The sequence below is a fragment of the Ovis aries genome, chromosome 2 (genome assembly GCF_016772045.2).
Source record: "Ovis aries strain OAR_USU_Benz2616 breed Rambouillet chromosome 2, ARS-UI_Ramb_v3.0, whole genome shotgun sequence".
NCBI classification, from domain to species: domain Eukaryota; kingdom Metazoa; phylum Chordata; class Mammalia; order Artiodactyla; family Bovidae; genus Ovis; species Ovis aries.
Window position 1 is genome coordinate 144,524,016 of NC_056055.1, and position 121,896 is coordinate 144,645,911.

At 38.5% G+C, this 121,896-nt stretch overlaps 1 protein-coding gene and 1 long non-coding RNA gene across 6 annotated transcripts; one reads left to right on the top strand and one right to left on the bottom strand.

The window, feature by feature from the left end:
• The first annotated feature begins 54,806 nt into the window (after nucleotides 1-54,806).
• Nucleotides 54,807-121,682, top strand: SLC38A11 (solute carrier family 38 member 11). Of its 5 annotated transcripts, none has more exons than XM_004004648.6 (12): nucleotides 54,807-55,082; nucleotides 55,798-55,915; nucleotides 60,082-60,156; nucleotides 66,989-67,123; nucleotides 68,096-68,161; nucleotides 69,317-69,423; nucleotides 71,787-71,866; nucleotides 94,409-94,479; nucleotides 95,141-95,302; nucleotides 98,181-98,293; nucleotides 107,122-107,253; nucleotides 118,774-121,682. In XM_004004648.6, exons 1-12 carry the CDS (start codon nucleotides 55,044-55,046, stop codon nucleotides 119,065-119,067), a joined length of 1,392 nt encoding a protein of 463 aa, XP_004004697.1. In that variant the 5' UTR covers nucleotides 54,807-55,043; the 3' UTR covers nucleotides 119,068-121,682. The 5 variants fall into 5 exon arrangements, with proteins under 5 accessions (XP_004004697.1, XP_042099727.1, XP_042099728.1 ...); XM_042243793.2 differs by lacking the exon at nucleotides 118,774-121,682 and adding an exon at nucleotides 113,506-113,664; XM_042243795.2 differs by lacking the exon at nucleotides 54,807-55,082 and adding an exon at nucleotides 55,108-55,255.
• Nucleotides 91,454-96,059, bottom strand: LOC132659311 (uncharacterized). The gene is made up of 2 exons (XR_009599599.1): nucleotides 95,895-96,059; nucleotides 91,454-92,315 (listed from the first exon to the last, which is right to left on the bottom strand). It is a non-coding gene; the product is annotated as an uncharacterized LOC132659311 (long non-coding RNA).
• Nucleotides 121,683-121,896: the final 214 nt, after the last annotated feature.

A 121,896-nucleotide genomic window follows, 5' to 3' on the forward strand; every position in this document is an offset into this window, starting at 1 on the left:
AAGATAAAACATGCTATTTAATTTGTGAAAGGATGTTTCTGAAAACACGCCCAAAATTAGAGCCTCAGGTTTCTAAGATTTGCTCTTCAGGGCGGGTGTCTACCTGCCTCTCTGCTGCCCTCATGTGACTAGCCGGAGCATAGCAACGCAGAAAACCTGGTCGAGAAACCTGCCAGGCCCTCCAGCAGGGATGACGTGACAAACACAGGTCTTTCTCACAGATTCCAGGAATCTGGATTTGTTGTGACTCAATCACTGTGCAAATGGGTTTCTATCGGATAATATTTTCAGAGCTTGTTTCAAATAAAGGAGAGTTTTTTCAACATCTCAAAATATATGTTTAGATAATAGGATAAGGAAAGCAAGATTTAATTGGCTAATTAAGGCTCCAACTTTTACAACTACAGAACAATCAAGGTCCAAACAAGAATTAAACCATACTGGGTTTTTTTTTTTTTTCCACCTTAGAAGTATTACATCATTCTTTGCTAGTGAAATGGTATACATCAGGGACTTTAACCTTCTTATTTTACTTGAGCTATTCTCTTTTTTAGGAAAAAGCGATTTTTATTACCTTGTATTATGTAGAAAATGTGAAAAATTCTTGAGCTAACTTTCTTGGAATGTCCTTCAAATATGCCATTCTTTCTTCTTTATTTCCATTCTATACCTCAGAGATTGTCAGTATTCTCAGAGCTTCATCCATATATACTTCTGCAGATGATTCTCAACTAGTCCTGCAGATTCTCTTGTATACTAGACACTAATCTTTGAAGGTTTCATCACAATCTTGAAATAAAAGGACAGTTCCTCTTGCCTTAAAATCTGACTCTATCCTAATTGTCCTATATTTTACTTGGGGGCACTCTTGCCATTTTTCCAGGCTTTTTTTTTTTTTTTTCCAATCCCCTTGTCTACTTAGTCTGTATTCATTTTCCAACCACTCCATAGAAATCCTGCCATAGGTTTTCTTACAACAAATCTAAGATTCCTGGTGAAAAGGAGATGTTTAGGAAGGATTTATAGAAAGGATGATTTGGTGGATAGATGGGTGGCTGGATGGGGAGGAAAAGATAGATATTGCTGCTGCTGCTAAGTCACTTCAGTCATGTCCCACTGTGTGACCCCACAGACAGAAGCCCACCAGTCTCCCCCCGTCCCTGGGATCCTCCAGGCAAGAACACTGGAGTGGGTTGCCATTTCCTTCCCCAATGCATGAAAGTGAAAAGTGAAAGTGAAGTCACTCAGTTGTATCCAACTCTCAGCGACCCCATGGACTGCAACCTACCAGGCTTCTCTGTCCATGGGATTTTCCAGGCAAGAGTACTGGAGCGGGGTGCCATCGCCTTCTCCGAAGATAGATATTAGGTAATCATAAGTTTGAAAAAAAATTCTAAGAGGATAAGTATGCTAGAACAGGGAGATGGAATCTAATTTAAGTTGGGAGTACAAAAGGGACAGATTCCCACGATGAAGTGATTTCTAAGTAATATATATAAGGCGAGAAATCGTTAATCAGGTAGAAGGAAGGAAGAAAGCATTCCAGGCAGAGGGAACGGTCAGCTCTTAAACTCTGAGGTAGGAAGGAGCCTGACATCTTCATGAACCTGCAAATGGGCAGGATGATGAAGGCGTGGCCAGAGTGGGGTGGTAGTCAAATTGCTTTTCCTCTCCTTTGGCATATTTCTAATTTACCAGCTTTTATATTTAATTGACTCTGAATACCTTTAGATAGGAAATACAGTTTCAGAAGCCCCAGGCCCCACCATTTGCTAGTCTTATAGGCAAGTGGATTCCACATTCATGCCCACTGCCCATTCCCCAAAAGTAATGGCGATTGAAGTCAAGCCTTAGAACCCGTGTGATTATAGAGATTTTATTCTCGGTGTGGGCGGGGGCTGGGGGGGTGGACTCTGCGAAAAATTTTTAACAAGGGAAGTGACACATTCTGATTTCAGTTTATAAAAATTCACTAAAGCTTTTCCATTAAGTGTGGTCCAGGATTTTCCACGGCCATTAAACATGGAAAACATACATTAAACAAACATAACATTTGTTATGCTTAGGTTAATGAAGTCACCTGGAGGAACCACTAGGACAGTAGGCTGTCAGTCGGGGGGGTGCAGAAGAGCTGTCCAAACTCCTCCAAGCCGGGTGGGGTCTCATCCCAGCCTCTGTTTGGCACCATCTAATGGCAGTTGTCCATTCAAGGTGGATGCTGGTCAGGATGATGCTGAGTGCTACGGAAAGGATTTCTAAGACAGTAGCAGCAACATCAGAAACCTTTTGTTTTGAGGATTTCATCTAGGGAAGCTGGACTTGAGGAAACTGAGGGAGTGGAAGTTCCTTATCCTAATCCCAAGAAGTTTCCTCAGTGGGCCTCGCTAGCTCCTGTTGTTGTTCAGCCCCTAAGTCATGTCCAGCTCTTTGTGACCGCATGGACTGTAGCATGCCAGGGTTCTCTGTCCTTCACTATCTTTCAGAATTTGTGCAGAGTCATGTCCATTGAGTTGACGATGCCAGCTCCTTTGGACCTTTCCAATAAAAAATGAGAACTTCACCTCATTTCTGTTTGAGAATGGGAGGAAGGATGGGGAATAGTAACCCATTGCAAATTACCTTATATCAAAATTCTCATCATTACCGGTGGCTGTCACAGGTTTTTATGGTAACATTCCAGCCATTATGTGAAAATGAATCAGAGGTGGATGAGAGGTTTTTTAGTGAGCAAATCATAAGGAGGCAATTACAATGGCTCAAGTGACTTATGAAAGTTTAAGCTAAAGTGGCAGCATCGGAAATGGAGTAAAGGGGCAGGATATTTAGGAAGAAATATTTAAGATATTTAGGAAGCAGAATCAGCTAGATGGTGTGACTGATTAGATGCCACAGAATAGAGGAGGGAAAGTGTCAAGAAACATCTATGATGACCCAGGTTTCTAACATGAAAAAGTGGGTTATGGTGGCTCAGTTGACTGAAATCGTTGGGAGAAAGAGATTTTCAGGTAAATAGTGTGAGTTCCACTGGGGAAACGGGTGTTTGAGGTCCTCTGAGACACTGAAGTAGACTTGTTGCTTAAGCAAATGGATATACATGTCTCAGAGTCCAAAGAAAGGATCCTGGCTGGAGGTATAAATTAGTGACCTCTTGCTGTATGGATCATAATTGAAGTGGTTAGAAAGAATGTGATTCCGTGGGGAATCAGAGTAGCGTACCAAGCAAAGAAGAACTAGGAATCCAGAATGAGGAAAATGAGGAGAATTCAGTGTTACAGAAACCAGAAGAAATTATTTCCAGATGGGATGAGCAGTCAACCATGCAAAAGCTGTTCAGAGGGCATGCAAGTCAGGAGAGAAAACAGTGTGCCTGGGTTGTAGCTTCAGGAGAGTACTGGTGACCTTAGCCAGAGGAGTTGTATGGAGGCAGTGGGAATCAAAACTGATGGGACTTATTTGCTAATTTATGAAAAAGCTAGCAAATGCAAAGTCATTGTGTGATTTTAGGTAATTGAGCATACGTAAGCAGTGCATCTTGACAGTTCTTTGAAACGTCAAAAAAGTTCATTAGTAAACAAAAACCTCTAGCCTTCCAGCAGGGCTAGAGCTGAGAAGAAATTTCATGTTTAAGATGAAAAAGAGCTGACAATGTTAAAATTAAAGACCAGTAATGAGGGGGGAAGGATAGAAAAAAGAGATAAAAGGGAAAGTTCTTGAGGAAATGGGAGAGAATAGCGTTGACAATACCGGAGAGACTGGCCTGCGACCAGAGGAGGAAGAGGCCCCCGACTGCTGTAGGAGAGGGGGGAGGTGGACCATGGGCGCCTCATGGGTTCTGTGATCGGAGTTCCCACTGGCCTTAATCCTTTGTGTTTAGACACTTTTGTTAACCTCCAAACTGGTCCCCGTGCATCTGGACACACTCTTCCACAACACTGAGCACAGTCTGGCAAATTACATGTCATAAGAACTGCTTCAATAACCTCACTTCTCCGCTTAAACATCTTCAGCAACTACAGAGGATACTGAAGAAGAGGTGCAGGATACTCGAAATTAGAATCAGGTAAGAACGGGGAATTTGCCTTTCTCTCAGCTGTATGTTAACCTAAATCTCTTCACTCCTCTGTCCCTGTCTAGTCAAGCTCTTTTCTTTACATATCCTGGCTTCCCTGAGCTGCTGCTACTTAAGTCATGCCATATCATCAACTGTCAAGGTTTATTTCTTACTTCCTCCATGATTTACACTGATGACTCATAAGGAAGCCCAGCAACACCCATCTGGTTCTTCCATGTACTCAGATTTCAATTGAACTCAATGACTCTAAAGGCAGGCACCATATTTCTATTGGTCATTGCAACTAAGAGAAACCAGCAGGTATGATTTGCATAACACACACACACACAGATGTAAGTAATATTTTACAATAGTCATAAAAAAAGAAAAATAAGAACAAGACAAGGGGTCTTCAAGCAGTCACTTCTATTGCAGCATCGTGCTAAAACTCACAGCCATATTTTTAGGGAATGTTCAAAACATATTTCTTAATGGAAATATGCACAAAAGAAAAGTCAAAGGAATTAAACCGAGTCTAGTACTAATGTAGTTCTAATTAATTGTTTGACTTTGGGTAAGTTACTTTCCCTCTGGGTCTCAGAGTCCTCATTTGTACAAAAAATTAGACTAAATAATCTCTTGTTTTTCTTCTAGTTACAACATTCTATGAACCTCTTTTTGAGAATGAGGCTGATTCTGGGTAATTAGGCATTTTATGATTTAGAGATCACCAGAGAGTGTATTTGTGTATTTGGAGAAGGAAATGGCAACCCACTCCAGTATTCTTGCCTGGAGAAACCCAGGGACGGAGGAGCCTAGTGGGCTGCCGTCTATGGGGTCGCACAGAGTCGGACACGACTGAAGCGACTTAGCAGACAGTGTATTAAAAAGCAGAGATGTCACTTTGCCGATAAAAGACTGTGCAGTTAAAGCTATGGTTTTTCCAGTAGTCATGTGTGGTTGGAAGAGTTGGACAATAAAGAAGGCCGAATGTCATAGAATTGAGCTTTCGAACTGTGGTGCTGTAGAAGACTCTTGAGAGTTCCTTGGACAGCAAGATCAAATCAGTCAATCCTAAAGAAATCAACTCTGAATATTCATTGGAGGGACTGATGCTGAAGCTCCAATACTTTGGCCACCTGATGCAAAGAGCTTACTCATTGGAAAGACCCTGGTGCTGGGAAAGATTGAAGGCAAAAGGAGAAGTGGGCAGTAGAGGATGATATGGTTAGATAGCATCACCGATTCAATGGACATTAATCTGAGAAAACTCCAGAAGATACGGAAGGACGGGGAGCCTGGTCTGCTATAGTCCATATAGTCGCAAAGAGTCAGACATGACTTAGTGACTGAACAAAAACAACAACTACAGTGGGATGGTTGTTAAAAATTATAGTTCTTTGCACTTGCAAGGGGAAAAAGTGCTGATGCTATTATTTTTTTCTGTAAGCCACATCATCTTTCTTAGGGAAATCTACTGCTACCTTGAGAATATTGGACATAAAACAGTGGAATCGTTAATACTCCTGAATTGCTTGCTGAGAGGCAATGTTTGATGATGGTTTCATGGATATTTTCACAGTACTACCTAATAGGGAAATCTGCTTTTAGATCAGACTCTAAGCATTAAACTCTTCCCATCAAAAAAAAAAAAAAAAAAAGGTAAACCAACACCTCATCATCAGACAGCAAATAATAACTCTAGTAACAATAACAATTAGTTCACTTCTGCAATTTGCAGCAATTTGTATCTGTGTAAAATAATCAGTTAACATTTTACAGAATTTCTTGGAAAGAAGCACACTGTCAACAAAATAAATAGCTAAGAGTTTATTGATTAAATGAAGGCTTGAACTCATGAATAAATAAAAAGAACTAAACCCTATTCATTAATAAATATTGAAGCCAAGACTGAGATTTGTAATTCTGTGGTTAGAAATTAAAGCTCTGGGCCAAGGTAGCTACTTCCCAGCTCAAAGAGCAGCAGCACTTGAAGGAAGAAGTTCATTATCATAGTATGGTTGGCATAGCAATAGCCTCCCAAAGATGCCCACACCCTAATTCCGGGAGTTTGTGACTGTGTTATCCTACATGATACAGGAGACTCTGCACATGTGATCAAACTAAATATTTTGAGGTGAAGAGATTGTCCTGGATTACCCTATAGGGGCCCTTAGAAAAGAGAGCCAGGAGGTTCAGACTCAAAGAAGGCGATGTGATGAAGGAAGCAGAGGTCAGCGGGATTGTGGGCTCATGAGACAACCACAAACTTTTATTTTCCTTCTTCTGTGTCTATTCGACACACGGCTTTAGAAAAGTGAAAAAGCAAATGTATGATTATGTGACTATATTGGTCTTACTCTAAATGGTTCTGATAAGTCTTTGCATGGTTTATTTTTAGGTACATGTACTTGTTTCCTACAGAAGCTACAAAAAATTACCACCAACTTAGTGAATTATAAACACTGTTGAAGATTTTCATGCAAAGAATCATAGTTTTTTTTATTTTTTATAGTGGGCATGTGTATGCATGTATGTGTGTGCGTATGTGCCTGCTAACCTGTATAGAAAATACCCAAAGCCTTAAAAGTGTGAGTTCAGTCCATCTCCACAAATTGAATATAGGAATATAGGAACATGAGCTGTTCAAATCAATTTATCACCAATTAATATAAATGTGAATTTTTTAATGGAAATATTTTATAGCTATCAATATTTGATGGGTTCCAATGTTGTGGGGAATTCAGAGACAAAGAAGGGCCCATGCCCTCAAAGAACTCAGGTCATCCTAGTGGAAAGGATATTTTCAACTGTTTTATATTTTTTTATGAGGAGAGCATATCAGAATAATACTTTAGGTTATTTTAAATCATTTCCAGACACATTGTGCCTTTGAATAAAATATTGTAGTTCCTAATAAAGATATGCAATCTATAGAAAGTATTAATTTTGAAAATGCTTCCCGACAGTGCATGGCTTACTTGTATGACTAGACATGAAAAGCATAGTAAAGCTTAGTTTAGTCTCCAAATACAGTGGAGAATATTTATTTTACCTTTTTCACTGAAACAGGGGCTTCCCTGGTAGCTCAGATGGTAAAGAATCTGCCTGCAATGCAGAAGACCCGGGTTTGATCCCTGTGTCGGGAAGATCCCTGGAGAAGGGAACAGCAACCCACTCCGGTATTCTTGCCTGGAGAATTCCATGGACAGAGGAGCCTGGTGGGCTACAGTCTGTGGAGTTGCAAAATGATTGGACATAACTGAGCAACTAATGCTTTTCTCACTGAAACCACAAAACTAAGCAGTTACATGGTAGCTGCTGAGAGATCCCACACAAGTCACTTGAAGGCAGGAGGCCGCTCTCATTTCCACAGAGCCAAGGGTCCTATTCTGGAACCCACAACTCAGTAGCAGAAGAGCTTCAACAAGTTTGTCAACCCATTGAAACTGCAAGCAACTGTGTGTGTGCGCGCATGTGCACATACGTTCTTTTGGCTATAGGGTCAATAAATGCCATCCGTGCTTAAAGGGGATCTCTAAAGAGAACTATACCCTTCCATAGGCTAATTTCAGTAAGCAAAAGTTTAGGTACTTGAAGCAAACTTCATTTTTATCTTAATTGCACCTTCCTTGTTATACCTAGATCAAATTATTTCATCTTTTAGTATTACAATTTTACTTGCTAAAATAGGGCTAATGATTCTCTGATGCCCCATTTTATCCAAGGTTCCATTTGGAGACAGACAGAGGGAACAAATGCCCTGACCTCACTCTCTTTTCCTCTCTGATCTCATGCTAGAAGTTCCCATCAGCTGAACTGAACTGAAAGCCAAAGTGCAAAATTCCCTCCTGATGTGGTTCACACAGCCTGTCTTCCCATGACACAAAGAAGGGTATAGAAGGACAGAGAGTGGATCCTGGGCAAGTGAGTAAAAGAAAGTTATCTGGTACATGTCCTCAGCTATGAAATTCTTAAAGTTAAATGTAATAAGATGTGGGCTTCATTTGCTCTTCCATCTCCTTCAAGTTCTTGCTCAAATGTCATCTCTTTGGTGAGACTTTCTCTCATCACCCTATTGAAGTAAGAACACATGCCCCTGACTCTCCAGCTCCCTTCCCTGATCGGAGTTTGATGGTAGGACGATCATTTTAGATGAGCTTCATATTATCACTTGCTTATTTTTTTTTTTACTGTCAGTCTCTACTCACTAGGACAAGATCCAAGAAAATAAGAATATTTTGTCTCCTCATCATTTATACTCAATGCCTGTGTCAGCAACATCTGGTACCCAGTAAATCTCCAAACTAGGGCCTGAGGTTGCTACAAGGGTTAAATAAAATGATACATTTAAGCCATTAGTGAATAAATACTCAAGCGTATCAATTACTAGGCTAGTGTGTGCTCAGTATTTATTAAACAAATGAATGGCTGTAGTAAGATATGAAAGAATAAAATTCATACAAGATATAATCTGATCATGTTCTTGGTTAGAGATATATGAGGAGGTCTTCAACATGAAACAAAAAATAAATCTATATTAAAGTGTAGGCTTTCGAGTCAGACTGCTCACAACAAATCCGTCCCTTACTACCAGTATGACTCTGACCAAGTATTAACTTCTCTACCCTTGAGTTTTCTTGTCAGGCTAACTCAGAGAGAACAGAGCCTTGGCTTACTAAATAATCAATATCACTAATTACTATAGACACTGAAAGCCAAAGTGAAAAAACAGTTTTCTTTTAATCTGACAGGCTGTCAGACATTCACCAATTTTAAGAATTTAGTTTGCATGCTAATAAGTAAAGAGCTATAATTAATCTTTTCAGAGCTTCTCATTGCCAAGGTCTTTTCAAGATAGGACTAAACCACAGACACTTAGGAAAAAAAAAATTTCAAAACAAGCAATGTTCCAAAGAGGCAAACTATAACTTCAAAAATCCCTTTTATGTGTTTGTTAAAAGTAATCCTCAAAGCAGGTGTTATTAAAACTTTCTACTTCCTGTCATCCAACAGTGTTATTTCACAATCATTAATAATTAATCATAGGTCTCTGATTTATTCTTGCACACTCTAAAAATAGCAAACCGTGAATAGGCTAAGATCCTTAGCAACAGAATATTGAGTCCTCTATCAGCTTAACCTGGGTATCTATTCCCATTTTGCAAATAGATCTGTCTCGGAATTGCTAAATTAAAAGGTATCTTATGGCAAAGTCAGACAGTATGTTTTTCTTATGTGTATTTATTTCAAGTTCATCTCACTAAAAGCTTCAGTGGTTCTCAGCCCCCAGTCAGAGAGAACAGAGTTTGTGCTACCATCTTGAGATCTTGAGCACAGAGGCCAAGTGTCAGATTTGAAGCCTGCCAAACTAGCACTCACCTGGCCAGCTACCTGATGGGAATTTCTGAGATCCATCATGTGGCATATATTTGAACAAGCTCTGATAAGTGACAAAAGATTAATATGGGTAGCATCTAATTTTTTATTTAAATTTTATTTTGTTAAACAGTGAAAAGTAGTACTCTACACATTTTGCAAACATGAGTTAATTTAATCCTTTTTAACAACCCCATGGGGAAATCTATGGAAAAGTTTCAGTACGCCTCCAAGAGTTACCACAACAAATAGAGGGTCCATGATTGAAACCCAGGCAACCTGGATCCTGAAGCCAAGAGCTTAAGCCTTAAGTAACCCAACAAACCAGTATACTCCAGATTTGGTTAACAAATTTCTATGTAGCTCTTGGCTTAACAGCAGGACAAATGTAGGGACGGGTTGGGTGTATACATGTATTTCTTAGCTTAGTATTCAAAATATTCAACTTACCAAGTGAATGTATATGTATAGACTTCACTAACATGAAATCATAACCAGGGAATAATGGAGTTGAGCATAAAGACATATAACATAGCCTTATATAAAATACCAGTGTGATAGCTTAAGATTCTTGACACTTTGCCATAGGCAGTTCTAAGCTCACCCAGGAGTCAAAAACAGCAATTCTTTCTTTTTTTTTTTTTTTTGCCCATAAAAAGTAGTCATTCTTTCTATCTCAAATAAATGACAAACAGAAGGACAGAGAGTATCAACGAGAAAAAAAAAAGGGATGCCTGCCATATCAGTAAACGAAGGATGTTGCAGCCATCAAGATATCAGATTTACAGCTACCACTCACGCCCCAACAACGCACTCTGAGGGAACTCAGGATGCGAAAACACAGAATACTGGCCCCGGAGAGCTGAGATGGATATCAGAGGAATGACTTCAGTGAGCCCAGACTCCTGCCTCTTTCCATATACAGAAAAGCACAAGATGTGTTAGCTTGAGATATCAGGTTTACAGACCATCACTGTAAACCATAAGAAAGCACAAGAAAGTAATAAAAGTAGAAATTATTATAATTAATAAATGAAATGTTGGGTTTTGTGGGGAAAACTACTTGCTATAATAACTCTGCTGTTCAATAGCTAATTCATGTCTGACTCTTTGTTGACCCCATATACTACAGCACTCCAGGCTTCCCTGTCCTTCACCAACTCCTGAGTTTGCTCAGATTCCTGTACAATGAGTTGAGGATGCTATCTAACCATCTCGTCCTCTGTTGCACCTGTCTCCTTCTGCCCTCAATCTTTCCCAGCATCAGGGTCTTTTCCAATGAGTTGGCTCCTCACATCAGGTGACCAAAGTATTGGAGCTTCAGCTTCAGCTTCATCAGTGCTTCCAGTGCATGTTCAGGGTTGATTTCCTTGAATGATCTGATCTCCTTGCAGTCCAAGGGACTCTCAAGAGTTTTCTCCAGCACCACAATTCAAAAGTATCAATTCTTTGATGCTCAGTCTTCTTTATGGTCCAACTGTTACTGGAAAACCATAGCTTTGACTACACAGAAATTTGTCAGCAGAGTGATACCTCTGCTTTTTAATACGCTGTCTAGTTTGTCAAAGCTTTCCTCCCCAGGAGCAAGCGTCTTTTAATTTCAGGGCTGCGGTCACCATCCACAGTGATTTTGGAAACCAAGGAAATCTGTCACAGCTTCCACTGTTTCCCCATCTATTTGCCATGAAGTGATGAGACTGGAAGCTATGATCTTAGATTTTTGAATGTTGAGTTTCAAGCCAACTTTTTCACTCTCCTTTTCAATCTCATCAGGAATTTCTTTAGTTCCTCTTCACTTTCTTCTATTAAAGTGGTATCATCTGCATATCTGAGGTTATTGATATTTCTCCCAGCAATCTTGACTCCAGCTTGTGATTTATCCAGCTTGACATCTCATTGCTAACTTAATTAGGAATAAAAAGGATAGGGGCATAAATACTGTAATAAGAAATAACCACTGAAAGAGAAGGAATTAAAATATTTAAGTACAACTCAATGCCAAAAGTACAGAGATGAAACAGACATTTCCTAGTAAGTTTAATTGATCCAAATTGACCCTGTTAAATATAGATAGCTTAAATAGACTAATTTACATATAAAAAAGCAGAAAAAAAAATTTTAATTACCCAGTTGAAAACACAATAGGCCCAGATGGCTTCACAAGAGAATTCTACTAAGCATTCAAAGACCAGATAATTCTAATTATGCTTAAATTATTCCAGAACATAGAAGTAATACCTCCAAGATTTTTTTCATAGAGCAGGTAGAACATTGCTAATTAAATCTAAGATGATAGAGAAAACCACAGCAAATTACTGCTCACCTCACAAATGTAAGAGACTGTACTTCCCCAATCCCAAGGCTTAGGAAGGAATGAGTATGGAAAGTCCTGAGGTCTGCTGCTCAAAAGCACTAGGTGTCTAGACTGCCTTACTTGCCCTGCTGGGAACACCTGGATTGAGTTTGCAGGTACAGAGCTTGGTATTACATCATACCAAAGAAATGGGGGGGAGAAGGCTTTAATTGAGCCTCTTACAGATAGGCTGGGGCTCCCCAGGTGGCACTAGTGGTTAAAAAAAAAAAATTAAAAAAAACAACCCACCTGCCAATGCAGGAGACATTAAGAGATGTGGGTTCAAACCCTGGGTCAGGAAGATCCCCTGGAGGAAGGCATGGCAACCCACTCCAGTATTCTTGCCTGGAGAATTTCATGCACAGAAGAGCCTGGAAGGCTACAGTTCATAGGGTCACAAAGTTGGACACAAGAAGTGACTTAGCATGCATACGCGCACAGACAGGCAGGGCTGCCTCTGCCCCTGTGCAAAGCTTCCATCACACATGAGTTCAAACATCTCCCTTACCATGTCCCTCAAATCAGGGGGTTCCCCACGATTTCCTCTATTTTTCCTCCCCTGTTCTTCTGAGGTGGATTTGGGAGGCCGGGGTCAAAGAGTCAGTAATCCTGCTAGATCCACTCCTTGGGTAGAACTAAAACTTTTGCAGAGACAGGAAATTTCACTCATTTAATCAAAATGCAACATTCTTTTTTAAAATTTATTTATTTTTAATTGGAGGACAATTGCTTTACAATGTTGTGTTGGTTTCTGCCATACATCAACATGACTCAGTCACAGGTATACATATGTCCTCTCCCTCTTGAACCTGCCTCCCACCTTCCCCCACAATCTCACCCCTCTAGGTTGTCACACAGCAGTGGGTTTGAGTTTCCTGAGTCATATGGCATATCCTCACTGGCTATCTATTTTACATATGGTAATGTGTATGTTTCCATGCTCTCTCAATTCGTCCCACCCTCTCCTTCCCCCGACTGTGTCCACAAGTCTGCTCTCTCTGTCTGCATCTCCACTGTTCCCCTGCAAATGAGTTCATCAACATCCTCGAAAGGGAGTGGTGGAGGATAAAGTTAGAAAGTTGGAGCAGAATTCTGAAGGGTGGCAAATGACTTCATTTTGGTTTTAAACTAGATTTGGTAGATCCAGCAATGAAATGTTTTCCAACAATGAGAGAGTTTTTTAAAAAGTGCTACAGAAAGAGCAGTCTCGTGATCATCGCATAGGAGGCCTTTGTAGTATCCTGGAGAGTCCTGCTTCTCCAAGTAGGACCCACAAACCAACAGCACAGGCATCACTGGGAATTCATTAAAATGCAACCCCTCAGCCCCACCCCAGACCTATAGAGTCAGCATCTGAATTTTAATAAAATTCTCAGGGGATTTATGTGTACATTACAGCATAAGAAGCAATGCCTTAGTCATCATGAAACAGAACCCGAAAACGGAAGGAATGGATGCAAGAGAAACGGTGCTTTAAAGAAATGATAAAAATCAGAGAAGACAATAAGGTTTCAAGATGGGGTTGCTGGAAACATGTGAAAACTAGCCCAAGAAGCAAATTCATAACCAGTTTGACTGTAGTTAATGGCTTACAACTGCACTGCTGCTTATTTTTAAAAGAATTTCAGTTGTTAAATCATAGTATTAATATATTTCAATTTGAAAAAACAATCAATGGAGATCCTGCTATTACTACTTTAACTCTCAAAGATTTTGCATGGCTTATGTTTTAAATGAAGCTATCCATCAGATTTTCCATTTTCTCTCTTACAATGTGGTAGAGAGTCTTCCCCCAAATTCCCTTTGTCACTAACCTGGGCATTTCTCCAAGCCCAAAGATAGTAATGAAAATTATAGGCTCTTCCTACATACTTTTCTTTTTTAAGCAACTAGATCTGGGTTTCATATTAGCAAGCCTCAATCTTTCCCTATTTGTAGAGGCTTCTTTTTTTAAACACAAGCACCTCCACAGTCCTGTTCAAAACAAAAACCTTCAAAAGAAGCTAAGCTTATTACTGTGCAATTAAGGAAGCAGATTTATATAGTTCATCTAATGTCTTACCAAATTGACTTGAAGTGTTATAAATATCATGATAGAAATATAGAAATGTGGAAGTGTCTTAGACAGTCAAATGTTGAAAAAGCCAATCACTGATCTAGAGTGTTGTCAGTGTGGTTAATATGATACAAATAACAGAAATAGGAAAGTGAGCCCATCTGTGTAACACAAATGTATCAACACCACTCTTAAGATGTTTCACCTTCAAGATAAAGTTAAAATTAAGAAAATTTAGTTGATCTCAGCAACATCTTCGTTCACTGTCAAATACAACAGAAAACTTATCTACAGACACTGAGCAATAAAATATATGATTACACTTAAAACTGAATAGTAAGAGAAAGAAACAACTTTAGAACTATCTCTGCAGTTTTTTTTTAAAAATGCCCCTCAGAAGACAAAAAAAGATATGTCTTACAAACTAATAATTTTTAAATTAATTTTCCATAATTACATATTCTCTTCCTTTGATCTCTTAATCTTTTAAAATTTCTATTCTTTTTCTCTGAGACTCACCTATCACTTCCACACTCATCTTAAGCCTCCCAAGTCTGCATCTGTTTTTCTCTTACTACAGTCATGATCTACAACAAATTACTTTCATGTAATCTTTCTGAATAAAAGATTTGTTGCCAATATTTCCAGTTTCAAAAACTCAAAAACTGGTACACAGGGAGTGTTCGGGGATTTTGCTGGTCTCCAAAATTCTACGTAGTTTTATTACATATCTAAACAATATAGGATACACAATCTTTTCTCCCTGAGCAGTTGACATGCACAAACTCTTTATTCATCCCTTGCTCACAGATTTTTCCCAAGAGCATATACATGCACGCTCCTTCAGTATATACTGCTTCAGAGAAATTATGAAGCCTGTTAGGAAATGTCTCATTTTTCCTTATGCTGACTGTTCAGACTTTGGCTTGTTGGACTATGATAACATCTTTACAAAATTTTTTGCTTCATAATATTAAAGAGGTGGACACTATCAATTCAAACATTTGTTATTATAATTGCCTCATTCTTACACAATGACAGAGACTATTCAGGGGAAAAAAAATTGGTACCAGAATACATTTTGCTCCCGATTATCAAAATAATTATTCATCATGTAAAAATTTCAGTGGAATCCAGAAGTTTTCATTGGTCAAGGCAAAGGAAAAGCTAAATAAAGCAGCATTTCCTGGATATGAGTCCTAGGGCTTATAATTTTCAACTAAACAATAGGCAAAAGAAGTGCTACTGGAATCAAACTGGGTAAATAAGGAAAGGGAAATAAAATGTACATTTATACAGACACACCCATGGTCTTAGGGCCAGTTATGAGTGGATCATTTTATATAGTCAGTGTTGTGGATATTTCATAAATAAATAACTTTTTATCCATCTCTGTGGAACGGACCTAGCTAGAAATCATTTTCACTATCTACTCTTATCCCAAAGGAAATATTAGTATCTACAACTCTGTGCTTATAATAACATATGCTTGGGTTTATCCTCATATTTGAACAACCTAAAACTTTCCCTATAGGCTTAATTTCCTTAGCTCCCCATTAAAAAAATTTTTTTTCAGTAAAGAGAATTATGGTGGTATGAATTGGCTTCCTTTGGGTTATTATTATTAATTTTCCCCACAAAATTGCTTTGTGAGAATTATCTAATGCTTAGAGCTTCCTTGGAATAAATAAGCAAGCTCCAGGCTCCTTTTTATTCTCCTCTATATGCTTCTTGAGACAGAAGTAAAATTTGAAAAAAATTCTAGCAAATGTAGCATCCCTCTATATTCTTTTTAGCATGTTAAAACAATCTGATTCAAATAGGTCACATTTTAAAATCTTAAAAGATCAGATAATAAGCAGATAAAAGCAGATAATCTGCTTTCTATATAAACTACTCCATAGTACAGAAAAAGAAAGTTCTTCCAATTTATTTTATGAAAATATGATGAGCAAAATTTTTAAATCCTGGTAATATAGTTCTTAAGTGGGTAGATCAGTGTCTGTAACAAATTTGGGTGCAAAATTATAAATGAAGTAATAACAAGTCAATGCAACAATATGTTAAAAGATTGATATGATGATAGAGTAGAATTTCTATAAGAAATAAAACCATTGTTCATAATTTGAATATGTAACATCACATAAGGAAATACAAGCAAAATATATATGACCTATAAAAAGTTAATTGGAAATTCCTACAGTTATTCCTTTATAAAGAACTCTAAGTAAAATATGATTAAGAAGAAAGTAAATATGCTAAAAGATTCAAAGAGAAAAAAGTAAAATCCTGAAACTGTTTTTATTAAAGTCCAGAACAATGTTGGAATATCACCTAAGATGATTATTTAAAATTTGCTTGGAATTTCCAAAACTGCAATAGTATAAGAAAGTAAAATATTTGCTATGAATTTTGGAAGAAAAAGAAACAAAATCATCTATACTTGCAGATAAGATTATTATGTAGCCAGAAAACTCAAATCTATTGAAAAGCAATTAAAATTAATAAGAGAATCTGGCAAGGGGCATACAAAATAATTATGCTACAATCAATAGTTTTACCTTTTTAATCATTAATATAGATGGAAATGAAAATTAAATCAAAACATACTCATAACAACAGAAGCATGAAGTTCCTAGGAAGGTACAAGAGCCACATGAAAAGAAAAATTAAAGTCATATCCTATTAAATGAATAGGCATAAAAAGATATGAAATGAGAAGATATCATATTATATCCATGTTACAGCCATTCCAAATTAACAAATACACTTAACATAATTCTACAGATGTTAAAGGGCTTCTCAGGTGGAGCAGTGGTAAAGAATCCTCCTGTCAATGCAGGAGACACAAGAGACGTGGGTTTGATCCCTGGGTCGGGAAGCTCCCCTGAAGTAGGAAATGGCAACCCACTCCAGTATTCTTGCCTGGAAAATCTCATGGACAGAGGAGCCTGGCAGGCTATAGTCCATGGGGTCACACAGAGTCGGACACGACTGAGCAGGCACACACACAGACATTAAAACTTACTATGAAGCTGCTACAATTAGGGAGTAGTAATGTACTGTATAGGGCTTCCCTGGTAGCTCAGCTGGTAAGGAATCCACCTGCAATGCAGAAGACCCCAGTTCAATTCCTGGGCTGAAAAGATCCGCTAAAGAAGGGATAGGCTACCAACTCCAATACTCTTGAGCTTCCCTGGTGGTTCAGCTGGTAAAGAATCTGCCAGCAATGCAGGAGACCTGGGTTCAATCCCTGGGTTAGGAAGATCCCCTGTAGAAGGGAATGGCTACTCACTCCAGTATAGGAATAAATCTGGAGAACAGAGAATCTACATTATATCCAAATACACCTAAGACCTTTATGTATGAAAAAATTGTCCTAATTCAACACTACTCAATTAGAAACCCACATGAAACGATACCAATTAAGACATATATTTTTTAAATTCCAGGTTAATCAAATATTTTTAATATAATGCAGTAAAAACACCAGAAGAAAACTCCTGGTAAAGATCTTCATAAGCAAGACAGAAAACCAACCATCCTTTAAAGAAAAAAGATAAGCATAGCTCATTATATTACTATAATTTATGGGTAATCTACTGCTGCTGCTAAGTTGCTTCAGTCGTTTCTGACTCTGTGAGACCCCATAGATGGCAGCCCACCAGATTCCCCCATCCCTGGGATTCTCCAGGCAAGAATACTGGAGTGGGTTGCCATTTCCTTCTCCAATGCATAAAAATGAAAAGTCAAAGTGAAGTCACTCAGTCATGTCCGACTCTTAGCGACCTCATGGACTGCAGCCTACCATGCTCCTCCGACCATGGGATTTTCCAGGCTATAGACTGTAAAAATTTTAACAGTATATATAACAGCAAAACAAGTTCAAAGTTGATAAGAACTCAAAAACTGAGGAAAACAAAAGCTATAAATTCACTGCAAAGAATATACAGACCAATCATCCGAAAAGATGTCAATGGAAACATTCTTGATTGTGGTATGAAACACATAACATGAAATTTACTTCCTTAAAAACTTTTAAGTGTATAGTATAGTATTGTTAATTATATGCACATTGTTGTACAGCGGCTCCCTAGAACTTTCCATCTTGCATGACTGAAACTCTCTATCTATTGAGCAGAAACTCCATTTCCTCTCAATAAAATTCATTTTTGTTATTCAACATCAATAAAATTTTTAAAAATTCAGACTCAACAAAAATGGCATCATTTTTCAGTCTTCAGACTCAACTTTTTAAAAAAGGTAACCCAAGTGCCGGCAAGGATGCAGGGAAATCAACAGTCTCTTACATCAGTGCTGGGAGTCAAAGTTATCACAAACATTTTAGAAAGAAATCAAGAATTATCTGTTAAAATGAAAACTTCACATACTTTTTACCCTCAAATCCTACAGAAAAATGCAGGATTTTATACGTATCCTACCAAAAAATGTAGGATTGTAAATGTATCCTATAGAAAAAATAAAACTTTAGTAGGCAGTCATATTTCTATAATGACTTAATTGAAGTATTATTTATTGTGACAAAAAATTAACACTGAAGATATTTATATGTCTATAAGTTAGGAAACACATCTAAGTGAAGGGTTTGTCTACCTTTTTTTTTGATAAAGAAACTTACATATATTTATATATGTTTATGGGTGCCAAGAACAATGCTGGAAGAATATACAGCTCTGTTAATTTGGTTACCTTGGGGAGTGGGTAAGATTGGAGACACTGGAATAGGGGGATACTATTGTTTCCCCTTTATTTATCTTGAAAATCTTCTACTTGCTAAAAGAATACATGCTAAAGAATCACAAAAATTTATGGCCAGAATAGACTTCAAAGATATCTTGTCCATTTACCTCATTTCACAAATGGGTAAGTAAAGCCCAATGTTGAGGAGCCAGAAGTTATGCAGTTGTGGCTCAAAATGAGAGTTTTGACTCTCAGATCTGCACTCCCCCAACTCAGAATATAAAACCAGGGACTTCCCTAGTGGTCCAGTGGCTAAGACTCCATGCTCCCAATGCAGGGGCCCTGGGTTCAATCCCTGGTCAGGGAACTAGATCCCACATACCACAAGTAAAGATCTTGCATGCAGCAGCTAAGACCTGGTGCACCTAAATAAATAAATATTTTTAAAAACTTAAATCCTGAAATTAAGTTTCAGCTAACTCTACAGCAAACTCTTTTATGAGCTCATTGCATAATACTTCTAATTGCTTGTCTTTTGATCTGCCTGTGTGATTCCTACACAACACACACACACACACACACACACACACATTTTCTCTAGTGTATACTATGTTAAAATTCCAATAAGTTAATTTAAATATCAATACTCCTCTAGAAAAGTGAAGTTATCTGTGTTGTCAAAAGATAAAAGACAAAGGTGATATTCAAAATATTTATCAATAGGTATAACACAGCCTTGATCAGTCAGCCCTCAGACACCAGCCAAGGCAAAACAGATGCCAGCAGTCCAGGTGGGAACATTTGTCAGAAACAGAAATATCAGACCTACGTAATTTTTTTAAATTGGAATATAATTGCTTTACAATGTCATGTTAGTTTCTGCTGTACAAGGAAGTGAATCAGCTGTATGTATGCATATGTCCCCTCCACCTTGGACCTCAGACCTGATAAATCTTAAATATGCTGACACATTACATCTTTAAAAGGATTAGAATATTTTATTTGAAAATCCATTACCAGGCTAAATCCAATTTCCTACTAAAGAACCATTTTTGACAAACATTTTGGTTGTCACTAAGAACAGCTGCTAATGGATATGGCTTCATAATGTTATTTGACATAAATAATACTAACAGAATTTAACTGATTCACCTAACAAGATTTTCGTGCATAGAACAAGAGCTGTAAACATTCACTCCACAAATACTTACTGAATGCATCCCATTTCCCAGGATCTCCCCTAGATGCTGGACATGCTCCAGAATAGATTTGATTGCTGCCTTCATGGGGTTCATTATCTGTGAGTAAGACAGACATTGATCAAGTAAACAAAGAGGCCAGTATACAATTACAAATATGAACAAGGTGCTGTAAAACAGAGTAATGAGGGAAGGGGTTCATTATGTAGATTAGCTGGTCAGGAATGGCCTGTCTGGAAAATGACATTTCATCCATTAGGATTAAGAAGAAGCCAGCCTTGCAAAAGGCACTTGGCTCTTGCCAAGGCAAGTGTTCTGCTTTTTATTTATAAGGCTGACTTAAAAAAAATAGTAATAAATCACAATGCCTAATTGGTACTCCACTGATGCTCAATATACATTTACTTATTGAATCTAACCACTGGATCCTGTATGCTATTCCATCTTCTTAGCAAAAGGCTGTGTATGTGTTTAACTATGGTATGATGGGGCCCTTTAATATAAATAAAATATTTTGAAAGTACTGTAAGTTTCACAGAGGGTGATAATATAAACCAGGAAAAAAGTACATGAAAAATGTACTTTGAAAACAAATCATCCTGATGAGGCTCTGTAAAATTATGAATTTCAATTCTAATTGTCATGATAACTTCTCAACCATAAAGACTTAACAACTCGGTCAAATGATTTGGTGTTCTGTCTAAGAGACACATAGAATTGTTCCCTCTGCTTTTTACACGTCCGTCGGGGAGTGGTGGGTTTCACTGCAAACATCTGAACATCTTCCGCACCACAAAGCCCTACAGATACAGCTCAGCATTTTGTAGGAGCAAATCTCAAAAGAAGTAAAATGCTACCCTCTAGTGGTCAATGTACAAAACTGATGAAAACTTTTATTGTTCTGCACTCATTACTCAACAGGGGCCAAGGCCTAGGCACAGAGCAGTATCCAGATTTTAAGAGTGGGCTGCCGTCTATGGGGTTGCACAGAGTCAGACACGACTGAGCAACTTCACTTTCACTTTTCATCTTCAGGCACTGGAGAAGGAAATGGCAACCCACTCCAGTATTCTTGCCTGGTGAATCCCAGGGATGGGGGAGCCCGGTGGGCTGCCGTCTATGGGGTTGCAGAGTCGGACACGACTGAAGTGACTTAGCAGCAGCAGCAGCAGCAATTTAAAGGGCCAGAGCACCTTGATATGATACAAGTAAACCCTTCAAGAAATGAAATTCTGAATCAGGCAGGACTAAAGTGTTTTAAAATAGGACCCAGCTCTCTAATTACCATGACTTCGCATATATGCACATTTTTCCTGCAAGGAGTTCAAAATTTGACTTAAAATCCAACTTATCTTAATTTCTGGTCCAATCTTTACCATATAGAGACCTATTTAGACTAACTGTTCAATAGAAAATTTATCAGAACCTCTCTCTTCTTGTTCCCAGTTCTATGTGTTCTTTCCCTGATCGAAATTCCAGTCAGACTTGATTCAACATTTGTACAGGTCTTGTGTCCTGTTGGCAAGGAATATTCCCAGTCTTTTTGTGTTCCCTTGGATGGGCATGGCACTTGTGGGCCTAATAAATGTTCAAATGAATGAATGAATGAATGAGAATTGAATAGAGACAGACAGATGTCATCAAGAGCAGAACAATCACCGTGTTTATGAGCAGAAAAAAATACTACTCATTGTGCAGATACCAATGCCTCCAAGGCTCACTACATTGGCTCGGAGGTTACACAGCACAGGTGTTTTTTAAAAATCAGAAAGGTAAAAACAAATCCAAATTAAGCTACCACACTCTGTCTGTTGACACCAGGAATGGACACTGGTTTTGCCTGTTCCTTCCATAAGATCTACAAGGATTATGCAGGTGCTTGAGCACAAAAGCAGAGGAGAAGAAAACTTGAGACGATTAGAGCAGATTCCTCCTACCCTCATGGAATACTCTTCAGTGGACTGTAGAACTAAACGTATAAGTCAAATAAATGCTTCCTAACCCTAACCCTAACCGTAACCCAAATAAATGCTTCCTGAGAGCTTTGTAGACATGTCATAAACAATGGCTCCTGTGCTTCTTACCTGACCACAACAGCAAGTCAATTCTCGAGTTCCTGGTTCTGGCTCAGGTGGTGACATGTGAACAGTCATTGATACTGATGGTTGTGATACAGCAACATGTCGGGAAGATCCGCTGGTGAAGGAAATGGCAATCCATTGCAATATTCTTGCCTGGGAAATCCCAGTGGACAGAGGAGCCTAGAGGGACATAGTCTGTGGGGCCGCACAGAGTCAGACACGCCAGCAACTAGACAACAACAATATTAAGATCCTGCCCAGTCCACTGCTTAAAGGGCCCCTGCTTGCCCCCAAAGGAGGCAGCTGGGGAAGAGCAGACAGCAGGTATTTACATTTGGCTCCAGGATTCTCCACACAAGACCCCACTTGTCCTCTCCACAGTGGGTTGTTTGAAACCACTCCCTTTTTCTGAAAAGCTCTTTTATAGATAACTTAATAGAGGAGGCTCCAGGGTAAGTTTTAGTATCTGCCTCTGACTTCCAGCACCACAGTGTGAATAAATAAGCTCAATGTTATGCTGTGCTCAGGCACTATGACAACTGAATGACAGGCTCGCCTTTCAGCTGGGATTCCATTTTCCTAAAGAATAGAAAGTGTTGGCAGAGATAGGACATAAGAGGATAATGAACAAATAAGGGAAAGTGGCCCTCCCCACACACACCATACACAAAACAAGCAACACACATTCACACACACACACACTGTAAAATTCTAATTGCCCGACTCTCTTATAAAACTTGTTTGAGACTACTACCATTTTCTTACCATCTGCTAATGCTTTGGCCTCCTTTTACCACAATACTTGGACCCCTCCCTTTAGGCACTCCAGTGGTCTTGGTGAATACCACAATCCTTTCTCTGTCTTTACTCTCTTTGATGTCTCTTCAACATCTGACACTTCTGATATCTTTGATTACCCATTCCCAGAAGAGCCTCCTGATTTTCCTCCCAATATAACCGTTGGTTAGTAGAAGTCCAAGCCACTTCTTTTTTTAATATTCTAAACAATTTGGTATGTTTTAAGTGTCTACTATTAGTAAATTAAGTGTGAATACATACAAAATACAGTGGCATGATCTTACTCAGAAATCACTTCACAAATCTAAATTTGAAGTTACAAGGCCTACTGTGAGAGGTATGTAACAGGTGTGTCCTGCTTTTCTATCTGGCTTCTGCATCTCCTTCAATAAATCTTCTTCCTTACTTTTGCTACAAGATTCAGTCTTCAGTTCCAATATCAGTTCATATATGTTCCCTTGAGCTACTGATCCTGCCTTCTAAAGCCAATGATCATTCCCTACTATGCCTACACAATTGACTTCCCAAACCTAACCTCCCACCTAAGCCTCAGTTCCAATCCCTCCATAGTAATCTCCCACCTAAGCCTCAATTCCAATCCCTCCACAGTTGCCTACAGGTCATCTAAACCTTCCTATCTGCAAACTGAACACACCACCCTCCCTGAGTGGCAAACTAGCTTTCCTATTTCTCCTGTATTAAATCTCAGCTCAGTAAAACCCAAGGATTCCATATGCAGAGAAGAAGATACCTCTCCTATTTGATGAGCAAATAGCATGTTGAGACAGAGAAATCCAACTGGAGGAGCTTGAAACAAAGAAATCCATCTGAAGGAGATTGGTATAAAAAAGCTAGTTACAATGGGATGGATTGTGAGCTGCTAAACTATTCTAGAACAAGAAAGTCCTCAAAACAAAAGACAGAACTTTGAGTTTTTAGATGGAAACAGGAGCGTAGGTTATGGCAGGGTGGGCTGGGTGCTTCCCTGGAGGCTAAGAGGCTAAAGAACCAGCCTGCCAATTCAGGAGATGTAGCAGACATGGGTTCAATCTCTGGGTCAGGAAAATCCCCTGGAGAAGAGAATGGCAATCCATTCCAGTATTCTTGCCTGGAGCATTCCATGGACAGAGGAGCCTGGCAGACTACTGTCCATGGGGTCACATAGAGTTGACATGACTGAGTGACTAACACACACACAGCAGAGTAGGAAGCTATCTCCTTTATGCCACAGAGCCAAGTGCTATTTATTAACTACATGCACATCATAGTAATAAGCTGCAAAATATAATTATAAATTACATTTAACTTTTTTATCCCTCTGTAAATTATTCTGTGAATTTCTATAAGCAGTTGTTAATCCCAGTATTAAAATAATGTCTCAGGAAATCTCACTATAGTCAAAGATTATCCAGTGGCACCATGTACAGCCTCATAGATGCACCAGAGTCCATCTTAAGCAACTTTCTACAGGTCCTTGAGTGTCTTCACAGAAGACACACTGTGCATATTATGGAAGGAAGGAGATCAGGTGATGTTGGTAACTTCCCTGTGAAAAACCCTTCTAAGATCAGACATCATGATTGCTTGCTTTCTGAAGTTTTCATCAAACAGAAAAATGTGTTCCTCAGAGTCCTAATGAGTATTACCTTGAGGTAAGATAATCATGATTGGATATCACCACTGGATCACAATTTCTGTTCTGAGAAAAGTAATAAAGGTTGAAACTTCCCCTTTAAAAGAGTCTCCCATTCTTACTGTTAGAACCTAAACTGTAGGAGTGGATTTTCTCTGATAAAAAGCTGGACTGGCCCAGGTTACTCATTCAATTCTGTATTTGCAAAGATACTGACTCTTCATGTCTTTCCTCAATTTCCATAGTTCCTTTAACCCCTGGTTTCCATTCCTACAACTTTTTTGAAATTTGTTCATGAAGACTATTGCTGCTGTTGCTGCTAAGTCGCTTCAGTCGTGTCCAACTCTGTGCGACCCCATAGATGGCAGCCCACCAGGCTCTGCCGTCCCTGGGATTCTCCAGGCAAGAACACTGGAGTGGGTTGCCATCTCCTTCTCCAGTGCATGAAAGTGAAAAGTGAAAGTGAAGTTGCTTAGTTGTGTCCAACTTTTAGCGACCCCATAGACTGCAGCCCACCAGGCTCCTCCATCCATGGGATTTTCCAGGCAAGAGTACTTGAACGGGGTGCCACTGCCTTCTGTTACTAATAACCAAATTCTTGAGTCCAGTACCCTTTTCTCCATTTTCATCTCAGTCAATTTTAATCAATATCTGACCCCGCTAATGTCTTCCTTTTCCTTGAAACTAATTTTTTTGGCAGTTTTATTCTGGCTGATCTGCATTTTTTTAGGATAGTTCCCTTTCAGTTCCTACCTTTTCCACTCACTAAGAGATTTTCTTTGGTTCTCACGTCTCTCATTTACAACCCCTAGTTCATAAGCCCCATTTTGTATCTCTCCCCTCTCATTTTCCCAGGTTTAAACACTTGCAGAAATTTTCTCTTACCACTCCTCTAAAACATGAGTTTACCTGATGGAGATTTAATAGAGCAAATGCACTCTCCATAAAGATATCTTTGGACCTCTAAAAATTCAATACTGTTCCCAACTACATTTTCTCCATTTGTATTATTAATGGAAGTTAAACACACAATTCTCCAAAATGACAGTTTTCACTCCCAGAATTGTTTAAGAAAATGAGCACATATAGTGCCCTGAGCTCTAAGAGATGTTAATAACAGTGTACCTCTGTACTCCTTTAAGATATTGACAGCAGTTTTCATCAGGGTTCAGGGTAAAAGTTTAGGACATTTTAGTAGGACTCTCCTTTTTTATTGGCCAGGACAGTTGCAGACTCTGCTTATGTCTTCCCTGGATTCACCCACATAATACTGAACTAACACCATGATAAAGCAGGAATATACAAGAGCTTACACCTAATAATTAAGATCCGAGCAAAGCCTTGGTGGTATAACTTGAAGGGAAACCTAGTCATTTAGTACAATTAGAAAGAGAAAAAAATGCAGATCATAGTCAACACAGATCTAGCCTTAGTTTCGGTTCTAAGTCATCAACAGTCCTAAACCCAGAAGGAAAGATTACATGACTGACCCTACCAGAGAACTTCAGTGTAGCCTAGTCCCGATGCAATCTTGAATTCAGCCAAAGTTAGCAGCAATGGGGCCCCTCTTAAAAGAGCCTTTAACAGTCACCATCATTTCCCTTAAAGTTATTGTATTGGCTCATTGTGTACTTCATTTAGGAAATCTTTGCTTGGGCCATGAATATCTTTCATCACTCCCAGTAGTTGCTTCTATTTTTCCTTTTCAGACCTGCAAGGGTTCACTCGGGGCTTGAATAATTTCATGCTCAGGACATGTATAAGATAAAGTGGACTTCTGGACAAAGGACTGGCTCCAGGAATCCCAAAAGTCTGTGGGTGATCAGACCAAAGTTTTAATCTTCAAAGTCATGATGACCAAACATTTTATAGTAAACAATTGGTGTTCCTCCACCATAAGATCTTCTTAGTAGGTGGCACTTTGACCAAAATGGGTTATTATTTAATCCCATGAGCTCCTACAACTTATGCTTGCAGACTAGGACTTCTGGTTCTGGCTCATTTACAAACATTCACGATTTATGCTCTTATGATGATCCATGTATTGTCAACATGTTTCCATCAGAAAAAAAATGCTCTAAATCCACATTTTAAAATGTCTCTATCATTGCAGCATTATTCACAACACATAAAAGGTAGAAACAATTCAAACATCCATCTATGGATGAATGAATAAAAAAATGTGATCTATGCATAGAGTAGAATATCATTCAGCCTTAAAAGGTATGAGAATTATGACATGCTGCAACACGGATGAAACTTTAGGACACTGTGCCCAGAGAAATAAGCCAATCACAAAAAAGACAGCTACTATATGATTCTACTTATATGACTAAACCTGGAGTAGTCAAACTCAGAGACAGAAAGAGTAGTGGCTGCCAGGGGCTGGCGGAGAGCAAATTGAGTGATATTGTCTAAAGGGTAAGAGTTTCCATTTTGTAAAATGAAAACTTCTCTGGAGATGGATAGTGGTGATGTTTTCAATACAATATGAATGCGCTTAATGCCACTGAACTACAAACTTTGAAATAGCAAAGATAGTAAATTTTATGTTACATGTATTTCACCACAATGAAAACATTGGAGGGAAAATGACTCTGGTAATGTATCACTATCCTAGGACAAGTGTGTATTTTTCCTTCCCACTGCAATGTTTTCTCATATTTAACATGTGTTATTTCTCATATCTAATATATGCTTTTTCATATTTTATGAGAAAACATTGCATCCTCTCAGATACCCCTATTCACACTGAGTACACTGAGGTTCTGATTTCAAATATAATAATTCCAGTCACGGATTATAGTTAATTCCAAGTGGTACAGATTGAAGAATGACTTACCAAGCCTTCAGATACAAAGACAAGCAACAGAGTTTTAAATAACCCAAGCTGGTGATAATTTGCCCACCTGGTGTTCATATTTACTCACCTCACTGAGTAGCCATCTGTCTTTTGTCTAGTGAACTTCAGTCTCATTAACCCTCTTAGCAGCAGATACGATCACAGCCAGCTTTGAGTAAAAGGTGTTCCAAATTTTACAAAGCACTACAGAGTAGTCCGAGTCCAGACCCATGCTTTTAAGACACTCTGCTATACAAGTGCCTCGATGAGACATAAAAGCACTTTAAAAATTATACTTTATATTATCAGCAACATATTCCTATTCATTATAATTATTATATTACAAAGACTGCTGCTGCTGCTGCTGCTGCTGCTAGGTCACTTCAGTCGTGTCTGACTCTGTGCGACCCCATAGACGGCAGCCCACCAGGCTCCCCCGTCCCTGGGATTCTCCAGGCAAGAACACTGGAGTGGGGTGCCATTTCCTTCTCCAATGCAGGAAAGTGAAGTTGCTCAGTCGTGTCCGATTCTTTGCGACCCCATGGACTGCAGCCCAACAGGCTCCTCTGTCCATGGGATTTTCCAGGCAAGAGTACTGGAGTGGGTTGCCATTGCCTTCTCCGATTACAAAGACTGGAGTCACTAAATCTATCTAAAGAGCAAAATCTGGGCTCATTAACAGTATAGTCTCATAAGGGCAAAAATGTGTGAGTCAAATTTAGAAAGCCAATAGAAATGAAAAAAACAGCAAATCAATGTCTTTACAATAGGAGGACCCCTCATGGATCACAGCCCTGTCATGGCAAATCGGCTTGTGTAACTCAGGGAAGCTATGAGTCATGCCATGCAGGGCCACTCAAAATGGACAGGTCATAGTGAAGAGTTCTGACCAAAAGTGGTCCACTGGAGGAGGAAATGCAAACCCCTTCAGGAATCCCATGAAGATTATGAAAAGGCAAAAAGATATGATACCAGAAGATGGGCACCCAGGTCAGAAAGTGTCTAATACGCTACTGGAGCAGAGCAGAGGGCAATTACTAATAGATCCAGGAGAATGAAGTAGCTGGGCCAACGTGAAAATGATGCTCAGTCTGGTGGTGAAAGTAAAGCCCGATGCTATAAAGAACAATATTGCATAGGAACCTCTAATGCTAGGTCTATGAATCAAGGCAAATTGGACATGGTCAAGCAGGAGATGACAAGATTAAACATCAATATCTTAGCAATCAGTGAATTAAATGGGACAGGAATGGGCAAGTTTAATTCAGATGACCATTAATACAACTACTGTGAGCAAGAATCCCTTAGAAGAAATGGAGTAGCTCTCATAGTCAACAAAAGACTCTGAAATGCAGTACTTGGGTGCAATCACAAAAACAACAAAATGATCTCTGGTCATTTCTAAGGCACCCCATTCAATATCACAGTAATCCAAGTTTACATGCCAGCCAGTAATGGTGAAGAAGCTGAAGTTGAACAGTTCTATGAAGACTTACAAGACCTTCTAGAAATAACACCAAAAAAAAAAGTCCTTTTCATCATAGGGGACCAGAATGCAAAAGTAGGAAGTCAACAGACACATGGAGTAACAGGCAAGTTTGGCCTTGGAGTTCAAAATGAAGCAGGGAAAAGACTAACAGTTTTGTCAAGAGAGCAAACCGATCATAGCAAACACCCCCTTCCAACAACACAAGAGATGACTCTACACATGAGCATCACCAGTTGGTCAATACTAAATCCGATTGATTATGTTCTTTTCAGTTGAAAACGGAAAAGCCCTACACCGTCAGCAAAAACAAGACCTGGAGCTGACTGTGACTCAGATCATGAACTCCTTATCATAAAATTGCAGAAAGTAGGGAAAACCACTAGGCAATTAAGGTATGACCTAAATCAAATCCCTTATGATTATACAGTGGAGGTGATAAACAGATTCAAGGGATCATATCTGGTACACAGTGTGCCTGAAAAACTATGGATAGAGGTTCATAACATTGTAGAGGAGGCAGTGACCAAAACCATTCCAAAGAGAAAGAAATGCAAGAAAGCAAAGTGGTTGTTTAAGGAAGCTTTAAAAGTAGCTGAGAGATATGAAAGGCAAGAGAGAAAGGAAAAGATATATTTAGCCGAATGCAGAGTTCCAGAGACTAGCAAGAAGAGATTAAAAGGCCTTCTTAAGTGAACCATGCAAAGAAAAAAAGGAAAGCAATAGAATGGGAAAGACTAGAGATGTCTTCAAGAAACTGGAGATATCAAGGGAACATTTAATACAAGGATGGACACGATAAAGGACAGAAATGATAAGGACCTGACAGAAGCAGAAGAGATTAAGAAGAGGTGGCAAGAATACACAGAAGAACTACACACAGGAAAAGGTCTTAGACCCAGAGAAGCACGATGGCATGGTCACCCACCCAGCATCAGACACCCTGGAGTGAGAAGTGGGCCTTAGAAAGTATACTATGAAAAAACCTAGTGATGGAATTCCAGCTGAGCTATTTCAAATCCTAAAAGATGATGCTGTTAAAGTGTTGCACTCAATAATATGTCAACAAATTTAGAAAAATCAGCAGTGGCCACAGGACTGGAACAGGTCAGTTTTGATTCCAATCCCAAATAAGGGCAATACCAAAGAATGTTCAAACTATCACACAATTGGGCTCATTTCACATGCTAGCAAGGTTACGCTCAAAATCCTTCAAGTCAGGCTTCAGCAATAAGTGAACCAAGAATTTCCAAATGCACAAGCTGGGTTTATAAAAAGCAGAGAAACCAGAAATCAAATTGCCAACATCTATTGGATCATAGAAAAAGGAAGGGAATTCCAGAAAAACATCTACAATTGCTTCAGTGACTACACTAAAGCCTTTGACTGTGTGGACCACAACAAATTGTGGAAAATTCTTAATGAGATGAGAGTATCAGACCACCTTACCTGTCTTCTGAGAAGCCTGTATGCAGATCAAGAAGCAACAGTTAGAACCAGACATGGAATAACTAACTGTTCAAAACTGGGAAAGGTGTATGACAAGGCTTTATATGGTTACCCTGCATATTTAACTTATATGCAGAGTGAATCTTGAAAAATGGGGGGCTGGATGAATCACAAGCTGGATAAGCTGGGATCAAGATTGCCAGGAGAAATATCACCAACCTCAGATACGCAGATGATACCACTCTAAATGACAGAAAGTGAAGAGGAACTAAAGAGCCTCTTGATGAGGGTGAAAGAGGAGAGTGAAAAAGCTGGCTTAAAACTCAACCCTCAAAAGATGAGGATCGTGGCATGTGGTCCCATCACTTTATGGAAAATAGAAGGGGAAAAAGTGGAAACAGTGACAGACTTTATTTTCTTGGGCTCCAAAATCACTGCAGATGGTGACTGCAGCCATGAAGTTAAAAGATGCTTGCCCTTCAGAAAGAGAGGTATGACAACCTAGACAGTATGTTAAAAAGCAGAGACATCACTTTGCCGACAAATGCCCCTATAGTCAAAGCTATGGTTTTCCAATAGTCATATATGGATGTGAGAGTTGGACCATAAAGAAGGCTGAGCACCGAAGAATTGATGCTTTCGAACTGTGGTGCTGGAGAAGATTCTTGAGAGTCCCTTGGACAGAAAGGAGATCAAATCAGTCAATCCTAAAGGAAATCAACTCTGAATATTCACTGGAAGGACTGATGCTGAAGCTGAAGCTCCAATACTTTGGCTCTTGATGTGAACAGCTGACTCATTGGAAAAGATGCTGGTTTGGGGAAAGACTGAAGGCCAAAGAGAAGAGGGTGACAGAGGATGAGATTGTTAGATAGCATCACCGATTCAATGGACATGAACTTGAGCAAACTCCAGGAGACAGTGAAGGACAGGGTAATCTGGCATGCTGCAGTCCACGGGGTCTCAAAGAATCAGATGTGACTGAACAACAATGAAAGTTATAATGCACAATAAAAATATACTAAACATTAACAATCCAGATAGCATCAGTTCAGTTCAGTTCAGTCGCTCAGTCGTGTCCGACTCTTTGCGACCCCATGAATCGCAGCACTCAGGCCTCCCTGTCCATCACCAACCCCCGGAGTTCACTCAGATTCACGTCCATCGAGTCAGTGATGCCATCCAGCCATCTCATCCTCGGTCGTCCCCTTCTTCTCCTGCCCTCAATCCCTCCCAGCATCAGGGTCTTTTCCAATGAGTCAGCTCTTCCCATGAAGTGGCCAAAGGACTGGAGTTTCAGCTTTAGCATCAGTCCTTCCAAAGAAATTACAGGGTTGATCTCCTTCAGAATGGACTGGTTGGATCTCCTTGCAGTCCAAGGGACTCTCAAGAGTCTTCTCCAACACCACAGTTCAAATGCATCAATTCTTTGGCACTCAGCCTTCTTCACAGTCCAACTCTCACATCCATACATGACCACTGGACAAACCATAGCCTTGACTAGATGGACCTTAGTCGGCAAAGTAATGTCTCTGCTTTTGAATATGCTATCTAAGTTGCTCATAACTTTTCTTCCAAGGAGTAAGCGTCTTTTAATTTCATGGCTGCAGTCACCATCTGCAGTGAATTTGGAGCCCAAAAATAAAGTCTGACACTGTTTCCACTGTTTCCCCATCTATTTCCCATGAAGTGATAGAAATATATAAAATATAAACTGTTAAAAGGAAAGAAGCCATTTACTTAAAATTTAACATAGCTTTTAACAAGTGGATCAAGGAGATGAAACAATTTCAAGAAGAATTATAAAATACAGTAACAGGCATAGGCTATGGTTTTTCCAGTAGTCATGTATGGATGTGAGAGTTGGACTGTGAAGAGAGCTGAGTGCTGAAGAATTGGTGCTTTTGAACTGTGGTGTGGGGGAAGACTCTTGACAGTCCCTTGGACTGCAAGGAGATCCAACCAGTCCATTCTGAAGGAGATCAGCCCTGGGATTTCTTTGGAAGGAACGATGCTGAAGCTGAAACTCCAGTACTTTGGCCACTTCATGCGAAGAGCTGACTCATTGGAAAAGACTCTGATGATGGGAGGGATTGGGGGCAGGAGGAGAAAGGGACGACAGAGGATGAGATGGCTGGATGGCATCACTGACTCAATGGATGTGAGTTTGAGTGAACTCTGGGAGTTGGTGATGGACAGAGAGGCCTGGCGTGCTGCAATTCATGGGGTCGCAAAGAGTGGGACATGACTGAGTGACTGGACTGAACTGAAGTGGACTGAATAGGCATAATTAAGCTGGACTTTATACAAAGAATGCACACTTTTCCACAACATTCACAGAATATTAAAATTGACTTTATTGGTTTTAATAAAGCAGCATTTTTACTCATCCACCCCATAGAATATATTCTTTTCACATCCATCGTGAAACTCAGGATGTTAAGAATATTCTTCAGCCCTTAAAAGATCTTAGTCCTGAAGACAGGAGTATTTTGTTGCTATCCATGGGATTGCACAACGTCGGACACGACTGAAGTGACTTAGCATGCATGCATGCATTGGAGAAGGAAATGGCAACCCACTCCAGCGTTCTTGCCTGGAGAATCCCAGAGACAGAGGAGCCTGGTGGGCTGCTGTCTATGGGGTCACACAGAGTCAGACATGACTGAAGCGACTTAGCAGCAGCAGCAACAGCATAATACTCTTACAGACCACATGTAAACAAAACTCACAAAAATTTCTTTACACACTTTATCTGGCTATACTAGACTGAATAAAGTTCTCAAAATATGTTCCAATCATGACTCCTGAAGTTGTGAATGTTACCTTATGTGGCAAAATGTTCTATGCAGATGTGAGAAAAGATCTTATGGTATAAAGATTATCTTGGATTATCCAGTTCAGTTCAGTTGCTCAGTTGTGTCTGACTCTTTGTGACCCCATGAACTGCAGCATGCCAGGCCTCCCTGTCCATCACCAACTCCCAGAGTTTACTCAGATTCATGTCCATCGAGTCAGTGATGCCATCCAGCCATTTCATCCTTTGTCGTCCCCTTCTCCTCCTGCCCCTAATCCCTCCCATCATCAGAGTCTTTTCCAATGAGTCAGCTCTTCGCATGAAGTGGCCAAAGGACTGGAGTTTCAGCTTTAGCATCATTTCTTCCAAAGAAATCCCAGGGCTGATCTCCTTCAGAATGGACTGGTTGGATCTCCTTGCAGTCCAAGGGACTCTCAAGAGTCTTCTCCAACACCACAGTTCAAACGCATCAATTCTTCGGCACTCAGCCTTCTTCACAGTCCAACTCTCACATCCATACATGACCACTGGACAAACCATAGCCTTGACTAGATGGACCTTAGTCAGCAAAGTAATGTCTCGGCTTTTGAATATGCTCTCTAGGTTGCTCATAACTTTTCTTCCAAGGAGTAAGCGTCTTTTAATTTCATGGCTGCAGTCACCATCTGCAGTGAATTTGGAGCCCCCAAAAAATAAAGTTTGACACTGTCTCCACTGTTTCCCCATCTATTTCCCATGAAGTGATGGGACCAGATGCCATGATCTTCGTTTTCTGAATGTTGAGCTTTAAGCCAACTTTTTCACCCTCCTCTTTCACTTCCATCAAGGTGGACCTTAAATGCAATCACAAGTGTTTTTATAAGAGGGAGTTAGCAGGAAATTTTACTCCAAAAAAGAAGAAAGCAACAGGACCATAGGGGCAGAAGTTGAAGTAGTGCAGCCAGAAGCCAAGAAATGCCAGCAGCCACTAGAGCTAGACACCATGAACAAATTCTCCTCTTTGACTTCCAGAGGGAACATGGCCCTGCTGATGCCTTGGCTTTGGTCCAATGACCCTGATGTCAGACTTTGGCCTCCAGAATTGTGCAGGAATAAAACTATGCTGTTTTAAGCTATCAAGTGTGTGCTTTAAGTCACCTGCAACAGGAAATGAACACACTGACCTTCTGGCAGGTATCCACCTAATTCCTCTCTTTGAGATTCTCAATGTATCAGCAATGATACTATCACTTTCCTTGTCACCCAATCACCATGAATGTCTCTCCTTCTTTATAACCAACGTTTGGTGTGGGGAGAGAAATAGAGTGAATTTATATCCTATCTCTTTCTTTTTGGGTGAATAAATTAAACTTTTAAAAATCTCCACAAGAGATAACTACATTGTCATTTAAAAATGAAATCACCTCAGTTTGTATTCTTGTCCTTTCCTGGTGAGATGGCCAAAAATAAAGAAAGTATCTTAGCAACCTAAAGACAGTGGCAATAAAAGAAATGCAAGAAAAGCACAGCACTTTAGCCAAATCTGTAAAACAATTTCTTACATCTCTTTCTTTTTACCAAAACTTTAGGTTGGTAATACATTTATCACTATAATTTTATTTTCATTGATATTCTTGATGGAAAAGTGATACACTCTGTAGATGTAGAGGGTATAATAAAGACATTTTTATGTCCTAAGACTCAAGAACCACACAGTCTAATGTAGTACTTCTTTCAAGATTTCCCCCAGCTAGATTTACATGGGCATTAACGTTCAAAAGATTCAAGCTGGTGACTTCAGTAAAAAAGTAGATCCTGTATTCCCTTCAACAATTAACCAAAAGGGACATAAAACAAACATTTCTTTTGATGCCCGTATTCACTGTAAGATCTAGTTTGGGTCAGCTCAGTGAATGTATCTATGTTTATATTTTTCCTCCTCAATTGTTAAGAGCACTTTCACTGCTATAACGTAAATAGAAAGCAAACACTGTGGATTAGTCACAGTCTCACCAGAAAAACAGAAACCATTTCCAGTGTTCACAGTAGAAGGAATGGAAAATACACAGGTTCAGGGGGAATGGTGAGGCGAAGAGTTAAACAGCCACTGCAATTAACCCTGGCAATGGGCAATAGCAGGAGGTTTATCATTCTTAAACTGTAGGAACAATGGTCAAATGAACAATACCTGGAACCAAGAGGCCAGGATGACCCTGCAGAAACTGGGGTGGGTCTGGACACGGTAGAGGCTGGGGCCACAAAGGAGATAAAAACGACTAGAAGCCATGCAAAGCTGAGAGGAGCAAGGGGTGGTCTTGATTTCTTTCGCCTCCAAATCCACTTGTTACCCTGCCCTCCAGTCTTTCACCATTGACTTGAGCCTGCCTCGCCTTGACTTAATCCTACCAGAAGTCAGCTAACACTGGAGCCTGGGAAAGTCACCTGCAGGGGATCACTTGACCCCCGGAGCAGAAGGGAGAGGAGCGAACAGCACTGGCGGCAATCAGGCCCAGCACGACTCTGGTGAAATGATTTTGTAACGTTCGATAGTGTAAAATATCATTTAATTCAACCCCTTCATTTTACAGAGAGGAAATGGGGTCCAGGGAGATTAAATTATTTACCCAAATGCAAGCTTTTAAATCCCAACACACAGTGTGCTTTTATTAGGATCTACTATTTACTATAAAACTGTCTTCTGTTTAATTGAAGCCACATGGTGAAGAGCTTGATAGCTGGGCCAATTTCCTATTCATCCCTAGTATCTGATTCAGCACCCACTGCACAGAAAACACTCAAGAAAATATTTGCCAAACTAACATAAATTAAAAGAGAAACCATAGCCCATCGGCCAATTCAAGATGGCTTCAAATATTTTCCAATATGGGTTCCTGCGCAACATAAACTAAAGAGACTGCCAAAGCCACAGCTCTTATATGTTTTAAAGAAAGCACACATTCTCATCGGCCTGTGATGGTTTCAGCTCTCTGTCATTCAGAACAAGGGCAAGGATATGATCTTCTCTGAACTACCAAACCGACCTTTTATCTGAAATCAGTGATAAACAAGGATGTCAGCAATGAAAAACTGTATAGATTGCGTAGGACAGAGATACACAAATAAAAAACTAATAAACACTTATGTGGTCATGTGTGTGAGGCGTTGCCTTGAGTGTTTCCCCCACAGCCATGACCACGGAGTAGAAAAGAAAATGTAGGGAAAAATGTGACCCAAGAGGGATATTTAAATAGCATGGTGGGGGGTGGGGGGTGGGGGAGCGATGAGTAATTGTGCTGTTAGTAGTGGTTTGGAAACAAAAGAGACAAATCTGCTAGAGATCTTCTGAATTCTGTTACTGTTCCTCTTCAAAGCTAATGCTGGGAATAGGAAGGAAGCGGGAGGCGAGCAGAGAGGAGGGAAAGAATAGAGAGAGGAGAGGAGGGAAATAATAGAGAGAGGAGAGGAGGGGAGAAACCAGGGAAGGGTAGACACTGGAGAGAATGCAAGTTCAAACCCATTTCCTGCCTTTGGCCCAACAGTAATAAACATATTTAAGAACTCATTTTGCTGGGAACCCAAGTTAGGTCAAATGAGTGAAACTCCAGCACTATCTAAAATATTAAACTTGTTCCCTTCTTTATTCATAAAAACATGCATTGAATCAACATACTAACACCCGACAGAAGTCAAAGAAACTACAGTTCAGTATTTAGGGAAAAAGAAAATACTATTTAATTTGAAGTGAAGAGAACTGGAAAGATAAAGAGAGGATGGCTAAATAAAAAGGGTTTTCCTTGAAATTACAATTATTGGTTTTTGTTTTTGTTTTTTTTTTTAGAAAGCATCCTAGGCATTGGAAGAGAATTTCTGATCCTCAGATCAGTCATCAGTCACCTACCACTGACTACTTATTTAGGGCTGAGAGGAAAGGAGATCAAACACATCAAACTCGGAAGAAAGAAGGAGAAGGTAGGGGAGGGGGAGGAACTATTCTGTTTCAACTGAACTATGCTAAGTAAAGTTCTATTCAAAACTGTTATGCAAGAAGTCACATTAGGGATAGATGTAATGGTAGGTTTGCCCTTCTGTAAACAATTTTAAAATATTAAAATTTTTTTTAATTTAGGATTTTTTCTAGGTTACTGAAATAAAATGAAACTGTAAGTAGTTGATATGTTAAATAACTTTGTTTTCAACAACTGATGTTAGTGGATTTAGATCAGGAGACTATACATAATGGATTTAAGCTGAAAAAAATTAATATCAGACCTCAAAGTAAGTGGAGTATATGCTCAGTAGTATCTGACTCTGTGACCTCATGCACTGTAGCCCACCAGTCCCCTCTGCATGGGATTTACCAGGCAAGAATTAAGTGGGCTGCCATTTCCTTCTCCAGGGGATCTTCCTTACCCAGGGATCAAACTCAAGCCTCTTGCATTTCCTGCATTGGCAGGCAGATTCTTTACCACTGAGCCACCTGGGAAGCCCAAAGATGAGTAACTTAAGGTAATTTCAGCTACATCAGGGTTTTCCCTTTCTTTTCTTATTAATAAAACTATAATTAATTGTGTTACCCTGCAAATAAGTAAACAAACTAGGAAAAATCAGAAGAAATTCAAAATGCATAAAACCGGATAAATTCAATTTAAAAAGTCATGTTCCTATTTTACTTGAGTGCTGGCCAAAAGATATCATTTCTTAGAAGAAAGGCAATATCAGAATTTAAATATTTTACAGTCTGTATTAGAAAGATACATCATCATCTATCTAGTATGCTTGCCAAAAATATTCTAAATATAATCATGAAGAAATAGTCAGGCAAATCCAAGTTAAGAACAATCTGTGAATGGAATAACTTGGACTCTGTTAACATAAAAACATAAAGGAAATTACAAAGGCAGAGAAATTGTTCTTCCTCTCTTACATGCATAGGGTAGGACTGTACTTCCCAGGCCCTGGGGGTAGGTGGGGTCAGGTGGACTGATTCCAGCTGAAGATAGTGGTCAGTGATGAGTAAATACTCTGGGCCAGAGTATTTAACTTTAAAGAGAAATCCACCACCATTTTCTCTTTTCTTCAGCACAAGAGAGGAGCAATTTTCTAGGTAGTAGCTGCCCTATAAAATTAGTTTCTGAATGATCACCATAGATAGAGATTTCCTGCCTACCCATGAAGGGTAGTATGAGCAAGCATGAGCACTGGGACAAGCAAGAAATACACACTTGTTATTTAAGCACTGAGGTTTAGGGATTTCTATTTTTTCTACCAGAGAATTAGCTAGCCTATCCTGCATCTGCCTGCAATGCAGGAGACCCAGGTTCGATTCCTGGGTGGGGAAGATCCCCTGGAGAAGGAAATGGCAATCCACTCCAGCACTCTTGCCTGGAAAATCCCATGGACGGAGGAGCCTGATAGGCTATAGTCCATGGGGTCACAAGGAGTCAGACACGACTGAGCGACTTCACTCACTTATCCTGACAGATAAATTAATCAGATTGCAGAATATACTTGTGAAAGGCGTGTGCTTCAGTCGTTTGGCACCTTATACAGCAAGGGAATGGCTGCTGCATATATTGCTTAAATGTTTAACCCAAAACTTCCAGTTTAGATGAACCCCTGAGTTCATTGTTCATTAACAACATTATAAGCTGCATATTTGTATAACTGTCTTTCTGTAAGCAAGATATTTCTACAGTTCTTTATAGAATTATACTTACATTATATAGATCATTCTTCATTTCTCTTTAGAACTTTCCTAGCGGAAGGCTTGAGACTTTGCTTCCCAATGCAACGGGTACGAGTTCGAGCCCTGGTCTGGGAGCAAAATACCTCCCACATTCCTCGAGGCCAAAATACCAAAACATTAAAATAAGAAAAACAATACTGTAGTAAATTCAATAAAGGTTTTTAAAAATGGTCCACTTTGCCAGTTAAATGAAGATAAACTATTAAAATTTAATCTTAGGGAATCCAAGGACTAGAAGCTAATGGACAACATGTGGCCAAAGAATACATTAGCTGAACTTTATTCCAGGAGTTGCCACCATTAACTGTGTGATTGTAGACAAATTACTCAACTATGCTGAATATATGTTCATATATGTTCAAGTTTACTTCAGGCCAACCAGGCCTAAAAGAAAAATCAAACTCTTGTCAATCCTTTTGCTTAAAGAATAAAATACCATATGTGGATTTTATTTATACCTCCACTTTTTTTCAAAAAAGATTTAAAGCAGATTTCATAGTATTATTTAACATGGGAAAACACTCTCAAGTAAACCCATCTAGCTTAGCCTACAGACAGATTCTAAGAATACCAAAATTAGACATTATTTTTATCTCTAAATTTCAAGGCAGTTGTTAAGAGCTGTGATTAAACTACCAAAGTAAGGAGTCTTAGAGCAATAACGAATATTGACTACAAATTAAGCTGATGCTCACATATTCTGTCTGGTGATTTGGGAGCCCACTTCTCCTTGTACACTATAATTCAGTGGAAAAAATAGCATACACAAAGCAAGTACTTCAGAATAAGGAAAATTCAGACTTTAAATGAGCTGTCGATGTAATGTGTCATGTTAGAGAGGAATAATGATTAAAATATGCCTTAAGGGCTAAGTACACTTTTGCTGTTAAAGAATACTACAAAGGAGAGGGCTTCAGGGAAAACAATTTTGTCAAAATGGCCAAATCAATGACGCTTACAAGAGTTTCCTGTTCTTGACATCTGAGTCTTATTATAATGCTCTATTTCCTGTATTTCTTTGCCTGAACAGAATCTTGCTTCAGGCAAATTTTTGTCTGAACTTCTATGTGTAAAACCAGGGACTTTTTATCAGATTGCTTCTCGCTGGCTACTTAATGATAACAAAGCAATGAAACAGACTGATGCCCTGGGTTGTGCAATGGATTGTCCCAGCCTATCAGTTAGTTATGGGCTTCCCTGGTGGCTCAGATGGTAAAGAGACTGCCTGCAATGCAAGAGACCTGGGTCCGATCCCTGGAAAATGCTATGGTCAGAGGAGCCTGGCAGTCTACAGTTCATGGGGTTGCAAAGAGTTGAACACGACTGAGCAACTTCACTATCACTAAATTGAGAATGAAGAAAATGTGGTTTTCAATCTTTGTTCTGATACAGCTATGTGGCCATGAGCAAATTGCCTGGAGATGATATTTGATAGGCAGAAGAGAATGTACAATTTCTTTTAACTTCTTGAGAATTAGTTTTAGCCTTCTCCTTTGATAACTTGCTCAGTGACTCATAAATACCAGAGAATTATTTAAACTTGACACAATTCCTTAAATGAGTGACATTTTCTCTATTCAGTTATTATCAGCTCAACAAAAATTTATTGAGGGTCTTTTGAATTGTGGATACTGTGTCTGAACAAACTATTTCAAATGATGTGCTTGTGCAAAGTCCTTTCAGTTCATGTCCGACTCTGTGCGACCCTATGGACTGTAGCTCACCAGGTTCCTCTGTCCATGGGATTCTCCAGGCAAGAATACTGGAGTGAGTTTTCATTCCCTTCTCCAGGGAATCTTCCTGATCCAGGGATCAAACCTGTGTCTCCTACTTTTACTTCATAAGATAAGATATATGATGTTCAATTCATTAGCCATCAGTAAAATGCAAATCAAAACCAAAATGAGGTATCACTATATTTCTACTAGATTGTCTAATATTTTAAGGCTGCCTATATCGAGAATCGGGAAAGATGTAGAGCAGCTGGAACATTCATACCCTGCTGATGGGAGAGAAAATTGTGCATCAGTTATAAAGCTAAACATACGCTTATCATGTTACCCCAAAATACTACTAAGTGTTCACCAAGAGAAAACAACTGCCCATACAAAGACCTGTACATGAGTGTTTACAGTAGCTTTATTTATAACAGCTGAAAACTGGACACAAATATACAAGTAAACTGATAAACAAATTATATTGTACCAATTAGTAGAATACTACTGAGCAGTAAAAAGGAATGAACTGATGATATACTCATTGACATGAATGAATCTCAAAATCATTATCCTCAGTTGGTGAAGCCAGATGCAAATAAATATGTACAATATGATTTTATTTGCATGAAATTTTATAATGGAAAATCTAACCTATAATGACAAAAAACAGATTAGGGGTTGCCTGAGTTCAGAAGTGGAAGAGGATTGACTGTAAAAATGCACAAGGAAATTCACTGGAGTGATGGGAATATTCTATATCCTGATTGGCAAAATGGTTACAAGGATGTATGTCTTTTTCAAAACTCAGAGCATACACTTAAAATATGGACTGCCAGATTGCCAGGATCTTTTGAGGGAATAAACAACCCTTGGGGTAAAGTTACAGGAACTTCAATAGAGAGACCACCAGTAATATAAGAGGAATTTTCAGAACCCATGAAATAACCTACAAGAGAAAGAGAAAGCTGTTATCATCTAAGTCTAAAGAGCAGACGCCTGTTTAATGGACAGCAGTCATGAACTTGAAAGAGAAACATTTTTTACACTCTCAAATGCCAGAGATACCAAAATCTGTTTGGCAAAATGAAGAGAATAAGGGGGTCAAAGAAGAGAGAAGAAGCCACGTCTTCCCTCTGCCTCCTAGACCTCCAGCGCCCACCAATTTTCCTGGAAAACTTCAACTATTGAATTAAGACACTAAGAGTCTATTACCTATAATCGTCATGGGAGCTGTTGCAAATACTATTTGGTAATGAGGGAACATTTTCCTACCGAAGAAATTTTAAGGGGAAAAATAAGAAATAAAAATAAAGCTGTATTTTAATTAGTGTTTGTTATGCCAAGGTGATTTCAAAACAAACATGGTAACCACCAACCATCCCCTGCCCCCCAAACTCCTCTTCTCTGGCTCCAATCAGATTGCCTAGAAAATCTTGAAGCTTCCATCAGTTATAACAGAGAATAGAGTCACTTTGCTAAAATGCAGATGCTGTTGTTCCTTTTTTTGAAATGTGTGTAACTATTAATTAAAATGGTAAAGAGAGAAACTTAATAAGAGCATATGGAAATGGTGAGCATGATTTAGGCTGCAGGTAACAGCTGACAGTGTTAACAGAGTTAGCCTTTTTTTGTTCCACTGCGCACAAAATGTAAAGAAGGATCAAAGTTCTGCCCAGAGACAGTCAAGACTCGACATTACTACATCCAGACTGGAGTCTATCCTCTGAGAAGAGAGAGGAAGGAAGAATGGATTGAGATAATTGATAGAGAGAAGAAATTGAAAACAAAAGAAGAGGGGGAAAAAAGGGTGTGTGGAATTCCCAGATTCCTGAGAGAGACTCTATTTGGGCTGGCTGGTAACACGAGAAAAGTTTTAAAATGTTTGTACCATCATCTAGACCCCAAATACAACTCTTTAGAGATGCCAAATTGACTAATAGAAGTCTAGGTGATCTGAAGTCCCTGTAATATTGATCCCAGGTTCTATGCCTCCTACCTTGAGGACTAGATCATTGGATCTTGAAAAATGAATTATGAATAATTTAACCACTAAACATGTTTGACTGTGAATATTTTTATTATAACTGCAATCAGTGAAGAGGTTGCCTCTCTCAAATCTTATCAGCAGACACAAAAAGATGTCAGTTGGTGGCTTATCATACACAAAAAGATGTCAGTTGGTGGCTTACCAGAAAAGTAACTAGAGATCATATGAACCAACATAGAAACCTATCACAAGCAGAATATGGCATGACAATAATTTCAGAGTTTGTTGTGTTTTACATTTCATTTTTAAACATTATTTTTAATCTTATCCTTACCCATAAATATGTGGGAAGTATAGAAATGAGACAGAATAAAACAAGCACACAAAGTCACATAATACTTAAAATAGAAAATTATTTCAAAAGGAATTTCTAAAAGGGAAATAGATCTTTTAACTAGGGTATGGAAAAATGAACAAACAAACAAATGCAGTTTTCCCTCTAGCTGAATCAGAGAAGAGTTAGGGTGCCTGATAACTACTGGGTTTAGAGAAGGCAATGGCACCCCACTCCAGTACTGTTGCCTGGAAAATCCCAGGGATGGAGGAGCCTGGTGGGCTGCAGTCCATGGGGTTGTGAAGAGTCAGACATGACTGAGCGACTTCACTTTCACTTTTCACTTTTCACTTTCATGCATTGGAGAAGGAAACGGCAACCCACTCCAGTGTTCTTGCCTGGAGAATCCCAGGGATGGGGGAGCCTGGTGGGCTGCCGTCTCTGGGGTCGCACAGAGTCAGACACGACTGAAGCGACTTAGCAGCAGCAGCAGCAGCAGCAACCACTGGGTCAGGTTCCAATCCTTCAACCAGTCCATGACCAGCTACTTTGGCTCCCCTGCCAAGCACTGAGGAAAACAGTTTGAGCTAAAGGTGAGCCTGAGCTATGGCCTGCACCATGATCAGCAGAAATGGAAACACCACATAGTTCTCAGTTTCCTCTGGAACTTGTAATTCCCCAATTACACAGGGCAAAGTAGGGTTGGAGCTAGACCTTGATCATTAAAAGTAAGATAAAGATGCAGTTATGGCAATTCCCCACAAGGGAAATAAGACCAAAAGTATACATGATTTATTTTCAGTTTCCCCACTTAATTTGTGAGGGGGAGGGGGGAAGGGGTACATTAAACTCATCAGATTGCTCTTATTTTTCCCTAGAACTGATTAATGGAGAAAATTTAGAGGTTTTCTATTAGGACACACTCCATACCAAAAAACGTTCTCTGATTTTTACCTTAAATTTCAAAACATACACATAGCCTTTTTATCATCTTCTTACTCTGATTGATGCCACTATTTCACATGTTCAATCATCAAGTCCATGGGCTCTTCCTTTTAGATAATTCACATTTTGGTTGCAGCATGTTTCACACTATTCAATTACCATTTTTTTCTACCTTTGTAGTGGGGACACTCAAGCCCAGGGCAGCATCACTCATACAAAAATTCACTAAGGACTCTGCTGTCCTGTGTTTCTTACAACATCTGGGTCAGGTCCCAGCAAAGCAAGGTTGTGAGAATGTGACCGCCTTCCGTGTTGCTCTTTTTCTGGCCCTTAGGGAAATGTAGGTCCTTCTGGAAAGTGGAGAGTGAAAAAGCTGGTTTAAAGCTCAACATTCAGAAAACAAAGATCATGGCATCTGGTTCCATCACTTCATGGGAAATAGATGGGAAACAGTGGAAACAGTGTCAGACTTTATTTTGGGGGGCTCCAAAATCACTGTAGATGGTGACTACAGCCATGAAATTAAAAGACGCTTACTCCTTGGAAGAAAAGTTATGACCAACCTAGATAGCATATTGAAAAGCAGAGACATTAGTTTGCCAACAAAGGTCCATCTAGTCAAGGCTATGGTTTTTCCTGTGGTCATGTATGGATGTGAGAGTCGGACTGTAAAGAAAGCTGAGTGCTGAAGAATTGATGCTTTTGAACTGTGGTGTTGGAGAAGACTCTTGAGAGTCCCTTGGACTGCAAGGAGATCCAACCAGTCCATTCTAAAGGAGATCAGCCCTGGGATTTCTTTGGAGGGAATAATGCTGAAGCTGAAACTCCAGTCCTTTGGCCACCTCATGCAAAGAGTTGACTCATTGGAAAAGACTGTGATGCTGGGAGGGATTGAGGGCAGGAGGAGAAGGGGACGACAGAGGATGAGATGGCTGGATGGCATCACTGACTCGATGGACGTGAATCTGAGTGAACTCCAGGAGTTGGTGATGGACAGGGAGGCCTGGAGTGCTGCGATTCATGCGATTCATGGGGACACGACTGAGCAACTGAACTGAACTGAACTTGGACATTAACTTGAAGAAGGTAGTACTATTTATAACAAACACACAGAGATTCTTATCATTCTTGCCCATACTACTTTAAAACTTTTTTATAACTGGCCTGAGTTCCTGCCTAGCTATGCAGTAGGAGATTACTTTGTTTACACTGACATTTTTCTAGAAAATCTCTGAGGAATCTCATATCCACCTGCCGATGCAGGAGATGTGAGTTCGATTCCTGGGTCAGGAAGATGCCCTGGAGAAGGGAATGACAACACACTCCAGTATCCTCGCCTGGAGAATCCCATGTACAGAGAAGCCTGGTGGGCTACAAGTCCATGGAGTCACAAAAGAGTCGGACATGACTTAGTGATTATTAGTGACTAAAGAACAACAATTAAGGAGATAGGTTGGAATAGTTGTGAGAAAAAAACACAGCTAAGAAAAGGAAAATTAAAGCAAAATGAACTGAAATTAAAAATAAGTGCCTTAAAAACAAAAGATCAATTTTTAAAAATGCTTTGTTTCTTCTTGCTTTCACTTCATTTTCCCATATGGCTTTCAATATAGAGAAATCAGCCAGTAATGATATAATATGTGATTTTCAACTTTATGAAATACTCACATTCCTTCATGTTTTAAAAAAAATATTTTATATCTTGAGAAAGTGCATATGTTCCCTATTTTTTGTTTAGCAGTATATACATGGTAACTCCACGATTAACAGAGGAAGGTATTTAGTAAAGATCAATATTGTGAGAGAAAGCTGCTCAGTCATGTCCAACTCTTTGCGACTCTGTGGACTATACAGTCAGTGGAATTCTCCAGCCCAGAATACTGGAGTGGGTAGCCTTTCCCTTCTCCACGGGACCTTCCCAACCCAGGGATCAAACCCAGGTATCCCACATTGCAGGCAGATTCTTTACCAGCTGACCCACCAGGGAAGTGCAAAGATCAAACCGAAAAGTAATGAGAAATAAAAATAAAACAAACTAAAATCTGCTTTTATCTAGTTCCAAATGCCCCTTTTTTCTTTCTTATGTTATTTATTCCAATAATACATGTTTCCACCTTATTCTTTATATGGCCATAACCTAGCCTTATCTTATTTTTAATTGTAAATGTCCAACTCCAATTCTATCTTGCATCACAGAATTGGGAAATTACAAGTTCCAAAGGAAACTGAAAACTATGTGGTGTTTCCATGTATATTGATCATGGCTCAGGCCATGGCCCCGGTCCAACTTTAGCTCAAACTGTTTTCCTTAGCCCTTTTCTTCAGTGCTTGGCAAGAAAGCCATAATAGCTGGTCCAATGGTCTGGCCATTGACTGGATAAGGGATTGGAACCTAACCCAAAGAGAACTCATCTCGAGGCTGGCAACTTGCCAGGAGGAGTTATGGTTCAAAAGGCTATGCTCAATGGAGGTGAAAATATTTAGCTGAACCTGGAAATATGCCAGGAAAATTGAGTGACTAACTGGTCAGCTGCAAGAGAGGAATGGATAGATCCACAGAAAAAAGCCAAAATTCCATGAAATAAAGATCATGATGGCCGTAATAAACAGAAAGCAAACATCCGGGGCTATTTGGAACACAGCCAAGTTTTCTAGTCCTCAATCCACTGTGTAAATTCTTCTAATAACCACCTGTCTTCATTCCTAAAGAAGCTCAAGTAAGTTTCTGTGACTTGCAAGCAAAGAACATCCCACATCCTTTCTATCCTTCATCATCCTCCATAGCACGCCATCATCCAACATCTCTGCCTAGTGGTCATGCCCATGTTTAAATATTTCCTGTAGAAATTTACCACTCAAGTTAGCCCAGTATATTTCTAGGTAATTCGGTTATAAAGCCATTTCTTATACTGAGTAAACTTTTATTCCCCTGAATCTTACATTCTCTTAGCTATCTAAAGTTTCATGGAACTATTCATCATGCTGATTACTCTCTTCTGAAAATGTGGCAGCATGTTTTGCAGTTCCCCATATTGTGACTTCCATAGCTGAAGACATCTGTCCATGTGTGGTATGACCAACACAGGGTGGCCTGGACTATCACTTTCCTTGTTCTGTGTAATATATCTCAAGTACTATTGGTTAAGATTATTTTCAATGACATTGTTGAATGATTTTAAATTTATTGTTAACCAACAGCACTAAAGACTTATTTTAATATGAGTTTCAGATAACTCACATATCCCCCTCCATGGACCTATGTAGTTGGTTTTCAGATCCAAGATTAGGATATTAAATTTATGAGTTAAATTTTATCTTTGCTAGGCTAAAACTTTACCAGTTTCCAGTTTTCCAACGAATGTCCCTGACCACCTACCCCGGCCACTTATGATGATTTAATCCTCTTTACTGCTATAGGAAATGTCTATTTCATTCACTTGGTGCCTCATTTATACCACTTAATCAAGTTATTTATTCTTTAGTGAAGGTTGACTTCAAGGTACAGAGCTGCTTTATCTTATTTTCTGTATGTAGCAAGTACTATACTCAAAAACTTTAGCTGTAACTAATAATGATCAAAAAATTAATATTTTGAGAATATCCAGTGGGTCTTATCTTGTTTATATGGTCAACACCTATGGGCTTACATTTACGTGACAGAGAAGGCTTATGCATCAGAGACTTGTACATTATTTCTCCTCATTACGGAGGATGAGTGTATAATTCTTTTGAAACATGAGTGGATAATTTTTACTTTCAGCTGCTAATATTTTGGATATGCTTTGTATCTATTTAAAACATTTCTAGTGAACCTTTGTAAGATAGCACTTGTCACAAGTGGCTGAAAGGTTTATTTGGCTTGTGTTTTCAGTTTTTGAAAATTCTCAGATTTAGACATCAATTTTAAATGAAATTGTCTACACAGCAACAGAGATACACAAAGTGGTTAAATTATGTCACTCAATAAAGTTTAAAACACCACTTCACTTTCATGCATGAAGAATTAATGTATTTTAATATAACCTACTTCCCAGGTGGCTCAGTGGTAAAGAATCCACCTGCCAATGTAGGAGATGCAGGAGACCCGGGTTTGATCCCTGAGTCGGGAAGATCCCTTGGAGAAGGAAATGGCAAACCACTCCAGTATTCTTGCCTGGAAAATCCCATGGACAGAGGAGCCTAGCGGGCTGCAGTCCATGGGGTTGCACAGAGTCGGGAATGACAGAGCACACACACATCTAATTATTGTGTGAATCACAGAATGATAATGCACTGTATTTTGGAGTTAAAGGAAAAGCATTAATTCGTTAAATAGAAATATTTAAGACCACATCACAACTTTGTGTCACCCTGTCCCATAATTTATTTACATTTTCTGATATCCTGGTTGCATTAATAAATGGAGATGAGCCAGGCCTTTCTCAGTTTCACAGAGGCCCTTGAGGCAAATGAGCATCATAATCTCATTATTGAAATATTCTCCTGATGGCCCTTATTTCTGGCCACATTAAACTTATTCTCACTTAAGAGCAAGGCTTTTTACAAGCTGATTCCTCTCGAGATTGTTTCTTCCATTTGGTACATTTTTAATAAGAAGCAGTAATTGTACAAATCACTGTGCTAGGTTCAGTGAAGGAAAATATCATCAACAGAACAAAATAAATGTGATCCTTTCTCTCAAGGAGCTTATCATTCTCATAGATAGGTCCACAATTACCAACAGCACAAAGTCAAGGACTAGGTATTGTATTGGGTTTAGGAGTAGACAAAATTACCTGAGACCAGAGAGAAGGAGACAGAAATCAGATTCAGAGATTTGGGAAAAGTTCCATATTTGGCCAGCTCCACATACTATGGGCAATCCTGCCTCTGTCATAAAGTTCTTTTTGGTCCCTTTGTTCCCACTTCCTGATTTTCACTCTATATGCCATTCTTGGTGAGAAAAAGTATTTCTGGCCCATATCATGGAGGAGAAGGCAGTGCCCCATAGCACTTTGTAGATTTTTTAATCTAATGGTGTTCAAGCTGAGGAGGGACAGAAGACTTAAAAAGCATGGATTCTTGTTTATTCTTTAGTTAGTATAAGCAAATTCAGAGAAGGCAATGGCACCCCACTCCAGTACTCTTGCCTGGAGAATCCCATGGATGGAGGAGCCTGGCGGGCTGCCATCTATGGGGTCGCACAGACTCGGACACAACTGAAGCGACTTAGCAGCAGCAGCAGCAGTATAGCAAATTAGGAGCCGAGGGTCTGGAATTGGCAAAACCTAGGAGGCATTCAAAGCTCAAGGGATCTTGGCTAGCTGCTTAACTTTTTAAGTCTTGATTTCCTTATTTGTAAAAAGGGATATCCTTTTCCTAACAGTGGTTATGGGAATTAAATGAAATAACCTATTCATTTTCTATAGCTACTGTAACAAAGTGCCATAAACCGGGTAACTTAAAACAAGAGAAATTTATTTTTACTGTTCGGGAGGCTAGATGTCCAAAATTATGATTATCATCAGGGTTACGTTCTTTCTAAAGCATGTAGAGGAATCTCTTCCCGCCTCTTCCTAGCTTTTTGTGGTTTCTTGGCAATTTCTGGTGTTCCTTGACTAGAAGGTGCATCACTCAGTACTTCATTTTCACATGGTATTTCCTCTGCGACTCTTCACTTACTCTTCCCTCTGTGCATGTCTGTGTCTGTGTGGGCTTTCCTGGCGGCTCAAGTGGTAAAGAATCTGCCCGCCATGAAGGAGACACGGGTTTGATCCCTGGGTTAGGAAGACCCTCTGGAGAAGAAAATGGCAACCCTCTCCAGTATTCTGGCCTAGAAAATCCCATGGACAGAGAAGAGTCTGGCAGGTTGTAGACCATGGGGTTGCAAAAAAGTTGGACACAACTTAGCAACTAAAATGATAACAACAAGTGCCTTTGTAGCAAGATGTTGTTAACTTATTCTCTAGACTGAGACACTTTGAAGAATGAAAATGATGCTATTCATATTACAGAGAAACAAGAAGCCTAAACCAGGACTATCTCAAACCAGGTCTTACACTAATTTTAGCTCATTCCTGAGTACCTCACCCAATCTGACTCCAAACCAAAAATATCATTTTAGTGGTTCTATGGAATTCTAAGAATTATGTTAGAAAGTATCAAAACACACTAATTATGAAGTCATAATAACAAGGTACCACAAGAATATTCCTCAATAATGAGTAATACGGTGATCATAGAATAAAATTGTAAGAATTATTTTGGAAGATGATAAATCCTGTTTTAAAAAGAACACATATTTTATTTACTTAGCCAAAAGTATCTGAGCAGTCCTTCCAAACCTCTAAAGACTGAGTACCCTCATCTCTGGAAAGTTAAAAAGCAAGAAGAAAAGTTTATCTTGTTTTAGACTGCATATTAAGTCTCTACCAATGCTGGTAGAATTAACAATCTAGTACTGTGGAAATCACTTCTATTAAAAAAAAAAAAAGCATCCATTTTTATTATTTTTTTTAATTACTCATCTTCTAGACTCCTTTCCAAAACTGAGGAAAATGTAACTTCCTAGAGATGAGAGTTGAAAATTATTGTCTTTAGTTACAACGAAACTTGAACCTTAATGTCAGAAAGAAATCAGGTTAGCCATCAGGAAGAGCTTTGTAAGTTCAGATTTCTGCCAAGATAAAGCATTCTCTGATTATTTCTAAGAGAACTAGGCGCTCCTAGAGGTCAGGGCTGCAGTGCATGGGGTTGCAAAGAGTTGTATGCAAATGAGCAACTGAACAATAACAAGAAGTCTGGACTGTAACCAAATAATAAAGAAAAGTAACAATTCTACGTGAGCATAGTATACTATTTACATAATTATACAATCTGATTTAAAAACTCAAATTTAGGCTCTCTACATTCCTGAAAGTCTGACACCCACGGCTTTTATCTGGGGCTAAGAGAGACTCAAAAAACTGTCTACATGCATGCGAATATGCGCTTTTCCTCTACATCAAACACTGTCTAATCTGAGTAAACTGTAGGGTCCTAAAACACTGTGTTTACCTCTGCATGGAGGGATTTCAAGTGATTTTGTTCTTTCTTCTTCAGGTTTTTCACTGATAATACAGTATTTTTTAAATTAAACAAATAATATTTTTGAAACTAGAATAAAAACAGGTTGTAGGAAATATCATTAAAATAAGTATAAAGAAATTTCAGTTTCCAGTCCAGCATATGAGAAGCTGGAATATGCCACTGTATCTTAAAAAGAAAAAAATAACCAAATTGAAAAATCAACCATTTTTCTGAGAACCTTCAGAGAAGTGAGGTCACAGGGCAAACCACTGTCCCTGAAATGAGACAGACCAATATACAGGGAATCACAAAAGTCCATGGGAACTAGCGCCAGGAAGGGAAATCTGAGCTATAACTGATGCATTTCTGAAGGATTAGCATCTGAGAGAGAAAAATTCCAAAGGACCCCAATCATCAGGAGGCCCCACACTTTTGTGAATTTTACCTCCAGAAACTCAACCAAGTTCTCATAATAAATACTGGAGAAAAATCTCCTCTTGCTTCTTGCACGAGGAGGGAGAAAGAATCACTCCAGAGCATTAAACACTCCAAGCATCTTTTTAACAAGTCTGCTGTCAAGATAAACTGTTCAACCAGAGCCTAAACTGCTAGAGTTTTAACAGAGCTTAACTGACCTGAGGGAGGAAATACACATCTCCAGCCTACTATAACCACCCTGTTTCCCCTAAGGAGGAGGGAAGTACCAAGAAGTGTGTGTGGAGTTCCCAACCCAGCGGTATAGGCTTACTAAAAGACTGAGACCTACTCATAGGACTGCAGAATGCTTCACCTCCCCCTTTTTCACCATCATGTCACTAAATATCTATTTACAAGAGTTCCTTTTACCCAGTACATCGTGTCCAGCTATCAAAAACAACTGTAAAACATACTGATGAATAAAAAATAATCTGAAGAAACAGAACAAGTATTAGAACCAGATTCCAATATGGGAGGAATGTTGGAATTATCAGACCAAGAATTTTAAAACCACAATTAAGATGCTAACTATTCTAATGGATAAAGTAGACAACGTGCAAGTACAGATGGGGAAGCAGACAGATGGAAATTCTAAGAGCCAAAATAAAATGTCACAGAAATGAAGAATGCCTTGATGGGCTTATTTGTAGATCAGATGTGGCTGAAGAGTCTCTGAGTTTGAGAATATCTAAATAGAAACCTCCAAAATTGAAAAGAAAAAAAGACTGAAAAAATACTTCATCCCAGAATAGAATACTCCAAAAAAGGGGGGCAACTACAAAAGGTGTAACATATGCACAATAGTAATAACAGAAGGAGAAGAAGAAGAACAGAAGAAATGTTTGTAAAAATAGTGATTGAAAATTTCCCCCAAATTAACATCAGACACTAAATCACAGAAACAGGAAGCTCAGAGAACACCAAAGAGGATGAATGCAAAAAACTACTACACTTAACAAATATCATTTTCAAACTACAGAAGACCAAAGATAAAGAAACACATTCTGAAAAAAAAATAGGAGGGGGGAAAAACACCTGGCCTATAGAGGAAAAAGGTAAGAATATACCCAACTTCTCCTCAGAGACAATGCAGTCAAGAAGAAAGTGACGTGAAACCTTTAGAGTGCTGAGACAAAAAAAACCTAACCTAGAATCCGGTACCCTGTAAAAATATCCTTCGAAAGTGAAGGAAAAATAAAGATTCTCAGACAAACAAAAATGGAAGGATTCTGTTACCAGCAGACCTGCCTCGAGAAGCTTTTAAAAATTAGTTATTTAGGGTGAAGAAAAATGATATGTCGGAAACTTGGATCTGCAGAAATAAGAGAAGAGCACTGGAGAAGTGAACACTTTCATTTTTTTATTCTTAATGGATCCAAGAGATGACACTTTGTTCAAAATAATAATAGCAATGATGTATTCAATCATATATGCTAATCTGTGTCCTATTAGAATGGCCAAAATGTAGAACACAGACAATTCCAAGTACTCACAGGAACTCTCACTCATTCATTGTACCATACTTGGAGAATACTCACTATGATCAGGATATTGTTAACTTTCTCATACAGTGTTGGATTCAATTTACTAATACTTTATTCAGGATTTTGAATCTATATTTTTTAGTGAAAAGGCTGTAATTTTCTTTCACTTAGCGTGTTTACATCCAACTTAGGATCACCAATTCTGAATATCTCAAAACTGAAAATGTTGCATTAAGAAAAAACCCACAATTTTAAAAGAAAAAAGCTGGGAGAAGATACGTGCACAATATTGTTGGCACCCCAGATATATAAATAACTCTCACAATAAGAAAAAGACTAACAACCAAAATCAAATGGGCAAAGGATTAAAAAATGAGATTAACAAAGGACAACCAAAATATTTAATTATATTCATTAAACATTATAAAAAGATCTACACCACTATATATTGTTAATGCAAATCTATACAATAATTACATACCATTTTAAAACTCACAAGAACATCAAAAATTTAAAAAGAAACTAAGTCCTGATGTTAACAATGCAGAACAGGAATTCCATCTCAGCTGGTGGAAGTGTAATTGGGACTATCAGTTTCTAGAGCAAGTTGGAAATATTTAGTGAAGTTCAATATATGCAAGAACTACTTCCTAACAACTCTACTTCTAGAAAAATGGTCATTTAATGTGCTCTACAAGAGTGCAAAATTGGAAATAATCTTAAGGGCTTCCCTGGTGACAAGATGATAAAGAATCCATCTGCAATGCAGGAGACCTGGGTTCAATCCTTGGGTTGGGATGACCCCTGGAGGAGGGCATAGCAACCCACTCCAGTATTTTTGCCTGGAGAATCCCTACAGACAGAGGAGCCTGGTAGGCCACAGCCCATAGGGCCACAGAGAGACGGACTTACCTGAGTGAATAAGTACACAGCGCAGGAGGATGGCTAACTGAACTAGTGAGACAGATAAAATGAATACACTGTATCTACATATAACATAATAATATTGAAACAGTATACTGGGTAGACAAACAATAATGCTAACAGGAAAACAGTGCAGTTTGGGACCATCTTTATAAATCTTGAAAATATACATATCATTATATATTGTTTGGGCTTCCCTGGTGGCTCAGCTGCTAAAGAATCCACCGGCAATGCAAGAGACCTAGGTTCAATTCCTGGGTTGGGAAGATCCCCTGGAGAAGGGAAAGGCTAACCACTACAGTATTCTGGCCAGGAGAATTCCGTGAACTATATAGTCCATGGTGTCACAAAGAGTCAGACACAACTGAGTGACTTTCACTTCATTTCATATATTGTTTACAGCTGCACATGAATGAATTAAAACATAAAGCATGCCTACAAAAGATGCACACAAGCTTCATGAATTAGTTGAGTCTAGCAATGAAGCGAAAGGAATGAGGAAGGGCAAAGGGATGGCTATTGTGGCATTGAATGCTTATTTTTGCAATTTGAAAAAATATGTCAAAACAGTAACGCTTGCTACTTTGATAGTGGAGAATATATGAAGTTTATAATTCTCTTTAGGTTTTTCTACATTTTTAAAATGTTTCATAGTTTTAAATGAATATTTATGAAAAAGAACCTCTTTAATTATTTGATAAGATGTTATATTACCATTCTTACAGTCCCTGAAACTGTTCTCTATGTATTCTCTTTGTGGTTGAATATTCTCTGGGCCTGTCTCATCTTAGGGTAACAGGGGTGAACAGAGGGTCATTTAAGATTCTTTGTGGCTCGGATACTGCAGGTGCCTTTTCTTTCCCATCCCCTGACACTCCTCCTTACCCCCTTTTATGGTTCATTACCTGACTCCACTATCCTTCCATCTTCCTTTCCTTTCTGTAAGTCATCTATTCTGAAAACAGCTGACAAAAGCATGCTTAGAAAACAACTCTGCTAAAACTTTAGAAAAGTTTTTTGTTTATTTTCCATTTAAAACTCTTAGCTTTTCATGGGTCATCTCTGACATAAAAGAAGTAGAGGGAGCAGGAGAAGGTGGCAATAGAAAAGAGGCTCCGTGAGTGCCTTCTTACCTGGGTATCAGATTTCAGCCAAGGGGCAGCTAACTTGGGAATGGACAAGAATGAGGCCATCTTAACTCTGTGCCATCTGGGCAGGTCAGCGTGGGCACAATAAACTGTACTTTGTAACTGGAGGTTGGGTGGGAGGGTTGAAAAAAAAAAAAAGAGGGAGGGGCGAAATACGGGAAGAGACGGCTACCCTCTCTCAAAAAACTCCCTGTAACATCTCCGCCTCAGCAGGAAGGTGCGTTTGTCTGGGCAAACCCGAAGGGGAAAGCGCCTCGACTGCAGCGGCCGAGTGAGTTGGAGCGGTAGCCCGCGGGAGGTGGGGCGAATCGCTTCCGCAGAGCCTCAACCGACTCGCTCCCGGGGCGCTGACGCCGGGCTCGGAGGTCGCGGAGGAGTCGAGGACCCGCACCCGCGAACCTTCCACCTGCCAAAGACCCGGGTGCAGCCATGGGCTACCCGGGGCGGAGGCCCGTCATCCCGCCGCAGGTAAAACTGGGGATGGGACAGGTTCTGAAGGCAGGACCGTTCAAGTTTCCTTCACCTGCAGGAGTTCAGCTGCCTTCACCTGGGGTCTTGATTTAAGCACCAAGATTGAGGGCAGGAAGAGAAGGGAGCAGCAGAGGATGAGATGATTAGATAACATCACCTACTCAGTGGACGTAAGTTTGAGCAAACTCCGGGAGATAGTGGAGGGCAGGGAAGCCTGGCGTGCTGCTGTCCACGGATGGCAGAGTCAGGCACGACAGCGACTGAACAACAAGGTTCTCCAGGAGAAAAAAAATTGCCTTGGATCTTTTTTTTTGGGGGTGGGGGGCGGCGGAGAGGGGGTCAGGCACTTTGCAATATAACCCCTTTCATTTCACACACACACACACACACACACACACACACACACACACACACACACAAAATCACATCATTTACTCCCTGGGAGATCCTGTACTCTAGGAGTTCATGCAGCAGTCCACTAACTTGGCACAGCTGTAATTAGCACATTTTAGGATGGAATGTGTTCAGAAGCTCTGAATTACTAAATATTATTGTTACTTTTTATTATTATCTTCATCTTCTTACCATTATTGACATTACTTGTTATTATTACTGATACCGTGTTAGTCTCCTACATTGAGTATTTATCTTAAAATTTTCAAAATTTTTGATCTAAGTCTTTATTTAATTGCATTTCTATGTACTGAAATAGAGCCATCAAGATGACAGAGAAACCCTGGTTTCTGAACATAAGCACAAAGGGAAAACTTGCCGTCAGTCTGCTGCCGTTTTTAATGTTGTCAACTCAATTATAGGGTCTGGTATAATAGGTAAGTGTTTGATTTTTTTTTTAATTTTTCAATGAAAAGGCCAAATTTAAGACATTTATTATGTTGCTAATATTCATAGATTATTTTTAAAGAAAAAAATTAAATTATAAAATTGGTAATTTTTTTTCATAAAAGCCTTCCTGTTTTCCAGTGTGCGCACCATCAGTCTCTTATATGAAAGATAGGGTGGTGATTCACACACTTTTCTACATTTGAGAGTATCCTCCGTGTGTGGTAGATTAAGGTGAAGCTGCAGATTTAAGATAACTAAAAAATTTTTTTCATGGGCTGTATCTCAGTTGATAATGTTACCAAGTTTACCTTTTCCCCTATTTCTGGAACATCTACTGTTACTTGAATCATCTTTCTATAACCTTTTGGAGGTGTAAAACCTCCAGCTATTTGAATATATTGCAGATACAAAACTTTAATGTGAAAACATAGCAATTTTGTTAAAAATCAAATCCATGTAATATTTCCTTACCCATTTATATAGTATTAAAATTTAAAGTCCAAACTTATTATGATATATTAATTTTAACTGTAATCAGTAAATAGAAATTGTTTTTAAATGGATTTTTAAAACAAAGGAGCCAAGTAATCAGAATTGAAAGAAATGAGCTGCTCATATTTTCCCAGTCTGAAGCCAGGGGTAAATTTCTGGCAAAATTAAGTGCGTTGCATTATAATAATAAGGGCAGCTATTTTTTTTTTCAGTGCTTCTTATTCTTTTTGTTATTTGAAAACATCCAATTTAAGGAAAAGCTGAGACAAATCAAAATCCTGCAGATGTTCCTTGAGACTGTTACTTTTTCCCTATAAAGTTTTGACATTTTAGTCAGAGTCATCTGGATTGAGTTACTTCTCTTAACTTTCTCAGACTGATGCGTTTCTTGATTTTATTTTCCATATATAGGCAATTTTTTTCATATGCTAGATAAAATGTAGGAACTGATGCAAAGTAATAACTGCTGCTACTACTGCTGCTAAGTCGCTTCAGTCATGTCCGACTCTGTGCGACCCCATAGACAGCAACCCACTAGGCTCCCCCGTCCCTGGGATTCTCCAGGCAAGAACACTGGAGTGGATTGCCCTTTCCTTTTCCAATGCATGAAAGTGAAAAGTGAAAGTGAAGTCACTCAGTCGTGCCCGACTCTTGGCGACTCCATGGACTGCAGCCTACCAGGCTCCTTCGTCCATGGGATTTTCCAGGCAAGAGTACTGGAGTAGGTTGCCATTGCCTTCTCCAAAAGTAATAGCAAGTAGGGGCAAAGATTTGTTTGAAATTCTGCCTCCATGTGCCCTGGAGGTGTAGGCAGAATCCCGGAGTTAATTCCTAATATGAATACTTTAAGCTGATCCATGTCAGCAACCTTGAAAAGTACCTCTTAATTAGGCTCAGCAAGTTTTTTAAAGGGGAAGGTTTTCAGGGGAATAAAGCATTCTGGGTAGAAATAGTTTATGTACATTTTATTTTAAATGTTTCATTGTACACAATCTAAAATTGCCCATTTTCCCCCCCAAAAAAGTTCATAATAAATAATGTTATATACTCACTTCAGCTTTATAAAAAATACCTTTGCCTTCTTATTTTCCTCTCCTTTTCCTACAGAGTTGCCCATCTTGACCCCAGAGTTAGTCTTTCCTCGAATCTCATAACCTTTCTATTCTTTTTTATTTTCTAAGATTTTTTTTTTTTTTGGTGTGGACCATTTTAAAAGTTTTTTATTGAATTTGTTACAATTTTTTTAAATTTATTTTTATTTTTATTTTTACTTTATTTTGCTTTCCAATACTGTATTGGTTTTGCCATACATTGACATGAGTCAGCCACAGGTGTACATGAGTTCCCAATCCTGAACCCCCCTCCCACCTGCCACCCTATATCATCTCTCTGGGTCATCCCCGTGCACCAGCCCCAAGCATCCTGTATTCTGTATCGAACATAGACTGGCGATTCGTTTCTTACATGATAGTATACATATTTCAATGCCATTCTTCCAAATCATCCCACCCTCGCCCTCTCCCACAGAGTACAAACGTCCGTTCTAAACATTTGTGTCTCTTTTGCTGTCTTGAATTCAGGGTTATCATTACCATCTTTCTAAATTCCATATATATGCGTAGTATACTGTATTGGTGTTTTTCTTTCTGGCTTACTTATACTCTGTATAATAGGCTCCAGTTTCATCCACCTCATTAGAACTGATTCAAGTGTATTCTTTTTAATGGCTGAGTAATACTCCATTGTGTATATGTACCACAGCTTTCTTATCCATTCATCTGCTGATGGACATCTAGGTTGTTTCCATGTCCTGGCTATTATAAACAGTGCTTCAATGAACATTGGGATACATTTGTCTCTTTCAATTCTGGTTTCCTTGGTGTGTATGCCCAGCAGTGGGATTGCTGGGTCATAAGGCAGTTCTATTTGCAATTTTTAAGGAATCTCCACACTGTTCTCCATAGTGGCTGTACTAGTTTGCTTTCCCACCAACAGTGTAAGAGGGTTCCCTTTTCTCCACACCCTCTCCAGCATTTATTGCTTGTAGACTTTTGGATCGCAGCCATTCTGACTGGTGTGAAATGGTACCTCATTGTGGTTTTGATTTGCATTTCTCTGATAATGAGTGATGTTGAGCATCTTTTCATGTGTTTGTTAGCCATCCGTATGTCTTCTTTGGAGAAATGTCTATTTAGTTCTTTGGCCCATTTTTTAAATTTTCTTTGGCCCATTTTTTGATTGGGTCATTTATTTTTCTGGAATTAGGCTGCATAAGTTGCTTGTATATTTTTGAGATTAGTTGTTTGTCAGTTGCTTTATTTGCTATTATCTTCTCCCATTCAGAAGGCTGTCTTTTCACCTTGCTTATAGTTTCCTTTGTTGTGCAGAAGCTTTTAATTTTAATTAGATCCCATTTGTTTATTTTTGCTTTTATTTCCAGTATTCTGGGAGGTGGATCATAGAGGATCCTGCTGTGATTTATGCTGGAGAGTGTTTTGCCTATGTTCTCCTCTAGGAGTTTTATAGCTTCTGGTCTTCGGTTTAGATCTTTAATCCATTTTGAGTTTATTTTTGTGTATGATGTTAGAAAGTGATCTAGTTCCATTCTTTTACAAGTGGTTGACCAGTTTTCCCAGCACCACTTGTTAAAGAGATTGTCTTTAATCCACTGTATATTCTTGCCTCCTTTGTCGAAGATAAGGTGTCCATAGGTGTGTGGATTTATCTCTGGGCTTTCTATTTTGTTCCATTGATCTATATGTCTGTCTTTGTGCCAGTACCATACTGTCTTGATGACTGTGGCTTTGTAGTGGAGCCTCAAGTCAGGCAGGTTGATTCCTCCAGTTCCATTCTTCTTTCTCAAGATTGCTTTGGCTATTCGAGGTTTTTTGTATTCCCATACAAATTGTGAAATTATTTGTTCTAGCTCTGTGGAAAACACCGCTGGCGGCTTGCTAGGGATGCATGTTGGCTTTGTTTCATGTTTTGGTGCTTTGGCTGGGAAGTACCCTTGGGTGACCCCCCAGGGATCAAACCCACACTCTCCGCATTGAAAAGTGAAGTCTTAACCGCTGGACTGTTGGAGAAGCCCCCCAGACCTTCTAGACTCATCATGGTCTCTGTTTTCCCAGCCAGCCTGTAAGGAGAGCTCTGGGTCATTACTCTCCACATAGTCTAGCTCAGGTGTCCCCGCACCCTGAGAGTGAAAGTCGCTCAGTCATGTCTGACTCTTTGCGACCCCATGGACTATACGGTCCCTGGAATTCTCCAGGCCAGAATACAGCAGTGGGTAGCCTTTCCCTTCTCCAAGGGATCTTCCTAACCCAGGGACTAAAGCCAGGTCTCCCACATTGCAGGCGGATTCTGGTAAAACCCTGAAATAAACATTATTTGTGTGAATTGGCATCTGTTCTTCATCTGATGCTTTCTTATCGTATTCTTCTAACTCATAAACTCTAGTGACATGTCCTTAATTTACAACATTTTATTCTGCAGTAAGTATTATAATGCTAACATTTAATTTTAGTATTCAGATGCACTGTTTACAACTATCTCATATAAATATGTTAATATTCTTAACCTATTGTATACAGTAATTGGGGGAAAACCTCTCTATTTGCATGTTTTATTAATGTGATGGGTGGCACATTTTTTTTTCCAGGATTGCCTTATTCAATGAAGCAAGCTGGCTTTCCTCTGGGAATATTGCTTTTATTCTGGGTTTCATATGTTACAGGTAAAAAATACTATATAATTGCTTATTCCTGCAACTTAAATTATGCAATGATTGTTTGACACAAACACACATACACATCCCCTGTAACTGAATTTCCTAACTAAAAAGTACATCAAAGAATCCGAAAGAATTTAGACATTTATGACTGAGGAGATTTACTTTTCTTGCTAATCCTCTGAACAGATTAGAAGAGTGTTATATATTACCAGGCCTAAATCCTTTTCATGTGCCGTTTTCACTTTCTGCCAATAGTGGTAGGTGGAGGAGTCATTTTAAAGACTGATTAAGGCTGAGACTGTACTCTGAAAATATAGACATCAGGAATTCCTTTCCCACAAAAAACATGGACAGGTGCACATGAATGAACAACCTCTTCAAGCTCTGTTCATGCAGATGGCACCAAGAGCCCAGGTTCTCAGCCGGCGGGGGTCCCCACACCACCACCACCACCCCTGCCAGTCTTCAGAGGCAGCAGTAAGGCACTTCTGTATCCCTTCTGTCCCGCTTCCCACTTTTCATGTAATGAGTTCATTTACACCTATGTTTGGCCACTTCCCCATCTAAGTACAGGCTTTTCAACTAGTCATCTTATCTTACTGTGTTCGCATCCCTGCCCTGTCATCCCCCCAGTACCCCTCATGACAAACACAAAGGCTTTCTTCTGCCTTAGGATCTCTGTGACACAGACAGTCCTCCCCATCTCTGCACTGGTGGCTGCTGTGGGCTGCTATGTGTGATCACCGAGCTGCCTTTTACCAGGTGATGCGAAACACCTCAACGGTCCCCTTCGGTGGAGTGGCAACCCGGGCCTCAAGAGTGTCACCTTCCTATGAGGCTATGAATCCCAGCCATCATTTCCCCAAATGACTGCTAGAAACCCCAAAGCTGGCCTCCTTGCCCCCAGGAGGGACCCACGTGCGGCACAGTTGGAGCTGTAGAGCGCCACCCACGCCGGGCTGGGCTGCCTCCGGTCTCCACCAAAACAGTGTCCTTTTGAGCTGCGCCCCCGGCTTATCTTTTCACTCTCCATCTCCTGAGAGTTCTCCCTTAAATCCCATGCCCAAGAGTCTCTGTGTTAGCTCTACTTCTGGAGACTCTAAGATGACATCCCCTATAAAATCTCAGTCTTCCAAAACCAGCCTGTAACTCAGCCATCTTTCCTGAGGCTGAGAAATAAAGTGAAGATTGCCTCAGAGCCTACACTCCTTCCTCCCTGCTGTCTTCTCATTGCCCCCACCCCCCAAACCTAAGCTGCTTTTAGCTTCTACAGCTCTTAATTTGTAGCTTAAGTAATAGGAAATCTGTAACTTGGTGCTTATTCGGAGTTGCTGGTGTTTAATTTTTATTTTATTCAAGAGAACATTTAGCACACTAAAAAAATCCCATTCAAGGATTTACATTCATTGTTTTTAATTTCTTGTTTCCCAGTCAATCAGTATGAACAAATAATTAATTTCCTCCCAGGCATAATAACCATGGCTTATTTAAGTGCACTGTGAACATTTGCACACATCGTAAACCAGAAGGTAGAAAAAAATTAAATATATATTACCTAAAATCTCAACCAACACTTGAGGAGAATGAATAGTTCCTTAAAGCAAAGTCACATTATACATGTGCAGATCATTATATGAATGTTTTTCAACTGATGCTGTCTATAAACCTACAGCAGTGTCTAGGAGCAGGCCTTTCCCAAGTCATATATTACAAAATTACTAATCAGTGGAAATTAGTTACTCTTATTAATTTAGTTGCATGATGAAAATCCTTGCATAGTTTTGATAAATAAAGGGTGACTATGCAGAAGCAAAAAAAAAAATTATAGACTATGATTCTTTTTTGTTTCTTAATTAGGATTTTAAGAGCAAAATCTACAAATAGGGTTATAATATTGAGTTATTCTTTAAATTGATGCTGTAATTATATAATTGTTTGTCTCTACAGTTATTCTTTTGTCTTTTTAAGGCCTTTGTCTTTTTAATATGTCCAGTGCAACAAATGGTGTTACTAAGTTCTGTTTTCATGTTTGTGAAATGTTGGGGAAAAAGAAAGAATTGTAAATATTTACAGCAAATGATTTTTAATTTGCTTTAAGGTTCTCATATTTGTTGATTAGAGTAAAATAATTTTTATTGTCTAAGCCTATGAGACGATGTAAAAGAAAATTCACCTGTTGAATAACATAGATTCATTCATGGTTTATCTGTGATTTGCATATAATATACTTAAAGCAAGATCAAAATGTTATAATGAAAGGAAATGTTATGATGAGTGATATTTGAGATTCCTAAAACTTTTGAGAGATTTATTTATAGCCTGTATTTTACATGTAAATGAAAGCATCTATTATTGATTAAATTCTTAGCAAATTGTTACTTTTAAGCAATACATTTTGAACTTTTGTAAAATTTAGTAGTCTCATTCCAACCACACAGTTCTTCATCAAAACTTCACAGCATCTGTGAAATTGGTTACCTCCTATTACCAGTCCTCACTGATTCTCTTCCTTGGCCAGTAAGTTGCTGTTTAATTTTCCTGCCTTTAGCCTATATCCTTAACTTTCTAGTCTCTCCTTCGTATTACTACAAGAGTTATCTTTATAAAACCTCAGCCTGATCTGTTATTTCCCAAGTCAAAATGTTCCAAGACTTTGTTATGACCATAGGGAAAAAAAAATTCATTTAAATTCTTTTGTGGTTCAGCACAGTCTGCACTTTTAGTCTCAACCCCTACTAATCTGACCTCTCTTTCACCCTGTCACTGCCACTGCCTTGTGTGGGACTTGGATCATAGCCATTCTGTATGATTCCATTACCCACATATAGACTATGCCGAACTGACTACCTATGGATAGTACCCCTGCTTGACATTATTTTTTCTTCTCTACCTGGTAAAAGCCTGTTTATCCTTCAGGACACTACTCAACTCATATGTGACGGTTTTTCTACTGTTAAACAAAGGATATAGGATGAATTACTATGTCATTTGTGCTTGTTGAATATTTTAAAATTTGTTTATTAGGTTACTTTATCATATTAAATTTCTATCAGATACGTAGACATCTAGCAATCTTGCTTTGCTGATCATTGATTCATTCAATAGAGTTTTACTAACACTGCTGCCATTATAGCAATAAAGAACATTTTTCCTGCCACATGAAGCTCACAATGTAGTATGTTAGGCAGAAAAAGAAGCACATTGTTGTGACCTTCATAAAAAATACCATAATATAAATATGTGCATGACAATAAGGATTCTAGCATTTAACCTAGCCTCAAAGGAGCAGACATGTTTTGGGGAGGAAAAGGCCCCTTCACTGACTATTTTTGAAAAAATGAGAGTGAGCAAAGAAAATAAAAGGATGCTCTAAGCTGATAGAAATGCGGAAATGCAAAAGAGAACGTGTAAGTCATTCTGTCTGGCCAAAGTATAGGGTTGATGTTGGTAAGAGGGAATATACAAAGTTAGAGAGGTTTGCAGAGGCATTTATGAAGGCTCCCTTGTAATGATAATCATTACCATTTCCTGATGACTGGCCTGACTGCAGCCACTATAGTTAATCTTTCTGACTCCATGGAGTAGGTATGCATGTTATACTTTTTATGAAGGTGGAAATTGAGACTTTGGCAGGTTAAAATGATTTGCCTAAGGTCAGTAGTTACTGGCGGAGAAGGCAATGACACCCCACTCCAGTACTCTTGCCTGGAAAATCCCATGGACAGAGGAGCCCGGAAGGCTGCAGTCCATGGGGTCGCTGAGGGTCGGACACGACTGAACGACTTCACTTTCACTTTTCAGTTTCATGCATTGAAAAAGGAAATGACAACCCACTCCAGTGTTCTTACCTGGAGAATCCCAGGAACGGGGGAGCCTGGTGGGCTGCTGTCTATGGGGTCGTACAGAGTTGGACACAACTGAAGCGACTTAGCAGCAGCAGCAGTTACTGGCAACAGAGTTGAGATTTTGGTTAAATGCATATATGGATTCTGGGGCTAGACTACTAGGGTCTGAGTCCTGTCTCTTCCTTATGAGCCCTGTGACGTTTAGCAGTTTGCTTAAACTTCTGTGCCTCACTTTTCTCATCTGTCAAATGGAGGATTATAATAGCACCTACGTAGGGTTTTAGTGATGGTTTGAGCACTGAAGAATTGATGCTTTTGAACTGTTGTGTTGGAGAAGACTCTTGAGAGTCCCTTGGACTGCAAGGAGATCCAACCAGTCCATTCTGAAGGAGATCGACCCTGGGATTTCTTTGGAAGAAATGATGCTGAAGCTGAAACTCCAGTAGTTTGGCCACCTCATGCAAAGAGTTGACTCATTGGAAAAGACTCTGATGCTGGGAAGGATTGGGGGCAGGAGGAGAAGGGACGACAGAGGATGAGATGGCTGGATGGCATCACTGACTTGATGGACGCGAGTCTGAGTGAACTTCGGGAGCTGGTGATGGACAGGGAGGCCTGGAGTGCTGCGATTCATGGGGTCACAAAGAGTCGAACACAACTGAGCGACTGAACTGAACTGAACTGAACTGAAACATGTCAATAAATATAAAGCATTTAGGAAAAGGCTTACCCACAGAAAGTGTTAAGTGTTTGCTAGTGTTTTTGTGGTTATCATCATTACTGTCATTCTCATCAGATTCCAAATGCAATGCTTTTTCTGACATCTTATGCAGCCTATAGAAAATAACTAGAAATAGCACAAGGTTTCATTCCTTTAGCATCTGTAGCATGCCAGGCATTGTGGTAGGCATTTGAACATCATCTCATCATCCTCATAGACTCTTCAAGGTTAAGGTATTGCCTTACTTTTCAGATGAGACTCAGACTTTCATTCAAGATCCCACAGCTAATAAACATTTTTTCTGAGAAAAATTATGAAAAGAGTTGATGTTTATTCAAAATCATTAGAGGATTTTCCTGGAGGATTTTAAGCAGAAGACATGGTCGTATTTATGCTATGGTCGTATTCATCTGGTAAGAGAGAAAATGTCTGGAAAGTACTGGTAGGGAGAGGATGGGGAATGAGAGAACTAGTAGGAGTTTTTGCAGTAATCCAGGCAAGAAGTAATAGAGGGGTAAACCCTTAAAGCAGGTTAGAGATTAGACATGAGGAAATACAGCTGAATAATTTATGATGCAGTAGTTAATGGATTTAGGGGCCAAAGGAAAATAGAAGGTGGTGGATAATGGGAAATATAGTGTGACTCTCAAGTTTCTCTTGATACTGTTCACAGTTTGGAGAAATATGAATGCAGAAGCAGGCTCCAGAACAAATATATAAATTAGAATTTGGACACCTAAATCAAGATGTCTACAAGATCTTCAAGGTAAAATATTTACTAGACAGCTAGACACAGAAATCTGGAGTTTTGGGGAAGTCCTGACTGGAGATACAAATTCAGGAGTTCCTAACATCTGTGTGAAAATTGAAGCCATGGCCGTTAATAAGATCACAGTAAGACATCTGGAAGAGTGAAGAAAAAAAATCCCTGAGTCCAGGATTTGGAAGAGTTAAAGAAACTGGTGAAAAAACTAAGTATAAATGGTTCAAAAGGTAGGAGGAAATCCAAGAGAAACTGGTGTCAGAAAGGAAAATGCTACTGAAAAGGCAAATACAATTAATATTTAAGAGGTTTCTACTGGATTTATCAACTTGGAGCTCAATGATGAACTTGTTAAAAGAAATTTCAAAGACATGAGAGAATCAAGGTGAAAATGATATTGCGGTGATTTGTATTTTCTTCTTTGTACTCTAATACATTTCTGAATAATATAAAAGACAAAAAAAATCACTTGTAATAGAAACATGAGCAAGACTAAAAGTAAGAATTTCTTTTTCTTACTGTGATTTTCTTACACTAAAAAGTAAGAATCATACCTTCTGCACAATTGTGTATCTAGTAAAGCTGCAGTATTATTCTCTAGGTGCTCAAAAAGCATTGAGTTAAATGAGAGAGAGACTAACTTTTCATTATACATTTTTCTGTATATTTGTATCTTCAATTTCAACTCTAAAATTGGAACTTAAATCTCTAAACAGTAAATTTCAAAAAAATTCTTAGAGTAGCCTGTTAACCCGGGGAAGGTGATGGCACCCCACTCCAGTACTCTTGCCTGGAAAATGCCATGGATGGAGGAGCCTGGTAGGCTGCAGTCCATGGGGTCTCGAAGAGTCTTCACTTTCACTTTTCACTTTCCTGCACTGGAGAAGGAAATGGCAACCCACTCCAGTGTTCTTGCCTGGAGAATCCCAGGGATGGGGGAGCCAGGCGGGCTGCCATCTATAGGGTCGTATAGAGTTGGACACGACTGAAGCGACTTAGCAGCAGTAGCAGCGGCCTGTTAACCATAATGATTACAAAACAAAGATATTAATTGTACTCTGTTATAAAACAAATTATCTGATTCTCCTCATTCTGTTTTTTTTTCTGAATGTTTAACAGCATGTTTTATTCTCAGTCTTCACATGTTGAATGCCTGTGAAATATTGGATAATCTAACTTCTGTTGCTTGAATATTTGAGCCACATCCTATTAATAGTTGTTGCATTGGTTATGTTAGGAAAGTGAAATAGAAAACTGAAGCTTTAACTTCATTGCATGGATATGTTAAGTCTGTTTGCATCTTGATTAAAAAATATATAACTGGAAGCAGTACAGCTTCATGAAAGATAATGTTTTATGAAAATAAAGTAAGCCTTGCCATGGTAATTTACTTTAGCACTGAACTCTTCTTTGAAGCTTGTATTTTTCTTTAAGTCAAAATACTTTTTAAAAAACCTTTATATTATGTCTAATCTGACATTTTTTTAATGGTTATTTTTGCCACAGATTTTTCCCTCATTCTATTGATAAAAGGGGCTGCCCTTTCTGGAACAGACACTTACCAGTCTTTGGTCAATAGAACTTTTGGCTTTCCAGGATATCTCTTACTCTCTGTTCTACAATTTTTGTATCCTTTCATTGGTAAGGATGAATATGAACATGAATATTATAATTACTTTCATAAATAAACAACCATTTCTGAATAAAATAATTTTAATAGTTGTTAGTCACTAAAGAATATTGATAGTTGAAATATTTTCCATACTGGGTTTTTAGCTATTTTTCCATTGTTTTCTGTTCCTTTTGGTCTGTTTTCTAATTATTTCATTAAAATAAAGTAAGATTGATTTTCACTGGATTAATGCTTGTAATTCCCTCGTTTGGTGAAGAATATTAAGTTGACCAAAAAATTCATTTAGATTTTTCCATAAGCTGTTATAGAAAAACCCAAACAAACTTTTTTGACCAACCCTGTAGAATGATCTGGGAATAAAAGTAAATGAGAGAAATAATAGATTTCTTCTAAGCTAAAATTTTTTTGAAAAACTAAGGATTTGTGGAAGTCATGTCCAAGGCCAACATGCTACTTTAAGTTTGCACCCAATACTTCTAAAATAAGTAATGTGTTAACATTCACCAATGGCTGAATTGATTTCATTTTAAAAATTAATAACGCAGAAGCTGTTATTCAAACCACAAGTTCCTTATGTCTCTACAGAAGGCTAAGAATATTTCCCCAAATATTGCTTTTGAAGTCGTCACAATTTTGTGTTATTTTTCCTCACTTTGAGCAATACATGTGTTCCTAAAGAGTATTTGGACACTGAACTTTAATAACACAACAAATCACATTTTAAATGCCTATCAAAACTCACTATTATTTAAAGATGTTCTGAGAAGAATCAAAGTGAAAATCTTTGTAATGCAAATTGATATTCTCCCACAAATCTGCTGTCTGGTTATTTTTAAAGTCTTACATATTTGTAATCAAAGTAAATATTTGAAAGTAAGCTTATGCCACTATTAGAGAAGTGATAACTGTTTACTTTCAAAATATTCAAGGTGAAATATATGATGATTTATTGGTGACTGTTGTTTTAATTGTGTTTTTAGCTATGATAAGTTACAACATAATAACTGGAGATACTTTGAGCAAAGTTTTGCAAAGAATCCCTGGAGGTACGTCAATATATTTATTTTATATAGTTATTCATAATTAATCATAATAATTTGAAAGTATATATTTGCAAGTGGAGGAATTGGATGACTTCAGATATCCAGTGATATCTACAATCCAATCTGATTCTAAAGTATTAATCCACTTTTCTGTATAATTTAGTTCTAATTTAGCTATTTAAATATTATTATTTATGCTACATAAATGCTACATATCACCAACTCTCTGTGTATCACTTTTTCGTGAACTATTTATGCTACACCATTTCTTAAACAAGCAAGCTAACCTTTGTCCCCATTATTTGTATTACAGTATAATTTAATGCAGTAAAACTAACCCTTTTTCATGTATAGTTCGGTAAGTTTTGACAAATTATCCAGTCATACAACCACAGCCACAATCAAAATACAGGACAAGTCCATTATCTCCCCAAATTTTCCTCATTCCCCTTTGTTGTCAAGCTTTCCCTCATCTCCAGCGGTTGGGAACTGCTGATCTGACTTCTCTTCCTGCTTTCGCTTTTCCCAGAATGCCAAAGAAAAGGCATCTTGTAGTAGCCAGCCTTTAGGGGTCTGGCCTCTTTCACTTAGCATATTAAATGTGTGTGGGAGTTTGTTAGCGATGTACTCCTTTTTTGTTATTTGCTGAGGAGTTTTCTGTTATATAGATATAAACAGTTTATCTGTCATTCAGTTGAGGGGCATTTGGATTGTTTCCTGTTTGACTTGATTATGAAAATGCCTCTGTGAACATTTTAGCAGACCTTTTCAAAATTTGCCAAAGCTCCACTCCCCATTCATCCTTTCACCATATCATGGCTATTTGAGTAATTTAGAGATTGTGAGTCTTTTTGTTTTGAAAGTTCCTCTTCTAAGCCACGTAATCTCCAGTAGGAAATATCCTCTAAAGGGACAAAGGAAGGCAGAAGCAGGAAACCTGAGTTGGAGGCAAACTACTGTAACACCATGTGAGTTATAAGTGGATCCTTGATGCTGTTATTTCATAGAACCATGAATAGGCTTCATGGTTCTATGAAACTTATTCAAAATTGTCATTTATGTATCACTTTATAGTAATTGTCATTTTCATAATTAAATATTTGACTGCTTGGGTCACTGGTATTATTCATATCTAATATAATAATTATTGTGTTTCAGTTGATCCTGAAAACTTGCTTATTGGTCGCCATTTCATTATTGTGCTTTCCACGGTTGTCTTTACTCTGCCTTTGTCCTTGTATCGCGATATAGCGAAGCTTGGAAAGGTAATTTTTACGTTTTAAATAAGCAAAGAGATGCACTATGTTACCTGCATTAACTTTGTAAAACCACTGCCTATATGACCAAATTCTTAATTACCGTATTCATCTTTAGTTTCTTTTAGTTTGCTTATACTTGTATTAGAGTAAACTTTGTTTGATAGTTTATCTTATTTGGGAGAACTGATAGTTAAATGCTTGATGAATATGAAATGAATAGGTCCCTTTCTTATTCATTTTTTAAGGCAGATATTCTGATATCAGACAGAACACTTTAATTTTAGAAAATATAAAGAACTATATTAAACCAACTCTATTTACTAAAAAAAATCTATCATTTTTTGTAGATAGTTTAGACAATTTAAAAGTAAATTAACTTTAATGAAGTAAGAATGAATCAGTTAATTTTTTTGTTGTAAATCGGCTTTGTAAATGGCTTAATTTTTTTTTTAAATTACAATGTCTATTCTGCCCATTTTTTATCCAGTGAATTTAAATATCAGTATATTGATTGGTTAAGAATCTGGCCAATATCTGTGATTCTTATTGCTAAAGAAAAATGGTGATTTATTTGTAATAAAACCAATCAAATAAGTATTCAACTCACCACATATGCTTATCTCTATACATTAGCCTTTATTTGGCTGTATTTTTCTCCCTCATTCTCATAAAATGTTTGTATTTGACCCAAAATGTTATTGGCGCTGCATCTACATTATGCCATGCATTCTGAGGAAAAACATTTTTTTTAAAGAATGAGTCATATATTTTTTCAGTCTGTTTTGAAAAATCCAACAGTTGATTAATTTTACTTTTCACTGTGATGTTTGTGTGTGTACAAGAGTGGGGATGATATTCCAGTTTTCTGCCCATGCTGTCGTCTTTGCATAACAGGGATCCAGAAATAAATAAAAATGTATTAAAAGGGACTTTTTGGGTGAATTATCTGAAATATATGAACTATTTCCCATTTTTTATGTTCAGTATAGACATAAATGTTTTCTTCTGAGAGCAAAAGGCAAGGCATTTATGAGAAGACAGCTAATATTCTATCATACTGATAACATTTGAACATTTTGTCCCGAAATGTCCCTTACAAATGTCATACTGAAGTATCTAAATAGATCTCCCAATGCAAAGCAGAGTGGTTCTGGAGTCAGGCTTCGTATCTGAATTCCCCTTCGGCCACTTTCTTGCTGTGTGACCTTGGGATTTTTTTCTTAATATCTCAGTGGATCAGAGGACTCGTAATAAAACCTGCTCTAGTTTAACAACCCAAGAAATAAGATTAATGACAATCAAATGAAATAAAAGCAATTTTATATTTGTCTTATCAGATAAAAAATGCTAAAATGCGTTCATTCATTATAAAAAATTGAGTAGAAACACAAATTTAATGTAATGAGTGAACAGAACACATACACACACAAGCCAGTTTATATTTTGACCTGTTGAAATAGTAACAGAAGAGAGAGAAAGTAGCAGAGAAGACTCTGGAAGCGCAGCTGCTGCTGCTCAGTCATGTCTGACTCTTTAGTTAGTTAGTCAGTTAGTTAGTGAAGTCGCTCAGTCGTGTCCGACTCTTTGCGACCCCATGGACTGTAGCCCACCAGGCTCCTCCATCCATGGGATTCTCCAGGCAAGAATACTGGAATGGGTTGCCATTTCCTTCTCCAGGGGATCTTCCTGACCCAGGGATTGAACCCAGATCTCCCGCATTAGAGGCAGACGCTTTAACCTCTGAGCCACCAGGGAAGCAGCTTTGTCCAACTCTTTATGACCCCACAAACCGTAGCCTGCCAGGCTCTTCTGTCCATGGGATTTTCCCAACAAGGATACTACTGTGAGTTGAACCCGTGTCTCCTGAGTCTCCTGCATTGCAACTGGGTTCTTTACCACTGAGCCACTGGGACACATCAACGGGAGAAACTGCATGGGGAAAATGGACGAATAGAGCTGGAAAGCAGAAAGGAAGAAGCAGAGGCATCCCAAAATGTGTGAGCGTGTAGGTGTAGGGGGATGTTGTGTAGGAAGGGCCAGGGTAAGATAAAGACAATAATAAGAAGCAATTATAGATAGAAAAAAAAAAGCACAAGTCAACACTAAAAACCTGACAAAAAGTGAAAACGTCACTTCACTTTATGAAATAGTCATATTTGGTACTTGCTCTGTTTGTGGGGAAAAAACTAAGAGTGTGATCTGATAAAAATGATAAGATTATTAACAACAATTGGTAAGAATAAACTACTAAAGAATTATATCCTAAAAGCTACATAAATTTAGTCAAGTAAAAAGTAAATCTCCTAATATTTTCAATAGAATTGTCTCTATTCTAAATTGATGTTATATCTTTACATTTTCTTTTGCAGATCTCTCTTATTTCTACAGTTTTAACAACTCTGATTCTTGGAATTGTAGTGGCAAGGGTAGTTTCACTGGGCCCACACATGTAAGTTTCCTTGCTTTATTGGTTGATATTTGACTTATACCCATCATTTAGGCTTTCAGATGATATACTATAGATGCAGAAAAGTTGTGATAGTACCAGAAGCATCATTTAACTTTAGTATTTGATGAAATGCAAGAATGATTACATTAAAATAGACCTACATTTTCCCTTGGATCCTGCATGGCTGATGAGATTAAACTATGTTTACTTACTTATCATTTTAATAACCTGCTCAAAAGATTAAAATAAGGAAGGGATTTTGAATAGCGAGCAATAGGAACAAGGTAGTTCAGTGGTAGATAGCAGAAGGAGCGAAGATGATAGAGGGTAGAAATTCCTGTCTATCCCAGAGTTAAATCCGTTCTTAACAAATTTTCACCAGTCTAGGCTGAAATGAGAATGATAAAGAATATAGTGGATGTTTTCTCTATTAAATGAAATATAGTCACCTTGAAAATCACTTTTTTCTCTACTCAGATTGTGTTCTTTTCTTGTATTAAATGCTTTATCATTTGTGAACTGATAGTGATACTTGGTAGTAATATTTGTTTTTTTATATTATTTGGCTAAATAAAATGTTGGCAACTTGGCATAGGGTCCCCAAATTTTAAAAATGTTACTTGTCAGTAAAATTTGAAGTATAAGTTCTACTGATCTAAACCACACAGTTTTTATGCTTTGATTATAGAATAGATTTATCAGATGAGAACTGGATAATTTATGTCTGTAGTCCCAAGAGAAAGCTAGAATGAAACTAGCCTAAATTGGCTTTAAACACAAAATTGGGTTCCCACAATGCAGAATAAATATTTGTTGAATAAATTAGTAAATAATACATTATGGAGTTGCTATGAGACCTTAAATATTTTCTTTATCTTAAATAAGACAAAATTAATTTAAGACATAATGTCTAACACAATACAAGGAACATGCTGGGTTTTCAATTAATGTTATCTAATAAGAAAAAAACCTGGTGAATAGCTATAATTGATAACAACATCCCCAAGGTAACATTTTTTTCCTACTGATCATTGTTCTGCAAAATCACTTCATTTTCCACTATATATGCTTATGTCAGGCTTTTTAATTTACCAGGAAAATACCGAAAATTATGCTTTAAATTTATTTGAAAAAAGTGTGAAATTTCTGAACTAACTTTATTTCATATCGTCTTTACAAAAAGCATTTATTTTTTAAGGATTTTAATAAAAAGGAAGAGTACAAATATCCATAATATTTATATTAATCTTCTCCTCAAATAACTTAGGAGAAGGCAATGGCAACCCACTCCAGTACTCTAGCCTGGAAAATCCCAGGGATTGAGGAGGCTGGTAGGCTGCAGTCCATGGGGTCGCAATGAGTCGGACACGACTGAGCGACTTCACCTTCCTTTTCACTTTTATGCATTGCAGAAGGAAATGGCAACCCACTCCAGTGTTCTTGCCTGGAGAATCCCAGGGACAGGGGAGCCTGGTGGGCTGCCGTCTATGGGGTCGCACAGAGCCGGACACGACGGAAGTGACTTAGCAGCAGCAGCAGCAGCAAATAACTTAGTCCCAGGTCATAGTTGTATTAGTCACTTTGGGCTGCTAGAACAAAATACGATAGGCTGGGTAACTTGAATAGCAGATATTTATTCTCCCCTATTTCTGGAAACTGGCAGCTTGTTGGGTTCTCTCTGACTTGCAGATGCCTGCCTTCCTGCTGTGTCCTCAGTGGCAGACCATGAGAGAGACAGCAAGCTCTCTGGTGTCTCCTCTCATAAAGACCCTAATTCTAAACCTAATTGTCTCCCTAAATCCCTCGTCTTCAGACACCATCGCACTAAAGGTTAGGGCTTCAGCATACGATTTTGTGGGCAACACAATTCAGTCCATAGCAAGAGTGATTTTGAAATATACCTGGTTCACTTCAATGTGGCCATATAGTCTTTCATCTAGTAAGCACTTGTTGAATGCCCGTTGCTTCTGTTTTGCTGTGCTGTGCTTGCTGCGTGTTGTTCATGATCAACTATGGAGAAGGGATTTATTTTAAAAGAAGAAATGACAGTGCAGTATTAGGAGTGAAAACTGGAAGCGTGAATGAGGGGCAGTGGCAATGCTGGAGAGTCCTTAGTAGTCCGAATTAAGGAAGGCTTCCCAGAGAAAGAAAAATATGATCTGGGAGTTTTGAAAGAGGAATCTGAATTTTCCAGATAGATAAGAGTATAAAAGGAATTACAGGCCTTAGAAATGTAAGCATAAAAGCACAAAAGCACATATTAAATTCTACTAGATATACTTAGCATCCATTATTTGTGGTTGTGGCTGTTTAGTCACTAAATTGTGTCCAACTCTTTTGCAACCCCATGCATTGTAGCCTGCCAAGCTCCTCTGTCCATGGGATTTCCCAGGCAAGGATATTGGCGTGGGCTGTCGTTTCCTCCTCCAGGGGATCTTCCCAGCCCAGGGATCAAACTCACATCTTATGCTTTGCAAGCAGTTTCCTGCACTGCAGGCAGATTAGTTACCAACTGAGCCACCAGGGAAGCCCATAACATTTATTATATTGGTACTGTACCCAGCTCTGGTTTTCAAAAGCGGAGTTCAGAGCCATAAAAGGCTAATAGCAATATCGAACAGAATACAATAATAATTTTTGGTTAAAATGTTAAATTGTATAAGATAGCTATTTTAATTGAAGCTTTTATCATGAAAAGGAATTCTAGAGAATAAATCAAGTTATAATAAAAGGTTTTCTAGATCTGATAAATAGAGTACTACAGGACAATATTAAAGGGGAAAAAAAAGTAGCTAAAAGGTGAAAGTAAATAAATGTCATTAGTTGACCCCCAGCGGAACATTTTAAAACAATGATGTTCAACTCTCCTTCATATTAGAATTACTTGAGTAGCTTTAAAAAATGCTGATGCCAGACCCCCACTTGCAGAGATTCCGAAGAAATTGATGTAGGGGCCACGCAATTGGGTTTATTCCTTAATGATTGTGAGTCTGTGAATGAATATCTAGAGCTTCTTAAGTTGAAGAGATGAAAATCACTTTTTAACTGACACTATTTTCTAAAAATAGACCAGAGATTTTGTGTTATTTATTTTAGTGATTGTTGTGTCATTATTTTCATGATTCATCCTTCACTTTTTTTTTTTTCATTATCTTCTGCATACACAATGTGTGAGATACTGTTGTGAACACAAAAAGAAAATTTCTCTGCTCTGAGGGGCTCACAGTTTAGTGGGAGAAATAAGATGATGAAATAACTGTCATATGTGCATTGTATCTTGATAGAAAGGAAAGAGGAAAGAGAAGATACTTCCTGGTGGCACTAAATGAATTGATTTTTTTATGGCCAAAGAGCTATTTATTTCTGTTATAAACAATATGTGACCTGTATATTTTAACCTTCCTCTAGTGCTAATATCATATTTTATCTGAGTCTTTGAAATTTTCCTAATAACAGGGATTATTTACTTAACTATTCCAATATTTAGATGTTAAAGAAGTGTGTTTTTAATACTGTGCTGCCTTTTATTTCTGTTTAAATACTACTGCAAACAACTTCTGTTTGTCCAGATTTACAGTCAGGCTAATCAAACCCTGTGTTCAGGGGCTGGCATAGTAGCTAGTCAGGCAGGCTTCTTTCTGAAAATGTGACAGCCTAGAATGCCTATAATCCATAAAACATGAGAAATTCAATACTCTGTGTGTGTTTTTCCTCATTTTTGTTCAGATGAATGATCAGAAATGCTTTACTTTTTCATAGGGCTTTTAAAGTGGTATTTGAAAAAGATCTTTAAACCTGCTATCAGAAAAAGAGGAAGGTCTGCAGTGGCTCGTGCTATTGACCTTGTTACTATGGAAACACCTTTTTAGTGGTCGTGTTTTAAAAATAAAACACACAATTCAATTTCCTTTCTCATAACTCATAGGGCCATAAATTCTGCTTTTTGATATGATTTCAAATATCTCACAGTCCAACGGCTTTCGGTTCTTTTTGGAAATAATGTTCAGTTTTATTGTATTTCCTAACCTTTTGCTTTCTAAAAACTGAGGTGCCGAGGCAATTTAATTGCTTTCCAGAAAGTGTGCTAGTATCAAAATGCAATAACACAGTTTTCCTTTTTTTTTCCCCAAACTACAATCAGAAGCATTATCACTGTGAAACCTTCATTCTGTGCCTCACTAATATTCAATTCTTTACATTCAGGATGGAAGTAATAGTATGCAGGCCAAATTTACATCTATTTTCTCCTCATAAAACATCTCTTTTACAATAGTTTAATCAATAGTGCAGTGTTCCAAACATAATTTCCTAAAAATTTATCTACACTTTTAATAGGTATTTATGCATATAAAATATAAAATATGTCCTTTCCAAGGTTTAGTTTTGTTAACCCCTTATTCATTCTAACCCTGAAATTCCACAATTAAAGCCCCATAGTAAGAGGAATTACAGGGGGGATTAAAGAAGGATCAGAAAAGAATCATAAAGACAGAAGAGTAGTGCATATTTGAAAAGGAAATGATTTGTTCTGGCAAATACCACTGATATTTTTTTGATGATGCATAAATTATTGCCTTTTTTATTGCAAATGAAAAACAATAGAACCAGTTGAAGTAAAAGAGAATTTATCCCCTCACACAGCTATAAAGTTCAACGCTGTTTCTATTGTCATATTTCATTGTATTTAGGAGCTCAATCAATAGAATCATAGTTTTTCTTTTTTCATCTGTTAGCTTTGTTTCCGACTTTGGCTGTAGTTTCTGAAGAATTTCCCCTCCTTGTGACAAGACGGCAATGGCAGTCTTAGCCTACATCTATTCAAGTCCGATCCCATAAAAAGAAAAGGAGCTTTCTCGTGTTTGTTTGTTTGTTTGTTTTTAACCTCAAACCTCACTTCAAGTATTAGTGTGGATTGGTTCTAATGAGAACCCATGATGACCATGCCCTGTATTGAGTTGCTAATGTTTATGTTACATTCCTACCCTTGGCACTAAGGATAGGATCAGCTCAGCTAAAGCACATAGGCTATGGGTAGAGGAAAAGGTACCCGAAGGGAAATAAAGGCAATGATGCCAGGAGAAGAGTAGTCTTGGGACTTCACTGGTGGTCCAGTGGTTAAAAATCTGTGGGTTTGATCCCTGGCTGGGGAATTATGATCCCACATGCTGCTGCAGAGCAACTAAGCTCATGCGGCATAACTAGAGTCCATGCCACAATGAAAGATCCCACACGCCACAACTAAGACCCAAGGCAGCCAGATAAATGAATAAATATTTTTCTTAAGGAAAATTAGCCTTTGCATAGTGCAAACTATAGATGTTCACTTTAAGTGGTAGGAGGTTACTGATAGGAGTTTCAATCAAATGATATAAGTGGAAGCTAACTTAGAGAAAATTAATACATAAGTTAATTTGTCAAAAAACAAAACCTTTTGTCTTTTAAAAACATCAGTGTATGAAAATCTGCCAACGAATCAGTGGCTTAAGTTATTAAGACATCTAAAAAATATCTTTTACCATAGGAGATATCGAACATGTTGTAGATCAAGCCAAAAGATGGAGCCAGAGATCCCCAGGAGATCTTGAAAAGTTGGAACTCATAATATAAAGTGATCCCTGGAGAAGATGGAAGTAATGGGATAATAAAAATGATCTTGGGACAATAAAAATTTCATATGAAAACACTTTCTGGCCAAGAAAATTTTCCTAAGGCTACTTCCATAGTAGTCAAATGTGCTCACTCGTTTGTTAAAGTACCATTTTACTCCAGGTTCTGGAGCACTAGTGTTGTGTTCTCAGACCAAATGCCAACATGAAGCAACAAACAGAACCATCGTTTGACTTGAGTTTGCATGAAAATAGAAAAAAAGACAGCTGCAAGGCTATATATTCTCAGAGAAGATGAGTCTAGTCCCTGTCACAGTGGAGCTGGAGGAGCAGCCTAGGCTGGTCAATAGTAAGAACTCATTCTATTCACTGTCAATTGTTTTTTATAAATGGCTGATTTAGTGAAGCTTGCCCCCTGTGTGTTATTTCCAGTTAGGACCCAGACTGGTCTCTGGTATAGATCAACAACCAGAGAGCACAAAAAGAATAGCCTGTTCTTTCACTTAATAAGCATTTATTAAATATCGTAACTGATACCAGTCACTCTTCTAGGTATTGAGGCTACAAAGATGAGAAAGCACTGTCCCTGACCCCAGATATTTATAGTTTGTGGATGGGGAGAACAGACATTTAATCTTAATATAATATTTAATAGAATTATTATACAGTGCAATGGAAACAGGAAGTGCCCTTAGCCCAATCTGGGCAGGCAGGAAATATGTCAAGATAAGGCAGTATGTGATCATCTGCCTTTAAAACAATTACTTGGGTCAAAAAAGGAGAGGAGGGAGGGGTAGGAAGCTAATGCTGGCAGAAGTGAGTGCAGCCCAGAGGTGTGATGTATATAATCACCTAAAATTTATTTAATTTATTTATTTTTAATCGGAGCATAATTGCTTTAAAGTGTTATGTTGGTTTCTGCCATACAGCAACATGAATCATCCATAGGTACCCATATGTTCACTTCCTCAGGAACCTCCCCCATCTCCCACTCCTCTAGGTTTGTGACATAAAGTTCTAATATTAGGAGATACATTGGAAGGACACTGCCATTGGTTAGGGGAGCAATCAAATGAAATAAAGTTGCCCCTCGAGAATTTTCTCAAAAACTATCTTTATTTTATGTTTTTCCTGTATTTTATCATAGGTTTAGCAATAGTCATGTCTCCATATCATCTCTTTTGAAAAACGACCAAGTATGGTACTTTCCCAATCTACTGACCTCTGTTCTCCCAGCCCCAGCCACTGTACAGCTTCTGTATTTGGTGATTCTGAAAGTCTGGCTAGAGTGAACAAAAAAATGATCATAGAGACCAACATGGAAGGAAAGCTTTACATGTAGTGCTGAGAAGGTAGGCTTTGTTCTTTAATGATGGGTCAGTTAAAGTTCTTCAGCAGGGCAGTAACCAGAGCAAGACTCCATGCTGAACTTCTCTTGCAGCAGAAGTGAGGATAGATGCAGGTATAAAGACCTGACAGGAGGCTATCTATAGCGAAGGCACTCAGGCAAAAGGCATCTGGAACAGTGTAAGAGGCAAGGCTGATAGAAAAGAGGAGGAAAAAGAGGAGGGTATTGCCAAGGTTTTCAATTTGGACAACCAGAATGGCAGATGGTCCAGAACTCACTACCAAAAGAAGAAAATGGAAGAGTCTGTTCAGTCAGTAACCATTTACTAAATGCTTACTGGGTCGGTCACTTTTCTAGGTTCTGGGGAAGTGAAGATCAGTATTGCCCAGTCCCTTTCTGCAGGTCTCTTATAACTTATTGGTGGTGCGGTGGGGTGGATAAACACGTAAAAGATAACCTCAATAGGCGGACAGAATTAAGAGCAGGGTGCCAATGGGAACCTGGAAGAAAAACCCCAGCTTCTTTTAAGCTGTTAACCAGGATGAAAAAGGAAACAAGTCTGGAAAAAGACAGAAGTTTTTTGTTTGTTTGTTTTTTAATATCAATTTTGAGTAACCGTTGGGGTGGAGAGGAAGGAAGAAGAAATTTTGGAAATGCAAGTCTGGAGTTTAGGGAGATTGTATAGAGACAAGATTGTATAGAGACAGCACATAACAATAAGGTGAAGAGAGGTATGACCCATGTAGAACCCCAGGTAGAACCCCAGAGGTAAACACAGTTGACCCTTGAACAACATAGGTTTGAATTGCGTGGGTCCATTTATATACAAAGTTCTTTCAGTAGGAAATAATACTACAGGATCACAATTGGTCGAATCCAAGAATACAGAACTCAGATAGAGAGGATCAACTAACTATAAGTTATACCTGGATTTTTGATTGTTCTGAGGGTCAGTGCCCTCAAGCTTTGCATTGTCCAAAGGTCAGATGTCATAATCTGGAGCTCACACATCTGAAATTACATTTATTTTAATGGAAACCTTGAACACTTGCATTTAAAAACTAAAGAATAAGTTTTGATGTTTCAAGTGATACCCGGGAAGAATGTTCCTGAACAGCTGTATGTGTTCATGCAGACTGCAGTTGTCTGTAGGACTGATTCAGAAGAAAAGCAAGCTTGGGAGCGAGGAAATGGCAAAGTGCTGTCAGCTGATGCAGAGCTGGGGAAGTGGTCGGAACTGCTTATGTCACTAATAGCTTGTGGTGTGACAGGAAACGTGGAGCCTTTGTTTGTGTGCCAGCCAGAGCACTTAACTCCCGGATGTGCCTGGTTGAAGAGGTTAATATGTCAGGCTCTCTTAGAAACGCAGGCTCTGCTGAGATTGTATGACTTGGAAGGTGCCTGTGTTTAGCTGAAAAGGGTTCTTGCAGGTACAACATGTGACGTCCCACCCTCCTGACTGGAGGTCTGATGTTCTGGTGATCAGAAGCATGCCTCTGCAGCTTGTTTTCTCCAGTCTTTGAAGACTAGAGATGTATTTGGTAGGGCTTGCTGTCTACTGCTTTACCTTATTATTCCTCAGCTGCTGTAAAGATATGGACAAGGGTGTCTTTTAAAATAGGGTGCAAAGCTTGAATCCAAAAATCCAAACAGAGATAATTTTGCAAAATGAATCTACCCCCCACCCCCAAACCACCCCCCATGGCAAACAGAAAGAAAAGACTTCTGAAAATTTTCTAACATCTGTCTGGATTTTTCAGACTAAGATAAACAGTCATTCTTGTAAAAGTATTTACAAACTGCTACAAGTGAGTCTCTATTTCTGTTAGTATTAAAATACGTTACAACACTAGAAGCACTACTCCTTAAACAATCTGAACTTTATAATAAGCCTTCATTATGTTGCCATGATGTGAAGATGAACTATGGACAGAGGTTCGTGACATTGTACAGGAGACAGAAGTCAAGACCATCCACATGAAAAAGAAATGCAAAAAAGCAAAATGGCTGTCTGAGGAGGCCTAACAAATAGCTGTGAAAGGAAGAGAAGAGAAAAGCAAAGGAGAAAAGGAAAGATATAAGCATCTGATGCAGAGTTCCAAAGAATAGAAAGGAGAGATAAGAAAACCTTCCTCAATGATCAGTGCAAAGAAATAGAGGAAAACAACAGAATGGGAAAGACTAGAGATCTCTTCAAGAAAATTAGAGATACCAAGGGAATATTTCATGCAAAGATGGGCTTGATAAAGGACAGAAATGGTATGGACCTAACAGAAGCAGAAGATATTAAGAAGAGGTGGCAAGAACACACAGAAGAACTATACAAAAAATCTGCATGACCAAGATAATCATGATGGTGTGATCACTCACCTAGAGCCAGACATCCTGGAATCTGAAGTCAAATGGGCCTTAGAAAGCATCACTACAAACAAAGCTAATGGAGGAGATGGAATTCCAGTTGAGCTATTTCAAATCCTGAAAGATGATGCTGTGAAAGTGCTGCACTCAATATGCCAGCAAATTTGGAAGACTCAGCAGTGGCCACAGGACTGGAAAAGGTCACTTTTCATTCCAAAGAAATGCAATGCCAAAGAATACTCAAACTACCACACAATTGCATTCATCTCACTTCCCTGGTGGCTCAGACAGTAAAGCATCTGTCTACAATGTGAGAGACATGGGTTCGATCCCTGGGTTGGGAAGATTCCCTGGGGAAGGAAATGGCAACCCACTCTAGTACGCTTGCCTTCAAAATCCCATGGACGGAGGAGCTTGGTGCAGGCTACTATCCATGGGGTCGCAAAGAGTCAGGCACTACTGAGCGACTTCACTCCACTCACATGCTAATAAAGTAATGCTCAAAATTCTACAAACCAGGCTTCAGCAATACGTGAACCATGAACTTCCAGATGTTCAAGCTGGTTTTAGAAAAGGCAGAGGAACCAGAGATCAAATTGCCAACATTTGCTGGATCATCGAAAAAGCAAGAGAGTTCCAGAAAAACATCTATTTCTGCTTTATTGACTATGCCAAAGCCTTTGACTGTGTGGATCACAAGAAACTGTGGAAAATTCTGAAAGAGATGGGAATACCAGACCACCTGATCTGCCTCTTGAGAAACCTGTATACAGGTCAGGAAGCAACAGTTAGAACTGGACATGGAACAACAGACTGGTTCCAAAGAGGAAAAGGAGTACGTCAAGGCTGTATATTGTCACCCTGCTTATTTAACTTCTATGCAGAGTACATCATGAGAAATGCTGGGCTGGAAGAAGCACAAGCTGGAATCAAGATTGCCGGGAGAAATCTCAATAACCTCAGATATGCAGATGACACCACCCTTATGTCAGAAAGTGAAGAGGAACTAAAAAGCCTTCTGATGAAAGTGAAAGAGGAGAGTGAAAAAGTTGGCTTAAAGCTCAACATTCAGAAAACGAAGATCATGGCACCTGGTCCCATCACTTCATGGGAAATAGATGGGGAAACAGTGGAAACAGTGGCTGACTTTATTTTTGGGGGCTCCAAAATCACTGTAGATGGGGATTGCAGCCATGAAATCTAAAGGAGATCAGTCCTAGGTGTTCACTGGAAGGACTGATGCTGAAGCTGAAACTCTAGTACTTTGGCCACCTCATGTGAAGAGTTGACTCATTGGAAAAGACCCTGATCCTGGGAGGGATTGAGGGCAGGAGGAGAAGGGGACAACAGAAGATGAAATGGCTGGATGGCATCACTGACTCGAAGGACATGAGTTTGGATGAACTCCGGGAGTTGGTGATGGACAGGGAGGCCTGGCGTGCTGCGATTCATGGGATCGCAAAGAGTCAGACATGACTGAGCGACTGAACTGAACTGATTTTTCTTGTATTTTTTTTCTAGAATCAAGACTTGCTTTTGGTTCTGTTTCGAATCATGTTTTGTTGGGTGTTCAGTTTATCTTTAAAAAAAAATTTTTTTAAGCAGTTTTTAGGTTACAACAAAGTTAAGAGGAAGGTACAGAGATTCCTGACAAACCCTCTACTCTCATACATGCATAGCCTCGCCCATTACCAACACCCTCTACTAGAATGGTACATGGGTTACAATTGGTGAATCTAGGTTAGTACATCATCATTACCCAAAATCCATAGTTTACATTAGAGTTCACTCTTGGTATTGCACATTCTGTAGGTCTGGACTAAATAAACATGCAGTGTATTTCACTTCCCCAAAATTCCTGTGTGTTTCCTCTATTCGCCCCTTTCCTCCACCCCTAACCACTGGAAACTGCTGATCTTTTTACTGTCTCTACTGTTTTGCCTTTTCCAGTTGCCTTTTCAACTACAGTTGAAGTCATAGACTAAGTAGCCTTTTCAAAATGGCTTCTTGCTCAAGTAACATGTATGTAAGGTTTGATCATGTTTGTTTGTGGCTCGATAGCTCATCTCTCTCATACTGAGTAATATTCTATCATCTGGATATACCAGAGTTTATCCATCAACCTACTGAAGGATTATCTTGGTTGTTTCCATGTTTGGCAATTAGGAATAAAGCTGTATTGCATTGGTGTGGCAGGTTTGTGTGTGGAATATGTTTTCAAATTCCTTGGGTAAATACTAAGCAATGTGATTGCTGGATCCTATGATAAGAATGTGTTTAGTTTTGTTAGACCCCATCAAACTGTCTCCTAAAGTAGCTGTACCAGTTTGCATTTCCTCTGACAATGAATGAGAGTTCCTATTGCTGCACATTCTCACCAACATTTGGAGGTGCCAGTGTTCTAGATTCTGGCCAGACTAATAGATGTACTTTTTTGTTTTTTTCTTGTAAGGGGTACAGTGGTATCTCAGTGTTGTTTTAATTGGCATTTCTCTGGTGACATATGGTTTGGAGCATCTTTGCATACACCTGTTCGCTCTCAAGGTATCTTCTTCGATGAGGTGTCTGTTAGGGGATCAGGGGATCTTTGTCCATTTTTAAATTGGGTTGTTTGTGTTCTTATTGTTGAGTTTTACATGTTCTTTGTATATTTTGGAGTTAATGAGTCCTTTGTGAGACGTCTTTTAAAGATATTTTTTCCTCATTTAGCTTTTGATTTTGCTTAATTTTGTTATTCATTTTCCAAATGCTCAAACGTATAAGACCATCTGTCACTCTTGTTATTTTTACTAGAGATCCCCTTTCAGAACCTTTGTCCTCTCTCTTTTCTAGACAGAATAATTTCTCAGTTTGCTGTCCCACTGTCTTTCTAGGACTTCCTTTCACCTCTATGTTGTGTTAGACACCCTATATTCAGTTTCTCAAATCTTTGTTTTTCCTTTGTTTTGTCCTTTAGCTAGAGCATCCTGAGTAGCTTCCTGGTGTGTCTGAAAGCACACACAGGGCTTTAGCAAAGAGAATCAGCTCTCTCACATCATTAGCTCCCTCTGTGTTGTTGTTCTCAGCAGTTATGAGTGACATTGTAAGCATCCACTTCCCTTTTTTCAAAATGTCTTCTCTTAGTGATGTCTCTTCTTCCACAATCCCCTCCCCTGGGGATTTGTCTTTCATTTAAATTCCTTTAGTATCATTCTAGTGAGGTCTAAGACAAGAAGTTAAGTTCATGTGTCCCATCCACTGAGTTTAATTGGATGTCCAAGTTTAACACTTGATTATTAATTTGCCTGCAGATTTAAGTATAAATTCAAACATTTTATTTAAAATACATTTTCCTCCTTAGGAAAGTTGTTCCGTTGTTTGTGAGGCTTGCGCTGTGCCATGAAAAACAGCAGAGAGATTGAGGGGCAGGGAGAAAAACTACCTGTATTAGCACTTAATTGAAAGTTTTGGGAAAAGATTTCTGTGTAAAAAAAAGGACTAAAATAAGATTTTATATTACTTTGCTAAATATTTCTTTAGCCACCCCCCCCCACCCCCTGCAAAATTGGGAATCAATTACCTCTGCCAGTTATTTGTGCATTCAGTGAAGTTACTGTGTCTTCAGTTTGGTAAAGATTAATTTTCCATTGCTTCCAAAGACTGTTCAACACACACACACATACACACACCTGAAGATTTTATAATATGTGCAAGGCCATATCACCTTATTGAAATAAAACATGGGACCTCCAAATAATTCCTGAAAGTGGAACTTTCAGTTTCCTAATATAGCAAGATAAGATAGCTTTTATCTGTCTATGAAAAGGTAGTGTTAAGAGTTCAAGAAATGAACTTAAATGTTCCTGTACTTATTTATATATTTAACTATGGTGATGATGAAATGCATAAATATTCTTTCATAGTGTTTCCCCATGGTGAAATACAAAAGAAAAACACTTTACTTTTGGAACATGGACAAAATAAAATGCTTTCTATAATCAGAAAAGTATATAACAAAAAAAAAAATAAGAATAACCCTTAATTTATATGTACATAGATATATAGATAGAATCTTAAAAATTTGTAAGTTAATGTTATACTTTTTTTCCTCTCAAGTGGTTAGTCTAAGATGTTATCCAAGTGGTGATTAAATAATCAGGCAATTTGCCTCTATCCATTTTAGATGTCAAATATCTTAAGGTTCAATGAATGCCCCTTTTTATTCAAATGTTTAATTATCTTCCACTGGTGATAGTCTCCATACCACTGTAGCAAAATTTTATCACTACAGAGCAGCTCCTCAGCTTAGCTTGGGGAATTGATACTGGAGCTAATAAGGTATAAACCCTGGAATGAGGTGAGCAACTCCGAGTACCCTGAACTTGAGTGGCTTTCTGCAGCTGGAAGTTGCACTAATTTCGCAGACCAGGTTGTGTAGAGAATTGTTTGGGGTATGGTGGGTGGGAGAGAATACCAAATATTTACTGTGAATATCCAAAGCATAAATAAACCTTTCATCTTTTTCATCATTATCAAAACCAGTTACAGATATATCATCTGTTATCAAGATTAATCATTCACTTATTTAAAATAAGAATCACTTACCTTTCTCATAGTCCCTTCATTTTCTACAAGAATATGAATACCATGGCAAACATTGCATTTCATGTACTTGCAGGTCCTTACACCCAGACTAAGACATGTATTATTACTTTAGTGGCAAGAACATGAGCGAAGGGAAAGAGTGGAAGGAGCCCCATCTAACACTGGTTGTCCACTATATACCACACTTTTATTTATTTTCTCGTAGCCCTTTTAAAAAATGCTTATTTAGTGTGCTGCATGAGGTCTTAGTTGTGGTGCCTGGGCTTAGTTGCTCTGTGGCACATGGAATCTTAGGTCCCCAACCAGGGATTAAACCCAAATCCCCTGCATTGGAAGGTGGATTCTTAACCACTGGACCCCTAGAGAAGTCAGATATATAAAATAGAATTAATACTGTCTCTGTTCTACAGCAGAGAAAACTGAGACCAGTGTCATTAAGTAATCTGCTGAGAGTCAGCCTGCTAGTATATCATAAAGGTAAAATTTAAATCCAAGTCTGTCTGACCCTAAAGTTCATTATTTATTTATTTATTTATTTCATTTCAGCTTGCTGTAATTATGTTTTTTCTTAGTCAAGAGAAAGTTCTTTCACAATGGGAATTAAGTTCACTATTGTTCTAGTTGTCCCTTATTGATAATATTAACCAGAGTTTTATCTATAGCCTGCAGGAATCACATTAAATGAAAGAAGCAGGCAGGAGCCAAATGGGGATTAAAAGCTGGTTTATTCATCATTAGGTAACACTGACACTTGCTGAAAAAGACTCTGTTGACGTCAGTGGACTAATTTCAAAGCTATTGGCTTCCATTGCAGACTCTAGAAACACACCAATAAATGTGGTTGGTTTCGGCTCTCAAGGAAATGAACCTTTACGGCACTAACAGAAGAATCTAAACCAAAAAGAAATCAGAGAGCAGTTCTATTTGGAGGTTTCTTCAGAACAAAATTAGCCTCTCCTTGTGCAAAAGAAATACTCCTGAAGAGTTGTATGTTAATTATGTTAATTTGATTTTGAAAAACCATTTGAAAACCATTTCTTACAGGTAACTTATTGTGAATTATTCTTTAAAATTAAAAAAAAAGGGAAGTGCTCATCCTATAATCTAATCACTTTGTAAAAACAGATTGTCTTCACTTGATTCATATTTAATAATATTTCAATATGACTATGTACTATGTTTTCCTTCTGTCTCTATTCATAATGACAATTTTGATTTATTTCTCAGTATTTTTTTTCTTTTTTGTTCTTTTTTTCAAATTTTTTAGTAGCCATGGTTCTTTATAAGTTCACAAGATATTCTTGTTTATTGCTCCATTCATCTCCTCCATTCTTCTACTTGCCTCTCGGGAAGTTCAAGTGGCTGAAACTTATGATGTAAGCTACACTACAGGAAAAATTACCCCCTTGAAGTAATTTCTTTAACTCTTTTAGACCATTAGAAGGTAATTATGTTTTTTTGCAACAGAAAATGCCTATTGAACTCCATTTAGATCTGTTGTCCAACACAATAGCCACATGTGAATTTTTTTATTTTACAATTTTTAATTGAAATATAATTAATTTACAGTGTTGTGTTAGGTGCAGGTGTACAGCAAAGTGATTCAGTTTTACATATAAATGTCTGTGTATATATATGTGTGTCTGTGTATTCTCTTTAAGACTCTTTTCCATGGTAGGTTATTATAAGATACTGAGTAGACTTCCCTGCGCTATACAGTGGGTCCTTGTTGTTTACTATTTCATATATAGAAGTGTATATGTTAATCCCAATCTCCTAATTTATCTTCCTTTACATGTGACTATTTAGATAAAATTAAATAAAATTAAAAATTAATTTGCCCTAGCCATAATTTTAAATACTCAGCAGCCACATGTATCTAGTGGTCCTCATGTTGGGCAGCACAGATGTAGAACATTTCCATCAGCATAGAAAGCAATTGTAAGGGAGCAAAATTTGCCACCCCAAAATATGTTTCTTTGGCCAGCGGATTATTTCAAGCTGCAAACAATGAAGACCTGAAAGACTCAGGAAGTACCTTTGACCTTCTTCCTCACTGCTTAAGAGAATTTAGATAGAGGGACATTCCTGAAATAGAGCTATCTCCAGAGATACCAGCAAAGAGTATGTACTAGGTGTGGAGGAGAAATGGGGCAGGGCCAGAGTTCAGAGTCCACTGTGTGCGCCCTGTCTCAAGGCCCAGCAAACATTTGTTTCCCAAACATTTACTTTTCCATCTCCATGTGAATTGCCTTCCTCACTTTTGAAGTCCCAAACCACTGCCCCCAGCATCCTCTTTTATCTTTAACTGAAGATGGTACTTAAGGTAAGGTTTTTGGCCATTTTGGCAGTTTCTCCTGGGTCTCTCCTATGTATGTTGCTGCTGCTGCTGCTAAGTCGCTTCAGTCATGTCTGACTCTGTGCGACCCCATAGACGGCAGCCCACCAGGCTCCCCCGTCCCTGGGATTCTCCAGGCAAGAACACTGGAGTGGGTTGCCATTTCCTTCTCCAATGCATGAAAGTGAAAAGTGAAAGTGAAGTCGCTCAGTCGTGTCTGACTCTTAGCGACCCCATGGACTACAGCCCACCAGGCTCCTCTGTCCATTGGATTTTCCAGTCAAGAGTACTGGAGTGGGGTGCCATTGCCTTCTCCTTCTCCTGTGTATATCTGTCATTAATCTTTTGCTTAATTTTCTCCTGTTAGTCTATCTCTTGTCAATTTAATTCTTAGAGCAGCCAGAAGAACCTAGAAGAGTGGAGGAAATTCTCTTCCTCCCCAACACGCATTGTATGATGCTATTCTAGATTACCATACAGAATAAAAAATATTTGATCTCTTTGTTTTGTCTTTTTCCCTGCAGCATTTCCAGTGGTCATAACAGTGATTGCCACATTAGTAGTGTTCAGCAAATTAATATTTGTTGAAAATTGAGTGAATTGAATGACTTTCCAGCAGGAGGAACATAATTTCAGTCATAGACTGTGGAAATTTAAGGTTGAAAACTAGGTTCAAATTCAAAAAGCTTTCATTAGAAAATATTGTATAATGATGTAAAGTTGAGATAGCAGTAAATTGGGCTAGATCTTTTTGAAATATTTTTCTATGTTTGGTTCCGGTCTTTATCAGCAATGAAATATCATGTTTAAAAGTCAGTTTATTTATCTTTCCCCAGAGGTTAACCATTACCCTTAAGTTGGATTCATTTCTCTTTTCCCAGACATAATATTATTCTAAAGTTGGTTTGAATCATTCCTGTTCATGCCTTTGTACTTATGCTATGCATTTCTGTATTGGCAGTAGTATTTACTTTTTGATTAGAATGTTTGTAAAATATACATAAATAATCATGATGGTAAAAAAAAAAATTATCTAGCACATTCTCTAGCATAATCACTATTTTCTCCTCAATATTGTATTCAGTATATTGGGCTGGCCAAAACATTTGTTCGCGTTTTTCCATTTGATGTTACAGAAATCTCCGAATGAACTTTTTGGCCAACCCAATATTTCCTTTTTGATAAAATTAGCACCAGGTGACTCTTTTTAACTGCTCTATAGCACACAATCTGATGCTTTAAGAATTTAAATTGTCTGCTTATAAGCTTTGATTGCCTTCAACTCTACTGGATATTGACAAGTTCATCTCCATAGTGTTTACAATTTTTGGTTCCTTCCGTAATAAGTGTATCTTTTCCTTTCCTGGCAATTTCTTAATATTGCTATTATTGAACTAGATGTAAAATGATTTTTTTAAACTGTATTTCATTTGAGTTTCTCTAATAATTAAGGAGGGTGAGCAACATATAGCATATTTGTTGCCATTATCAATTCCTTTTCTATCAATTAACAGTTGTCTATTTTCATTGGAACATTTTTCTTTATGATATGCAGGAGCATTTAATGTACACTGGATAATAACCCTTTGTTGGCTGTATGCAAGACAAATTTCATCTCTCAGTTTTTAGCTTTTCTTTATTTTTTAACTTTGAATATGGGTTATTCTACTGTACATTTTATGCAGGTTCTGGATGTGTGCGCAGTCCCTCAGTCGTGTCCAACTCTCTGCAGCTTCACGAACTGTAGCCGGTCAGACTGCTCTGTCCATGGGATTTTCTAGGCAAGAATACTGGATCTTCCTGACCCAGGGATCAAACCCACATCTCTTGCATCTCCTGCATTGGCAGGCAGATTCGTTACCACCTGGGAAGCCCCTATGCATTTTATATTTACCTTCTATTAATTTAACCAGGTTTATCAATTTTTATCTTTATGATTTTTGCTTTTATAGATTTAAAACAATCTCTGTTCCACCAATATTATGTTTTATTCTTTGAAATTAAATATTAGTTTGGAGAGAACTGATATTACATGATGTCAGTTGAGTCTTCCCATTCATTAATATGGCATATCTCTCCATTTGTTTGTCTTTCAATAAAATTATATCATACTATTAATATTATGCATATTTTCTAGTTTTCTTAATCATTGCTATTTAAAAAAACATTTTAACTAGTTTTTATTTGTGTACATCAATCCTATTGATTTTTTGTGTATGGAGCTTGTGTCCAGTGAAATTGCTGAATGTTTTTATTCATTGCAATTGCTTATCAGTAGTTTCCCCTGAATTTTCTGTTAGCATAATTATATTGTGTCTGCATAATTTATCACTTTCCAGTGATTACATATCTTATCAGTATGTGTTATTTTATCGCAGAAGTTAGGAAATCCAGTAGTATATTCTGGAGGCAGTGATAGTGAACATCATCTAGTGCCTGCCATTAATTGTAATATTTCTAACTTTTCACTTTTAAATATGTCATTTGCTATAGGTTTTGGTATACATTCTTTATTAGGTCAAGAGAGTTCTGCTTTAATATCAGCTTGCTTATATACTTGTCAGAATAAATACTAGATTGTGGGCTTTTCTACATGTTTTGAAATGGTCAGTCATAAGCTTTTTATTATCCATTAATCTGTTAATGTGATGAATTATACTAATAGATTTTTCTGTTACTGAACTACTCTTGCACTTATTGGAAAAACTCCTCTTAGGCATGATTCTTTCTCTTACACGTTGCTTGATTGCATTTGATAATATTTCATCTTCCATTTTCAGCATCTAAAATTGGAGCCATCTATGCTTTACATTCTTATACACACTGGGTATCAAGATATCACAAAATATATCAAGAAACTTTCTCTTTTGTGTGTGTGTGGAACCATTTTTCTGGACTTCCTGTGGCTCAAACGGTAAAGAGTCTGCCTGCAGTGCAGGAGACCAGGGTTCAGTACCTCGGTCGGGAAGATCTTCTGGAGAAGGGGATGGCAGTCCACTCCAGTATTCTTGCCTGGAGAATCCTATGGACAGAGAAGCCTGGTGGGCTACAGTCCATAGTGTCACAAAGAGTCAGATATGACTGAGCAACTAACACACATTTTTCTGTAACTCAGTCCCAGGCTAATTTATAAAAGATTGGAAAACCATATTCAGTGTCTCCTACTCTTTCTAGATTTGGACATGTTTTTCCCTACATATAACATGTTTTTTGTATTTTTCCTCTTATGAAATCAGCATTGTTAAGATGAACACAGAATCCAAAATTATTGTAGTTACTATTTCTCCATCTTATCTAGGAATTTCAAGGAACCATATGGACTAGGAAAAGTGTTTTAAATGAAGGAAGAAAAATAAAACATACTTTTTTATTACTCATATAAGAGTTAAAAAATAGGGTACCACCACAATCTGTACTGAAAGGAAAAATTAATATTCAGTCAGTTCAGTTCAGTTCAGTCACTCAGTCATGTCTGACTCTTTGCTACCCCATGAATTGCAGCACGCCAGGCCTTCCTGTCCATCACCAATTCCCGGAGTTCACCCAAACTCATGTCCGTCAAGTCGGTAATGCCATCCAGCCATCTCATCCTCTGTCGTCCCCTTCTCCTCCTGCCCTCAATCCCTCCCAGCATCAAAGTCTTTTCCAATGAGTCAACTCTTCGCCAAAGTACTGGAGTTTCAGCTTTAGCATCAGTCCTTCCAATGAACATCCAGGACTGATCTCCTTTAGAATGGACTGGCTGGATCTCCTTGCAGTCCAAGGGACTCTCAAGAGTCTTCTCCAAACACTGCAGTTCAAAAGCATCAATTCTTCAATGCTCAGCTTTCTTCACAGTCCAACTCTCACATCCATACATGACTACTGGAAAAACCATAGCCTTGACTAGATGGACCTTTGTTGGCAAAGTAATGTCTCTGCTTTTGAATATGCTATCTAGGTTGGTCATAACTTTCCTTCCAAGGAGTAAGCATCTTTGAATTTCATGGCTGCAATCACCATCTGCAGTGATTTTGGAGCCCCCCAAAATAAAGCCTGACACTGTTTCCACTGTTTCTCCATCTATTTCCCATGACGTGATGGTAATATTGCTGCTGCTAAGTCGCTTCAGTTGTGTCCGACTCTGTGCAACCCCATAGACGGCAGCTCACCAGGCTCCCCCGTTCCTGGGATTCTCCAGGCAAGATCACTGGAGTGGGTTGCCGTTTCCTTCTCCTATGCATGAAAGTGAAAAGTGAAAGTGAAGTCACTCAGTCGTGTCTGACTCTTAGCGACCCCATGGACTGCAGCCCACCAGGCTCCTCCATCCATGGGATTTTCCAGTCAAGAGTACTGGAGTGGGGTGCCATTGCCTTCTCCGATGGTAAGATTACTAATACGCAAAAACCCTAACAGGAGAAGTAGATCATTTAAAATATTAGAAAGTTAAAAATCTTCAAGCTTCTATAATTATTAATGCTGCCTTTTCTAAAAAAAATTTTTTTAAGGACTATGGGCCAAGTTTATATTTTTCCACATTAACATGGGAATTTGACAGGTATGCTGCTATGGGTGATGTTCACTGCAATAAGAGCAGTGAAGGCAGCAGGTGGCAGCAGCTCCCACTCAAAAATCTCTGAGAGTCTGAGCAAGCCTTGTAACAGCAGGAGGCCTCCCTTGTATGCTACTTAGTTCTTCTGCGTTTGTAACTGCTCATTTCAAATATGCAAGGCAGTGACATAATGCATAAATCACACTAACTCTGACCAAACAAATGAGACATGTTTTGTGTCTACGTTGAGAATGAATCACAGACTTACAAAATGGCTGGTTTTACACCTGGTGCCTTTCTACTTTCTAGGACCCTTCTTTCCTCTTCTCCTCTTTCGTCTTTATGCATTTTGGGGGTCTCACTCAAGGCTTTCCTTTTCAGGGAAGCTGGCCATACTTTTGGACCTTTGCTACTTTCTATTAAATGACACTATATAATAATAACAATGTTGAGACATAAGCTAATACTATTAACCATTTATGGAATACTTACCGTATGCTAGGTTCTCTCCCAAATTTTACATATTTTTCTCATTTAATTTGTGTAATAACTCAGTGAATTAGGCATTATTATTATTATCCACATTTTATAGATACCAAAACTGAAGCACAGGGACTTCCCCGGTAGTCCAGTGGTTAAGAATCCACCTTGCAATGCAGAGGATGTGGGTTCGATCCCTGGCCGAGGAGCTAAGATCCCACATGCTGCAGAGTGGCTGAGCCCAAGCACCACAACTACTGAGCTCAGGAACCCCAGCAAAGGGCCGGTGCACACAGTGAAAGATCCCGCATGCTGCAACTAAGCACTGACACAGGCAAATAAATTAGTAACTAAATTTGAAGAAAAACAAAACAACAAAAAAACTAAAGCACAGAAAGGTTAAGTGCTTTGTCTAAGATCACTAATAAGTAGATAGAGCCAGAAGATCAACACAGACTGGAGACTGTGCTCTTCACTGTTCTTCAGGGAGACCAATCTGTGACTATAGACAGGTTGGCAGATACTTTAATGACACCAGGGAAGAGGGTTATTCAGGTAGGTTTGAGTGCATATATTTCTAAAACCTCCTTGAGGAGTGAATACACAGGTAGGAATTAGAAGTGACTGACAGCTCAATAAAGAAGAGATGGACAGACCAAAGAGACAAAGCGCAGCTTCTTTACTGACTGTGGAAGCTTGGCCAGATGCGTCATCAGCCAGAGCCTGACTTTCCTAATACTTTAAATGGTGATAAGAGTACTTCAGTGTTACTGTGAAGGTTGAGATAGCATAGAATATAATTCCTAGAACATCATTAAGGACCTTTTCAATTAATATTAGGTCAGTCCACCTTTCTCGATAAAGTGTAGTGCCAACGGTGAATTTCCTTTGGGTAGGATGAGCCTGGAAGAATGAGTTCGAAGGAAATGAAGGGCAGCCTTGATTAATTGAGGAAGAATTTTGCTATATTAATGTTATCTTCCTCATTGAGTATCTCAAATATACATAACAAATGTTTCTTGTTAAATTGACAAGCAAATAAAGTGACAGTATTAAGTAATCTATTTTAAATATATGAAACTAGATTCTTTCTAAGTATATTCAGCATATATTTTCAAGGAGCAAGGTTAACAGATTACATCAATATTCTTGGGGAATTTATTTACAATTTAAAAAGATGAATGAGGACGCCTTATAAATTTCTGACTTAAAGATGTTCAGCTTATAGCATGACATCATTTCTTGTTTTCTTGTATGCTTATGCCTTAATTCTTCAAATTAACTGATTCTCTTCTAGACCAAAAACAGAAGATGCCTGGATATTTGCAAAACCCAATGCCATTCAGGCTGTTGGTGTGATGTCATTTGGTGAGTACATGGTTTCCAAGGTCCTTTCTCAATGTGGGGTCTTCTGCACCATGAAAAAGTGCTTTGCCTCATATTTGTGTCTGGAAAGCAGATGTCATAAGTTTTAGACATCCTATTAGCAGCGTATGATCCAGTTTGTGCCAGCATAAAATTAGGTGCAAACCATTCTCACTCATCACTAAAATTTGCTTCAATTTTAACAAGTCTTTTCCTCATGCAGAAAACTCATTAAAGTCTTGTTTCTTAACTTGAAAATCTAGCAAGTGTTAACAGACTTCCTCCTTGCACACAAAGTATTGTGAATTGGCCAGGAGTCTAGAGTGACTCTGTTATATCCCAGATGGGAAAGGAAGCCCTGGGCTGAAAATATGGTGTTGTTTAGATTTCCTTTAAGATTGGAAAGGCCACTAGGAAGTGGGAGAGAAAGTTGGATAGGCCTGGTTTATATCAAGAGTGACATGAAAAGATCACATAAGCCTAATACAAATGAAATTTCTCGTCCCTACAGCTGTTAGATTATTTCTGGCATTTCTAGTAAGTTAGTATATTTGAACTTCAATTCACTAGTATTTCAAAGTAGCATATGTCTCTGAATTTTCCATGGGAAAAGGAGAACTATGTGATTTGCTTTAATAATGCTTTTCCCCCCCTTGTATTGCAGCATTTATTTGCCACCATAACTGCTTCTTAGTTTATAGTTCTTTGGAAGAACCTACAGTAGCTAAGTGGTCTCACATCATCCATGTGTCTACCTTGATTTCTGTATTTATCAGTATTCTCTTTGCCACATGTGGATACCTGACATTTACTGGCTACACCCAAGGTAAAAAGAGAAATTCTATCTTAACATATTTTGGTGTTCATCTGGAGTGGTGCTATCACTTGTCATTTTAAGTATTATTATACCTCATGCTCTACTTCAAAGTAGAACATATTCTCTCCTCTACCTTCCTTCCTTTCCTAATTTTCCTAATCTTCCCCTTTTTAAACTGCTAAGCTTTTTCTGTAGTCCATTCTCCCTCCTTTGATGGTTTCACTTCAAAGCACATGAATTTTGGCTTTCCTCTCTACTAGTCTGCTGCAGTTTCACTTTCAAAGACAACAGTATCCTCTCAACTCATCAAGCTAACAGTCTTCTTGGTTCTGATTCTCATGGACCTCTCTGAATTACTTAACAGTTCTGAGGACTCCCCGTAGAGAAAAGAGCTCAACCATATCATCATTCACACCCTTCATCTATTTTTTTTCTTCTGAGTGCTTCCACTTTGCTTTCAAATCCTATCTCTTCTCCTTCTTTTCTTCTGTTCATACAACAACCAAGGACATTTCTACTTAGTTGCTCTACTCTTGCTTTAAATGCAAAATATCACCTTTCCCACAAAACCAGCCCATTTCCTCCCCACCTCCACTCTCACCCCAGGACACTGAATTCACTTCTTTCTTCTGTTCATCCAACAACTGAGTGATCATCTCTTCTACGTCCTTGCCTCTTACTTCACTCCTCTATGTAGTGTGCTGGTTAGGTAGTCTGACAGCCTGCTAAATGCCGTGATTCATGCATTCCACAGCTTCTGCAGGCCTATTACTGCATTTGACCTTCAGACAACCCTAGGAAGGTAAGTGGAATAACTAGTTTTACCCCCTGCTTAGAACACAAAGAGGCAGAGTAACTTGCCCAAGCTGGCTGGTGACAAAGTGGAAACACGGCTCCTGACTTTCAGTCCCATTTTCTCTTCATTGCGTCTTGCTGTCTACCCCATTTGGTCCCATATGACCCACTAATAGCTGTCTCTTAGCCTCTAGTTCTTCTTGGCTTACTTTTCAGATGACATTGAGGTACTCTTGGGTGAATGGTGCATTGTTCTAAATTTAGGTTACAGGTGACTATGATTATGAGAGAGTTCTCAAGAAACAAAGAAAGATGACTTCAAAAAAGAGTGATTAATACCATAATCCCAATGCTATCAAAAATATAATACCTGTGTGTGCCATTAGAGTATAATAATGAAGTGACCTTGAAAGTCTTGATAAAAATTATTTCAAAACATTGCCATATATCACTAAAGCTGCACAGTTTGAAAGACAAATGGCCTTTAGGCTCCAATCTCCACAGAATCTTGGCTTCAAAATGCCTTTTCTCTAAAACAGAAACCCTTTCTCTTAGTCACACCTTCCTGGTGTTTTTTATCAGTAGTAATTGTTCAGATATAATTAAGTCTTTACATAACAAAGCTGACAGGTTGATTTTGGTCTTTTTTATTTTTTTCCTTTTCTAGCTATAATTCCCTAAAACACACTTACAGTCAAGCTAGAATAAGCTGACGTTGTTTCTTTAGGCCATTTTGCCTTAGGCAAATCCAGTCTTGTTTCTGCAGGCTTCTTTTGTCTTTCATTTCACATACTCCAGCTTGTGAGCCAGTGAGAACTCTCCATTGTGCTTGAATTTTCCAGTGACTTTTGAAAAGATGCAGGGCCCGTATTTTAGTGGAAGTTAGAGAACAGGGAGCTTGAGTCCTTTTTCCTAGAGTGTTGGAATCTTTTCTGTCAACCTTGAACCAACCACTACTGCGACTCTTGCTTTGTGATTTAATCTCCTTCTGCCCAAAAGGGACACTAGAAAATAATGTACGTTTACTCCAGTTAAAAGGAAGGAGGGGAAAAGAGTCACTTAAATAAGTCTTGGGAAGAAGCAAATCATTTAGTCTTTTAATGAAAAATAAGTATACAGAGGATTATTATTAATTTTTTTATATATGAACAGTGTGGCAGTATGTGACTTTTATCTAATTTTCTATTCAGTTTAATTGAAAACTGTGACAAACATTTTAAAATGTAAGTATTTTATTTAGGAAATAAACAGCCCCAAATATTTGTTTCTATATTGGGAAACTTTTTGTTGACATGATCTGTGCTCTCATTAGATCCTGTATTTCTTCACATGTGTCTAAGTAAATAGTCTCTAAATAAGAATTGGTTCAAGGTATATATGGTCCATCATTTAGTTTGGAACTAATTAAATATAATACTTTGCCTGGGAACTAACTGTATTTTCACCACTTTCAATCAGTGCATTTATACCTGGGTTCCTCAGATACCATGAAAGATAGTGTGTTTGGAATTCCTTGCTGTAGCCCTGAGTTTGTGATTAAACTCTATAGAGTGATATACAGGAAATTCAGCTCCTTACATGTACTAGTGTACTGTTCCTTTCAGGATTGTCCTTGATCTAAGAATAACATTTCAAAGGAAATTTGTTTATTTTAACAAACTTTTTTTTTTTTTTTAGTAATGAAGTCACTTACTTACTAGAAACAAAGACCAGAAGCAAGTTTATAAAATCAGTGCACAAGAATTTAGGGAGTTGATTCTGCTATAAGAAGACAATGGATAAAAGTATTTTTCAGACGTTGATACAAATTTAAGGCTAATCTTCTAAAAACAAACAATGAGAATAAGAGAAAAGCCATTAGTGATAAATTTACTTTCAAGTGGAGCTTGTGCTAGTTTTAATACCCAGCAGTAATTATGTCGCTTTTGAATGCAAAATTTGTATTTAGACTTAGTTGTCTGTTGTATCAATTACATTAAATGATGTTTATGTATCTTTAATTATATAATAAATATACAATATCTCATTTATTAGGTATTTATCTCAAATATCCAGTATCTATTAAGTAAATCTATTTTATATTGTTCTCTAGGAGACTTGTTTGAAAATTATTGCAGAAATGATGACTTGGTAACATTTGGAAGGTTTTGTTATGGAGTCACTGTCATTTTGACATACCCGATTGAATGCTTTGTGACTAGAGAGGTAAGCACAGTCTCTTTCAACACTTTAGCTAGGTCATTTCTCTACTACATTAATTTAGTACAATTTATAAATCATTTGATTCTGCAAATTCCTAAGTGCATGATAAGAAATATAATTCATGAAATTTTCTCTTTTACGCAGTTTAAAGATAATTCATATTCAAATGTTTACGAGTTGTTTTTTTCAAAAGTTGGTTGAAAATTATGTTTGGTGGTTTAGTTTATATTAGTATAAGTATAAATATTTATACAACTGCATTCCAAAATGAATGTCAGCCTTTAATAGAGTCAAAACAAGATTTTCTTTTACTCATTCTTACAAACAAATTAAGCAATAAGGTTTAAAACATGTTTTACAAAATTGTCTTTTGGCTAAAATGTTTTATAAGCCAACATGTATCAAAGGCACCATAGGACAGATATGATCAATTGTATTATCTTTTAAAAGACTAAAATATTTTATCTTCAATGAAAACTTAAAATTTATTTTAAACCATTAGTTTTAGAGATAATTTTATTTATATATTTGCTAAGTTTATAAATATTTATTTTATATAAATATAAAATAGCTTACAAATAGCTGTGAAAAGAAGAGAAGCAAAAAGCAAAGGAGAAAAGGAAAGATATAAGCATCTGAATGCAGAGTTCCAAAGAATAGCAAGAAGAGATAAGAAAGCCTTCTTCAGCGATCAGTGCAAAGAAATAGAGGAAAACAATAGAATAGGAAAGACTAGAGATATCTTCAAGAAAATTAGAGATACCAAGGGACTATTTCATGCAAAGATGGGCTCGATAAAGGACAGAAATGGTATGGACCTAACAGAAGCAGAAGATATTAAGAAGAGGTGGCAAGAATATACAGAAAAACTGTACAAAAAAGATCTTCATGACCCAGATAATCATGACGGTGTGATCACTCATCTAGAGCCAGACATCCTGGAATGTGAAGTCAAGTGGTCCTTAGAAAGCATCACTACGAACAAAGCTAGTGGAGGTGATGGAATTCCAGTTGAGCTCTTTCAAATCCTGAAAGATGATGCTGTGAAAGTGCTGCACTCAATATGCCAGCAAATTTGGAAAACTCAGCAGTGGCCACAGGACTGGAAAAGGTCAGTTTTCATCCCAATCCCAAAGAAAGGCAATGCCAAAGAATGCTCAAACTACCACACAATTGCGCTCATCTCACATGCTAGTAAAGTAATGCTCAAAATTCTCCAAGGCAGGCTTCAGCAGTTCGTGAACCGTGAACTTCCTGATATTCAAGCTGGTTTTAGAAAAGGCAGAGGAACCAGAGATCAAATTGCCGATATCCGCTGGATCATGGAAAAGCAAGAGAGTTCCAGCAAAACATCTATTTCTGCTTTATTGACTATGCCAAAGCCTTTGACTGTGTGGATCACAATAAACTGTGGAAAATTCTTCAAGAGATGGGAATACCAGACCACCTAACCTGCCTCTTGAGAAATCTGTATGCAGGTCAAGAAGCAACGTTTAGAACTGGACATGGAACAACAGACTGGTTCCAAAGAGGAAAAGGAGTACGTCAAGGCTGTTTATTGTCACCCTGCTTATTTAACTTCTATGCAGAGTACATCATGAGAAACACTGGACTGGAAGAAACACAAGCTGGAATCAAGATTGCTGGGAGAAATATCAATCACCTCAGATATGCAGATGACACCACCCTCATGGCAGAAAGCAAAGAGGAACTCAAAAGCCTCTTGATGAAAGTGAAAGAGGAGAGTGAAAAAGTTGGCTTAAAGCTCAACATTCAGAAAACGAAGATCTTGGCATCCAGTCCCATCACTTCATGGGAAATAGATGGGGAAACAGTGGAAACCTTGTCAGACTCTTTTTTTGGCTCCAAAATCACTGCAGATGGTGACTGCAGTCATGAAATTAAAAGACGCTTACTCCTTGGAAGGAAAGTTATGATCAACCTAGATAGCATATCAAAAGCAGAGACATTACTTTGCCGACTAAGTTCCATCTAGTCAAGGCTATGGTTTTTCCAGTAGTCATGTATGGATGTGAGAGTTGGACTGTGAAGAAGTCTGAGCGCCAAAGAATTGATGCTTTTGAACTGTGATGTTGGAGAAGACTCTTGAGTCCCTTGGATGGCAAGGAGATCCAGCCAGTCCATTCTGAAGAAGATCAGCCCTGGCATTTCTTTGGAAGGACTGATGCTAAAGCTGAAACTCCAGTACTTTGGCCACCTCATGCAAAGAGTTGACTCATTGGAAAAGACTCTGATGCTGGGAGGGATTGGGGGCAGGAGGAGAAGGGGACGACAGAGGATGAGATGGCTGGATGGCATCACTGACTCGATGGATGTGAATCTGAGTGAACTCTGGGAGTTGGTGATGGACAGGGAGGCCTGGTGTGCTGCACTTCACGGGGTTGCAAAGAGTTGGACACGACAGTGACTGAACTGAACTGAACTATAAAATAAACATTTATTTATGCATAAGTTTCTAAATATGTTTATTATGAATTTTATCTATATCTATATTGATATATTTAATTCATAAAGTCATCTCCAAGTTATATTATATCATCTGCCTGGATTCGTAGAGGAATATTAGGTAAAAGAGAACTAATTCCTTTTGCAGAAAGTTGGATAATGTGGCTTTGTCAGGAATCCCTTATACAGTAAGCTAAAAATCCACTGTACCATTTAGCAGAAAAACATGATCCTGTTTCATAGTGGTTCTTTCAGGAATCACAGTGAAAAGGCTTAGTCTTAGGATCTATTCCTAGAGATTGTTTACACAGTACACTGTCAATGGATCTAATGTGTGAAGTGAAATGCCTGCAAAGCTTCAAATACACGACCTAATGGGCAGGCTTCTAGAGGCAGACCAGTGCTTGCCTTACGCTGATTCTGGGTAAGGAACAGCACAGGGAAAAGGAATGAAGACATGGTCAGCACTGTGTATGTCCCTTACAGTTAGCATTTGTCCTCACTTACAAATATATAACCCACAGGCCAGCTCACCTCCTTGAGTACAGGGAACAGTAGATTGAACTAGAATAATTTGAAATCAAAGAGCTAACTATTGTTGGATGCAGGAAATGGTTTTATTTTAGTTTCCACCCAATACTTTAGGTTCACATCTGATCTCTAGATCAGCAGTGACAGATGGTTTATTCTCATGTGGTTTCTGGTGAGCTGCTCGTGGACTTCTGAGTCACTCCACCTGCACAGCTTGTGTCTTCAGGACTTAAGACTTGTGTTTCCTTTAGCTGCCATGACAGGAAGACAGAACTAAATCAAGGTCTCTGCCATGGTAGCAAATAGTAAGCAGAGGAACTTTGTATATTCCTCACCCATTCACTTCCTTTTTCTTTCTCTCCTTTCTTTGCACACACACACACATGCACACACACAAATACACGATTGGCATTAATATATCAAAATGATTTCTACTCACAGGGAAAGTAGTTGGCTATGTCCAAGGGTGCCACAAAACCAGTCTACCCCCTAATAAATATCTGCACCAGTTTGCCCCACTGAGTAAACTTCATCATTAAGAATGCACTCGGAATAAGAAAATATTTGGAAGGACATTACCAATTACCAAAAAACCAAAATGAGTAAAAATGATTAGTGAAGGTGAAAGTCGCTCAGTCATGTCCAACTCTTTGTGACCCCATGGACTACAGAGTCCATGGACTTCTCCAGGCCAGAATACTGGAGTGGGTAGCCTTTCCCTTCTCCAGGGGATCTTCCCAACCCAGAGATTGAACCCAGGTCTCCTGCACTGTGAGCAGATTCTTTACCAGCTGAGCCATAAGGGAAGTCCAAGAATACTGAAGTGGGTAGCCTATCCCTTCTCCAGCAGATAGTCCCAGCCAAGGAATCAAACAGGGTCTCCTGCATTGTGGGCAGATTCTTTACCAATTGAGCTATCAGGGAAGCCCAGTGATTCAGTTCAGTTCAGTTCAGTCACTCAGTTGTGTCCGACTCTTTGCAACACCATGAATCGCAGCACGCCAGGCCTCCCTGTCCATCACCAACTCCCGGAGTTCACTCAGACTCACATCCATCGAGTCAGTGATGCCATCCAGCCATTTTATCCTCTGTCGTCCCTTTCTCCTCCTGCCTTCAATCTTTCCCAACATCAGGATCTTTTCAAATGAGTCAGCTCTTCGCATCAGGAGGCCAAAATATTGGAGTTTCAGCTTCAACATCAGTCCTTCCAATGAACACCCAGGACTGATTTCCTTTAGGATGGACTGGTTGGATCTCCTTGCAGTCCAAGGGACTCAAGAGTCTTCTCCAACACCACAGTTCAAAGCATCAATTCTTCTGCACTCAGATTTCTTTATAGTCTGACTCTCACATCCATATATGACCACAGGAAAAACCAGAGCCTTGACTAGATGGACCTTTGTTGACAAAGTAATGTCTCTGCCTTTGAATATGCTGTCTAGGTTGATCATAACTTTCCTTCCAAGGAGTAAGCGTCTTTTAATTCATGGCTGCAGTCACCATCTGCAGTGATTTTGGAGCCCCCCAAAAATAATGTCAGCCACTGTTTCCCCTGCTTCCCAATCTGTTTCCCATGAAGTGATGGGACCGGATGCCATAATCTTAGTTTTCTGAATGTTAAGCCAACTTTTTCACTCTTCTCTTTCACTTTCATCAAGAGGCTCTTTAGTTCCTCTTTGCTTTCTGCCATAAATGTGGTGTCATCTGCATATCTGAGGTTATTGAGATTTCTCCCGGCAATCTTGATTCCAGCTTGTTCTTCTTCCAGCCCAGCGTTTCTCATGACGTACTCTGCATATAAGTTAAATGAGCAGGGTGACAATAAACAGCCTTGACGTACTCCTTTTCCTCTTTAGAACCAGTCTGTTGTTCCATGTCCAGTTCTAAACGTTGCTTCTTGACCTGCATACAGATTTCTCAAGAGGCAGGTTAGGTGGTCTGGTATTCCCATCTCTTGAAGAGTTTTCCACAGTTTATTGTGATCCACACAGTCAAAGGCTTTGGCATAGTCAATAAAGCAGAAATAGATGTTTTGCTGGAACTCTCTTGCTTTTTCCATGATCCAGCGGATGTTGGCAATTTGATCTCTGGTTCCTCTGCCTTTTCTAAAACCAGCTTGAACATCAGGAAGTTCACAGTTCACAAACTGCTGAAGCCTGCCTTGGAGAATTTTGAGCATTACTTTACTAGCATGTGAGATGAGTGCAATTGTGTAGTAGTTTGAGCATTCTTTGGCATTGCCTGTCTTTGGGATTGGGATGAAAACTGACCTTTTCCAGTCCTGTGGCCACTGCTGAGTTTTCCAAATTTGCTGGCATATTGAGTGCAGCACTTTCACAGCATCATCTTTTAGGATTTGAAACAGCTCGAGTGGAATTCCATCACCTCCACTAGCTTTGTTCGTAGCGATGCTTCCTAAGGCCCACTTGATTTCAAATTTCAGATATCTGGCTCTAGGTGTATTTTCACACCATCGTGTTTATCTGGGTAGTGAAGATCTTTTTTGTATAGTTCCTTTATGTATTCTTGCCACCTGTTCTTAATATCTTCTGCTTCTGTTAGGTCCATACCATTTCGGTCCTTTATTGAGCCCATCTTTGCATGAAATGTTCCCTTGGTATCTCTAAATTCCTTGAAGAGATCTCTCGCCTTTCCTATTCTATTGTTTTCCTCTATTTCTTTGCATTGATCACTGAGGAAGGCTTTTTTTTTTTTCTCCTTGTTATTCTTTGGAACTCTGCATTCAAATGGGTATATCTTTCCTTTTTCCTTTGCTTTTTGCTTGTTTTCTTTTTCACAGCTATTTGTAAGGCCTCCTCAGACAGCCATTTTGCTTTTTTGCATTTCTTTTTCTTGAGGATGATCTTGATCCCTGTCTCCTGTATAATGTCACGAACCTCATTCTATAGTTCATCAGGCACTCTATCAGATCTAGACCCTTAAATCTATTTCTCACTTCCACTGTATAATCATAAGGGATTTGATTTAGGTCATACCTGAATGGCAGAAAGTGAAGAGCAACTAAAAAACCTCTTGATGAAAGTGAAAGTGGAGAGAGAAAAAGTTGGCTTAAAGCTCAACATTCAGAAAACGAAGATCTTGGCATCCAGTCCCATCACTTCATGGGAAATAGATGGGGAAACAGTGGAAATAGTGTCAAACTTCTTTTTTTTTTGGCTCCAAAATCATTGCAGATGGTGATTGCAGTCATGAAATTAAAAGACTCTTACTCCTTGGATGAAAAGTTATGACCAACCTAGATAGCATATTCAAAAGCAGAGACATTACTTTGCCGACTAAGTTCCATCTAGTCAAGGTTATGGTTTTTCCTGTGGTCATGAATGGATGTGAGAGTTGGACTGTGAAGAAGGCTGAGCGCCGAAGAATTGATGCTTTTGAACTGTGGTGTTGGAGAAGACTCTTGAGAGTCCCTTGGACTGCAAGGAGATCCAACCAGTCCTTTCTGAAGATCAGCCCTGGGATTTCTTTGGAAGGAATGACGCTAAAGCTGAAACTCCAGTACTTTGGCCACCTCATGCACAAAGTTGACTTATTGGAAAAGACTCTGATGCTGGGAGGGATTGGGGGCAGGAGGAGAAGGGGACGATGGAGGATGAGATGGCTGGATGGCATCACTGACTCGATGGACGTGAATCTGAGTGAACTCTGGGAGTTAGTGATGGACAGGGAGGCCTGGCGTGCTGCGATTCATGGGGTTACAAAGAATCAGACACAACTGAGTGACTGAACTGAACTGAACTGAACTGAACTGAATGGTCTAGTGGTTTTGCCCACTTTCTTCAATTTAAGTCTGAATTTGGCAATAAGAAGTTCATGATCTGAGCCATAGTCAGCTCCTGGCCTTGTTTTTGCTGACTCTATAGAGCTTCTCCATCTTTGCCTGCAAAGAATATAATCAATCTGATTTCGGTGTTGACCATCTGGTGATGTGCATATGTAGAGTCTTCTCAAGTGTTGTTGGAAGAGGGTGTTTGCTATGACCAGTGCATTCTCTTGGCAAAACTCTATTAGCCTTTGCCCTACTTCATTCTGTGCTCTAAGGCCAAATGTACCTGTTACTCCAGGTATTTCTTGTTTTCCTACTTTTGCATTCCAGTCCCCTATAATGAAAAGGGCATCTTTTGGGGGTTTTAGTTCTAAAAGGTCTTGTAGGTCTTCATAGAACTGTTCAACTTCAGCTTCTTCAGCATTACTGGTCAGGGCATAGACTTTGATTACCATGATATTGAATGGTTTGCCTTGGAAACAAACAGAGATCATTCTGTCGTTTTTGAAATTGCATCCAAGTACTGCATTTCAGACTCTTCTGTTGACTATGATGGCTACTCCATTTCTTCTAAGGGATTCCTGCTCACAGTAGTAGATATAATGGTCATCTGAGTTAAATTCACCCATTCCAGTCCATCTTAGTTCGCTGATTCCTAGAATGTTGACATTCAGTCTTGCCATCTCCTGTTTGACCACTTCCAATTTGCCTTGATTCATGGACCTAACATTTCAGCTTCCTATGCAGTATTGCTCTTTACAGCATTGGACCTTGCTTCTATCACCAGTCACATCCACAACTGGGTGTTGTTTTTGCTTTGGCTCCATCCCTTCATTCTTTCTGAGTTATTTCTCCACTGATCTCCAGTAGCATATTGGGCACCTACTGACCTGGGGAGTTCATCTTTCAGTGTCCTATCTTTTGCCTTTTCATACTGTTCATGGGGTTCTCAAGGCAAGAATACTGAAGTGGTTTGCCATTCCCTTCTCCAGTGGACCACATTCTGTCAGACCTCTCCACCATGACCTGTCCATCTTGGGTGGCACTGTCTAGTTCTAAATTGTATTTGATCTTTTCTATCTTGTCAAAAATTGATGACTATTTGTTTCATTGGATTGTTTGAATCTCTCTAATTAGAATGTTAATTCCTAAGAGTAGGAATCATCTCCTAGACATTTTCTCTTAGCATAATACAGTGTAGGACATATTAAATAGATGTTAAATAGGTAACTGGGCTTACCAGATGGTGCTAGTGGTAAAGAACTTGCATGCCAATGCAGGAGATGTAAGAGACACAGGTTTGATCCTCAGGTCAGGGAGATCCTCTGGAGGAGGGCAGGACAACCCACTCTAGCTTCCTTGCCTGGAGAATCCCATGGAAAGAGGAGCCTGGTGGGCTACAGTCCATGGGGTCTCAAAGAGTCAGACATGACTAAAGAGACTTAGCACACACACTTGGTAACTGTTGAGTGGTAACTGTTGAGTATCAGTGGAAAATGGTAATCATCTCTTCTCCATTTTTGTTAAGGAAAGGCAAGATAAAATAGACTTAACTTGTATCAGATAGGATTTAGATTATATGAAGTTAGTTTCCTATTAGTAAAGAATATTAAACATGCATTATTATTAAAAGATACTGTGCTAACTCTTTTCCTTAGATGTCCTTCAGATAATCTAAATAGCATCTGTAGTTTGTGTTAATAGTAACCTTATTGGACTCAAGGGAAAAGAATAAGGTAACTTCTCAAGGCCTCTCTTACACTTCAGAAATATTTTTGTTCACTCAGTAGAATGCCATGTTCTGAGTCTGGAATGTAAGCCAATGCCTGTCTAATAGTTCAACAAAGAATACTTGTTATTGATGTGTGTGTGTGTCGGTGTGTAAATAGTTTGGAAAAGATATAACATTCATTCATATGACTTAAGATTTGATTGATTGCCTTACTGTATTTTATATAGTCCCAACTACTATAATATAAAATTCTCTTTTAAAACTCCTGCACAGCTCTGAGAGTCCCTCTCTAAATAATCTGTTTCTCTTTGGCAGGTAATTGCCAATGTGTTTTTTGGTGGGAATCTTTCATCAGGTTTCCACATTATCATAACTGTGGTTATCATTACCGTGGCCACACTTGTGTCACTGCTGGTTGATTGCCTTGGAATAGTTTTAGAGCTCAATGTAAGTACATTTGAAGATTCTAAAAATCTCTTTTAAAGTTATATTTGCATTTAACAGGAGATATATTTTCCTTAATAAAGGTGTCATTTTCTGAACTGGAATGAAAATGTGCTTGTTATAGTAAATATTTGCATAGATGATATTATGCGGTTTTCAGGACTCTATATTTTAGAGCAGTGGTTCTTCAATGGGGGAAATGCCCTTCTGTCCCCACCCCAGTGGACACTTAGCAGTGTCTATAGACGTTTTTAGTTGCCACAACTAGGTAGGCTGATGCTAGTGGTATCTAGTTGGTAGAGGACAGGAATGTGGCTAAACATCTCACGATGTGCAGGGTAACCCTTACCACAAAGAATTATGCAATCCAAAATGTCAATAGTGATGGAACTGAATTACTGGTTTAAGCAGTTTTTCCATATTTTATATTCTATAGTACATAGATATAATTGAAAATAACTATAAATTAAACAAATCTAGGGGAAATTCCTTTGCAGAGTAAAGACAGGTCTAGAGAGACTCATTAAAATACGTAATGAAGGAAGTTATATCCACTTACCCATTCACTTACCTTTTTCTTTAAGTATTTCTCTCTCTCTCTCTCTCTCTCTCTCTCTCTCATTTCCTTTGTAATCTCTACTGCTGATTTCCAAATCGATGTCCTCATCATATCACATTTGAATTAATATTGGGGTTTTGCTTCAACTAGCACATATTTAAGTTCTGCTTCCAATTTATCACCATCCTGCTTAAAAACTCTACTCTTCTCTCAACAAGTGCAAAATCTGTTGCCTTTATCATCTGACCCCAAGCTATCTCTGGAAAGTTATTTACCACTAACTTCCCAAAATCAGCCCATAGCTCTAGTCAATCTTATTTTTGACCTATGAGTAATCCATATTAATTCTTTCTTTTATCCTTTGGCTTATGTTTATTCTTTCCTGTAATTATTTTTTTCTTTCATTTCTCTCCAAATCTTACAAAGGTTTAAAGTCTAGTGCAGCTTTAATATGTTTATTTGTTTATCAAATATATATTAAATAATTACAATTGAGCTTTGAACAACATGGATTTGAAATATGGAGTCTACTTTTACACAGATACTTTTCAATAAATATGTACTACATGAACCTCAGTTGGTTGAACCTGCAGATATGGAGAAACAGAGTATGCAGAATTGTATATGTTATATATGAGCTTCCAACAGCTCAGTAACCCCCAACTCCTGTGTTATTCAAGGGTCAGTGATACACTATGCCACAAAAGCAGAGATACAAGGATGGGAGGAAATCAGAAAGGATCTGTGCTTTTGTGGAGCTTACAATCTCGCAAGGAAACTTAAAAGTTCAGCTACTATACAGGCAGTGAAAAAGAGAAAAGGATGTGGGTGAACTCCTAAAAGACACTTTTTAGAAAAGATTGACAGGATTTGCTAACCAATTCAATTGGGAAGTCAGGGGGATAGAGGGGCGCGTCAAGAATGACTTCTTGAGATCCAGCAATTCCTCTTCTGGGTATTTATCCAAAGAAAACAAAAACACTAATTTGAAAATGTGTATATACGGTGAAGTTCTTGACAACATGATTTCAACAGCCAAGATACTGAAGCAACCTAAGTGTCCATCAAGAGATGAATAAATAATATATGGTATGTATATACAATAAAACACTACTCGGGCATAAAAAATAAAATCTTTCCATTTGCAGCATCATGGTTGGATATTGAGGATATTATGCTCAAATATTATTTCAAAGTGAAATAAGTCACACGGAAGAAGACAAATACTGTATTATCTTACTTATATCAATATATGGAATCTGAAAAAGATTAAACAGAACAAAATGGAAACAGACTCATAGATACAGAGAACAAATGAGTGGTTGCCAGAGAGGAGGGGCAGGGGTGAAATTGATCAAAGAAATTGAGATACAAATTTCCAGTTGTATGATAAATAAGTCATGTGTATGTAATATACAACACAAGGAATATCTATAATATTGCAATACTTTGTATGGGGACAAATTGTTACTAGAGTTGTTCTGATGATCATTTCATAATGTATGTAGATGTCAAATCACTATTTAGTGCACCTAAAACTCACATAATATCATATGTCAACTGTATTTCAATTTTTAAAAGTGACCAAAAAAAAGTGACTCCTTGATTCTACTTAGTGGAAGTAGGATAATGAGATCATTTGGTGAAACATGCATAGAAGTGATTTTACTGCTTTAGAGTCTTTCCTCTTCCCCTTCTACAATCCTTCTGGAATCTCTACTCAAAACCGCACCACTTAACATTGATCAATCATGTCCCACAGGAAGGGTGGGCTTTTATAGATGGAATATCAAGTTATCTTTTACTCACTCCACTGAGAATTAAGGGCGGGGGGGCGGGGGGGGGAGTGAAGGTATTATTCCTTCCAGGTGCCATTTGGTTTTGAAATCCCAGACAAAGGTAGTGGAAGATTCAGTCAGGAACACACTGTTGGGAGTTTTCCTGTATCAGATCATGTGGAAAGTAGGGAGTAGGCAACTCCCCCAACCCTCGTATGACTAGGGAAACATCTGTTTCACCAGCAATGGAAAGAAAGTTCATAGGAAACATGGAAAATTATCCAAGGTAACTCTTACCTACTTCCTCATTTTGCATAGGCTAAAGGCTAGTAGGTTCACTGAAAGTCATTTCACGTTCCAACCTTGATCTATGTAAATGCATGACTGCAACCTACATGTAACTTGATCTAAGTACTACTTTATATCATGTATGGTCTGGACTGTCCATAAGCTTGCCTTTGCTATCAAAGTACAAATTCTTTAGAGACAAGAATGGTGCTTAATTGCCTTCTCCATCCCCCACAGTATAAAAAGCACAGTGCTAAGAACACAGTGCTCAAATCACTGCATGCCCCACTGTCCATTGGGAGCACAGTGAAGGATCTATGTCTACAAGTGTTCCTGGACACAGAAGGCATTCTTTAGTATGCATGATCGGTCCTATCTGACTCTTTGTGACCTACAGGCTATAGCCCACCAGGCTCCTCTGTCCATGGGATTTCCCAGTGAATAATACTGGACTGGGTTGCCATTTCCTACTCCAGGGGATCTTCCCAACCCAGGGACTGAGCCCACACCTCCTGCATCTCCTGCATTGGCAGGTGGATTCTTTACCACTGAGCCACCTGGGAAGCCCATTCTCTAGTTGTGGCATCAAGCAATTAAGTGTTACAAAAAATTGTTGGGGCTGACAGTAACTGGTAATCCTTTAATTATGCTGAGGAGCACAATTTCCAACTCTGTTATTTCTTGTCTTGTGAAATGTCTCATTTGAGGTCGCATGTTTGTTTAAATACTGTAGGATTGTGGTATGAGAGAACATATGTTTATCAACTGCTTTACTACTGACTATTTTGATAGCCTAACAGTTTTTGTTCCCTTTAAGTTAACCAAGCATACACATATTGCTTATTTTTCAGGAATGATATATTTATGTATATTTGACCATTACTTTCTGTTAATTCCAAATCTCCCTGACACTTTGCATAACAAAATTATAAGCACATAATGGTGGGCTACAGTCCATGGGGTTGCAAAGAGTCAGAAATGACTGAGCAACTAAGCACAATCACATTAAATATTCCCAGTTGTGCCTATGTTGAAATTTTTTGTGGTTAAGATAGAATTCTGGTGTTGTAATAAAATAATGATATTTCATGAAAATCTGTTATGAAGTCAAGATCTGAGCTGAATTTGAGGACTATTTTTAAAAATTTAAAACATGATTCTAGATCCATAGATTAAAAAAAAAAAAAGAAGAAAGAAAACCTGGCTATATAGACATTTAAGAAGAGTGCCAAATTGTCATGATTTAAGGCAATGGCACCTCACTCCAGTACTCTTGCCTGGAAAATCCCATGGACGGAGGAACCTGGTAGGCTGCAGTCCATGGGGTCGCAAAGAGTTGGACACAACTGAGCGACTTCACTTTCACTTTTCACTTTCATGCACTGGAGAAGGAAATGGCAACCCTCTCCAATGTTCTTGCCTGGAGAATCCCAGGGACGGGGGAGCCTGGTGGGCTGCCGTCTATAGGGTTGCACAGAGTCGGACACAACTGAAGCGACTTAGTAGCAGCAGCAAGAACTCAATTACACTAGTTTTAAGAAATCTGAGATCTCCATTCACTTCCAGACCATCTGAGTGTGTACTTTTTTAATCAGTGAAAGTCTTTTTGTAAGTGCAATGTCACAGTCAGGTCTTTGTTCAGGTCCGTTTTGTGTGGGTATTTGTTATGTTTTATAACATCAGATCAACCAGCAGGTCACATAGCCCTGTAGAAGCAACTAAAGCATGTGATGTTTCCCCTCCAAACAACAGTGTGAGCTAACATGTAGGGAGCATTTACTCGGAGTCAAATTGCATATAGTTTTGCATATATTATCATCATTAACCTATATAAATTTCACATATGAGGATATTGAGACACAGAGTGATTGGCATCATTAACAGGTCACACTGGGTTTTTTTTTTTTTTAATGAAGTATGATCTATATGGGCTTCTCAGGTGGTCCTAGGGGTAAAGAACCCACCTGCCAGTGCAGGAGACAGAAGAGACACGAGTCTGATTCCTGGGTTGGGAAGATCCCCTGGAGGGGGGCATGGCAACCCACTCCAGTATTCTCGTCTGGAGAATCCCATGGACAGAGGAGCCTGGAGGGTTACAGTCCATGGAGTCTCAGAGTTGGACATAACTAAAGCGACTTAGCACCCACTCATGCATAGTTGATTTATAACATTATATTACTTTCAGGTGTACAACTTAGTGACTCAATATTTGTATAGATTATACTCCATTTAAAGTTATTACTAATATGAAGCCATGGCTATATTTGCCTATGCTATACAATACATCCTTATAGCCCATCTATCTTATACATAATAGTTTGTATCTCTTAATCTCCTTCCCTTATCCTATCCCTCCTACCTTACTCCCTCTCCACTGTAGCCACTAGTTTGTTCTCTATATCCGTGAGTTTGTTTCTTTTTTGTTATATTCACTAGTTTGTTTTATTTTTTAGATTCTACTTATCAGTCATGACACAGTATTTGTCTGACTTACTTCACTAATCATAATGTTCTCTTGGTCCATCCACATTGTTGGAGATGGCAGAATTTCTTTCTTTTTTGCCTGAGTAGTATCTGAGTGTATATGTGTGTGTGTGTACATATACTACATCTCTATTCATTCATCTGCCGATAGACACTTAAATAGCTCACACTAGTTTTAAGTGGTAGAAAGTGAACACAAGCTTTCAAACCCTGTTGCCCATGTTTTTAATCATTATGCTAGTCAGAGACTTCCTAAGTATAAGGCTTTAAATCATGCAAAATAAATGTATTCATGTCTCCTTCCATTTTCTAAGTTAAAAATCTATGCATTGAGTTTAGCTGTAAGTGAGATTAAGAGTAATTCAGAATACACATAGATAGACTTTATAAAAGGGTTAAATACAAAAAAATGAAATTAAAAATTTTTCATCTAAGCTGATAATGTGTAGCTAATAGCCTTTACCTTAGTTAATAAGGTAGTACCTTAGAAATTCTTTTCCTATTGTGGCTTCTGAATCATCATTAAGTAGAATAAGGATCTTTACAGGTGATGATATAATAGAATCAGACCTTCAATTTGCAAAGTTAAGGAGATGATATTACTTAGTATAACTAAAATAATATAGAATAAAATTATTCAGACTTATATTATTTAATAAAAAGAAAAGCCCATTTAGAACTTAGCTTCCTTTTTATTTTATTGTTTTCATAGCTGTAGAACAAAATGACTTATTTTCCAAGGCAAATGCACCCTCAACTTTAAAGGATTCATTTTAGAAACAAAATAAATTCCATTCTTAATAACAATCCAACATCTCGGCACTAGTGTTGCTGTTAGAGAAAGGAGGCATCTGCAGTAATTGGGTCCTTTGGGTTTCTACTTGCAGCAGAACAAAGAGAAAAGATGAAGCAGCTGGTGCCTGTGGCCAGGCTAACCAGCCCAAGAAGCACTGTGTGCAGCATACAGTGGAGGGAAGAGAGCAAACCTATTACCCAGCAAGAGCACACAGAGCGAGCGAGCCGTAGTCCAAGCCGCCGAAGACCTCTGAGCTAGAGTTTCTCTTTAAGGTATAGGAACACATTTCATGAGTCGAGGTTGATTACAAAATAGAAATTTTAAAGATGTTTAAGCATTCTTTTCTTTAGTTTTCAGCCTCCTTGCATCAGATGAGAGGTTTCTGTTCAGGTAGGAGAATTCAAATACTTTTCCTATCTGTACTGCGAGTAAAAATATTCAACACCTTCTGTTATTTCCCACCTGCAAACTGCAAAATGTCCTGGCATCCGTAGTGTTTTTTATCGAAAGATAGTGCTTTCCCCTTTTATAAATAAGCTATATATTTTCTTGTCTCTCGATAAACAGTTATGGCATTTATGTGCTGTCAGGAAATTTTGAAAATTATTACTAAACCAGTGGTGTATCCTCTGACAAGGCTATATTAGATAGATGAAATTAGTTGGACTAATTTATAGGGAATGGGCTTCCCAGGTGGCTCAGTGGTAAAGAATTCTTCTGCCAATGCAGGAGACACCGAAGATGTAGGTTTGATCCCTGGGTTGGGAAGATCCCTCGGAAGAGGAAATGGCAACCCAGTCCAGTATTCTTGCCTGGAAAATCCCATGGACAGAGGAGCCTGGCGGTCTACAGTCCATGGGGTCACGAGGAGTCAGACACAACTGAGCAACTGAGCACACACATACACACAATTTGTAGGGAATAGAGCAGATGTTTTTATCATTTTACTGATAATCTTGGGTCCTAGCAACAATCTCTACCAAGACGGAGCTTTCAAATATTTAGGAAGTAACTGCTATCTAGACAAGATACTCAACTGGACTTCTTCCAGTACAAACATAAGCTATAAAGTTTTCCCACTAATTGCTACTTTCCCAACCTTTAAGAATTATGACATAAACAGAACACCCATTGCTTTGCGCTGCCCAGCGAGTTAGGTTTGGAAGAGTCCCAAAATACTGACTGATGACAGCTTCTGAGCAGCAGCTGGTTGCAGTTTCCACCCGGATAGCACTTTCACACTCCACAATGCCTGAAGAAGTTGCTTCACGTGTTCCTATGAACAGCCTTTTATCACTCTTTATCTCCACACACACGTACACATACTCACACATGCATGCACTCACAAACATATTGTTGTTTAGTCGCTAAGTTGTGTCCAACTCTTTTGTGACTCCATGAACCATAGCCTGCCAGGCGCCTCTCTGTCCGTGGGAGTCTCCAGGCAAGAACACTGGAGTGGGTAGCCGTTCCTTTCTTCAAGGGATCCACCCAAGCCAGGGAGCAAACCCGGGTCTCCTGCACGTGCAGGCGTACTTTCTACTACCGAGCCACTAGGGGACTCCTCCTGTGTTTGTATTTTTTATTTTCAAAAATTATTTCATACAAATCAAAGGATAATTATTATAAGCATGGATTGAGTTAAGTATTTTTTATAATTCAAAAAACTTCAGTTTCACATGTCATAATGGAGCCTAAGAAATACATAATTCATTTAACTCGGCTGCTGTTGCTGCTGCTGCTAAGACATTTCAGTTGTGTCTGACTCTGTAGCCATATGAAAATTAATCCTTTATATGCCGTGTACTTTTGTAGATATTCATCTGTATTCAGGTACTATGAACAGCAAAATTATGTTGCTCATGTATTTCAAATTAGAAGATGACAATTCTTAGTATTTTCTCATTCTTATGTCTGTGACTATAGAAATATTTTCCATGAAGTGTGGTTCCTCCTATTCTTCCCCAAATTTTTAGCTGCTGCCTGCCTAGTCTGACTTCATGTGCTCCTCTTAATTGATATTTCTCCTGACTTGCTGTTTTTGTTAAAAACTTGTATTTTTGAAATCATATGATGTTGTATATTTTTGGTATGAGAGTAGTACTTAGTATAAAGCAAAGTAAATTCAGTAAATGATGATACCGAAAAAAATCTTTCTTTTAAAAATATATTTTTTTAATTTTAATTTTTACTTTATTTTACTTTACAATGCAAGTTCAAAAATGACAGAATGATCTCTGTTCATCTCCAAGGCAAACCATTCAATATCACAGTTATCCAAGTCTATGCCCCAACCAGTAATGCTGAAGAAACTGAAGTTGAACGGTTTTATGAAGACCTACAAGACCCTTTAGAACTAACACCCAAAAAAGATGTTCTTTTCATTATAGGGGACTGGAATGCAAAAATAGGAAGTCAAGAAACACCTGGAGTAACAGGCAAATTTGGCCTTTGAATGCGGAATGAAGCAGGGCAAAGACTAATAGAGTTTTGCCAAGAAAATGCACTGGTCATAGCAAACACCGTCTTCCAACAACACAAGAGAAGACTCTACACTTGGACATCACCAGATGGTCAACACCAAAATCAGATTGATTATATTCTATGCAGCCAAAGATGGAGAAGCTCTCTACAGTCAACAAGAACAAGACCAAGAGCTGACTGTGGCTCAGATCATGAATTCCTTATTGCCAAATTCAGACTTAAATTGAAGAAAGTAGGGAAAACCGCTAGACCATTCAGGTATGACCTAAATCAAATCCCTTATGATTATACAGTGGAAGTGAGAAATAGATTTAAGGGACTAGATCTGATAGATAGAGTGCCTGATGAACTATGGAATGAGGTTCGTGACATTGTACAGGAGACAGGGATCAAGACCATCCCCATGGAAAAGAAATGCAAAAAGCAAAATGGCCGTCTGGGGAGGCCTTGCAAATAGCTGTGAAAAGAAGAGAGGCAAAAAGCAAAGGAGAAAAGGAAAGACATAAGCATCTGAATGCAGAGTTCCAAAGAATAGCAAGAAGACATAAGAAAGCCTTCCTCAATGGTCAATGCAAAGAAATAAAGGAAAACAACAGAATGGGAAAGATTAGAGATCTTTTCAAGAAAATTAGAGATACCAAGGGAACATTTCATGCAAAGATGGGCTCGATAAAGGACAGAAATGGTATGGACCTAACAAAAGCAGAAGATATTAAGAAGACGTGGCAAGAATACACAGAAGAACTATACAAAAAAGATCTTCACGACCAAGATAATCATGAAGATGTGATCACTAATCTAGAGCCAGACATCTTGGAAAGTGAAGTCAAGTGGTCCTTAGAAAGCATCACTACGAACAAAGCTAGTGGAGGTGATGGAATTCCAGTTGAGCTATTTCAAATCCTGAAAGATGATGCTGTGAAAGTCCTGCACTCAATATGCCAGCAAATTTGGAAAACTCAGCAGTGGCCACAGGACTGGAAAAGGTCAGTTTTCTTTCCAATTCCAAAGAAAGGAAATGCAAAAGAATGCTCAAACTACCGCACAATTGCACTCATCTCACATGCTAGTAAATTAATGCTCAAAATTCTCCAAGCCAGGCTTCAGCAATACGTGAACCGTGAACTTCCTGATGTTCAAGCTGGTTTTAGAAAAGGCGGAAGAACCAGAGATCAAATTGTCAACATCTGCTGGATCATGGAAAAAGCAAGAGAGTTCCAGAAAAACATCTCTTTCTGCTTTATTGACTATGCCAAAGCCTTTGACTGTGTGGATCACAATAAACTGTGGAAAATTCTGAGAGATGGGAATACCAGACCACCTGACTTGCCTCTTGAGAAATCTGTATGCAGGTCAGGAAGCAACAGTTAGAAGTGGACATGGAACAACAGACTGGTTCTAAATAGGAAAAGGAGTACGTCAAGGCTGTATATTGTCACCCTGCTTATTTAACTTCTATGCAGAGTACATCATGAGAAATGCTGGACTGGAAGAAGCACAAGCTGGAATCAAGATTGCCGGGAGAAATATCAATAACCTCAGAGAAGGGGACGACCGAGGATGAGATGGCTAGATGGCATCATGGACTCGATGGACGTGAGTCTGAATGAACTCCGGGAGATGGTGATGAACAGGGAGGCCTGGCGTGCTGCGATTCATGGGATCGCAAAGAGTCGGACATGACTGAGCGACTGAACTGAACTGAACTGAACTGACTTTACAATACTGTATTGGATTTGCCATACATCGACATGAATCCACCACGGGTGTACGTGAGTTCCCAAACATGAACCCCACCCCCACCTCCCACCCCACACCATCTCTCTGGATCGTCCCCGTGCACCAGCCCCAAGCATCCTGCATCCTGCATCAAACATAGACTGGCGATTCATTTCTTACATGATAGTATACATGTTTCAATGCTTCTTTTAAAAATATTTTAAGGTATAATCTGTTCTTTTACATCACCCAATTTCAAAATCAGTTTTCTATGATTTTCCCCTGGGGTTACTTTACCAAAATAATGTCAAAAAGTTTTCAAACTGTAGGTGATAGGTGTATAGGGTTTTGTTATATGATTCTTTCTACTTTTCTGTATAGTTACAAATTTCCATAATAACTTTTCAAGTTTGGAAAATATATATTTTGTGGAATGCTTCTTTTTCATTCTTAACCTTACCATATTTACTGAGTGCCTATTTAAAAAAAAAATGCTTGTGTTTTATGACTTAAGAAAGTACCATTTATCATATGATTATATTTAATATATTTTAATCATATATTTCTTTTATTTAATATATAAATAATGTCTAACATAATCAAAAAAATATATTATCTAAAATGCATTTAATTTTATCATTATTTCATTTGCAGAATTCCTTATAGATTTGGCCTCCTCAAATGGAAAGTCTCTTTCCTTTGAAGTCAGTAACTTGTGGTCTTTTTATAATAGATAGCAATACTCCCTGTAATTTTCAATCTGACATTCCCCCTCAGGTTGGACTTATCCATAAACTAATGTGGGGGAGGGAGGATGAGTCATAGCTATTTAGTTCTGCTGTCAATTTTCTAGGGTAATTAATGTGAGTAGTTTTACTTGAAAGAGGATTTAGAAATGCTATTTCATGCTAAGTACCCTGAGGGGTACAGTTTTCCTTTCTCATACAGACAGGCACCTACTTTCTTACAAGGTCAAGAAAAGAGAAGAGAGAAGACGCATGCCCTGTGTACACCTCCAAATATTCCCCTTTTGTACACAGTTGACAAATAGACCTCTCAGTTTTAAATGGCAGAGTAATTTGAGATAAAGAGTATAAGGAAATATGATGTGAACTTTTAAGAGTTTGCCAGGAATCAGCCATACCATCAGCTTTATTTTTTATATTATTTTCTGATTATTATTTCTCAAGCCTGATATACTATTATGTTGTTTTACTTTTCTGATCTGTAAATATACCGTCAGAAAAGGAAAGTCTTTCTTGGAATTATTTTTCTTTCCTTTGTTTGATCCAACTGAAGCTGTCATACTTGTCACATGCATGATGACAGACAGATTTTCTAGGTGTTTTTTTCTAAACTGCCCCAGAAAGGCTCCACTCAGTAACATTATCTTATTTCTTGTTTTCGATATGCAGGGCGTGCTCTGTGCAGCTCCCTTAATTTTTATCGTTCCATCGGCATGTTATCTGAAACTGTCTGAAGAACCAAGGACACACTCAGATAAGATTATGTCCTGTGTCATGCTTCCCATCGGTGCCGTGGTGATGGCTGTTGGATTCGTCATGGCAGTCACTAGCCCTCAAGACTGCAGCCACGGGCAGGAAATGTTCTATTGCTCCCTGGACAATTTCTCCCTCACAAACATTTCAATTTCTCATTTTCAACTGACAACACAACTTTCAATTTTAAACGTCAGTATCTTTCAGTGAGTTGCGTCCTTTAAAAAAAATATGCATTTTTATAGACTTCTAAATTGCATAATAACATTCACACATGTTTTAATCTCCATATTATAAAATTATTTCTTTGGCATTTATCGGGATTTGGTTTCTTTACTCTTTAGCCCAATGTAAAAGATAAAAAGGAAAAGAAAGTTGAGTGTATTTTATCTTAAACCCGGGAAAATATAAATGTTTTAATGACTGTACTGCACAAATCTTAAAGGCAGAAGGAAAAGTAAGGCCTTTGACATTTGCTGCCATCCTCTCAAAGAACTTTTCTCTTTTTAAACCAATATATTGTGCTCTAAAATGAGTAGATGATTGTGGGTTTAAATTTTCTGTGTGTCCTTTAAGAAAAACAGAGGGCTTTTTGTTTTTTAAAGTCTAAGGAAAACTCAAGACGATTAAAGAGGCTAGATATCCCAAGACTAAGTGAAGCTCTCAATTGTCATTTTAGTAGCATGCCTTGTTGAGAGGGAAGTGAGTCCCTGGTGTAATGAGTAAAGTCCTGCCCATGGTAGGAAGCATAACTCATAGACCGGACATACAGAGCAAGGTCTGTGAGGAATCAAAATTACCTCGAAAGTTTTGGTCCTGTGATAATATAATGGTAGTGCCATTAAATAAAGTATAAAATGGGGAGAAACCACAAGTTGTTCTAAGGCACAAGCTCAAGGGATCAGTTCTGCATCAGCTGTGGTGCTGTTGAATGTGAAGAGCAGGTGGGAAGCTGAATTTTCAGACTAGAACCTCAAGAGAAGAATCAGGGCTACACAAGAGGTATTCTCATTACTCTGGGGGTCCTCAGAGAGACTCTTGGATGCTCTTGTTGACTGGATTCTCCAGAAGGAGACAGAAAGATGGAGTGTGCCATGTGCGGTATTTATTCAGCTTCCCTGGTGGCTCAGACAGTGAAGAATTTGCCTGTGAGGCAGGAGACTCGAATTCTATCCCTGAGTCAGAAAGATTCCCTGGAGAAGGAAATGGCAACCCACTTCAGGATTCCTGCCTGGAGAATTCCATGGACAGAGGAGCCTGGTGGGCTACAGTCCATAGGGGTCCCAAAGAGTCGGGCATAACTGAGTGACTAACACATGTGACTAATGGAAGAGAGGGGGAAAGCAAGTTCAGGTGGGCTAAAAGGACCTGTAGTGCAGGCTGACCAAACCTCAGCCAGGTCCACAAGGAATCTGGAGCACATATGGCCCCTCAGAGTTGTCTCAGTTCAAATGAAATAGCCAAGTCTGAACACCCCTACCTCCAATAGTCCTTGCACGTGGGCAGCTCTTTGCAGCTGAGCAGACCCTGAAGGAACTGAGAGCTGGAGGTGGTTGGCTGATGGCTGGGTCACCAATGCTTCCTTGTGGGGGGGTGGGGGGGGGGGTGGGGATCTGTGTTAGTCACAGCTGGCCTCAGTTTTTAATGAGAATTTTTTTATATATCAATGAATATTTCATGTTTTCATACCCATGACAGTCTTTTAAAAAAACAGGAAAATTTGGGCCCATTTGGATGGCTAGCTTAAGTCATGTATCACCCATGATTTCATTTCTCACCTTTTCATTTGTATTTCAATCAAGTTGACAGTCTATAGTATTATATTAACTGCTGTTGAATAGTGAGAAAATATGACAGAGTTAATACACACCTGATGTGTTTGTACAAATCACAGCCAAAAAAAAAAAACCCACAAGAAGTATATAATGAGTAGTTTTGCAGCAGTTTGAATACAAAAGTGGTGAAAGTTGAGTTGCCATGTGACTTATAATAAGAAAGGCCTGTTGAAAGCAAAAAAACTGCCCTTAGCCAGCAGGGCCATGCTCAGGCTTTGAGTGGTAGTATTCACTTCAACAAAACATCATCCATGCCACTAAATTAATACAAATTCTTTTGGCTATATAGCTTTTCTGTATTTCATTTATACAGTTGGTTTTTGTAGTTGGTTAAGAATCATAAAGTTAGGTGATTTATATCCATTTTTATATTGATACACGTTTTGGTGAAATACTAATAAAAGTACTAATACTAAAAAATACTAATCAAAATGCTTTCATTCCTAACTGAGAGAATGTGAGAAAATTTTGCAGCAGTTCATCCCTACATTACTCAGGACTGAGAAACACTGACCTACATAGTTATTAGATAAAGTCATAGGAGATGAGATTTCCAAGGGTGTACAAAGAAAAGTACGTCAGGGATAACGTAATTTAGTGCTTAACCTTCTATTATCTTGTACTTTTGCTATTGCTTCAGATACATTAGCCTTGGCTCAAGTTGGTGAAAAGTTCCAGATAGGAATTGAGTGCTGCATTAATGCCTAACAAATATTTGTTCTGGTTTTGTGTTTTCCAAATCAACTGTAGAAAAAGACTACCTTGGACCCAATTATTAGCTGCAAAGTTTACCAACATCTTTCAAATTATGGTCGAGTAAGTGTTAGAAACACATCTATTTCACAAGAATACTAACTAATATTTTGCCAACATTCAGAACTTCAAAAACCACCCCTTCTATGTTCTGCCTTAAATTAATGAGGTTTCCACTGAAACTTATTCCGAGTGCCTGCTACCTCTTACCTCTAATAAAACAATTTGAATATTTAATCCAGTTTTGCACCATGGCTTATTTGACCTTATAAAGTTCTTAATTTAAAAAAGGAGGAGAGGGAATAGTATCATTACACACTAATACAAACATAGAGCACTACATTTCCTTTAAAGGATATAGATTGGATGGCATCTGTGAAACTTACTAATTGGATCCTTGTACCTGTCACTTATAATAGGATCTCTAATCTCAACCCTAACTTCCAGTGTC

Coding starts and splice junctions, on each gene's coding strand:
- SLC38A11 (XM_004004648.6), top strand. CDS start 55,044: ATGGGCTACCCGGGGCGGAGGCCCGTCATCCCGCCGCAG. Junction 95,303..98,180: donor ATTTACTGGCTACACCCAAG/GTAAAAAGAGAA, acceptor ATTGTTCTCTAG/GAGACTTGTTTGAAAATTAT. Junction 107,254..118,773: donor GAATAGTTTTAGAGCTCAAT/GTAAGTACATTT, acceptor TTCGATATGCAG/GGCGTGCTCTGTGCAGCTCC.